The sequence below is a fragment of the Phalangium opilio genome, unplaced genomic scaffold (genome assembly GCF_054372755.1).
Source record: "Phalangium opilio isolate 3A_F unplaced genomic scaffold, DU_Popi_V2 ptg000217l_1, whole genome shotgun sequence".
NCBI lineage: Eukaryota > Metazoa > Arthropoda > Arachnida > Opiliones > Phalangiidae > Phalangium > Phalangium opilio.
The window spans coordinates 13,064,760-13,207,438 of record NW_028324218.1 but is presented as its reverse complement, the minus strand read 5'-3'; the positions used below and the strand labels follow the sequence as shown (position 1 = coordinate 13,207,438).

Sequence of the window (142,679 nt, the reverse complement as noted above, 5' to 3'; positions counted from 1 at the left end):
ATCACCTGAAGAAGGAGTTTGGTTTTCATAACAATGACGTTGTTGATCATGAAACTCAGTTTACCAATAAACAGTGTTCCATTATTTTGACCAAATTGGAAGATTCGGGGAATTATCATGGATGCTATTACATCAGAATGAAAGAAGCACCTTATCTTTACGAGGTGGTTAAAGTTAATTTGAATCCCGTCATTTAATCCATTTTGATGTATCGTAGTGTGGCTAAGAAGTCTTATGTCTGTTTTCCATTTAAGTAATCATTACAATTTCATGCTATCGTTTTATTGTAACAATACGCGCGCGTTTCTTACTTTGTTTTCAAATAAAGTTACTCGAATTGATGAATTGCTTACTTTAAGATTTAATTATTTTAGCATGATTTCGAAAACTCAAAAAAACAATATAGGTTTTAACCCGCAACAAATTGAAACAAAGCTGAAAATTTCAGATCTTATAGATTTTTGGGCGCTCTTTAACGTGGTGTGGTCTCCCACACTCTCCCATTGGAGGAATTTCCGCCATATTGGAAAATGGCGGACAAAATCGAGAAAACGTTTAATAACTCCGGTTCTACTTAACCGATTAACACGTAATTAGGCTTCAATTGTAGATCACCTTCATACACATAATTCACCTCTTAAGATAGTTTGTCCTACAACTAACCGGAAGTTCACAATCTGACCCTGAAGATTAGCCTCATATAAAAAATGGGGATTTAAAGCATTTATGGTTTCTATTTTCAGAATACGTTTCCAAAATTAAACATATAGTTCCTATTACTGACAAATTTTGTTTCTTTTCTGACAAGAGCTATAATGTATAGTACGGGAAAGGGTAAAACAGCCTTTGTACCATCATAAAACTTAATGTTTTAATATATACCATTGTTCGCCCAAACTTGTCAATACGGCTAAAGTTGAGTTAAAGCGTGTGAAACAAAGTTGACATAACCAAGTGTATACTTTAAATGAAGATTATGGAATTGAGCTTTTGAATTAGCTTCTCTTCCACCAACAAGTGCGGCCGCAAAGCAGCATTCAAGTAGTTTATCCCAAAGTTCAAACGTGGCTTGGAAGCAGCCTAAATGCTAGAGAATGGGGTTGGAGACAAGTAGGATCTGAACTGAAACCAATCGTTACCACTGCACAACCTGCTCCAGCTGAGCTTCTGCAGATGATCCCTCGTAAATGCAAGGAAGTCAGTGACTTAAAATGTGAAAACTGGTCCATTCAGTTCTTCAATTTGTAGACAATGCTAGGGAGTATCTTGTTCAAATGAACATAGAGATTTTGTGGCTCAACCTCAAGTAGAGGACTATGATTAATCTTAAGCTTAACCAATATTGATAAATATACTAATATACAATTGGTAAACCAAAATAAACCTCTCCGATACGAGACGCAATTAAGATGTTATTCTTAAAGAATTAAGAAAATGTAACTGATATTAATTATTTTAGACGTTAGTAGTTTAACGTAATTCTACTGAAGTCGTTTTAAGAAACTTAATTCCTAAAATAATTTTAAACATATAGCTATTGTTGACGTTTGAATTCTAGCGTATGCCTCTTTAACAATTTTTCGAAATTTTGGGTATATAAGGCGATTGATTCACAATAAATGATAAGAAATCCGCAATTGCATGAACCTTTGGTTGAAGCCCTACAATTGGGAGGCTAGACGTTTCTCGTAACCCTAGCCGATCGCCACGCACTTCTTGATCCTAACGTTGGGAGTAGAAGCCAAAAATTACTGTGAACACGTTTGCTCCGATTTGCCAACTGCGGACGCGGTGACCGACACACAGACAGACAGACACCCCCCCCCGCACACAAGTCCAGTATAATACCTCTCCGTGACGTCATCGTCACTTAAAGAGGTAAAAATATAATGGGAATAATATATTTTAGGTTTAAAACACTCTTTGCATTTATTTTGCTATTAACCGTTTCGAAATACTCAAAAATTAGATTTGCCTTACCTTCCGGGCTGGATTGTGAACTTCCGGTTAGTTGTAAACCAACATATCTTTAGGATGAATTATGTGTTGGAAAGTAATCTACAATTGAAGCCTAATAACTTGTTAATCGGGTTAGTAGAACCAGAGTTATTAAACTTTTTCTCGATTTTGGAAATGTATTCTGAACATGGAAACCATAAAATGCTTTAAATTCCCATTTTTATATGAGGCTAATATTCAGAGTCAGATTGTGAACTTCCGGTTAGTTGTAGGACAAAATATCTTAAGAAGTGAACTATGTGTTTTAAGATGATCTACAATTAAAGCCTAATTACGTGTTAATCGGTTAAGTAGAACCGGAGTTATTAAACGTTTTCTGGATTTTGTCCGCCATTTTCCAATATGGCGGAAATTCCTCCAATGGGAGAGTGTGGGAGACCACACCACGTTAAAGAGCGCCCAAAAATCTATAAGATCTGAAATTTTCAGCTTTGTTTCAATTTGTTGCGGGTTCCCTCTATTTTTGGGCTAAAATGACTGTACTATAATTCACGAACATTAACGGATGACCCCTTCTTTATTAAATAAATTCAATCTATTTCTCTATTATGAAAAAAACCTCGTATACATATTATCGTTCCATTGTACTGTGGCTAAATTTATAGCTAAATTGAACTATAATTTCACAAAGCAGTAAACAACAATTGTACACGAGTAATACTTTCATATAATATAACCCATATCGACATTTTTCCTGACTCATCGTAATTTCTTCGAAGTCAAATAGTACATATATGTAGAAAGCAATGACCAAAGTAACAAACTAACTTTATTTAAAGTCAAAAAAACAAAAATTGTGATCTTTCCAGTAAGGTGCCGAACGTTATACTAAAATTCTCTTTGAAAGATGTTTTGCTCGAAAAACCAGTCCTCTATTGTGTGTAAGAAGCCCCCGATTGACATTTACCCCCATTTTACAAAATATCCCCCGATAGGAAAGCAAGGCTTGGTATAGAATTAACTACAGGTACTTTTTGAATAATGAAAAATATGGCGTTTATAATAATAATGTAGCTGACCCTGCATTACAACGAATATGTTCGACTGAACAGTTAAACACTCCAATCACAACTTGAAAACGGTTTCCCTTAGGGAAAATGTCATAGAACAATTTCGACTCTATATTTTCCATAGAACCCACTGTACTGTACTTAGCACCCATTTTAGACTACCCTGTGTTATTTCCTACATTATCAGTAATTTATGAAAGATAATCTGTCCAAATATATTTTAATTTAAAATCGATTAACACTGAATTTTAGATTTCCCATAATAATACGACGTTACTTTAAATTAATTTAAAAAAAATAATTATAATAATAAAACACGAGCAGTTAACCACTAATAAAACCATATAAAAACATAACCTTGTCGAGAGGACTATCACTAACCACTAATTTACCTAAATATGTAACCATAGCTATTTATTGATAAGCAATTGCTGGTGTTAAAATCAAAATACTGAATATAGAAGCTTTACAAAGGGTTTTTGCCCACACTGTTATCTTTACCCTTGTAATCATCCGTGATTACAAGGTAAAAATATAAAAAAATATAAAAAACTCGGCCTTGAGTTTTTACCTCTCCGAGTGACGTATGTCACGGAGAGGTTCTGTAACGATCGTGTGTGTGTGTCTGTTGTTACACCCACGTGACCGCGTTCGCAGTTTCCAAATCGGAGCAAACGTGTTCACCATTTCACAGTCACGGAAATGGCTCCTCTACTTGAGTTCTCACACCACCATCTTCTGGTCTTTGTCCATCCCACACGGATACCAGCCTGTACTTACTGGCTTCTAATCACCCCCATCTCTCGGTCTTCGTCCATTCCACATGGACACCCATCTGTACATACTGGTATCTAATCACCACCATCTTCTGGTCTTCGTCCATCACACACGGACACCAGTCTGTGCATACTGGCTTCTAATCACCACCACCTTCTGGTCTTCGTCCATCCCACACGGACACCAGTCTGTACATACTGGCTTCTAATCACCACCATCTTCTTGTCTTTGTCCATCCCACTTGGACACCAGTCTGTACATACTGGCTTCTAAACACCACCATCTACTGGTCTTCCGTCTATTCCACATAGACACCAATCTGTCTCATTGGCTTCTAACTCCATCGTCATCGCTTAGTTTAAGACATTCGCGGCGATCAGCTAGGGTTACGAGAAACGTCTAGCCTCCCTATGGTGGGTTGTCCACCAAAGGTTTTCGCAATTGCGGTTGTTCTTGCTTTTAACTGTAGTTCGACACCCTTATATACTACCTATTTGAGTAAGGCAAAGCAACCGGCGTATGCTTCATTTCAAACGCCAATATTAGTCAAGTCTCTGAAGAATGTTTAATTGTTCTTTATCAAAACGATGTAACGCTCAATAAGGCGAACAACTAACGAAGAAAATATTTAATATTAATTATATTTATTTTAATATTTAAGATAATCTTGTTTCTCAACTCAAAATTAATACGGAAAGAGTTAAAAAGCAGTCTATGTTTTTGTCTGTGTGTGTCCGTCCATTGTTACACTAGTGCGTCGCGTTAGCAGTTAGCCTTGTGTTGATATGTTAAGAAATCATACAGAGCCTTAATATTCCCTTTTTCTATAATATAAAGTGAATATGTGGAAGTATTTTTCGTAATTATGAAGTATTTAGTACATTTGTAGCTTTAAAGCTCTGTTTCATTTTGATATTCCAAAGATTTTTTTTAATATTGTTATTTGAAATGGCTGTTTATATATTACTTAAGCTATACTACATTTGTATATAGAATAATCCTTGATTTAGTGATTTCATGAAGAAAACTAAGACCTAAACTCCGGCGGGTATGTCCAGTATTATCCGCAATAGGCTTAGTGAAACAAAGAGTAAATAATTGAGACTTGAGGTGAAGTAAACTTTGGGCTTTGATTATCGTGTCTGAAATGAAGAGACATTAACGGTTCAGAGTGAGCCGAAAGTTAATTACACCCTTAAATAATCAGGTTAAGATTTTATGATAGAAGAAAAGATCATGGTGGCAATTAGACTAGTAAAAGGGCTAATGGTAAATAGGTAGTAGCTACAGACGCGCATTGAGTATTAGTGCGTCTAGCTACAATTTAGCTCTGGTGTTATTTAATGTTAACATTCATGTTGGCAAACCAACAATAATTTTGAGGTGAGACGAGACAATAGTGTTTACACTGCAAACCAGTTGTGAATGTAGCTATCAGAATATACGGTAAACAGCTGAAGCGTAGACTTCATTTTCTGTTCTTTTCCCCATTGACTGATTTCCATGTGTGCAAGATTTATCCTTATTGGATGTAAAATGTCGTCTGCTTTTCTGTATATTCGCTATGCTTGGAATACTTTTTCAATATTTCGTAAATTTTTACTTCAAAAAAAGAGAAATAATTCCATATCTAGGTAAATAAGTTTGTAGTAGTAGACATCTTGAATCGGAGAGGTAATATTTTGGTTTTCCCAACTTGTTATCTTTAACACCAATTGCTCAAATAAGTGTTAACAGAAGTCCATTAAATTAGCCTAGGAAGTAACCAAAAGCGGGGTTTGGGACTCCCCTCTCTTGTGTAGCAATACTGAAGAAGGGCGACACATTCGCCACCTCGCGGTAATGTTTCTCAGATCTCCGGTTTAGGTGCCCTATAGAGAGAGAAAAATCTATTGGCCGAAAACGTCCCCTTCCACTGTAAAACCGAGCTTTCTTTAGCATAGGAGAAGGGATGGGGGTGTGAATTTTGGAACAGTCAAGGTCATTCAGTTTTTTTATGACTCTTCATAATAGGGCCGTGCAGACTATTCGTTACTATTTGGTCGGACCAAATAATTTGGTCAAAATTGGCGTTTACTATTCGCACCGACGAATCGAATAATGATTTTCAAAATTTTAGAATAGCAAATAATGAGCTTCGAAAAACCGACTATTCTATAGCGGATAAAACAATTTGAAAGTGAATGTTTTTAACAGTCTATTGACCAAATTATTTGGTATTCGCAACCAGTTTTTGAATTTTTCTGTTGATTTTGTGAATTTGAGGGCGCTGTCATAGAGATACAAACATAAATGTTATGCTCCTATCCCTATGGGCGCTGTGATAGAGTCCGCTGGACCGTGGCCTCATAGATGACGCGACTCGGCAGACACAGCCTTAAAATTCTGACGTGGCTACTGTTAAGTATTACCCGCGTTCACCGAGTCGCGTGATCTAGGAGGCTATAGCTGGAATCAGCCACTCAGTCTTTAGAAGTTCATAGACAAGGATAAATCATTATCGCTAACTATATTGAACTTCCTAATAATATGTCACTATAGTATACCTATTAAAAAATATAGTATCATGGAAGAGGTCATACATTGCAAAGCGAGTAGGGATATATTGACAACTAATCTAATTTTGATTAAAATAAAACCTTTGATTCGTTCAAAAATAAGTTTTCAGCTGTTCAAAAGTACCTTTCCGTGTCATATTATTTATAAATTTGAAATTTCTTAGAATAGTTTTATAGAAATTTAAATTTGGTCGAATTTTTGAACTTCACACTATTTGGTCAAATTATTTGGTCATTTTCCTATTCCGACCCGAGAGATGGCTCCCAAAAACAGTGCTATTTGGTATTCGACGAATACCTTAAAAAGTACTATTCGCACAGCCCTACTTCATAAACCTATTGAATAAAATATATTTAAAGGGATGGTGAAGTAGAAAATCAAGTGATTTTTTATCGATTCTCCTACTAATTACAAGACCAGTCTGCATAATCAAACATTCAGGAAATACTTCCGAATGATTTTAAAATTCAAATTAGGTTCAGATTTAAAGGAGAATTTTAAATAAGGACGTCCGACCAATCGCGTAACCCCCTGCGTTTTTATAATTAGTAGAAGAATCGATATAAAAACCACTTGATATTCTACTTCACCCTCCCTTTAACAACTGTGGCCGTTCCTTTTTTAATTTTTTAAAAGGCAAGCAATCTACCCTTTAGAGAGCCTGCGTTCATGGGCTGAAGAAGTCACGCCCCGCTCACCTCAAGAAAGACTTCCTAGAGAGGAGCTCGAGATTTCTAACTGTGTTTGGAAAGGGGGAAAAATTTAACCCCCTATCCATGGAGTTAGAAGAAGTTTTTATCCCAGCAGAGACGTACGCTATACCAGCCATTGTATTTGTTCACTTCCTAGGCTAATTTAATGGACTTCTGGTGTAACTTATATGCTTTAAATAAACAACAATGGACGTGATCTCCGTGGTATTTACAATTTAAATTGGGGCTTTTTGTGCAATTCTTTAATTTGGGATAAAGCAAAGACTCGGCGTTTTCCACGTCAACCCCGAGGTATTTCGAGAGTATAGTCGACTTTTCAAGTCCCTAAATAATAGTGAACTTAAGGTTTTCTATTGTGATTTAAGTGTGTTTTATTGTAATTTAAGTGTATTCTACATGTTTTATTGTAGTTCTAATGAACTTTAGTGTGTTTATGTGTGTTTTATTATATCCCATCCCATAGCAGCAAATTTTTCAATTCGTCTTAAGTTGTTTCGTTAATTTAAGTGTGTTTTATTGTAATTAGTTTTTAGTGTATTATAGTGTGTTTTATTGTAATTAGTTTTTAGTGTATTATAGTGTGTTTTGTTGTAATTTAAGTTTTCTATTGCGATTTAAGTGTGTTTTATTGTAATTTAAGTGTATTCTACATGTTTTATTGTAGTTCTAATGAACTTTAGTGTGTTTATGTGTGTTTTATTATAGTTTCAGTGTATTTTAAGTATGTTTTATTGTAGTGTTAGTGTGTTTTATTACAGTTTTAGTGTTTTTTAGTGCGCTTTATTGTAGTTTTAGTGTATTTTGTAGTAATTTAATTGTATTTTGTTGTAATTTAGTTGTGTTTTGTTGCGTAGATTTCATTTCAAGAATGAAACATTTGAAACGTGTCAAGTTATATTTATTTTTCTAATAGCATTTTCTTCGCTGTACAAACAATGTTACTTATCATGAGTTCACAGAAATTCGATTCTAGGAAAGATTTTTCGGAATACTTTGAGTAAATACCCGAATAATTTAACTTATCAACAGCATCTAAAAAATGTGATTCAATTCTTTCTTCCCAATCCATCATTATACAATCGTGTTGAATCTGGGATGGGTGATCTATTTCGCATCCGTGACATTTATTTTTAATAAAATTAGAAAGTTGATTTTTCACCTCCTCTCTAATAAGTGTGTAAACACGTTTTACTTCATTGTGACATACCATAACATCGTCATAGATTTCAATAAGTTTTTTCCATGAGGAATTGGCTATACTAATTCCTTCTTTACCGGGGTATAACGTTCCGTAAAACACCCCATGTCCGCGATACATCTGTCGTATGTCTAACACTTTCCAGTTTCGATAATATGAAAGTTCAATTCGTCTTGTCTCCAATTCATCAAAATACCGCGGGGAACATTCAGAGGAATCGGTATCAAAGAACGTTGTAATATCTTCCCTCATTGTTGAAATTCTTCTTGGGTTAGATTTATACCACTTCTACCATCTATAGTCCCAAGACGAATTTTACAATCCTGCACAGCAACACCTTTAGTCCCAGATATGGGAAACACTTTCAGGTCATTCCTAAAAGAAAACTTAGATTAAACAAATATGAATCAAGATATTCTTTACTTACATTGGGGGGGGGGGGAACAAAACTACGGTAGACATTCTGTCGAATAGGGAAAAGAGACACTATATCTACTTACATTCTTGCGGTAATCTTCAAGTGATGATGGGTCGAGAACTTGTGGTTTGCTAAATCTAAATCGGATCTTTTTATACCTCTCAATGTACTTGAAACGCTTTAAAATTAATTACAAGTGTCTGTAAATATGTGATGTAGGTTATAAGTGTTTGTATATACGCGATGTAGGTTATAAGTGTTTGTAGATAGTTGACGTAGGTTATAAGTGTTTGTAAATAGGTGACGTAGGTTATAAGTGTTTGTAGATAAGTGACGTAGGTTATAAGTGTTTGTAAATAGGTAACGTAAGAGCTGCAGGCTGCAGGCCTGCAGTGCGCCAGAACTGTCAAAATTCCTCTACTAATATTTCTAACCTAACTTAACCAACCCAAACCTAACCTAACATAACAGTAATGTTTTGGAAAAGGCATATTATTTGAGAAGTCAAAAAGCTAAACATCAATATTTTGGAAAAGGCGTACCATAGTTAAATGATTTATAAAATATTATTAACCTAACTTAACCAAACCAAACCAAACCGAGCATAAGTCCTCAAGCCCTGAATAACCACAAACCAGGTATTAAAATAAACGTTTAGATATGGGTACACAATAATTCCTACGAACTGTATGCATTCCTAGTTTTATACTTAAATTTAGCATAATTGGGTGGAGTTACAACATATTTGCTGCTCTGTTGAGAGAAAACTCTAACTGCACTCGTTTATTCATGAAATAATGTATATAAATTCACTATATCCTCTCTCGTGTTCCCGCAAAGCTCTACTCTTACATGTTAGAACTATACCACTGTACAACCCTGGAGAGTTCCAGAACAAATACTCGTTTAAATTTATAATAGGAGTAATTTTAATTTTAATTGGGATTAATTTGAAAATAACGCTGAAAAGACTCTCTTCAATATTTAAAATTGGTAAATATTAAAAAGAAAAATAATTGACTGATTGACCACGAATTTATAACATGTCCTTTCATAATGATAATCAAAAAACAAAACTAAGGTAGGTATGACGTCATAGAGTTGGGCTATCGTTATTGGACCAAGAAAACTCAATTTCCTATCCTGTCCTAATTTGTAATTACGAAATGAAGGTCATTCCTTTTGCCCTTCTTGAATTAAATCAAAGATTCTGGTCGGAATATACCTTGGGAACTAAATTGGACGTTTCTCTCAGTAACGTGCGGTCAATTACTTGGTCATTCCGTCCAGAAAGAAAAGGTAATTTCCTGCCATTATAGTCACGTGGTATTCCTAACGAGAACCAATTAGATTTTGGGCCTTAATCTTCTACCAAATCATGCAGTTTAAAGGGATACTTCAAGGATATAATTTTTCCCTATTTTTTTTAATTGAAAGAGCGTTTAAAATAATCAATATTAGCAGAAGTAATATAAGAAACCTCCCTACGGGAGGGAAGTATACAAGACGCCATAGTCGTAACGTTAAAACACGCGAGACATCCTCGAACCGCCAAATACCATATTCAGACACTATTGCGCATGGACAAGGTACGGTAGATCTTAGTCCTTTGATATGGTCGTTGGAAAGGGAAAGAGGAAAAAGAGCTGTGTAGTCTGCTAAGCCGTCTGTCGTAAGAAATAGAGGATTCCTATTCTTACTAATAAATATTCACAAACGGTTATTTCGAAAAGAAAATCTAGTTTTTTGTGAAGCCAAGAGGGTGAAAATGATGAATACAAGAATACAATTTCGAGATAGATAATAACACCATTTTAAAATATATCTATGCACAGTGTTAGGCATATACCTTGGCAAGGTAAGGGTTTAATTCAAATTTTATGCAAAGACCTATGAAAATCCTATAATCTAGTCACTCCCTGAATATTAAAGATTGATTATCATCAAAATCTAAAAATGCAGCATGAATTACTTATTTGGAAATGCTTAAAATTGCAATGAGTCTGTGAGATTCACTAACTTAAGCAGCCGACGCAATCGCGAGATCAGAGAATGTATTCCTACGCTCTACGCGCCGCGGCCCCATTTTTTGTAACTTTGTTTACGACCGTATAAGTGCGCGGGGACATTCGCGGTACGAGGATGTATCGGCAAAAGTTCGCCTTTGTACACTTTCCTCCCGTAGGGAGGTTCTTATATTACTTTTGATATTAGTAATTGGAAGCATGTTTTTATCTACAATATTAAAGAAGTTACGAGCAATTAAGTTAAATTCGTAATGGATGGCACTACGCGTTAGGCTTTCCCGCGAGGCACTGACTGGGGAGTATCTCTATTGGACGAAAACGTCAGGTGGTCCTAGGCGACGCATCCAATAGAGGTACTCCAGAGTCAGTGCTTCACGGAGAACCCTAAGCCGTGGTGTCCAACTTAATTGCTCCTAACTTCTTTAATAATGTAGATAGAAACATGATTCCAATTGATAATATCAGAAGGGGATTATATACTTCTGATAATATTTATTATTTTATACGCTTTTTCAATTAAAAAAGGAAAAAAAACTTCTAGACCCCCACCCCATAAGTGTCCCTTTAATTTAGTAAAAAATATTTCTTGAAAAAAAAAAATTATAATAAAAAAAATACATTTGGAGAATTTATTATAAGAAGTAATAAAGTTGCTATGGTAGGCCTAACCGAAACCAATTTTAAAATTCTCAATTTCAGAAAAGTTTTGCAGTAAATGGCATGAAATAATCGGTTCTTGAGGTTAATATTGAACTAAGGTTAAAATTGCGAAAATGCACGGCACATTTAAATTTTAGTTTTCAAAAATCAAAGTTAATATTGAAAACTTTTAACTTTATATTAAATCTCGTGAAGTTTTAATGTTCAATAATGAAATTTTGGAATTTAAACCTCAATTTTACGATTTTTTTCTTGAAAATATTTTCATTTATTATAGAAAGATGCGTTCTAAAGGGGCTAGAGAGATCCCCCCCCGTTTCTTAAGTTTAGCCGCGCTTCAGGGTTGCCAATCATTTGTTATTAGGTTTGGGACTGAATTGAATCAGAATACTTCAAGCTTAATTCATTTTATTTGGGACAAAAGTAGATTAACTTTTTGGTTTAGAGTTACTAGGTTTTTGCTGTTAGCCCGATCTTTCTACCAGTTGTTCAAAGCTGAGAGAGAGCGCGCTAGTTTTACTAGGGTTGGCGCATGCGTACACTGAGGGTAGTTGTGAGCGGTAGAAAGGAGAGCTTGGTATCACCTGTACAATATAGTACAGTACCTCTAGTTCAAATAATGATGCACATTTAATTTGAAAATATTCTTATTAAAATCTGTATTATTTCGATATATTTACTATGATAAAAATTAAAATAAATTTATTATTATTATTAGGGACTTTTATTATAGTATTTAATTTTATTGAAACGCTAGGGATATCTGTTGTATTTATGTATTTATTTATTTATTTGTTTGTTTATTTATAAGAGAAAACAAAGTAAAGGGTTATAATGTACTCGGTTCTAAAGTTCATTTCGTGTTCCAACCGATATTGGTATTAGGTGAGCATTGACATGTACCGCAAGTGTCCAATTCAGGGTAACAAGTCCCTGGATTGGCCGAAGTGCAGGTGACCATTCCATCGCCACATGCAGGGAAAGTAGGGACGCATTGGTCATCTATTGGGAGGCTTGTATCACATGCTAAAATAAATAAATGGGTAAATTAATTAGTATTTAAATAAATAAGTGGGTAAATAAATATATAAATAGAAATGAATGGGTAAATAAATATATAAATAGAAATAAATGGGTAAATAAATAAATAGAAATAAATGGGTAAATAAATAAATAAATAAATAAATAGAAATAAATGGGTAAATAAATAAATAGAAATAAATGGGTAAATAAATAAGTTAGTTCAGATTAAGTTCCAACGGAAAATATTTCTTAATTAATAAAACCAAGTATTTTACTTACTTATTGGATAATTAACGAGTTCACGATTAATCTGCGAAGACACTATTACAATTAAAACATTAATTAATATTAATTTAACTGCAATCATATTTAAGTTGATATATTTCTGCTTAATCGAACCGTCTACCAAAAATGCAGATCAAAATCTAAATTTTCCATTTAGTTATTTGAGCTTTATATACATAGAAAAAAGATATATTATTGAAATGACAATTAAAATTATTTCCTGGCATTAAAAGTCGTGAAATAACAGGTAGAGTTTGACCTTTATCAATAGTGTCAACCGATATTGGGAATTTGTATAAAATGACATTGAATATGAGTTACGCACTTCCTGTGAATGAAAGGGAAGAATTTTTTCGCCTTGAATTAAAATTAGCATCAAAATAAATATTTAAGATAATCATAGATTATCTATAGTAAATACAATACAAAACAAAGCAAACAAGACGTCACAGAGTTGTATAGGACAATCTTTCTATTTTTAGGTATAAGAAAGTCTAGGTATTGATCTATAGCAAAACAAATTACATCCTAAACTAGTACTAATTAACAAACAAATGTTACCAGTACCCTGTGGTCTCCACAAATTAAATTGAACGTTTTCTCTGTAGGTAGCGGTCAATGTTACGGACAACTCCGTCCAAATACAAAAACACAAAAGGTAATTTCCCGCCCTTACAATCACGTGATGCTCCCAGCTACAAGCAATTAGGTTACTAGAAAGTTTGAATTAGGCTTAACAATCTTCTTTTTAAAGTGTTAGTGCCACGTTTTTTGAAGTGGCTAATTTTCGTTTTAAAACATCAATTGGGTTATAATAACAGTAGCTCCAAAGTAAAAAGTCTCATAGAAATTTATTCATTTTGTAATATGAAAAAGAAAATTGATATTTCACATACCTCATTAAGACGGAATAAATTAATCAAAAATGTCTTGATTAGAATCAAGACCTAAAAAGTATCGATAAGACTGAGGTTATCACTTGTCTGAAGGATCAGATATTAGTTTTTCTTTTTAATTGAAACTTAAATGCATGCTTAAGAAAAAACAACGTTCCATTACCGTTTTCCGTTGAAATAAATTATTTTACTGGTAATCAATTTCAAAAATTTACTTATCTCGGCTTTTCGACCACAATTCCATTCCCCGAAAACATTTTATCATTACATTAATTACATTTGGGAGAGTACGTGTATGGGTTTGCGTTTTAAAAGGTTCCTAAAGACGTTACATCCCCATTCGTGACCGGCACGCTTCGCAGTGGAACATTTTAATTATTCTAAAACCAATGGCGCCAAATCCAATAGGGACAGTAAGATTTTTACTCGCGGTTTTGCAAAATGATGTAATATCAAGTGTACTTTAGTAAACCGTCGCATTGTTCTTTCTCATAGCTCAGGGCATGATCAGTGTTACTGCCCAATTTCTCTCTCTCTAGTTTCTAACAATGGTTAGAGACTATTTTGATATGGCACGGCACAACATTACATACATTTTAAAATTCTGAGTAGCACAAAAGGAAAAAGAATCCATTTTTTTATATTTTGGTTTGAAATAAATAAACTCATGATAGTAGTAGGGAATGGCACCGGTAATGAGCAGCAGAAAGGGTGGAAAGGTTGCTTCAAGTTAGCAGAGGGACATAGTAGTGAAAATAGTAATCTTGAATTTTGTTCATTCAAACCTTATTATATCATGAAAAATTCAAGTGAGGAGGCGGCACTACCTAGAAAGATTGATTTTGGCAGATAACAGCGAAAAAATTATGTTCTACACACATTGGGACTATGGGAGAGTTTCAGGGCCGCAGGTCGCACATGATGAAATTTCAACTCCAGATTACATCAATTCTATCTGGTCGTACTAGTCGCAGGTTAAGCTATAGTTTGCTCAGGTCAAGTAAGTCTCGAAAGGGTTATATAGTGCTTGCAACTTTTAAAAGGTTGTTATCATGGCTAAACAGACCGCTATTACAGTTTTTTATTCTTTAATGGACAATTTTGGCACGTTATCTCTCAAAACTAATTAATGTAATGATAAAATATTTTCGGGGAATGGAATTGTGGTCGAAAAGCCGAGATAAGTAAATTTTTGAAATTGATTACCAGAAAAATAATTTATTTCAACGGAAAACGGTAATGGAACGTTTTTTTTTCTTAAGCATGCATTTAAGTTTCAATTAAAAAGAAAAATTAATATCTGATCCTTCAGACAAGTGATAACCTCAGTCTTATCGATACTTTTTAGGTCTTGATTCTAATCAAGACATTTTTGATTAATATCTGTTCCTTCAGTCTTCATTTTAATTAAGAATGTTAAGAAACGGTTTTACATTTTCAAAATCTGCACTAAGCAGAAACATATATAAAGGGGACCATAACTTTAGCTCAATCAGATATTTATTTATAATGATACTTCAAAAATAAAACGTAAATCATTAAAAGTTTGTATTCTTATTGTAATTAGAATAATACATTTTTTGCAATCATTTATTGAAACGCGAGGCGCCCCCTTAAAAAATTTCAGAAATAGGACCAAATTGACAATTTTAGAAAATTTTTAAAAATGCTGATTTATGTCCGTTTAACATTTAGCTCAAAATTGTCATAAGTCTAAAATGAAATTCGGATATCCTTAAAACTTCACAAAGACGATCCGAGATTGTCAATTTCAAACTTTTTTGTAGCATAAACTAGCGTCTTTTTGATTTTAAGCTTAAAATCTTAAACAAAATATAGTCAGGGCTACCCTAAAAGTTCACAAAGATGATCCAAGATTGTTAATGCGCCTAAAAAGTGCCATCTTCAAAATATGTAGCCGGGGAAAAGAGAGCGTGATCGAGTGGGCTATGCTAGTGGTTGGAAGTCGCGGGGGTTGGGACAGGGATAAGGGAGTTGAGATGGATTGGAAATGATATGATGGGCGACCTGCGGCACCGTATCTCTCCCAATGTACCTCGCGCACGCCCCTACTCTTCGGTAGGCGATTGCTAAGTGCTGCCGTGTAGCCCCATTTTATTTGTATGAGAACTAGCTTCTATTTTTAAGATAGAGGGAGAGCCCTTTACAATTTCGTCCAGTACGCTGAGGATGCTGGGAGGACTATGGTGCCGTAGGTGGGGGTACACAGGCAACGCTATAGGTATGGGGGTTTCCACTCCATTCCTCTCTCCTTCAAGGTTGGGACTCCAGGCATAGCCGACTCCACGCACTCGACAACGCAAAGCAACTCGCGCCAGCGTGGGAAATAAGGCGGTGACACAGGGCAAATGACCAGTTTAAAAATTGTCTGGTCCAGTTCAAAAATTAAATCGGAGAGGGGGTCAGTGGTCCACGAGACTACTAACAAAGTTCAAGGGTAACCAGACCCCACACATTAAAATTCTAATATTTTAATTCTCCACTTGTTTAGTTTAGCAGACGACGTGCTCTGGTCAATGGTCATGGACCAGTTTATTTATTCCAAGTCAGGAAAATCGCTGGCCTAATCTCCAGTTTAAAAAATCCTTATTTGGTCACGGTCCAGAAAACTCACGTAAACGCGACGCGAATGACAAAAACTACGTATTTTCCGACTGAGGAGAGGCGAAATAGCTTAGCCTTTTTTTACGTCCCCCCTTGTATTTTGAAAGTGGGACTGGGACTATGGCGCGCGAATACTTAGGCATCTTATACCTTCTCCCTAGTAAACTAGATATCGCTTCTTGGTAAAGCTTTATATAACTAAAACCATAAGTTTATAAGATATGTTCCATAACAAGGTTCATACAACTTTTGGAAAACAAATTTCCCTCAGATTTCCAGGCTTTTCCCCATATACTTCCCTGAGTTTTCCAGGTTTTTCCCGTATATGGGGTATCCTATGGAACAAATGCACTGTTAGAAAAAAAGGTGTTTCATGGGTGTTCGAAAATACCTTGAGGTGTTTATATACTCTTTTTAGAGTGTTTTTTAACTGAGATGGTGTTTTCTCCGTAAAAAGGTGCTAGTTGACTCTTTTTAGGTATTTTTTAAGGAAATGGTGATTCACTGGTACGCATAAACACCTTTAGGTGTTAATTGACCCTAATCAATTTTTTTTAAAAACGGAAATAGTGTTTTTAATATAAATCTGTTGGAATGGTGCGAATAAACACCTTTGGGCTTTACTTAACACTTTTTAGCTGATATGGTGCTTTTTAAGTGAAAGGTTTTTGATATGACTTTAGAGGGAAATCACCTATTAATTCTACCTGCATAGTGAAGCATCCTAAAAATATCCCAAAGGTTTAAAAAATTGCTTTGGACTACCTTATACCAAATATTTGAAGGAATTCATACTTATTTTGATTTTTCAATCATTGGAAAATAATTCTCGAAGAGTTCAATATGCTGGAATGCCTTGGAATTAGAGTAATTCATAAAAAATACTTTAATTTCCTCTTGACACAGGTTTTTATCTCTCCGAGTGACGATGACGTCACGGAAAGGTATTACACTGGACGTATCTGTGTGTCTGAGATGAAACAGAACTTTATAGCTACAGAACTACTAAAAGAATCGTAATGCCGAAAAATATTTAAAATATTTCCATTTAATATTCTGCAAAAAAAATGTTATCGTTTTGTAAGATATCTTCTCATCCTACTCGCTTTATATTAACTCTGCTATGTGTAGCGTTTTGATTCAGATGCAATCTTCATTACTCGTTCTATATAAACTCTCACTTTTGTCACTCCAAAGAAAAAAGTTGATCTTAAATAATTAAATAAATATAAGTGATATTAATTATTTTAATAGTCAGAATTTTACGTTAATTATAGTTAAGTTGGTTTAAGAAACTTAATTCCTAAAATAATTTTAAACATAGCTATCTTTAACGTTATACTTCTAGGGAACACCTATATCAGAACTTTTGTAAATTAAGGGTATAAAAGGTGAATGATTCACACTAAGAGGTAAGAAAATGCGCAATTGCGTGAACCTTTGGTGGAAGCTCTGCCATTGGGAGGCTATACGTTTCTCGTAACCCTAGCCGCTCGCCGCGTATGGCGTATGTGGTGTACACGGAAGACTATCGCATGGTGTTGTTGTTAGAAGCCATTAAATACCGGTTGGCATTGGGTGAAACAATTAGTGGTTAGACAGTAGATGAAGGTGTAACGGATAATTAATGATTGACCTTAAATAAGTTGGATATAGCAACGAAGTAACATTTTTCGAATTTCTGTATACTGCAAACGCGGTCCGGAAATTGCGAACGCGTTTGCTTCGATTTGCCAACTGCGAACACGGTGACAGACAGACACACAGATATATCCAGTGCAATACCTCTCCGTGACGTCATCGTCACTCGGAGAGGTAAAAATTCTACTTCATTACGCAATCTCCACACTTGTTTTTCTAATGGTATATACGACATACACGTTTATCTGTACATTTTGGCTTCAAACAACACCATCATATAGTCTTCTGTGTTTACCACATACACGCCAATCTGAAACATTGGCTTCTACTCCATTATCATCGTTGAGATTAAGATGTACGCGCGATCGGCTTAAGTTACGAGAAACGACTAGCCTCCCAATGGCAGGGCCTCGACCAAACGTTCACGCAACAGCGCTTATTCCTACCATTTGCCAATCAATCGCCTTATATACCCTAAATTTCCAAAATTTGTGAAAACGGTTTACGCTAGAAGTCAAACGTCAACAATAGCTATATTTAAAATCATTTTAAGAATAACGCTTCTTTAAACCACTTAACTAGAATTAAGGTAAAATACTGACGATTAAAAAATTTAATATCATTTATATTTATTTAATTATTTAAGATAATCTTCTTTCTTGGGAACGACACAAGTGAAAGTTTATATAGAACGAGAAATGAAGATTGCATCTGAATCGAAAAACTATGCGCATATCAAAGTTAATATAAAGCGAGTAAAATGAAATTATCTCTTACAAAACCATAACATTTTCTTATTGTAGAATATTAAATGAAAATATTTAGTATGTTTCGGCATTACGATTCTTTTTGTAGTTTTGTAGCTAAAAAGCTCTGTTTCATTTCAATATTCCAAGAACATCTTTTATATTAATATTTCAAATTTGTTGTTTACTTTTTAATTCAGCTTTACTACATTTATATACAGTGTAAACGTGAAATTAAACTTTCCTAGTTACACTGAATGCTACTTTAAAAGATTTTAGTAAGCGTTGTTCGGTTTGGTTCCATGAGTTCGTGTGTCTTTGAAGAGGTCTTGACGCTTCACAGTGAGCCGAAAATTAAATACACTTTTGAAGGATATAAATCAGGTCCTTCAATATAACTGTTGAGGATATACAGTAAAGGTTAAACGTAACCATTTCGCACGCGTATCAATTCTTACACGGTTGAATAAGGCTTACAGCAGAAAAAACGTTTACCCTTGATCCACTGGATTTGAGCAGCTATTTTGAAAGACTAATCTATGGTAACTCATGTGTTTTGAAAAACAATTATTTCAAAAAACACCTTTTACAGAGTCTATAGACACCTTTCTGGTATAATTATAAACCTCTATAAAGGGTGATGTTTTAAACCTAACAGGAATTAAAAAGCACCAACGTCAATGGAATTTAAAAACACCAAATTAGTCTAAGAAAGACCTTTTTTTAAAGGGTTTATAAACACTTTTTCTGGTATTAATATACACCTCTATTCAAAGTGATTAAAACACCTAACAGGATTTAAAAAGCACCTTCAGAGAAGGTATTATTTCGCACCGTTTAGAAAGGTGCGCATTGACATCCTCTCGAATGGTGCTTTTAAACACCAATAGAGGTGCTACTGGGGATGCATTAGGAAACACCTCTAAAGGTGTCAAACAGTTCCATTTTTTTAACAGTGTGTTAACGAAGGAGGGAAGGAGCAAATTGGACTATTACATAGTCAAAGGATATCCCCGTATCTCTAATATAACCGGAGTTACGAGCTTGCAAAATTTAGTGTAATGTTAATCCTTCGGAGGAGGCAAAGTATCTACAAGTACCCGGGGCTAGTACCTTCAAGCATTCACAAGCACCTACAAGTACCCGGGGCAAGTACCTACAAGTACCTACAAGCACCCACAAGTACCTTTAAACACCCACAAGCACCCACAAGTACCCACAAGCACCCACAAGTACCTACAAGCACCCACAAGTACCTGAAAACACCCACAAGCACCCACAAGAACCCACAAGTACCTACAAGCACCCACAAGTACCCACAAGAACCCACAAGTACCTACAAGCACCCACAAGTTCCCACAAGCACCTACAAGTACCCACAAGCACCAACAAGCACCCACAAGCACCTACAAGTACCCGGGCAAAGCACCTACCCACAAGCACCTACAAGCACCCGGGCAATGCACCTACCCAAAAGTACCCACAAGTACCTACAAGCACCCACAAGTACCTACAAGCACCCACAAGTACCTACAAGCACCCACAAGCACCCACAAGTACCTACTAGTACCCACAAGTACCTACAAGCACCCACAAGTATCTACAAGCACCCACAAGTACCTACAAGCACCCACAAGCACCCACAAGTACCTACTAGTACCCACAAGTACCTACAAGCACCCACAAGTATCTACAAGCACCCACAAGTACCTACAAGCACCCACAAGTACTACAAGCACCCACAAGTACCTACAAATACCCAAAATACCCACAAGCACCCAGAAGTACCTACAAGCACCCACAAGTACCTACAAGTACTCGGGGCAAGCACCCACAAGTACTCGGGGCAAGCACCCACAAGTACCCGGAGCAAGCCCCCACAAGTACCCGGGACAAGCCCCCACAAGTACCCGGGCCAAGCCCCCACAAGTACCCGGGGCAAGCCCCCACAAGTACCCGGGGCAAGAACCCACAAGTACCCGGGGCAAGAACCCACAAGTACCCGGGGCAAGAACCCACAAGTACCCGGGGCAAGCACCCACAAGTACCCGGGGCAAGCACCCACAAGTACCCGGGAAAAGCCCCACAAGTACCCGGGACAAGCCCCCACAAGTACCCGGGGCTAGAACCCACAAGTACCCGGGCCAAGCCCCCACAAGTACCCGGGGCAAGCACCCACAAGTACCCGGGGCAAGAACCCACAAGTACCCGGGCCAAGCCCCCACAAGTACCCGGGGCAAGCACCCACAAGTACCTACAAGCACCCACAAGTACCTACAAGCACTCACAAGTACCCACAAGTACCTACAAGTACTTAAAAACACCCACAAGTACCTACAAGTACCTACAAGCAACCACAAGTACCTACAAGTACCTACAAACAACCACAAGTACCTACAAGCACCCACAAGTACCCGGGGCAAGCACCCACAAGTACCTACAAGCACTCACAAGTACCCACAAGTACCTACAAGTACTTAAAAACACCCACAAGTACCTACAAGTACCTACAAACAACCACAAGTACCTACAAGCACCCACAAGTACCTACAAGCACCCACAAGTACCTACAAGCACCCACAATTACCTACAAACACCCATAAGCACCAACAAACACCCACAAGCACCAACAAACACCCACAAGCACCAACAAACACCCACAAGTACCTACAAGTACTCGGGGCAAGCACCCACAAGTACCCGGGGAAAGCCCCCACAAGTACCCGGGGTAAGCACCCACAAGTACCCGGGGCAAGCACCCACAAGTACCCGGGGCAAGCACCCACAAGTACCTACAAGCACCCACAAGTACCCGGGGCAAGCACCCACAAGTACCTACAAGCACCCACAAGTACCTACAAGCACTCACAAGTACCCACAAGTACCTACAAGTACTTAAAAACACCCACAAGTACCTACAAGTACCTACAAACAACCACAAGTACCTACAAACAACCACAAGTACCTACAAGTACCTACAAACAACCACAAGTACCTACAAGCACCCACAAGTACCCGGGGCAAGCACCCACAAGTACCTACAAGCACTCACAAGTACCCACAAGTACCTACAAGTACTTAAAAACACCCACAAGTACCTACAAGTACCTACAAACAACCAAAAGTACCTACAAGCACCCACAAGTACCTACAAGCACCCACAAGTACCTACAAGCACCCACAATTACCTACAAACACCCACAAGCACCAACAAACACCCACAAGCACCAACAAACACCCACAAGTACCTACAAGTACTCGGGGCAAGCACCCACAAGTACCCGGGGAAAGCCCCCACAAGTACCCGGGGTAAGCACCCACAAGTACCCGGGGCAAGCACCCACAAGTACCTACAAGCACCCACAAGTACCCGGGGCAAGCACCCACAAGTACCCGGGGCAAGCACCCACAAGTACCCGGGGCAAGCACCCACAAGTACCCGGGGCAAGCACCCACAAGTACCTACAAGCACCCACAAGTACCTACAAGCACCCACAAGTACCTACAAGCACTCACAAGTACCCACAAGTACCTACAAGTACTTAAAAACACCCACAAGTACCTACAAGTACCCACAAACAACCACAAGTACCTACAAACAACCACAAGTACCTACAAGCACCCACAAGTACCCGGGGCAAGCACCCACAAGTACCTACAAGCACTCACAGGTACCCACAAGTACCTACAAGTACTTAAAAACACCCACAAGTACCTACAAGTACTTAAAAACACCCACAAGTACCTACAAGTACCCACAAACAACCACAAGTACCTACAAGTACCCACAAACAACCACAAGTACCTACAAACAACCACAAGTACCTACAAACAACCACAAGTACCTACAAGCACCCACAAGTACCCGGGGCAAGCACCCACAAGTACCTACAAGCACTCACAGGTACCCACAAGTACCTACAAGTACTTAAAAACACCCACAAGTACCTACAAGTACCTACAAACAACCACAAGTACCTACAAGCACCCACAAGTATCTACAAGCACCCACAAGTATCTACAAGCACCCACAAGTACCTACAAGCACCCACAATTACCTACAAACACCCACAAGCACCAACAAACACCCACAAGTACCTACAAGTACTCGGGGCAAGCACCCACAAGTACCCGGGGAAAGCCCAGTGCCGTCTTATCCATTGGGCCCGTTGGGCACTAGCCCAGGGGCCCCTTAAGAACAGGGCCCCATAATTGTCAAATAATACTCATTTCACCTTTCTTGTCATAAGAAAACCACAAGAAAATATAAACTACTTTTCATCGGTCATTCAGTCTTTTTAATAAAAAATTTCGCCTTCGAACTTGAAAAATGTAAAACTAAAAACCTTCACTCTAAAACAGTCTCAGTCTATACTGTCATTTTGCCCATGCTCAGAGAGAAAACCTGGAATTTTCTCGATCATTCTCGCTGTTAGGTGGCACGTGGGGTACAAGTCTATTTCTCTCCCTGCTGAAAGTAGACAACTCTGTTTAAAATATAATGCCTGTTATGAATAAAATTATGGCTGAGATGTTAGACAAACCATGAATAGAGATTATTAGTGATCAAATCAAAAATTAAACGTAATACTTTGAGCGGTGCTCAGAAGATAAAACGAGCTGCGCAGGAGAAAGAAAGCTAACATCATGTTTCCATCAAAATGCTATGAGAAGTGCTGAGCCTGGTAAAATGACTCTTTCAACAATATCAAACGAAGCCCTCAACGACTACCACAGTTCCAACCGACATTGCAGTGGAGTCATCACTTGTTCCTACAACTGATCCAGATGAGGATATTCCACCAGTGGAAGTGCTTAAATGTGAAACGAAAACATCTTCCTTCCAGGAAACAGATGCAGGGCTATGGGTAATCCTAACTCAGTTGATTGCTGGATTCGAAATGGGCCGACATTTTGTCAGAAACCTGGAAGCGACCTTTCCAAGACACGCCGTGTATATAAAGCAGATTTAGAAAGCATTAGAATTCCAAGACAAGAGATTGGTCAAAAAATGTGTTCAAACGTGAATTACGTAATGGCGATTCAAGAAATGATCGACTTCGATCCAATTGTAAAGGAATTTTCAAGGAAGAAAGTGCGCAAATGTTTCTGACTTTGCGTTGACTGTTAATTTTGTAGACTTTAGTTTGAAGGAAATAATAAATAGTTTTATTTCTCGATTATTGTTTTGTATAGGGGATTAGGAGGCCCAATATACTGCACTGCCCAGGGGCCCATATAACACTTAAGACGGCCCTGGGAAAGCCCCCACAAGTACCCGGGGTAAGCACCCACAAGTACCCGGGGCAAGCACCCACAAGTACCTACAAGCACCCACAAGCACCCACAAGTACCTACAAGCACCCACAAGCACCCACAAGTACCTACAAGCACCCACAAGTACCTACAAGCACCCACAAGTACCTACAAGCACCCACAAGTACCTACAAGCACCCACAAGTACCTACAAGCACCCACAAGTACCTACAAGCACCCACAAGTACCTACAAGCACCCACAAGTACCTACAAGCACCCACAAGTACCCACAAGAACCTACAAGCACCCACAAGTACCCACAAGTACCTACAAGTACCTACAAGCACCCACAAGCACCTACAAGTACCCACAAGCACCTACAAGTACCCACAAGCACCTACAAGTACCCATAAGCACCTAAAAGTACCCACAAGCACCAACAAGCACCTACAAGTACCGACAAGCACCCACAAGTACCTACAAGCACCCACAAGGTAATCAAGTTTAAATAGCTTTAACCTAAGCAGAGAAAAGATAAAATGTCCATTAAGCTGGATTTTTGTTCTAAGAATTTGACTATAACCGCGGTAAAACGACCTAACTCGCTTCATACACTACATAACTCATGCTAAAAAGTCGCAGGTTCCATAGTTTCAGGGTAAACCACGTAAGTCGGAGCATGTAATTAAAACTATGAAAAACAGTACTTAAAGTGTTAGTGACATAATTTTCGTCATCCACAAACTTAATATGCGAAAAAAATGCTTGAAAAATCTAGTTTATTATGATATGTTTACTTTTTTATTTGGTTTCGTAGCAATTTAGAAAATTGCAATCCAAGTATTGTGTTTGGAAAAGGCTTAGTTAAAATTTTGTTTCGTTTGATGACGTAGTAAGGAGAAATTTTCTCTCTTGATATCGCTCACGTGACGCCTGTTAGTGTCGCCGCGCCTTGTTAAGCCTATTTTATTCAGATTCGCGCGGCATTAGTAGACTCGGGAGTCTCGTGCGCTCGCGCTTGGCTTTCCCGCGAGATGCCGTGAGTGACGTATCAAGGAGAAAAACCCGCCAAAAATCTTCTCCGCAAATTTGCTTTTGGCCCCAAATTTCAAATGTTTGAAGTGTTTTTTCTGTGTTTTCCCTCAAATTTAAATATTGATCAAGCATATTTTTGGAATCAGAAGAGTATAAACTCTCAAAAAAGTAAGGTTTTCTTTAGATTTGAGATAATTTTTAAATCACGTCGCTATTCCTTTAAACTTAATTTTTCTTGATGAAAAAAAATAGGCGCCAACTATGGTTATGGGGCTTTCAATTAAGACCGTTTTCCAATCTATCTGACGTATAGTTATTTTTGTAAGGGTATGGACAAAATTTGTAACTTTGGAAAATTTCCCATGTTATTTCTATGGGAAATTTCCAGTTTTTCGTCAAAATCTGTGATTAATTTTATGGAAATGAAAACCACCCTTAGCAACTTTATTTTTTATAAAATAAACTAATTGATGGATCTTTTTGAAATTTTAAACATATATTTAGGGCACGAATTGTAGTTCTGTGGAATTTTTTCAAAACAGTTAATACAATACCAATAAAATTACATCCAAACAAAAAACCCTCCTTATACATTAAAAGCAGTATGAAGTCTTATCTAAGAGAGCTACCGCTCTCATAGAATTAAAAATATACCCCTGGTGACGTCATAAGAGGTTGACCAGCGCGAGACAGGTTTCATTAGGAGAGCTAAGCCTAGTTTTAAACATCGCGCGCGCGTCAAATTCTATCACTTTAAAAGCGCCACCTATCAATAAAAAATAGGACTTGCGGAGTCGCGCTTGCCGCGTGCTCACGCGTGCTCGAATCGTGACGTCACCAGGGGTATATGGAGTACCGCGAAATTTAACTGTCAAAATAGTTTGGAAAAATTCTGCGAGTAGGTTCCGAAAGCTGGGGTTTTAATAATATTTGAAAAATTATAATACATTTTATAAATAGATATTCTGAATCAGAAAGATTTGATCTTTCAGATGGGAATAAAACCTTTTAGTTTTAAAAATAGCGATTTTTGGTGACTCTAACATTTTAAGCTACAATAAATTAAATCTGTTGGAGACATGAACGTTTAAAGATAAGTTTTCAAAATAGGCTTAAGTAGCAATCTCCTTCCTTAAAGCACAATGGATGGATATCAATTGTAGACATGAATGGTTAAAAATAAGTTTTCAAGTTAGGCTTAGGAATCTCTTTGTGGCACAATGGATGAAATCAGTTTGTGGACATGAAGTTTTCAAGTTAGGCTTAGGAATCTCCTTGTGGCACAAAGGATGAAATCAGTTTGTGGACATGAAGTTTTCAAATTAGGCTTAACAACTTTTATCCCCCTTGCTCAATCCGGTATCGAATATTACGGAATTCCCTAATCTGATTGGATGATTAGTAAATAGACTTGTAATATTGACCTAAATAGGCCAATCACGGGCACTATCGATCGGATTCCATCTCGGATAACCTCTCTCAAGGCCTAAGGAACCTCACTCAGTCATACCAGCGTTTTAAGCTATTCAACAAGGAAACCTCCGTTCCTACCCCGCTCCAAACTTAACTTGATATTAACGAGGTCTATGATTTGATAAAGTCAACCTAACTTGTTAGCGTGTTTAAGCCGGGGACGTATGGCGGTTCGCGCTCTCGTGAAGTAGAACGAGCTAGCTCTTTTGTTTTTGCGCGCGCTTTCTGGTCTACTTAAACGGGGGTTCCGAATAGTTTTTCTACGGTATTTGACAAGGTGTCTTTGCATTGGACTGGAAAAGGGGAACGGTGGAACGTTAATCTCATATGAAACTCCAGCGCCCCGATCCGGGAGGAAACTGCGTAATAAGTTTAGGCGAAAATTCCCAAACCTCTATTTCTTTTTGCTATAATATTAGGCCTAACATTTAAGCCTAAAAAGCAAAAGTAAATGTATACTGTACTCTTGTTTAGGGGTAGTTTTCAAAAGACGAGGCGAAGTGAACTTTAGGGATAAGAGACTATTTTAAGCATACAGCGATTGATTGATTGAACGTAATTATTGAGATTAACAATCTTAATCTTTATTCTTGAACATATAAAACATCAAGATAAACACTTTAATCAACATAAGCATCTGCCAGATTGGGAGCAATGAGCGAGTGCTCCATCGGGACATTTACAAGAATATGGCATACTGAGATTACTATTATCAGTTTTTTTGCAGTCTGTAAAATAAAGGTAACACTTTAAGGAAAAGGTGGCGTGGCTCAGTGTCATCTGCTGAGATATTTAAGGGTTGAGACATATTAAATAACAAAAATGTTAATTAAGAGAGGGGCTTCGAAAATACCATGGATAATAGATAAGTTTGGGTGACTCATTTTCGGCGAAGAAGAGGGAATTGTCTATAAATACAGAATTTGCAGTAATTGAATTACCGTTTTCGCAGTTGCATGTTCCATCCGGTTCGCAAGTTCCCATTATAGTAGAAGCGTATCCACCATCACGACAGTAACAATCATCTTCTTTCTTGCCGCATTCTTTAACAAAATGAGGTGATTTCAAAATCGGAATGAAAATAATTTGCTTTTTTTCTGTTAAAACTGGAAGTCAGAAACTCTTTAACAGAACTTACTATCTCCATGCTCGGCCATTGAAATGACGACGCAACAAGCCAATAAGAAACAAACAAGGTTTCCTCGAGACATGGTTTTCTTTAAGTATAAAATTAGATAAAGGAAAGACTAATTTAACTTTGTTAAAGTGTCCAATATTGTCCCCAATTGCAAATAATTTTAAGAATAATTTTTAAAAAACAAATTACGAAGAAGTGCTCGTTGTCGAATGAAAAATTTAAAAAGTTAAAAATTCAAAGTTTTCTTACCAAAGTTGAAGAGCGTAGAGTTTGGAGCTGACTTTCGAGTTCTCCGGGAGAGTTTATGATGATTTGACAAAAGAAACATGGTCTTTTATTCACTGTTTTGCTGACGAAGCAATTACAGTTGATGAATATATTAAATGTGCACGCAAATTCAAAACAATAAGACAATATGAAAAAAAACGAGAACGTTTAAAATTTTGAAATCCTCGTCTAAAACTGTCATCCATCTTCTTTATTACAAATTCATTCAAAATCACCCATGAATATGTACATACAACTTTGATTCAAATATTATATAGAAATATAGCGTAGTCTTTAGTGAGAGACTGGGACGAGGTTTTGTTATTCTGAATTCATGCTCTTATACGAGTAAATTCATGATATGCACTCCTAACAAAACGCGGGGGTTTGTTTTGCGCGCGCTTTCTGGTCTACTTAAACGGGGTTTCGAATGTACTTTCTACGGTATTTGACAAGGTGTCTTTGCATTAGCCTGGAATAGGGGAAAAAAACCTTACGTTTTATCCGAAGTTTAGTCGACGTACCGGTGTATCGTGTGAATGAGACTTCTTTAAAACAAGACGGCCCAAGGGCTCGTAATAGTAGCCATATCGTACGAGTGAATAGCCACTCTATACCCTACCCTAATGAGTGGATAACCCCTCTATACCTTACCCTAATGAGTGAATAGCGCTATCTTTTACAATGCTTAAATGATTTACCGTGCATAAAATCAGAGTGAATAGCCCTCGATTCCCTACTCTAAACAGTGATTAAATTATAACCGTATAAATTTACTTATGCTGTAATTCTAATATTCCGGCGAATCGAAGAACAGATAGTTTTTAGTGATAATCCCCTCGATGAGTTTACAACATAGACTTATGCCGATGCACACTTATCGCATCTTATAAATTTCTAACAAGGACTTATGCCCAGAAACTTTTGAAAGAGAAAGTTTAGTTATAGTGATTACGCATTTTAGTGATTATCCCCTCGAATTACCTTTAGCAATGCTAAAATGATCAAACGCATAACGCTCATTTAACACTATGTTAGCTCTATCTAAACCCACATTTGAATTAACCGCCAAAACGTTCCAGTCAAATATAACATAGATGACGATAGCTACCGAACGAGAACGAAACACATGAGGAGCGCGGTAGAAAATCGTTATCTATTTAATTAGCACATACATAAAAAGAAAATAAATATAAAAACCCCAAATATACAAATTCATAAGTATCCGACCCCACAGATAAAAATTCAAAAGTTTCCGACCCCACAGATTAAGAGGTACCCCACCCCATATCACCCCGACATTTTAGAGATAAAAATAAATAATAAAAAACTCGGAGTTTCTGTCGAGTCTCTATGGTTTAGTGGTTAGAACGTTAGTCTTCTACGCCAGCGACCCGGGTTCGATTCCCGAGTCTGACCTGAAAAAATTTTTATTATAATTAAATCTCTAACCGAGCCCAGTAACCCCTATGGGTGGGTTGTGGTAATATAAAGTTCCTTTTAAGCTAAAATCTGACGATAACGAAGCGACAACCCCGGCCACTACTACTACTACTACTACGACGGCTCGGGTCAAACTAAGAGCCTATCGTATACTACGATATGGCTAAAAAAGAAAAGTTAATAAAGAAGCGTGTACCAGACCGGACTATCTTGGGAAGGGGACCACCGGGGTAAGAAAGGAGAGTTGGATGACGACAGAGGGTAGTCCGTCTTGGGTCCTTAAAATGTTACAAAGGACGTGCTTTTTGGTTCCTGAATAAAACGTATTTTTTTCGAATTTACGACTGTAGTTTAATTTTAGCTACGTCTTATTGTGTTAAGGGAAAAATTTAGTAACATTTAGACGGAAAACTCAAGCCCGCTTACAGCGGAAATTTGGAAAGTATTTCTCATATGAAACTCCAGCGTCTCAATCGGGAGGAAATATGTGTAGGTGAAACGTCCCGAGCTTTAATTTTTCGAATCTCTATTTTCTTTTGCTATAATATTAGGCCTAACTTTTAAGCCTAAAACGCGAATGTTTATGGATACTGTACTTTGTTTAGGGGTAGTTTTGAAAAGATGAGGCCAAGTTAAATGAACATTAGTGATAAGCAAACGTAGATTGATTGAACGTAATTATTGAGATCAACAAACTTAATCTTTATTCTTGAAAATATTACACGTAAACATTAACGTTTTAACTACGTTAACCACAAAAGGAGCATACGTTATCTTTGGTGCACGCACCGTATTTTCCATTGGCACATTTACCTCTCCGTGTGACGTAGTCCAGGAGAGGTTCTGTAACGGCCGTGTCTGTCTGTCTGTCTGTGTGTCTGTCTGTTGTTACACCCACGAGACCGCGTTCGCAGTTTGCGTATCGGAGCAAACGTGTTCCTAATTTTCGGACCGCATTGACAGTTCACAGAAATTTGGAAAATTGTATTTCTCTACGTTGGCTACTCTATACTTGAATTCTCACACCACCATGTTTGGTCTTCGTCCATCCCACATGACCACCAGTCTGGTACTTTTCTGGCTTCCAACACCACCATCTGCTGTTCTTTGTCAATCCCACATTGACACCAGTCTGCACTTACACTGGCTTCTAACACCACCATCCACTGGTCTTTCGTCTATTCCACATAGACACCAATCTGTATCATTGGCTTCTACTCCATTATCATCGTTTGGTTTTAGGATATACGCGGCGATCAGCTAGGGTTACGATAAACGTCTAGCCCCCCTAAGGTGGGATCGGCCACCAAAGGTTTTCGCAATTGCGCTTTTTCCTTACTATTATGATGGAAACGAATCGTATATATACCCCAAAATTTGAAGAAAGCGGGCAAGAGGGGTACCCTTCACTTTAAACGTCAATATTAGCAAAGTTTGAGATGGTAATAAGTATAACTTTATTTTAAACGATTTAACTATTATTAATGTTAATTATTGAAGATTAAAATAATTAAAAATAATTATATTTATTTAAATATTAAAGATAAACCTCTCGTGCAAAGAGAGAGATTATCAATGCCTCCTACATCTACCAAGGCCCGTGCATGCGATATATTTCCTTCATTGCTTCCTATATCTATCAAGCCCCGTGCATTGTGATATATTTCATTCATTGCCTCCTATATCTATCAAGGCCCGTGCATTGTGATATATTTCATTCATTCCCTCCTATATCTATCAAGGCCCGTGCATTGCGATATATTTTTCAAAACAACAACAAAAATGGGAAGCTCCTCTCAGAAACATAATAATTTCTTTTCTCTGTATATGAAATGAAAATATGGATAATATTGCGCTCCTTCTTTAATGGTATGAATCCTTGCCTGTCTATTAATATTTTACGTAGGAGTAATACGTTTTTAGCTAAGTCTAGAGAGGATAAACATAAGCGAGATTGTTTCGGAAAAAAAATACTGCTTCCACTAATGGGTTTATACTCCTTGTTACTGTTGTATAGAGTAATCATGATAAAAGCTTAAAAAATTACGAGAGAACAGACCTTTTTTATCCTCTTGTTTTATTCTTAATAAGAATATAAAACATTTATTTTGTATCAAAAAATATTTTTTTGTGCTAAGATTGCTTTAAAAAAATCCAAGCGGTTAGGCATTGGTAAAAAAGACAAATGATATTTTTCAAATCTAATGAGATATCGCCCACCTAGTTGAAAATTGCCCTTTTTTATCCGCGGGAGCCATTCTTAATGAGAATTTCGATGCTAGTAGGTTGTCAATTAAACTACCAGTATATTATTATTGTTGTTGGAAATTGGATATTAAGTCAAATTAAGTGGTTGTAAAGAGCCAGCAGGTTTTTGCCACTTCTTTTTGTGAGTATTTGATTTTTGTATGTAAAATGGAGGAAGATAATGTTGAGAGTAAGGATGAAATGCGGAAGCGCAAAGCGCGGGAAAGGATGAGGGCAAAAAGGTCGACGTTTTCATTGGATACTTAAGGTTATATAATCTTCTCGACACGGAGATGTAATATTTTGGTTTTCCCAACTTGTTTCTCTTTTATTATCATCGCTGCAGTCTATAAAATAAAGGTGTTATGGACCGGTAGAGTATCAATAATATTGTGGGAGAGTATTATCATGAGTAACACGAAAAACAGATAACTTTCTAATTTGTAGTAATTTTATTACTTATTTCGCAGTTGCATGTTAAATCAGACTGGCAAAATCCCTTTATGTCACTATATCCAGGTCGGCAGTCACAATGCAGACCTTTCTTCCTACATTCTTTAGGAAAAGTAGTAATTTTAAAATTTTAAATAAAAACCTTTGCTTTTTTCTGCGAAAACTGAAAGTCAAAAACTCTGTATGGCAACTTACTTCTTCCCTGCTGGGCCATCGATATGATGACGCAACAAGCCAATAAGAAACAAATGAGGATTTCACGAGACATAGTTTTCTTTTCAGTTCAGGAAAAGATAGATCAAAATTAATTTGAAGAAAGTAATGATCAATTTAAATGACACGCGGTGTTATTCCCTTTAATTATAATTATATTTAAGGAATTAGTTTTAAAAATCTATTCCGCAATATTCGCCAATGCGATGAAACTACGGAATATTTAAATATCCCTAAATGTATTTTGAATTTCCTCTCAAATTATAACTATAGTCTGTCAAACGAAAGAAGAGCCCTGAGAAATTTGTCCAAATTGGTGTCGCCACCATCGACCCCATAGTACTTTATCAACTTGTTTTGTTTTGTCAATAGTCGTCTGTAATATAGTCTGCTATAAACAGATAGGCTTAATCGCAATAGAACCAATAAATTTTGCTATATATATTTCATATGTTTATGTTTCATGATTTTTTACGATCATCGAGTATTAAAGAATAAAAAACAAAATTAACGACAAGACACCAGTTTTATCTTTGTTGAATTAGCTTTGCAATATATTTTAATGACATAAATTAAAGTACTTGTCCATAAGTAGTTCAGCATCAAAGCGTCTTCAGTCCACGTTTTCATCAGAGTCTTCGCTGTCTTCTAGCATATTAATTTTAAGAGGTTCAATTGTGGTTTCGATGATGGGATCTTTTTCCCAATACTCATGCATTATATTCTCGACGTGCTCTATTGCCTTACGCCAATTCTCTGGTGTCACACGTTCAATGGCCCTCAATGTTGCATCTTTGACCGTCGAGCGTTTGAAACCAGAATTCTGCTTCGCAACGTCGTTCTTCACTTGTGCCCATATTAGTTCAATCGGGTTAAACTGGCAATGGTACGGTGGAATCCTCACTACCGTGTGACCTCTACTTTTAGCAACCTCGTCAATTTCGTACTTCAGGGTTCTGGTCTGGACTTGTGACGCTTTATTATTTCATAAAGTTCACGTCGAGAATACAATGCATGAGTATTGGGAAAAAGATTCCATCATCGAAACCACAATTGAACCTCTTAAAATTAATATGCAAGAAGACAGCGAAAACTCTGATGAAGATGTGGACTGAAGACGCATTGATGCTGAACTACTTACTACTTAGACTTATGGACAAGTACTTTAACTTAAGCCATTAAAATATATTGCAATGCTAGTTCAACAAAGATAAAACTGGTGTCTTGTCGTTTATTTTTTTTTATATTCTTTAATACTCGATGATCGTAAAAAACCATGAAACATAAACATATTAAATATATATAGCAAAATTTATTGGTTCTATTGCGATTAAGCCTATCTGTTTATAGCAGACTATATTACAGACGACTATTGACAAAACAAAACAAGTAAATAAAGTACTATGGGGTCGATGGTGGCGACACCAATTTGGACAAATTTCTCAGGGCTCTTCTTTCGTTTGACAGACTATAGGTTTTTAGCTTCTTTTAGAAATTTAAACCTCCAAACTTTTTCCCAAATAATTTTATAAAACAATTTATTAAAAAACCAAAGAGTTCGTTTTGTAATGAAAATTTAAAAAACAAATTCTAGTAGTTTAAAATCTAGTTCGCAAATTTAAAAGTTTTTTCAACAAAGTTGAAGAGCGTAGAGTTAAAAGTTTAAAGTTTTTCTTACCTGCAAGTTGAAGCTGAGGATAGTTTGAAGCTGAATTCCTTCCAAGTTCTTTGCGAGAATGAGAATGATGATTTGGCTTAGTCGAGCTGGTAGCTCCATGGCAATTATAATAAAAAATGTCTTTGTACACAAAGACGCGAAAAAGTAAGAGATATGTGTAGAAAATTAATTGTTTGAAGTAACAGATATTCAAATTTTCATTTTTGAAGACGTGATTATAAAACATCAATTATTTTAAAAAATTTCTTTTTTTCACCAAAACTCCTCAAGTAATATATTTTATCCTTAAACATGTGCATCATTTTAAAAATAGAAAACGTATGCATTTTATTTTCTTTTCAAAATTTGGAGATAGTTTGAGTATTCGGGCCTATAAGGAGAATAAAATGGAGAGAAAATCGATCATAGCAGACAAAATAAAATAAGCATGAAAACTTAACTAAACGTGTTCGTTAATTTTGAAGTTTTCGAGTTTTCAAAAATTGACGTATTGTATCTCTCTCAAAAGATCACGATCAAGCTACATATCCTTTTGACTCAAATAACTACATCACAGTCAAAGGGCGAATGTAATTTTCGGTTCGCAATATTTTCAATTTTAAAATATAAAAATAAATTCTTCTAGCTCTATTTTTCAGACATCCGAGTATTGGAACTTCCTTGAAGCAAATGTTTCTAGAAAATAAACAGTAGTATCAAGGTAGTTTCTCTGAAAAATTTGTGAAAAAATCTAAGATAAGAAAGTTTTTCAAATAATTGATGTTTTATAATCACGTCTTCAAAAATGAAAATTTGAATATCTGTTACTTCAAACAATTAATTTTCTACACTTATCTCTTACTTTTTTGCATCTTTGTGTACAAAGACATTTTTTATTAATATCTGTCACTTCAGTCTTAATATGAATTAAAGCTGTTTATAAACTAGTATTTTAAAACTTATACTGAAAAGCAGGCGCTCCATTTAAGTTTTGTGGTGTTGCTCGTTTATTAGTTACCGCGTTTGAACTAACAAGGCCCTAACCATCTATTATAGAAGTATTAATCTTGATTGCTTCAACGCCCAGTCCAACTCAAATTGCCTTCCCGTCGTTTTCACGTGCAAAGCACAGTGGATGCAATAATACAAATAGATTCCGAAGACTAAGGCTAAAAAATTATTACGCAGACCTGTGTACAAAAACAATCTATACACCTGTGCACAAACATATTCCATAGACCTGTGCTGGGTGACCACATTTCCTAAATTTTATAATTTTTTCCTATTTTCGGATGTCTTCCTATTAGTTCCTATAATTTCGATAATTTTCCTATAATTTCCTATTTTTTGAAATTGTAGATATTTTGCGCGCTCTCACTTTTGGTTTTGTTATATATCACTCAAAACAGAAATTTGACAGAAAGTATGCCGATTTCCAGTGGCGTAGGAACGGGGGGTACAAGGGTACATTGTACCCCCCTAAAATTTTACTAGGGCGCCTAAATGGATCAGAAAGGGCGCCAAATTTATAATAAAAGGGCGCCAAATTTATAATAAAAGGGCGCCAAATTTATAATAAAAGGGCGCCAAATTTATAATAAAAGGGCGCCAAAATAATACTGAAGTAAAAAGAGGCGAATAAACCATTTCGGTATTAGGCGCAGCGCCGTTTTCCGTCGTAGAAGCCAAGCCCGTCTTCGGTAAGGCATAAAAAGGTAGAGAGCTTATTCAGCTTATCAAAGACAGCTTCGCAAATTTGGGGCGCTGAAGACCGTTCGTGCCTGCGCAGAGATGAATACCGAAATGATCTATTGTGAAAATAAAGCGGACACGGAGAAACTTTTTTTAAAAGGCAATGGCAGCAAGAAAGTATGCAGGACGAAACCTAGTCTTTTGCATCTTAATCGTCTGCTTCTTGTAGTGCCTGCCACTTACGCTTCAGCACCCAGAGATCCTATAATTCCAATAAAATCCTATATTTTAGAAAGTATCCTACAATTTCACAAATCGTCCTTTAAAGTCCTATATTTTTGGGATTTCGAAGTAATTATTTATAATCCCAGTTGCATGACGTTTTAAACGTAGAATTAGCGAGATCTCATTTGGTCACATTTTTCCCTTCAATGTTTCCATAATTGAATTTAAATAATATTTGAAGTATATCAATTACTTTGCATTCTGAGCTGCGTTCCAATTGAACTTTGCCTAAGACCTTTCATCTAAAATGTCTAAGTTCACAGATTAAGCTCAATTAGAGCACCGACTTTTAAATTATCTTTAATTATAAAAAGAATTTTGAAAATTAGGTTTCTCTGGAAATTATCTTTTCCTACCTGACCCTTTTAATAGCTTGATTTGGTAATTTTCAGTCACTTTTAAGTCTCTTTTTGCTTATTGTTTTTTTTAATCATTAGTCACTTTTAAGTCTCTTTTTGCTTATTGTTTTTTTTAATCATTAGTCACTTTTAAAAGTAAATCTGAATGTGTCTTCTATGTGAGCCCTTGAGTATTTGATTAGATCAAGATGTGATATAACGCACTTAAAGGAATCTTACATTCTCACTAAATAAAATTATCCGCACTATGGGTCTTATCATTTAAGAGTCCTATATAATCCTTTAGTTTTATGAATCTGGTCCTATAAAATCCGATATTTTGAGAAGGGAATCCTATTTTTCCAATTGAAAAATTCTCTAAAAGAGTTGGTGCCCTGACATACGGGAAAAAATTACTCAATAAGAATAAATCATTTAGTGATTATCCAAACATATCCAGAGAGGATTGATAAAAAATTCTTGTGCCGAAAATTATCCACAAGCAACAACTATCGGCCACCAGTTTCTGGAAAATCATAATAATTTACCATTTCCAGGGTTAACAAAAACCCGGACAAAACTAGTTTTGCCGGGACACGTGGAAAAATCCGGAAAAAACCAGCAAAAACTAAATTCATGGTTGCAAAGTGGTAAACTAGCGAGTTTTAAGTGCATTTTCGTGATGTTTATTAATGTTATGTTAGAAAAATATCAATAGTATTTTTAATTTTTAAATTTGAGATGGTTATTGCTGTATTAAATTTTTAGTATTCAAATTTGCCAGGCGTTTTTCTATGAGCATTTGTCAGGAAAACAAAAGTAGAAGCGGTTTCATTCTTTAATCTATTTCAAAGTTTTCCATTAATGAAAGAGAGTAGAAAACATTCTATCGAGGCTGAGCTATAACATGTCACTATATTTGGTTGGTTACATGGCCAGTAAGAAGCGTGTGGAAACAGACCTTTTCTAACGCTATATAGTAGTGGCACTTGTACCCAATGCTAGTAAATTAAAGGCATAATGATAACTGGTATGATTTTATTTATATTAATTTAGCTTCAAGTTGTTCGCGAATTTTTAACGAATAATTAGTCAAATACTTTGCAAAGAATTCAGGAAAAAACCTTAAAAAGTGGAAAAAACCGCGGAAAAAATAGTTTTTGCCACCGGTTTTAACCTGGTTTAAACCGCGCGGAAAAAACCGCGGAAAATTAGTTTTTGCCACCCGGTTTTAACCAGGTTAAAACCGCGTTTTTTCCACCCCTGGCAAAAACTTGCCAACCCTGACCATTTCACATTTCACTGTAACTAAAGTACCTTAATTGTTAAATGTATTTTTCGACATTTTTCTTTTCTTGAGGGGGGGCGCTCAAATCCACATATAGACTGTACCCCCCTAAATTCGAAACGTTCCTACGCGCCTGCCGGCGATTTCCACTAGCTACTAGCAATCAGCCACCGTGAATTTACAATACAGGCTAACGCTTCTGTGATTCAAATATTCCGATCGTGTTTTAAGTTTATGTTTATCTATATAAACATGAGTGAATCATATACTAGCATTCTATAAGTTACTCAGTCACACTGGCCTAATGTATCCAGCATTTTCTTCCCAATAGTAGTCGAGAGGAGGGAAGGCGGGTGAAAGTTATAGTAGACGGCGCCCTCTCTTAGGGCTTTGAAATTAATATATCGAGAACTTGAAAGTGACGATAGTTCCAAATGGTATTAACGGTTTTGGAGGTTTGACTTCTTTGCGTCACATTCATTCTTTTGCTTATTGAAAAATAATTTTGGTTTCACAACAGGCTTCGTTAAAAATGGGTTGGGCCTTTCTTTAAGTTTTTCTATTAGTTCTTTAGACGCATTATTAAAAAGTTTAGTAAGGTTTTCGAGATGACTATTAAGTTGTTCTTTAGCTCTTATTTTTTGATTAAGTTTAGTTCTCTCACTATAAATAGTTCCTGCCTCTGAATGTTGCCTACGGAATAAAATTTTTTATTCCGTAGGCAACGCTCTGAAGTCTGAGTTTAAATGAGTTTCTATCATTTGGGCTTTGTCAAAAAATATCCAAAATTCTGCCATTTTAATGCGAAAAAAATAAAACTTCCTATTGCGCCAACCCTAACCCATTAAAATAATTTCAAAGATAAAATACGACTCTAAACCGTCCGCAAACAATCACAACATTTCTAAAACGTCGTATGCTTATACTAACTACCTTTCAGTTCAAAGTTTCATTGGTTGATCTCCTTTTCCGGTTTTTTACCGGAAATACGTAAGCGCCGGGAGAAGTGTCATTTTCTCTCACTGTAGGTCGCATATAGGTACACTTTTTTGGCGGGAAGAAAACGCTGGACACATTAGGCCAGTGTGGCTGAGTAACTTATAGGGAGCTAGTATATGATTCACTCATGATACAAATCAAAGTCCTGACTGACTGACAGACTGACTGATAATCATCGCCGAGCCCAAACCGCTGGCCCTAGAAGGCTGAAAATTTGGAGGAACGATACTCGTAAGTAGTAGGCGCGTACTAAGAAAGATTTTTCCAATCCGCCACCATCTTAATAAATGGCGCCCAGAAATGTAGCAAATCTTCTCTTTGTAAGAAAGTCCGCGCGTTTCAACCGATTTCACAAATATTTAGAACACTGGATTCCTTTAACCTATAGACGGGCTGAATGGTCTTTCGGGATCGATTTGTTGCCATCATTTTAAATGGCGGCCAGATATTAAAAAAAACTTCTTTATAGAATGTTTGCGTGTAAATAATAAAAAATGTCCCGACGAGCTGATGGGCGACGCTGAGTGCCTTCGCTCCTAGGATGCTACAAAAATATTAGTCGAATCAGTAAAATGTACCCATACTTGATGGAAGTTCCTACTACACTCAAGCGATGCCGCGGGAAACAGCTAGTCTCCTATAATTTCCTGTAAATCAATTGTAAATTTCCTATTTTCCTATAACTATTACAAGGCTTTGTTGTGGTCACCCTGCCTGTGCACAAACATATTTCGTAGAGCTGTACACATACAGATACCATAGACTTGTGAGAACACATGTCATATAATTGTGTACAAACAGAGCCCGTAGACTTGTGCACAAACAGATCCCTTAGAATTGAGCACAAACTGATGTCATAGACTTGCGCACAAACTGATGTCATAGACTTGCGCACAAACTGATGTCATAGACTTGCGCACAAACTGATGTCATAGACTTGCGCACAAACTGATGTCATAGACTTGCGCACAAACTGATGTCATAGACTTGCGCACAAACAGATGCCATAAACTTGTGCAAAAAGAGATATTATATACCTGTACACAAAAAGATTCCATGGACCTCTGCACAAAAACATTCCATACCCCTATGCTCGAAAATATGCTCAAGAATATCTCGTACTTCAGCGCACAAAAATACTGCATATCCATTTGCACAAAAATATCCCGTATCCATTTGCAGAAAAATGTTCTTTAGACCTGTGCACAAACAGATGCAGTGACCTTTGCAAAAACAGATTCCTTAGGCCTCTGCACAAACCGATTCAGTAGGCCTCTGCACAAACCGATTCAGTAGGCCTGTGCACAAAAATATTTCGTAGACCTAAGCACAAAAATATTCCGTACACCTAAGCACAAAAATATTCCGTAGACCTGTGCACAAACAGATACCGTAGACATGTGCACAAACAGATTCCGGAGACTTGTACACAAACGGAAGTCACAGGGATGTGCACAAAGAGATGTCATAGACTTGCGCAAAAAAAGATGTCATGGATATGAGCACATCAGATTCCATGGACTAGTGCAAAAACAGAAGTCTTAGACTTTTTTACAAACAGAAGTCTTAGACTTGTTTACAAACAGAAGTCTTAGACTTGTTTACAAACAGAAGTCTTAGACTTGTTTACAAACAGAAGTCTTAGACTTGTTTACAAACAGAAGTCTTAGACTTGTTTACAAACAGAAGTCTTAGACTTGTTTACAAACAGAAGTCTTAGACTTGTTTACAAACAGAAGTCTTAGACTTGTTTACAAACAGAAGTCTTAGACTTGTTTACAAACAGAAGTCTTAGATTTGTTTACAAACAGAATTCTTAGACTTGTTTACAAACAGAAGTCTTAGACTTGGTTACAAACAGAAGTCTTAGACTTGTTTACAAACAGAAGTCTTAGACTTGTTTACAAACAGAAGTCTTAGACTTGTTTACAAACAGAAGTCTTAGACTTGTTTACAAACAGAAGTCTTAGACTTGTTTACAAACAGAAGTCTTAGACTTGTTTACAAACAGAAGTCTTAGACTTGTTTACAAACAGAAGTCTTAGATTTGTTTACAAACAGAAGTCTTAGACTTGTTTACAAACAGAAGTCTTAGACTTGGTTACAAACAGAAGTCTTAGACTTGTTTACAAACAGAAGTCTTAGACTTGTTTACAAACAGAAGTCTTAGACTTGTTTACAAACAGAAGTCTTAGACTTGTTTACAAACAGAAGTCTTAGACTTGTTTACAAACAGAAGTCTTAGACTTGTTTACAAACAGAAGTCTTAGACTTGTTTACAAACAGAAGTCTTAGACTTGTTTACAAACAGAAGTCTTAGACTTGTTTACAAACAGAAGTCATAGACCTGTTTACAAACAGAAGTCATAGACCTGTTTACATAAAGATTCCATAGACTGGTTTACATAAAGATTCCATACCCATTTGCACAAAACAATTCCATACCCATTTGCACAAAACAATTCCATACCCATTTGCACAAAACAATTCCATACCCATTTGCACAAAACAATTCCATACCCATTTGCACAAAACAATTCCATACCCATTTGCACAAAACAATTCCATACCCATTTGCACAAAACGATTCCATACACATTTGTGCACAGATTCCGTAGCCATGTGCACAAACAAATTCCGTAGACTTGTACACAAGTGGAAGTCACAGGCTTGTGCACAACAGATGTCATAGACATGTTCAAACCAGATTCCATAGTTTTGTGCACAAACATAAGTCATAGACCTGTGCACAAAAAACATTCTATAGACTTGTGCACATCAAGTTTCCATAGACCTGTCCACAAAAAATCTCATGGAGATGTGCATAAAATATTTCATGGAACTGTGCACAAAACATTATATAGGCTTGTGCACAAAACATTATATAGGCTTGTGCACATAAAGATTCCTTAGACCTGTGTACATAAAGATTTCATACCCATAGCACAAAACTATTCCATAACCATTTGCACAGAAATATTCCCTATACCTGCGCACAAAAATATTTCATAAAACTGTGCACAAAAAGATTCCATTGAACTATGCACAAAATATTATATTGGCTTTTGTATAAACATGAGACATAGACCTGTGTACAAAAATATTCCATGGACCTGTGCACAAAAACATGCCTTGGACCTGTTCAGAAACATTCAATACCCCTATATGCTCAAAAATATTCCACACCCATTTGCACAAACATTTTCCGTAGACCCGTGCACAAACAGATGCCGTACACTAGCGCATAAACAGATTCCATAGATTTGCGCACAAATATATTACGTAGACTCGTGCACAAATAGATTCCACAGACTTGTACACAAATAGATTCCACAGACTTGTACACAAATAGATTCCACAGACTTGTACACAAACAGAAGTCACACGATTTTGCACAATCCGATGTTATAGACTTGTGCACAAACAGATGTCATATGCTTGTGTAAAAACTGATTTCATAGACTTGCTCAAAAAGAGATGTCATCGACATTTGCACAAGAGATTCCGTAGACTTGTGCACATGAAGATTCTTCAGACTTGTGCACAAACATATTTTGTAGACCTGTACACACACAAATACCATAGACTTGTGCAAAAATAGATGTCAGATATTTGTGCAAAAACACATCCCACAGACTTTTCCACAAACTGATGCCATTGACTAGTGCAGAATCATATGTCCTAGACCGGTGTACAAAACATTCTATAGATTTGTGCACAAACATGAGTCATATACCTGTCCACAAAAAATATTTCACGGACTTCTGCACAAAAACATTCCATATACCTGTACACAAAAATATTCCATTGACCTCTGCACAAAAACATTCCATTGACCTCTGCACAAAAACATTCCATAGCCCTATGCTCAAACATTTTCCTTACCCATTTGCACAAAAATATCACGTTCACCTGTGCACAAAAATATTTGGTATCCATTTGCACAAAAATATCACGTTCACCTGTGCACAAAAATATTTGGTATCCATTTTCACAAAAATATTCCGTACACCTGTGAACAAAAATATTCCAAATCCATTTTCACCATAATATTCCGTACACCTGTGAACAAAAACAGTTCGTACACCTGTGCACAAAAATATTCCAAATCCATTTTCACCTATAATATTCCGTACACCTGTGAGCAAAAACAGTTCGTACACCTGTGCACAAATATATTCCAAATCCATTTTCACCTATAATATTCCGTACACCTGTGAAAATAAACAGTTCGTACACCTGTGAACATAAACAGTTCGTACACCTGTGCACAAAAACATTCCGTACAATTGTGCATAAAAATATTCCGTACACCTACGCATAAAAATATTTCGTACAAATGGAAATCACAGGCTTGTGCACAAAGAAATGTCGTAGACTCGCGCAAAAAGAGATGTTATAGACATGTGCACATCAGATTCCATAGAGTTATGCACAAACATTTTCAATACCCCTATGCTCAAACAGATTTAAAACCCTTATGCTCAAAAAGATTCCATACCCATTTGCACAAAAATAATCCGTAGACCCGTGCTCAAAAATATTCCGTAGACCCTTGCTCAGACAGAAGTCACTCACGTGTGCACAAACAGATGTCATAGACTTGTGAATAAACAGACGTTAGAAACTTGTGCACGAAGAGATGTTATAGACTTGTTCACACACAGGTGTTATAGACTTGTTCACACACAGGTGTTATAGAATTGCTCACAAACAGGTGTTATAGAATTGCTCACAAACAGGTGTTATAGAATTGCTCACAAACAGGTGTTATAGACTTGTTCACAAACAGATGATTTAGACTTGTGCACAAACAGATGTTTTAAACTTGTGCACAAACAGATGTTTTAGACTTGTGCACAAACAGATGTTTTAGACTTGTGCACAAACAGATGTTTTAGTCTTGTGTACAAACAGATGTTTTAGACTTGTGCATAAACAAATGTTATTGACTTGCGCAAAAAGAGATGTCATAGAAATGAGCAAATCAGATTCCAAAGACCTGTGCACAAACAGAAGTCGTAGACCTGTGCACAAACAGAAGTCGTAGACCTGTGCACAAACAGAAGTCGTAGACCTGTGCACAAACAGAAGTCGTAGACCTGTGCACAAACAGAAGTCGTAGACTTGTGCACAAGCAGAAGTCGAAGACCTGTGCACAAACAGAAGTCGCAGACCTGTGCACAAACAGAAGTCGTAGACCTGTGCAAATAAAGATTTTTCACTTGGGCACATAAAGATTCTTCAGACTTGTGTGCACATAAAGATTCTTCAGACTTGTGTGCACATAAAGATTCTTCAGACTTGTGTGCACATAAAGATTCTTCAGACTTGTGTGCACATAAAGATTCTTCAGACTTGTGTGCACATAAAGATTCTTCAGACTTGTGTGCACATAAAGATTCTTCAGACTTGTGTGCACATAAAGATTCTTCAGACTTGTGTGCACATAAAGATTCTTCAGACTTGTGTGCACATAAAGATTCTTCAGACTTGTGTGCACATAAAGATTCTTCAAACTTGTGTGCACATAAAGATTCTTCAAACTTGTGCACATAAATATACCATAGACCCATGAACAAAAAATTCCATAGACCTGTGCACAGAAGATTCCATGCTCCTATACTCAAAAGGATTCGATGCAGATTTTTGCACAAAAACATTCCGTAGACCTGAGTAAAACAATATTCCATAGACCTATGCATGAAAAGATTCCATAGACCTGGAAACAAAAATATTCCACTGACCTGTGCACAAAAAGATTGCATAGGCCTCTGCACAAAGAGATTTTATACCCCTTTGCACAAAAACATTCTGTAGGTCTGCGCTTAAACAGATTCCGTAGACTTGTACACAAACAGATGTTATAGTTTAGACTCGTGTAAAAATTTAATTACCTATAATTGGTAATTATCTTTAATTGCTTATTTTTACCTCTCCGAGTGACGTATGTCACGGAGAGGTTCTGTAACGATCGTGTGTGTCTGTCTGTCTGTCTGTGTGTCTGTCTGTGTGTGTGTCTGTTGTTACACCCACGTGACCGCGTTCGCAGTTTCCAAATCGGAGCAAACGTGTTCGCCATTTCCGAACTGATTTCACAGTCACGGAAATGGCTCCTCTACTTGAGTTCTCACACCACCATCTTCTGGTCTTTGTCCATCCCACACGGACACCAGTACTTGCTGGCTTCTAATCACCACCATCTCTTGGTCTTCGTCCATCCCACATGGACACCAGTCTGTACACACTGGCTTCTAATCACCACCATCTTCTGGTCTTCGTCCATTCCACTTGGACACCAGTCTGTACATACTGGCTTCTAAACACCACCATCTACTGGTCTTCCGTCTATTCCACATAGACACCAATCTGTCTCATTGGCTTCTAACTCCATCGTCATCGTTCGGTTTAAGACATTCGCGGCGATCAGCTAGGGTTACGAGAAACGTCTAGCCTCCCTAGGGTGGGTTGTCCACCAAAGGTTTTCGCAATTGCGGTTGTTCTTGCTTTAAAGTGTAGTTCGACACCCTTATATACTACCTATTTGAGTAAGGAAAAGCAACCGGCGTATGCTTCATTTCAAACGCCAATATTAGTCAAGTCTCTCAAGTATGTTTATGGTGGTAGCTTGTAATTCCGAACACTTTTTTAAAATCGATTGAAACATGACACACGTATAATGTTATGAGAAATATTTGATATTGTACCAAATAGCTTGAACATTTGCGCTACTTTTGAGCCTATTTTGAGCCAAAATTACCGGTAACTTGTGGAGAAATATCTATTTCCCCATTTCTAGTAGTGGCGTCCAATTCCGAACTGATGTCTTGTAATTCCGACGTAGGGGGTTTCAATTCCGACCCCCCGCTTCCAATTTCTGACCCCCCGCTTCTAATTGCCGACCCCCCGCTTCTAATTTCCGACCCCCCGCTTCTAATTTCCGAACCCCCGCTTCTAATTTCCGAACCCCCGCTTCTAATTACCGAACCTGCTTAAAAACAATAATAAAAAACTCATAATTTCATTAAACATTTATTTAGTGGAAAAAACAGTTTAGGTAAGTATAGGCCTAGGTACAATGTGGATTTAACGGGGATAAATAGAAGTCTTTAAAGTAAGGTGGAAAAAAGGCAATTATCGCAACGATGCTTGTAACCACCAGTGCAAGCTAACCCTTTCTTTGCTTCACTCAAGTTGCAGCATTTAAAGCAGTTCCAGTTCTTGCAAACACTGCAACACACCCACACTTCATTAGCCTCCCTATTTTCCCATCGTGTGTCGCAAGATTGGCAGACTGTTTTTTTATCAGGACGGAATTTTTTAGTTTTAGTGGCTTTCTTGGCCAAAATTTTCTCCTTAGCTGCTGCCTTGTTTGCTGTAACTGTCGCCTTTTTCTCCAATTTTGCCCGCTTCCGCTCTTCCTTCTCATTCTGTAATTTCACCCTTTCTTCCTCCCTCTTTTGCTTCTTTTCTATCTTTTCTATTTCTTTTTTTTCATTTTCCTCTCTCTTTGTGGCCATAAGCGAGATAAATTCGGGTCCAGTTAAATGCTGCGGGATTACCATTTGATTTCTCTTCCGCTTTTCAACTCGTTTATGAGCTGGGTAGGAGAGAATTCCCCGAAAAGCTGGCGTTGCGATTGCGAAATTGCTAGCAATTGAAGTTGATGGACAGTTGGTTGCTGATTCAGATGATGTGGGCTTGCTTATGAGAACTGAGGATGAATGTGTGCTTAAGTTCAAGGCAGCCGTAAAGTTGAAAGATGGCTGGGAATTCCTCTGCGTGGGTGACGGCGGAGGCTTGCTCAGGGTGGCTGATTGCGGAGGCTTGCTCAGGGTTGCTGATTGCGGAGGCTTGCTCAGGGTTGCTGATTGCGGAGGCTTGCTCAGGGCGGCTGAAGGCGGAGGCTTGCTCAGGGCGGCTGAAGGCGGAGGCTTGCTCAGGGTGGCTGAAGGCGGAGGCTTTATTAAGGCTGCTACAGGAACTTTAGTTTTTGAATACGGAACCGCAAAAGAACGTTTTCTAATTGTTGAAGTTGGTATGGAAATGCCCGGCGATACAAACCCTCGAGCTGCCGAAGTAAAATTACTTGTCTGGTCAGAGACATTCAAAGTGGATTTTTTCGACGTGGCAGTCGCCTCAGCATTGCAAGTTTTTGAAGTTGAACTTGGAGGTGTAGATCGGACAGGTCGGTTTGTAACTTGATTGTGTGGCACAGTTGGGAATGCCGAATTTTGTCCAGAGTTCTCAAATGTTTCAAAATCTTCCCTTGGAGAATGGAAAAAGTCGTTGACTGATGCTAAAGTGCTTGTAAAACCCAACTCTGATGATTTGTCGGATATGGGGGCTTTCATCGCGGCGAAATAATTTTTGAGAGTTTTCCACGCATCAAACAATGGTTCTGCGATGTCAAAGCCTTCTTCTTCCATTAACCTGAACTCCCGAATCTTTTTTTCACCCAACGCTTCTTCGAGGTTTTTCATAGATTGCTTCATTTTGTCAAATTCATTGTTCGGCGCAGTCTCAACTTCCTGATCATCGTCAAACAACTCTGATGGTAACAGTTTGGTTTCGTCTATTGCCAACCTGTTCACGGGAAATACCCCACTCGCCCGAAAGCCATGAATGATAGTGGCCGTGCTTATAGTGTTCTCCCAACATCCCCGAAAGACACGAGAAAAGGTTTTCTTGTCGACAAATTTTCCAGTTTCCGTTTGGTACTGTTGAACAGCTTTTGTCCAATTGCATTTCATTGCCTTAAAGACTGAAACATCAAGAGGTTGCAAGATGTGGGAGGAATGTGGGGGTAGACAGTACAGTTCTATGCCATTTTCTTCGCACAGTCTGCTTGTGTCCAAATTGACGTGACTACTATGTCCATCTAGCAGCAAAACAACGGGTCTAGCAGGTGGAATGCATTTTAAAAAGTGGTTTTTTATCCACCCCTGGAAAACTTCAGAAGTCATCCATCCAGATTTTGAGAGCGCGAAACGTGACCCTTCAACTCCGTCTTCGAGAGGATTGTGTGTAAGACGAGTTCCGCTAAAAATCTGAAAGGGTGGGATTGCGCTTCCAGACGCGGATACTGCGCACAAGACCGTTATTTGTGTCCGTGTATCCCCTGCAATCTGCATAACATTTTTCTGTTTCCTAGACGCAAGGACCTTGCCAGTTTTCGGTGACAAGCAAAACCCGCTTTCATCCGCGTTCCAAACACGGTCTCCACCATGGTCAAGCATACCAAGGCCAGACATAAATTTCTGGTACCCTTGAAACCAACGATTAATTGCAGTTGGTGTACATGCAGTGGCTCGAGAAATATGCAAGGGCTCGGCGGTTCTCAGCTTCACGTCAGGATTTCTTTTTAAAAATCCACGGAACCATTCTTTTCCGGGTTTGTTATCTTTAAAAGGTGTTATTCTTCCTTCTCTCTGAACCATATCTCGTACTTTATCAAAAATTTGATGTTTTACGCGACCATATCCGATTTTGGACATCTTGATCGCCCAGTTAGCCAGATCTCTCTCTTCGTCATAACTTAAAACAGACTTTCTTCCAACTTGGGCACTGTCATATTTAACCGAAAGTTTGCCATGCAAGGTAGTTTTAGGGATGTGGTAAAGGGCAGCCGCTTTGGTAATAGAAAGACGTCCTTCACGAACGTCTTCGAGAGCTTTGACAACATCCATATCTGTGTATTTTGATTTGTTTTTACGTGGTTTTTTAACACCACCACCTGTAATGTGGTATAACTATGGTGAAATAAACTTCAGCGCCTATCTCATTTGTATGCTAAATTGGGATTATCTAAAACTGAAATATTTTTTTCATTAGGTGAATCGGGATAAAATTCCCTAACCAAGGCTTAAGTTTTGGGACGTTAATTCTATAATAAATTTCGCTTTCAAGTTTTAAATCTCTCGTAGGTTAATAGGATAAAAAAGATTATTAATAAATGCAACAGCGATTTACATTACCTTGATCGTCATATTCCATATTCAAGTAGGTATAAACCTTTAGCGACCCGTTTATGCAAAAGTTTGAAACGCGCGAACGCAAATTTTCAAACTTGGCGCGAGATTGAACCGTTATTTTTTTTATCGCGGAATAGTGTACGAGTACGAGTGACGGCGCCGCGGCGGGGAGGGAAGGAAACAGGGACTTTACGCTAGCCGGGTTAAACTAAAGTTGTCTGCTTGAAAAGCCCGGGAAAACGTATCGCCGTATTATCGAGGATAACTAATCTGTTAAACCATGTCGTTTAATAGCGTTAAATTTAATTTTACTGTCGATAATTTATGATTAATGGAGTGTTGTTTCGAGTGGTCGGAATTAGCTGCTCGCAAAGGTTTTTATAAATATTCTTTTATTAATTTAATTTTGAGCCAAAATTTCGTTACGAATGCTTATTTTGTGGGGGAAAACTTGACGTTTTGGCTGAAATTGAGTTTATTTGCCTCTGATTTATCTGAAGAAAATGAAACCTTATTTTCGGAGGCATCAGGGTCGGCATTCCCTTTAATTGACGTTAAATTAAATTCGCAAATTAGCCTTATTCCTGATCAGCGCCACTAGGGTAGTGGCGAATTTTCGAACTACTAACTGACCATAGCCAATCAGAGGGCGCCAAAAACGGAAAGAAATTCTTTTTTACATTTCTGCTTTTTTTTACGAGTTAGCGGGCAAAAATCGTCGGTAAACGAGTTTTACGCGTGATTATTTCGTCCTAGAAGAGAAAACATCTTTGAAATGTCTGCTTTAAGGTATTTTTCACGATTAAAAACGATTTCAAATGACTGAAAATAAACTTTCGCCTTTAAAAACAGGAAAAAAGCAAGTTAACACGTTAAGCCTTGGCTCAATATTGACAGTTGAGTTGTCACAGTTTCGACCATGGACATTAGAATACTATAATGGTTTCGAGAAGTGGTTGAGCAGAGAAAGTAAAAGAAAGCTCGTATTTTTTCTCATTCAAACAAGACGGTGAAATTTAATCCTCAAATTTAGTTAAGAAATGTCAAAAAGAAACGCCGAAGAGAGTGTGAGGCCTAAGAAGCGAAGTGGACTTGTTGCTTCAACGTGTTTCGCTGAAGAATCTTCGAGGCGCTTATTCTGTATATGTAAGCAACCAAAGGACGTTACGCAAAAGATGTTACAATGTGGGACGTGCTTGGAATGGTATCATCCAAAATGCGTAAATTTAGAGGAAGAAGTACGACTTAATTTAATGCAAGATGAATGGTTATGTCAAGCATGTATTGATGTAATGGCGGTTAATCCAAATATGTCAAAAGAAGGTAGGGCAATAAATACGCCTAAAAGGTAATTGGTCAATTGATTATGCAGTTTTTTAATTAGGTTTGCTTAGACTTCAAGGCCGAGTAACGCCTAAGAATGGTTGGGGTAAAAAATTAGAGCTGACCGACTTGTCTGATGGTATAGCGGAAACTCATGCTACAGCAAAGCGTGAGCAAAAGCAAGGGTTCATGCTTTATAAAGAGGACAAGATTTTAGGCATTGAATCAAATCTTCAAGGTTTGTATATAAAATAAAATGTGAAGTAATTTACCATAAATAATACATACACATGCTTGTTTATATACATTGTTTTCAGGCTAGGAGGGTTCATACCATTTACAGGAGACCAGGCTACTCCGAGGAAAAAGTAGTCTGCACTTTTCTTCTACATGTAACCTTGTGCCAATGATATGAACCCTTCTAGCGCCAATGATATGAACCCTTCTAGCCTGAAAATATTTAGCCCCAAAATTATGAATAATGTATATAACACGATTTTCTGATTTAGGAAACTTGCTTTACTTCCGTGCAACTTGTGATGCTGATAGAAGACCAACTTCTTATAACTTATTTAGTTGTTTCGTTATTGATGAAGAGCCCAATAGACTCAAATGGATATCATGCTCATGCCCAGCCGGAACCAATGGTGATTGTAAACATTCTATCGCGTTACTTTATCAGTTATTGAACTGCGTAAGGGCAGGAGAAGAAACATTACCTCTACGAGGTGTTTGTACAACCCGCCTTCAAATGTGGCATATGAACAAACCAAGAACTGACGAGCCTCTATTGTTCAATGATTTAGAAATAGTGAAACACGATCCCGCTTACACTTACCAGCAAATATTTTATGACTCTCTTACCCTATTTTGCAATAGAATTATTTAATAAGCCTTCCACAACCTCTAAGTGATGGTTGGTGTTATGTGTTTGTTATATCTTTTAAGTCGGAGACAATTACAACACGTCAAGCTAATTCAAACTCTTGACAGTCAAGTTGGATTCACTATCTACAGTTGCAATGTAGATATTGAGAAGCTAGGAGCATTTGAAATATTCCAGCGCGAATTTTTGATATATTGATCCTATGAACAAAATAAATCTTTTCTGGTTATAAAATACTTCTTTAATGACTGTTTATATCAACTTTTGTCAACATATTTAAAGGTTTAACATATGGGTGCTCTGTTTTGACATTATTTTGTACATTAAATATAAATTAAATAAATGACCAAAACGCTTCATAAGAACGAAATCCCGTGTAGTATTTTACTGATTTATCACTATTAATAAACTTTGTTACTGTAAACTTCTCTTTACTACGCAATAACAATAACTCAAATTCATTTCTTAGGAGTTTTTGTTTACGTGGTGTATATGGTGTATAAGTGGATTTCAATGATATTCCACTACTTGCTTTTGATGATGACACTCTCAAATAACAGCTGCACCAACTTGGGGTTGAACTTCCGGAGTTGGTAGTGGTTCTTCAGGATGATTAGGATAGGTACGCAATTGATTAAGTTCCTCTGGATCAACATGTAATGCTCCCATTTCTTCCAACAACTGCGTTCTATCTTTTGGACTCATATGTCCAAATGCTTCTTTAGGAACCGTTTGGCTACGAGTAGGGGAATGCGGCATTGCATCCAAAACTTTTGTATTTTCAAATATTGATGGAATCGCGAATGGCTTGAGACGTTTACATTGAGAACCAATAGTTGGAAACTAGTCTGTCTGTAGAAAGTGTTTGGAGCAAATTCGTGAACTATTCAGGTCTAGTGGTTTAGTTCCTACCCCAGCTGCTATAGCGCCTAACCATTTCTGTCTCATAACTTTATCTCGAGGGTAGGCGTGGTAAGAAAGGTAACTTTGACTGTTTCTAAAGACTTCTATGACACAACGGTTGTTAATCTTGGAAATTTTGACTAATCTTGAGTTACAACTATTATATTTAAACTAAATCTTACGAATTGTACATTATATAATGCAATTTCTCCAAACTGTGGCAATATACTACACTGTCAGCAACTCAACTGTCAATATTGAGCCAAGGCTTAACGTGTTAACTTGCTTTTTTCCTGTTTTTAAAGGCGAAAGTTTATTTTCAGTCATTTGAAATCGTTTTTAATCGTGAAAAATACCTTAAAGCAGACATTTCAAAGATGTTTTCTCTTCTAGGACGAAATAATCACGCGTAAAACTCGTTTACCGACGATTTTTGCCCGCTAACTCGTAAAAAAAAGCAGAAATGTAAAAAAGAATTTCTTTCCGTTTTTGGCGCCCTCTGATTGGCTATGGTCAGTTAGTAGTTCGAAAATTCGCCACTACCCTAGTGGCGCTGATCAGGAATAAGGCTAATTAGGTACATTTTTATTTCGTGTCACATCGTTCCCTGACTTTTAGATATGGATTTGAAATGATGTTTTTCGGATAGACAATGAATCAAGGCATAATTTAAGCCTATTTTTCACGGTCTAAAGCCTCGCAAGTAAAAGAAAAATCAATTTAAAAAAACTGTTCGGAATTAGAAGCGTTCGGAATTACAAGCCACCACCCTAATTGTTCTTTATCAAAACGATGTAACGCTCAATAAGGCAAACAACTGACGAAGAAAATATTTAATATTAATTATATTTATTTTAATATTTAAGATGATCTTGTTTCTCAACTCAAAATTAATACGGAAAGAGTTAAAAAGCAGCTTATGTTTTTGTCTGTGTGTCCGTCCATTGTTACACTAGTGCGTCGCGTTAGCAGTTAGCCTTGTGTTGATGTGTTAAGAAATCATACAAAACCTTAATATTCCCTTTTTCCATAATATAAAGTGAAAATGTGGAAGTATTTTTCGTAATTATGATGCATTTAGTACTTTTGTAGCTTTAGAGCTCTGTTTCATTTTGATATTCCAAAGATTTTTTTTAATATTGTTATTTGAAATGGCTGTTTATATATTACTTAAGCTATACTACATCTGTATATAGAATAATCCTTGGTTTAGTGACTTCCTGAAGAAAACTAAAACCTAGAGTTCGGCGGGTATAACAAGTCTTATCCGCAATAGGCTTAGTGAAACAAAGAGTAAATAATTGGGGCCTGAGGTGAAATAAACTTTTGGCTCTGATTTTCGTGTCTGAAATGAAGAGACATTAACGGTTCAGAGTGAACCGAAAGTTAAACACACTCTTAAATAATCAGGTTAAGATTTTATAATAGAAGAAAAGATCATGATGGCAATTAGATTAGTAAAAGGGCTAATGGTAAACGGGTAGTAGCTACAGACTTATTATTCTCTTTATTGTGCGCGTTGACTATTAGTGCGTCTAGCTACAATTTAGCTTTGGTGTTATTTAACGTAAACCTTCATGTTGGCAAACTAGGAGTATTGTTGAGGTGAGACGAGACGATAGTGTTTACACTGCAAACCAGTTGTGAATGTAGCTATCAGAATATACGGTAAACAGCTGAAGCGTTGACTTCATTTCCTGTTCTTTTCCCCATTGACTGATCTCCATGTGTCCAGGATTTATCCATATTGGATGTAAAATGTCGTCTGCTTTACTGTACATTCGCTATGTTTGGAATACTGCTTCAATATTTCGTAAATTTTTACTTCAAAAAAGTGAAATAATTCCATATCTAGGTAAATAAGTTTGTAGTAGTAGACCTCTTGACTCGGAGAGGTAATATTTTGTTTTTTCCAACTTGTGTTTAATTAAGTTTAATCTGTACTTCGCAACTAAATTAGTTGGACGCGCAAAAGTTACAATGACAATTAAGCTAGCTAATTGCCCTACCAATTTGATAATCCGCAGTAAAACGACGTAAGTCCTAGAATGACTTTCTTTATTACTTAACCAAGCAAAAAAGTCTTAAGTTCCACAGTTTAAAGGTAAACCACGTAATTCGGAGCAGGTACTTAAAACTATTAAAAACAATACTTAAACTTTGTTTTTCTTAATGAAACAAAAATTGGCGCCCACTTTAAAAATGGGGCTTTCATTTAAGACCGTTTTCAAATCTATCAAACGTATAGTTATTTTTGTAAGGGTAGTTACAAAATGGGTAAGTTTGGAAAATTTCCCATGTTATTTCTATGGAGATTCTCTAGTTTTTCGCCAAAATCTGTGATTAATTTTATGGAAATGAAAACCACCCTTAGCAACTTTATGCTTTATAAAATAAACTATTGGATGGATCATCTTGAAATTTTTACCACATATTAAGGGCCCGGATTTTAGTTCTGTAGAAAAATTTCAAAACAATAAACTTAATACGAAAAAAGTTAAAACCAATCCAAAAACCTTCCTTATACATTAGAGCCGTCATCAGGCCTTATCTAGAATAATTGAAGCATATTAAACGTCCACGCATATTCAAAACAAAAAACACGTGATAAAACCGTACGTTGTGAAAATTTTTAAAAACTCGTCTACATATGTCATATACTTTATTATGAAGTTGCTCATAGACACCCATGAATACGTGTACAGTTTCATTGTCTGAAATTTTCATATTAATAATGCTCTAGTGAGGGACTAAGGCGAGGTTTGGTTATTCTGCATTCATGCGCTTATACGACTAAATTTATGATATGCACTATTAACAAAACGCGGGGGTTTATTTTGCGCGCGCTTTCCGGTCTACTTAAACAGGGGTTTTCAATGTACTTTCTACGGTATTTGACAAGGTGTCTTTACATTGGGCTGGAATAGGGGAAAGTCGGGAAGTTTTTCTTATGAAACTCCAGAGCCGCAATCGGGAGGAAACTGCGTAATGCATATGCGAAATTTTCCAAGGTTTTAACTTTTCAAACCTCCAAGTTTTTATTTATTTATTTTATTATTAACTTCTTAGCCTAAAACGCAAAATATTTATGTGTACTGTACTCTTGCTTAAGGGTAGTTTTCAATGGGTTAGGCGAAATTAAGCGAACTTTTTTAATAAGAGACGTGTTTTAAGCATACAGAGATTGATTGATTGAAAGTAATTATTGTGATTAACAATCTTAATCTTTATTCTGCAAAATAGTATACATCAAGAAACACATTTTAACCACGTCGATTAACATTCGCAAGTACGACTTTCGCATACACTGTATCTTCCATCGGGACACTTACAAGAATATTTCAACCAGATATTCCTAATATAATTTTGAATGCAATCTGTAAAATAAAGTTAACACTTTAGTAAAAAGGTGGCTTGGTTCAGTGTCATCTGCTGAGATATTTGAGGGGTAATACAGTATATTACATAACCAAGATGTTAATTAAGAGAGGGGCTTCAAAGATACCATGGATAACGGATAAGTTTGGGTGATTCGCTCTCTCGTTTTGGTTTTCAAAGCGGTAATTTTCTTTAAATTCAGAATTTGCAGTAATTGACTTACCAACTACGCAGTTGCAAGTTAAATCGGGTCCGCAAAGTCCCATTACACTACCATCGTATTCACCATTACGACAGTAACAATCACCAATCTTTCTTGTCGCATTCTTTAACAAAAAGAGGCGATTTTTAAAAACGGAATTAATAATATTTGCTATTTTTCTGTTAAAACTGAAAGTCAGAAACTCTTTAAGACGACTTACTGCTCCCCTGCTGGGCTATCGATTTGATGACGCAACAAACCAATAAGAAACAAATCAGGATTCCTCGAGACATGGTTTTCTTTTAAGTACAGGATGAAGGAGTAAAATTAGATAATGGAAAGACTAATTGAACTTTGCTTAAACTTCTATTGAATTGTATCTAATATTGTCCCCAATTGCAAATAATTTTAAGAGTAATATTTTGAAAACAAATTACGAAGAAGTGTTCGTTGTCGAGTGAAAATTTTCAAAGTTTAGAAATCCGCTTTTAAAAAAAAAATTCAAAGTTTTCTTACCAAAGTTGAAGAGCGTAGAGTTTGAAGCTGACTTTCGAGTTCTCCAGGAGTGTTAGTGATGATTTGGCAAACGAAACATGCTCTTTTATGATTTTATCCACTGTTTTGCTGACGAAGCAACTTACAGTTGAAGAGTACATTAAACGTCTACGCAAATTCAAAACAATAAGACAATGAAAGAACGAGTACGTTTAAAATTTTGAAATCCTCATCTATACACTCTAAGAAAATGGGGTGTGCTTTAACACCTTTAAAAGTAGTTCATATGGGTCCAAATTTGACACCGTTACAGGTGTTCATTTACACCCCTGAAAGGGTTTAATAACACTTATTTGAGCAATTGGTGTTAAAGATAAGAATAAAATGGTGCAATATAGGTGTAGTTTAACACCTTTTTAACTCTTATATCGAACTAAAAGTTAATTTTTTACTCTCATATGAGTGTTGTGCAATTCCTTAAAAGGTGTAGAATAGCACCTTTCCGAGTTTAAATAACGCTTTTAAGAGTGTAGCATAACAAGTTTCGGAGTGACGCATAACACCTTTCAGAGTGTCGTATAACACCTTTCAGAGTGTCGCATAACATCTTACAGAGTGTCGCATGACACCTTTCTTAGAGTCACATGACACCTTTCCTAGAGTCACATGACACCTTTCCTAGAGTCACATGACACCTTTCCTAGAGTCACATGACACCTTTCCTAGAGTCACATGACACCGTTAAGAGTGTTTGATTTATTAACAAATAGCGCCTTATTCATAGCAAGGTTCCACCTAGAGAGAAGTTAAGAGGACAGTTCTTACATGCAGACCTATACCCCTTTAAGCAAGGGTAGTTCTCGCATCGATGTGAAACTACATAAAAAGTTGGCCATTTGACCGACTTAAAATCCAGCGTGAAACTGCACGGTAGGTTCGTCATTTTCACCGACTTAATAACTTCTGAAAAGGCAGAAAGTTTTAAATTTTAATAAATGCACCGGGTATTAAATTGGTTCCGAGACCATAAAATCCCAGCAGTAGATACACACGTACTCCTCAATTTTAATAATCTCTTTTCACTAAGAGTTTTTCGAGCACCAGAAACGCGTTTGACCAAATCTACTCTACAATGTTTAAAAAAAATCCATTTTCTACTCTAATTTTTCTCAAAATAAAGATAAGACATGTCACAAAAGCATGTGCCCCACATCATGGAGAAAGGGGGGAGGAGTCGAAATCTTGAGCCGAACTCTGCCCTGATCCGCGATATAATTTCCCACAAAAACGGGAGGACGGGGTGGGTTGAAATAGTGGGGGTCGCATCATCCACATCGTGGTAAACACACGTGACCTAGTTAGCTGGCGCCGTCTGTGGCACCATGGTGGCGAGTTTAATTTAATTGCCTTCTGGTACTTCGTGGCGCGTAGATTTCAACGGAGGAACGGAGGCAATCTTTTTGTGAATTAGGTAATATTTCACGTATTAATTATTTGAATATGGGCTTATACTGCGTGTATAAAAGCCAAAGTTATTATCTAAAACGATGAAAGCCTGGAACCATGCTGCCACTATATTTTGAATTTGCTAAGTCGAGACATGGTCGAGAGAGGGCGTGATAAATGTAGCCAAAGAAGCATCATGGTGGTTTTACCACAGTGTGCAAGAATCTTTCCCCATTCCATCCCCCACAGTTTTCTCCCACTTGGGGGTGAAACTTACTACGGATAGTGACCGAGAAATGCTACTCAATTCGACTCCTCCCCCCTTTCTCCATGCCCACATGTTGGCCTCTCAAGCTGGCATCTATAGTCCATAACGGTGGAACGAATTCTACGCTACACCGCGGCCACAGGTCTCTTCAAGGCCTGAATATGAGGGTGCACAATATGCCTCTGGCATCGGTCCAAGGACGTGAGCCCCCCTCTCCCCAATAGTAACAATAATAATAATAGTCGCCCTACTGTGAGGCCAGTACCTAACCTAGTCTCGTTCTATTAGTGTCACACAATACTTTTAAGAGTATCACATAACACTTTCAAGAGTGCAATGGCGTTGCTAGGGTTTGAAATTTGGGGGCTTAATCTTATTATTCGTATATTAAAGATATACAAACTTGCAGTTTTGAGGAGATTTTGAAAAACTTCAACGGAGCTTTTTTCAGAACGTAATTTGTTATTGCAGCTTAATTTTAAGTTTTCGTCGAACGATAATTTATCATAGAAGGGAGTTAAGATATCCGCTTTTGATTCCGACGCTGTTAAAGAACCCATATTCAATATTCAATATACCATGGTACTTTAAGCTTGACGGTCATAGCAAGGAGAATCAAAAAGCAAGAACTGTATGAAAATACCCTTCCTTCTTTCGGAATGAAGAATAAAATTCAGTTCAGTTAGGAACATGAAAATGAAAACACGCATTTTTTACGCATAAAAAGGGGAGCCAACAATGCTCGTTTAGGTGAAGATTTTGGAAATCTGAAAGCCAACCGAAAATATTAGCTCCTTCCGCGAAGAAGGGGAGTTGAAGGTAAGAGCTTTGTTGAAACATTTTAGGAGTTCTTGGTTTCCTTTTTTATTTATTTCATTTAATTTCCTTGCACCGGGTCACCATATTCAAACCAATTAGACCTCATAGAAAAATGCGGGCGCATACCGCATGCTTTAATTGAAAACTTTCAAAGCGATAACTTTCCATCCCAACTTTCTACTCCCTTCTTTCTTTCCTCTTAAATATTTTCCACGAAGCCCCCCCCCCAACACATACACACACCCATTTAAATTTTATTAAAAGACAAGTCTTCTTTAAAATGTACTTTTTAAATCCAATTTAATGAGGTAGGAGGGTGAAGTTTCGGTGATATCGGTTAACATTTCACCGAGATACAATTTTTTTGAAATAATTAAAAACTGGATTCACTAACTAATCGATTGTGAAATTCGAAATGCTCATGAATTATTTATCTTCCCCTTTCGGGTCATAATTAAACTAGGCTTAGCAATAACATTACGAATAAGATTAGGCCTAAGCCTAAGCCTTATTTTTTGTATACTTTTCACCTTCCACGTCAACGGGAAAGTTCAACGAACTAACATTATCTTCCCGTAGCTCGAAATTTTGAAGATGAGAATTGCCTTTTTAAGATAATTTTCTATTTATACTCAATCCGAAATTTCATCTAAATATCTATGGAGTTTAACAATAGGAAGCCATTTTTTTTGTGAGTTAGACCAGGGATAGATTTATTTTTTTTAAGAAGGAATGGGTAACAGGGTTATTCGGGTGCGCGTCCAAGTCCACGTCCCCGTTACCCGTGACGGAGGGTTATGAAAGAAGAGGCGGGTCTTATTTTCATTATGGCGTTGTATGTATATCCGGGTCAAATAAGCGTCGTCTGCCCCTTTGTCTGCCAAGTTGGAATGGGCTCGGATTGTAATTTCTAGCATCTCCAATAACCGTTCTTTTAAATGTCAGAGTTTATCAGTTTCATCAAACCAGAACACATTTGAAATACGATTTATTTCTCTTTGATGAAGTTGTAGTGATGCTGTAAAAGTCTTCATAGATATTACAACACGAACCGGTTTTAACCAAACACTAAGCTCACAAAACTCCTGGCTATTCACTAAGCCTTGGTTAACTTCATCAAATTCGTTTACAAAATCATGAGGATAGTAGACATGATTGGCTTTAGTAAGAATTAGCGAACTGCTACTGCTACTGCTACTGCTACTACTACTACTACTACTACTACTACTACTACTACTACTACTACTACTACTACTACTACTACTACTACTACTACTACTACTACTACTACTACTACTACTACTACTACTACTTTTTTTGTAACTTGTACTGTACATCAATGGCGATGGTATCTAGCCTTAAAAAATATACAGGATTTCAGAGACCTGCACGGGCCGAGTTTTTCAGGCCCGACCCAAGCCCGGCCCGGTTTTAGCATTTTGAATAAGCCCGAAACCCGGCCCGAGCCCGAGTACATAGTTGGTTTTTCGGCCCGGTCCGTTACATGCATTAACCAAGCCCGGCCCGGCCCGGCCCGACACATTGCACGAATTGAACAGGCCCGGCCCGGCCCGGCCCGTTACACGTATTTCAGTTGTAATTTTTATATTTTTTTACATAAAATCAATGATTTGAATTCATATTTGCTTTAGCGTCGTGTATTTTTCATTTCTTTTGATAATTGTTCGCTACATTTGCTCTTAGAAGCTTATACTCATTTAAATTATCTTTCATTTGAACTTTGGATTAAATGATAATCAACAAAAGCCCGGCCCGGCCCGGCCCGTTAATTTCCAAAATTTTAAAAGCCCGACCCGGCCCGGCCCGTTAATTTCCAAAATTTTAAAAGCCCGACCCGGCCCGGCCCGTTAATTTCCAAAATTTTAAAAGCCCGACCCGGCCCGGCCCGATACAATTTTCAAAAGTGGAAAGCCCGGCTCGGCCCGACCCGATCGGGCCGGGCCTCGGGCCGGACCGGGCTTGAGCCCGGCCCGTGCAGGACTCTGCAGGATTTGGGTAACCAGTGACAAACTTTGCGGATATTTATAATGTTACCAAGGCATAAACTTTGTTTCATACAAGCTACATAATGTTTGTATAACCCTAACAAAATATAAAGGGAAGCAAAATATGGACATAAAGGATAAAATCTCTGCGGAAGATGATTCAAAGTCGATATATTACAGTTTGTAAATCGTTCGTAGTCAAAAACAATTGGTGTCAACTGTCAAGAATGACGAAATTAAAATTCTGGATCTCCAGAACTTAAAATGCTATTGATATTGAAAATAAAACAATTATGGATTAAAATATAAGTATTTTTGCGGCGGAATCCTCATTTTAAATCAGTGTTTGGAAGGACGCTTATATCGAATTTCACTCGGGAAAACATTTATATAAGCTAAAATTGGCTAGGCTTTCGGGATCACGATTTATCAACGCGTCTTTCAAGTTCATATTTGTTGTTCTTGACTCACTTTGAACATAAATTAAAGATGTATAATGAAGAATTAAATTAACATTTTTCGATGTGTTGCATTTTATGTAAATGAAGAAATATTTTCTATTATTGTTCTCCAATAGCAATTTTGGGCCGAGCTTGAGCTTAATGTGTAAGCGTGCGTTTTGCCTATTGGTCGTAAAAGCTATCCAGGGAGAATTTTCCCTTCGATTTTGGTAAAATTAATTATGGAAAATATTAGGTTGCCTAAATATAGCTTTATCTTCTCGGGATTTTATGATAAGAGCCTTAGAGCTGCGTTCTATAGATAGAGGAGTTTTCAATCTATAAAATTAAAATGAGCCCTTTAAGTATTCATTTGAAGGTACCAAACATAAATTATGACGTTTTTAAGAAAACTGTTCAAAATTAGAGCTGTAACAAGTTAGGACTACTGAGTACTGACCCCTAATTGAATGTTTTCCCGTTTACTGCATGACTTTTAGACGAACATAAAGACAAGGGTGAATCAGCACAGGAAAAAAACTCCAAAGTGTAAATTTCATGAATTTTTTATGGTCTTGTAGCCCAGAATCAGTCTCGAATTTCATCTGAAGAGAAAAACAGAGACAGTATTCACGTACATTCGTATGGATAACGTCTCTCTTTTAACTCCATAAATTTAAATTGAACTGAATCCTAAAATCAGAGAGATAAAAAAAACTAATAAATCCTTTTAGAACTATCAAACAATCGTTCGCTTCGTTTTAAAGCTCTTTCAGCTTTTCAAAGGCTAGAATTAGCAATCAAGATATTCTTCCAATTGTTGTAGCTTTCTTAGTTCGTAAAATTATCCACTCATGCATCGGTATCCTTAAAGATAAGATTTCGATACGATAAAAATGGGGAATTGTATTGCGCAAATTAGTCGACGACCCCTGCAGTTACCCTAAATATTTCTTCACCAACCGTAGGAAAGTTTTCATTGGCCGCCAGATGAGGAGAAGAATGAATGTTTTGTGGTATTTTCCAGATGTATCGTGAGAGACCAAAATAATTTTCTCATATTTTGACCATTTTGGTGAGATGGCGATCTTTTAACTATAAGTTTCAGTAATTTTTGTAACGCGTATCCTCAAAGAAAATGTAATGACTGCACAAAACATATAGTACAGTCATTTTAGCCCAAAAATAGAGGGAACCCGCAACAAATTGAAACAAAGCTGAAAATTTCAGATCTTATAGATTTTTGGGCGCTCTTTAACGTGGTGTGGTCTCCCACACTCTCCCATTGGAGGAATTTCCGCCATATTGGAAAATGGCGGACAAAATCCAGAAAACGTTTAATAACTCCGGTTCTACTTAACCGATTAACACGTAATTAGGCTTTAATTGTAGATCATCTTAAAACACATAGTTCACTTCTTAAGATATTTTGTCCTACAACTAACCGGAAGTTCACAATCTGACTCTGAATATTAACCTCATATAAAAATGGGAATTTAAAGCATTTTATGGTTTCCATGTTCAGAATACATTTCCAAAATCGAGAAAAAGTTTAATAACTCTGGTTCTACTAACCCGATTAACAAGTTATTAGGCTTCAATTGTAGATTACTTTCCAACACATAATTCATCCTAAAGATATGTTGGTTTACAACTAACCGGAAGTTCACAATCCAGCCCGGAAGGTAAGGCAAATCTAATTTTTGAGTATTTCGAAACGGTTAATAGCAAAATAAATGCAAAGAGTGTTTTAAACCTAAAATATATTATTCCCATTATATTTTTACCTCTTTAAGTGACGATGACGTCACGGAGAGGTATTATACTGGACTTGTGTGCGGGGGGGGGGGGTGTCTGTCTGTCTGTGTGTCGGTCACCGCGTCCGCAGTTGGCAAATCGGAGCAAACGTGTTCGCAGTAATTTTTGGCTTCTACTCCCAACGTTAGGATCAAGAAGTGCGTGGCGATCGGCTAGGGTTACGAGAAACGTCTAGCCTCCCAATTGTAGGGCTTCAACCAAAGGTTCATGCAATTGCGGATTTCTTATCATTTATTGTGAATCAATCGCCTTATATACCCAAAATTTCGAAAAATTGTTAAAGAGGCATACGCTAGAATTCAAACGTCAACAATAGCTATATGTTTAAAATTATTTTAGGAATTAAGTTTCTTAAAACGACTTCAGTAGAATTACGTTAAACTACTAACGTCTAAAATAATTAATATCAGTTACATTTTCTTAATTCTTTAAGAATAACATCTTAATTGCGTCTCGTATCGGAGAGGTTTATTTTGGTTTACCAATTGTATATTAGTATATTTATCAATATTGGTTAAGCTTAAGATTAATCATAGTCCTCTACTTGAGGTTGAGCCACAAAATCTCTATGTTCATTTGAACAAGATACTCCCTAGCATTGTCTACAAATTGAAGAACAGAATGGACCAGTTTTCACATTTTAAGTCACAGACTTCCTTGCATTTACGAGGGATCATCTGCAGAAGCTCAGCTGGAGCAGGTTGTGCAGTGGTAACGATTGGTTTCAGTTCAGATCCTACTTGTCTCCAACCCCATTCTCTAGCATTTAGGCTGCTTCCAAGCCACGTTTGAACTTTGGGATAAACTACTTGAATGCTGCTTTGCGGCCGCACTTGTTGGTGGAAGAGAAGCTAATTCAAAAGCTCAATTCCATAATCTTCATTTAAAGTATACACTTGGTTATGTCAACTTTGTTTCACACGCTTTAACTCAACTTTAGCCGTATTGACAAGTTTGGGCGAACAATGGTATATATTAAAACATTAAGTTTTATGATGGTACAAAGGCTGTTTTACCCTTTCCCGTACTATACATTATAGCTCTTGTCAGAAAAGAAACAAAATTTGTCAGTAATAGGAACTATATGTTTAATTTTGGAAACGTATTCTGAAAATAGAAACCATAAATGCTTTAAATCCCCATTTTTTATATGAGGCTAATCTTCAGGGTCAGATTGTGAACTTCCGGTTAGTTGTAGGACAAACTATCTTAAGAGGTGAATTATGTGTATGAAGGTGATCTACAATTGAAGCCTAATTACGTGTTAATCGGTTAAGTAGAACCGGAGTTATTAAACGTTTTCTCGATTTTGTCCGCCATTTTCCAATATGGCGGAAATTCCTCCAATGGGAGAGTGTGGGAGACCACACCACGTTAAAGAGCGCCCAAAAATCTATAAGATCTGAAATTTTCAGCTTTGTTTCAATTTGTTGCGGGTTAAAACCTATTTTTCCTGTACTAATTAGCCATCGTAAGTGGAATACAATTTTCCAAGTTTCCGGGAACTGTAAATGCGGTCTGGAAATTGAGAACACATTTGCTACGATTTGCCAGTAGCGCCGCCAGGATTATTTCTCGCGTAGGCACAGCATGATCTAAAAGGCCCCCTCCCTTTTGTTTTGGAAAATTTATCATGCATAATTTTGGAATATGTTTCAGAATTTTGACGAATATCTCCAGATTTAAGGATTAGATTTCAGTATTTCCTTTTTTGTGAGATTATTAAGAGTACGGAGTTTTTGGAAACCGTGTCCTAGCGACCCTTCTTATAAATTTAGTCAAAGAATGAAATTCTTCTTTTCGAAGCTTTTCCGAACTCATGGACCACTAAGATAGGATAGTCTCTTATTTAGTTAGATTGATCTCGGTTAATTAAAAGTATGGCCAGGTCTGATAACCTTTCCTACTCCATTGTAGTACGTAATCGTGTTCCAATTCTATTCAGGGAACTGAAACTTCTTTCTTAAACTGTATTGGCTACGGGAATACACAAAACAACAATATAATATTTTACTAGACCCCGAAAGCCATCTTTCATTGGCAATAAATACTCGTAACTGGAAGCTCTCACATGAGCGATTCCCGTATGAGTGGATTTCATTATAGCGGTCCTCATAACAGCAGTTCAATAAATAGCGGTTTCCCGAAATGGCAGTTTACCCGTTACAGCAGTTCTCGTAAACGCAGCGTACCATTACAGCAGTTCTTTGAAGAGCAGTAAAATAGATATGCGAAAAACGACAGTTGTTTATTATGGTGTAAGCTTAGCTGGCACACCTGGGTTAAATGAACTCAAATAGAACTAGTTTAGATATGGATAATTTGGTTAGGTTAAAGTTGATTATTTCAACTAAACAGTATTAAATCAGGTTAGGTTGGGTTTTTAAGTTTTGTTTCGTTTGGTAAGACTTAGGTTAGTAATATTTTGGAAACAATGTTACGCCTTTTCCAAAGTATTGTTGTTTATCTTCATTGACTTACTTCCCAAATAATAATATGCCTTTCCAAAAAATTACTGTTTACTGATTACAATTATCTACTTTCGAAATAAAATAAGCTTTCTCGAATTATTTTTCTATCCTGGTATGAGAAATGTAAACTGATACAGCCTAAGAATAGTACAATATTTAAGTGTACTTCAAAAAAATTCAAAAACACGATCGGTTAGTAGGTCACATTACTGATTAAATGATGTCAGAAAAACGTAGTTTTTGAAACCAACGAATATAACTGTATTGTTAAGAAATGCTCGAAACTCAACACAACCACCGCTATTTCTAAAACAGCAGTTTTGAACGACGCCGCTGTTTTTTGGAATTGCGGTTGGTGTTTCGAGAACTGCTCCACCGGGAACTGCTCAACAGTGCTCATACAAGGTAACCCAAAAAAAGTTACTCTCGTATAATCTTGGGTGTTCTTGATACTAGTTTAGAGTTGGAAAATTTTATTCCTCTCCGCGACGCATGCCGCCTACCGTTTTTAGGTAGGGAGGGAAATTTCCGACTAGTGTCCTTTCTAGTTTCTATGCAAGAGAGGTGTAACCTGGGGGTCAAAGGTCAACACTTTAGCGGGGGATCTTGTTCTTTAGAATATAAAGAAAACGGGTTTTGAAAATGCTCTCTTGTACATTACAAAGCATAGCGTAGCGAATATGTCAAACAGGTGTGTGATGTGGTGTTAGATTTTTACAGATAGAAATATAAACTATAAAATTTATTAGAAGGCCTCTATAGGCACGTTTTTAAAAATTTGGAGGCCCTCCAAGTAGGCCAAAATTTTCCAACGTAGGCACGTGCCTACCCGTGCCTACTGCTGGCGGCGCGACTGCGATTTGCCAACTGCGAACGCGGTCCCCTGGGGTGTAACAACAGACAGACACACACACAGGCCGACACGTCGAAATTAGAAGCTCTCCGTGACATACGTCACTCTGAGAGGTAAAAATTAGTCATCCAAAGTTTGAAACATTAGGCTTAACGAAAATCTGAACAATTTCAAGTTATATCTTAAAATATATTTTCAAAAGCATGTAAATCAAAATGCTTGAAGCGTGTAAAAACGTAAATATAAAAATCTCGAGCTCTGTCAGACTGTCACTAGCGAAAAGTTCGCACACAAGCAGATTTTATTGAACCCATGTAAATCAGCCTTAAACGGATCTAAGCGTTGCCTACGTTAATCAAGGCCTGTGCGCGGTGGATTCGAAGGGGGGGACTTTTAAGAAACGCGACTTCTTATTTTCTCCCTATTTTAGCGCGAGATTTCATTGATAGCTGGACCGAAACGCGCGCGAAAATGAGTATTTAAAATTCTAAGCGCGAGAAAATTAACATTTCAAATTCCAAGCGCGAGAAAATGAACATTTCAAATTATTTAGGTCCAGCTATTAGCGCCTCAGGTGAGAGAATTTGGCAACTTAAATTGCCAAAATAAAAATAAAAATCGGCGCCGCGCACAGGCCTTGATTAACGTAGGCAACGATCTAAGTCTTACTGAGAACGATCTTATTGTTTTTTGTCGAATTTCATGACGAAATAAAGAAAACCGCAACTTCCGCAAGCGATTTCAGATTCAAATAGCAGACTCCAATCAAGCTAGGAAATAAGACAGGTTTACAGGTCAAAAACCAGTTTATTAATAGCTTGGACCACTTTTTTTATTCAAAACGTGAGGGTCACTGGTCCCAATGACTAGTTTATTAATTCCTACTTTTATTAAAAATTGATATGGGGACCTCTTTAATTATTTTCATTTTAACATAAATTTCGACTCCAGGAGTCCAGTTGTATATACAACCCTAAGCCGAGAGAGGGGGTCACTGGTCCGGAGGACTAGTTCAGAAATAAACCTTATTTCCAAGCCTGGCCTCCAATAGAACGGCTGTAAGATTTCCTATGTCCAGCTCTTTGTTACTTTCGTTGCTATGGAAACATAACAAACAAAAATGTTTGTAGCAGACCGAAGACATCGAAGTGGCTAAGCAGACAGCTTCTACCAAGGCCTTTCAAAACCGGCTAATTGAAAGTTTGAAACGTTGAGACAATAATCAAAAGATAAGATATAATAAAATGGACTAAGTTCATTTAGGTGATGATGTGACCCCCTCCGTTTTTGGTATGTTTATAATGCTAGAAGAGCATTTCACCAGCAATATCCGGGAAGCCCCCTAGTTAGTCTTCGACGATTGGTAGTGCCACTTTGTGTCCGAGCCTGGGTTAAGTCAACTTGGATTTTTCAACTGGAATTTCAAAATTGTAAAGTGGAACCCTGTGGTTGTGTGTTACATGGATTCAATGGTGTTAGTATTTTACTAACCTTTATTATTATTGGTAAACATGGTAAATAACAAATGCGTGAAAACAAGACAATGACTACCAAAAAAATAAATAACAAAAACACATACAATATTCTCTTGTATTAAATTCTGCTACATTTAAGTCCGCACTTCCGCTGTTTACATGGCGCCTATTGATTGGAACGAAATTGACAAATGCAATCTTCAGGATATAAATGACGATTTAGCCGAAAGTTTCTACAAAAAACTAATTAATGTAAGTTAATAATAATAATATTATTACCCTAATTAGAATATAAATTTGTTGTTTTTAATTAACCTATATTATTAAAGTTTAACCCATCAAACAAAGATGATCCCAAAAGACTGCATAAGCTCTTTCTGGTGTCAAAAGCTGTTTTGCAGGTATAAGTTCTTTAAGAAAACAAACTTTAATTAGAGTTAAGATAAAATGAATGAATCACATCGTGTTCAAGCTCAAAGGGTTGCAAGCGGAGGTTGCAATGGAAGAATTGGAACAAATGGCCAAGAATCAAGGAAGACTGAGTGCTCGTCATGAAAAGGAGCTTTTAGCCGAGATTGAAGATCTGAAGGATGAGTTGGAGAATGTCAAGGTACTGAGTTGTCAGTTTGGTTGCCTTGTCTAGTGGAAAATTAGTTTAAATTTGTACCATGTTGAGTTTCATATTTGGTAAAAACTATTCAAGGGTTTAGGATTGATTATCCTCCAAAAGCTTGGATTGCAAAGGTTCGGAATATTTATACTTGTCACAAGAGAAAGGCAAAGGATTATGTCACAAATGGCAGTGACCCTTTGCTTCTTCATTAAGAGTTTAAGACCACTTGTGACCGTACAAATAATTACTTTTATATTAATCCCAATGTAAAATTCCTTTTAAACAAAGGGATAATGAAGTAGAAAAACAAGTTAATTTTAATTGATTAAAGGAAAAGTAACCTAACATTACACCTTAAAAGAATGGCGTTTTTCTAAACATAAAAGGAAAAAATAATTAATCATCTCTTATTACAATAGAATTAACATTTTATAAGTTTTAAAAACTTGGGCTACGGTGCCATCTGCCATTGGGTTAGTGGCGTCTGCTAAATCAAACCTACTTTACCCTTATCGCTTCTCAAAGCCTGTGAGAATTCAACCAATCCCGTAAGGGTAAGTGGTTCTTTTTAGCAGACGCAACTAAATCAATGGTGGCCCCGTAGTCCTTATTTTTAAGACTAATTAAATGCTATTCCTTTAAGGGTGTTAAAATATGTATGTAAACATGATAACTCGCCAAAACTTTACATTAACTTACATAATTTATTTCGAAAGTTGTGATTTTTGGCCGCGGAACATTCCATTTTTGAATGAAATTTCTATCTTCAAAATTGGTTGCAAAATGGAGTTTTGCTTAACGAGCTGAAATCACAACCCTTTAAATTGATTATAAATTAAAGATAAAGTTTTGGTGTTTTATTTCTAATATTTTATGCATATTTTAAGACCCTTAATTACTCCTCCTTATTCCCGATGCATGTACAAGGCTTAAAGTGCCTTTTTTAACTGGCAAATCTGGTTAAAATAATGCGTTGTCTACTTCAGATTCGAAAAAATAATTAAACTTCTCTACTTAGTGGCAGACGTCACATCATTTTGAGGAAGATTTCTTAGTTAATAAACTCGTTTGAAGGCTTGACATATGCAATCATTATGACATTATGCATCGGGAATAATGCGGATTAAAAATAACTACTTCATTATTCGTTTAAGCAAATTCCGGCTCCTGTGGTACAGGCAATATGATGTATAATCTTCTACACACCAATTAGACTTAGAATTAGAATTAGAAATGATGTCTTGGACTGAATTAACAATACATAGTTTACAGGCATGGAGGATTCCTACCTACCATTAGCACAAGGAGACCTGGCGACTTAAGAGTATGAAATAGCAGACGATTTTGCACTCTAAGTCGCCTGGTCTCCTTTTGTTAATGGTAGGAATCCTCCATGCCTGTAAACTATGTATAACGTGATTTGAACCTATTTTCTTTTTTTTATGGAAAAATATAAAACTATCCATAATTATATGATATTTAGGGTTCGAGAAAAGGCAGTGATACGTCGCTTCTGAAACATAATCTTCGAAACGAGGAACTCGAACAGGAAAACTTGACTTTGACTAAAGAAATTGAATCGAAAAAGACTGAAATCAGGAGAACCAAACGAGAGTTTGAGAAAGTGTGAACAGTTCACGAGTCACAATCTACTCGGTTGATTACTGAGAAAGCTTTATTATTTTTCTAATTGTACTTAGGCTCTTGAAATGGTTGAGAAGCACGAAGAGGAGCAGAGTATCTTGCGTGACGAGATTGAGAAGTTGCAAGAACAACTGGAAGAAAGCAAAGAGATGATAAAGAATGTTGAAGTATCGAAAGAAGAAAGCTGCAAAATGAAAGAGAAAGAGCTCTTGGCAAAGATAAAAGTTAAAAACGCCGAGATTCATCAACTTCTAAATGATATAAAGGTATATTTTTGGTATCTGTCTATAATTTTTTGTTTTGAATTTTGTTTTGGAGTTCCCCTTTGTCAGAAGTAGGACAAGGGACTAGAAGTATTGAGGTAACCAAATTCTTCACTCGGCGAAAGTGAATATTCTTGATAACACAACAACGGTTGGCCCTCTGGTAGCGGTTTCTGAATTTCCCCTCCAAAACGTGAGACACTCGTGGCGGTAGACGGCCGAACTAGATTCAAGCACCCGCGTCCGTGTTCCGCCGCTTTAGGTTGAGGGGAAGGGGGTAGGAAATGTTTTTGGATCTCGACCAATTTTTTTCTCTCTGGAGTAGGCGCGTGGGAAGCGGCATAAAATCCTCAAATTTGTTCACTAGTGCCAGGATCTATTACCAATGCTAGAGCTCTTTGCTTCTAGTCCCTTATCCTACTTCTGCCTTTATTCGTATCAATCCTCATGTAAGGCCACTTGATATCATTCATTTCCGATGTCAACATTTTTTTACCAAATGGAGTACAAAAAGAAAGTCTTTGATATTTGCAAGTCGTTTGTTTTGAAAAATATATTTTTTAAAATCTGCGGTTTCAATGACTTTTTGGCGATATCTTGAAAAGAACGACACTGTTATCATATTAACAATTGCTAATCGTGAATTACAGCTCGTTTCCACCAGATTGCGGGGAAGTTTTGACGTGGCATGCGGTACTTAATAGTAGCAACGACCACTGCCTTCTCTAATACTAGGCCTTGCGATAGGAATAAAAGGGGGGTGGCAGTTAGGATTTCACAAATGGCGCTAGATGTCGCTTTTCTGAGGTATTAAACTGGCGGCAAATTCAAAACTATGGGAAATTGTTAGCAAGGACGAAGTGTAATCTGCTAAGTTCGGCTCGAAAAAGAAAGCAAAAAACCGGTTCATGATGCTGAACGGTTTCCGAGTTCGAAAAATACTAGTTTAAATTTGGTGTACGTTTTGACACCTGTCAATGGCGTCTGCATGGAAATTCCAACCTATCACAGCCCTTAAGTTTTTCCCAAAACCTGCCACTGCCAATGAAATGCCTTAAGTTTGATTTTGATTGACCAATGAGCGAGCTTAGGAGAGGTAGGAGGAGATTTCTTTGGCAGCTGAATTCGGACACAGACATTATAAACTCCAATATTTTAATTACCCACTTCTCTAGTTTAGCAGACGATGTGCCCTGGTCAATGGTCATGGATCATTTTATTTAGTAGTTTAAAAAATCCTTATTTCCCACCCTGGTCAGCCATAAGCGAAAGACGTGACGTCATGCGAGACTGCGCAGTACGAATTTACTTTCGTCATCGCGAAAATTCGCCTCAGAAAAGAGCCATCTAACGGTCACTAAGCGCAAATTCAAAATGTCACATAAAAAATACTTCTGGCGTACACTTCAAGGCCTAGTATTAGAGTTGGCAGTGCAACGACCATTAGCTAGCTAAAGATCGATTCCAACAGAGGGCGACTCTCTTTTGACGCGGAACATATCACGCTTTTATATTAACTGCCAGTCGTGAACCACAGGTATTTTGGCGGTGTGCTCTATTAAACAAACGCCAGTAGCGAGTTGCATATATTTTCCGCCAGAAGGCGACACCGGTATGGCGTCGCACGTTGCACGCTTTCATAGCATTCGAAGGACGCGGATTACAATCCTTTATTTTCCCACAAGAAGGCGACACTGGTTTGATGTCCCTCGTGGTCAGGGTGGGAAATAAGAATTTTTTTAAACTGGACATTGGGCCAGCGACCCCTCTGGCCTGGAATAAATAAACTGGTCCATGACCACTGACTAGGGCGCGTCGTCTGCTAAATTGAAGAAATGGATAATTAATATATATTAGCTAATGTCTGGACTCTGGAAACCCTTGAATTTTCTTAGTGGTCCTGTGGACCACTGACCCCCCTCCGATTTAATTTTTAAACTGGTCATTTGCCCTGTGCCACCGCCTTATTCCCCAGGCTGCTCGTGGTACAGTGAGGTACACCCTATTGAAAAGCTTCAGACCTTTTCCCCCAGAAGGCGACACTGTTATGACGTTCCACTTTTCACGCTCTTGTAGAAACCGCCTGTTGCTTGCAACAGATATTTTTCATCTGAAGGCGACAATGTTTTGACATCGCACGCGATAATTTCTATTAACAAGAGCCAGGCGTAAGCTTAATGTCTTTTCCACCAGAAAGCAACAACAATATGGGACCGCACGCGGCACGTCCTATTAGTTTATATGGGCCTATGTTTCGTCATAAGTTTATAAGATATGTTCCATAAGTATGACACTTACTATACTTGGTAATGCTAGAGACTTACAGCTCGAGCTAGTTCGAGAACGACAAGCGAGAATTGACTACATTCGGTTTTACATTACCAAGCCTTTCACAGAGCCTCACTAGGCGTCGCTTTACGAGAATCTATGATGTTTCACCTACGTCACTTCATGAAAAGCTCTCTGTAACCAGTAGCAAACTTATTGATTGAATTTCAAACATCTTACAGACTCTGGAAAGTGAGAACTCTGAACTTCGATCACAAAAGACTCAACTACACGAGAAACTAATTGAAGCGGTAGATCAAATGGAGAAAACCACCGACGAGTACATAAAACTGAAAGTTAGTTCCGCCAATTGAATCGTCATACGCTAGATTAGTAACGCCCATTTTTGTTCCATTTTTCCATGTAAATTTTAGGAAGCTTATGATGAAAGCGAATCTCAATTAAAACTCATAATGGAACAGAAAATGCTTCTTGCCAGTGAGGTAATTATTTCATTTAACTATAATTATTAATTTTACCTGAATCAGTGTTAAGTCATTTGAAATCTTAGATTGAAGACTTGAAAAGTCAACTTTCTCAAAAAGGAGAAGTTGATGATGAAATTATGGAGACTGTCAGTCGCAGAGTTGAAGAATGGAAGGTAATTAACTCATTTTATGTAATATCAGGGATAGATTTAATCTTAGAAGTAGGAATGGAGAACAGAGTAATCTGGGCGCGCCTCAAAGTCCCGGAGCCCCTTCCACGGGATGGAGGGGTATGAAAGAAAGGCCGGTCATAGCGACAGAGGTAAAAAGGGATTACGTATTTTTCGCCGTCCCCGTCAGCAACGTCATCAAAACGTAGTTTAAGTGAGCCAATAAGATAATTTAAACTTTTCGTTACGTGTTGGAGGTAGGGGCTCTATACCGGGCTATGAGTCGCACTGAAGTAAATACTAACCGTTCTCCATTCCTACTTCTAAAATTAAATTTATCCCTGTATCGGGAATTGGCTGCTTCAAGGTGCTTAGTAAAGTGGGATGAATAGGATGTAAGCGATTTCCGCGACATCTATGGGGTACAGTAGATCACGTACAGCTTCTAGCTTCCTACTGGTTAGTAATTTCACCTGCTCCTCTTCTCCTTGTTAAGTCCCATTGAAGTTACGTCACTTATTTAACCAGTTAATAACTGAGAACACCTCCTACCCATAATGCATGAGACACAACGCAAATAACCGTTATGGAATTCAAACAATTAGTTTTTTAGTTGTATAGACCTTTCTGAAAAAAAAAACCTAAAGGAATCCTGGGTATATTAAAAAAATCCAATGGCAGTTTTTCTCAAGTGAATGCAATGCAATTCTTTGCTGTAGCCGCGACTGTACCAAAAATCGTTAGTGCAGACTATCGCACCAATAACCTCGCGTTTATCAACTTAGTATGCGCGTTACGGGACCTTCAAAGCAAGTTCCCCTGAGCCTAGAAACCATTTCGGAAGGGGCTATCGGGGAAAGGGGCTCTTATTCAAATGGAATCTAGGTACAATTTTTGAACATTAAACACAGATGGACTGAAATGGTAAGCTAAAACCCCTGTTCTTCCAATGGCATCGTCTGTCGTCTGTCTCCCCTAGCGGGAGAGTCCCGTAACTTTTCGACTCATAGATCATGTTATGGCTATGGTTTGAGTCGAAAAAGTTCCAATATTGGTCGCGGCGTGGCGCTAGAGAGGCACTGCCCTAAAAAAAACCACGCGCCGTATTTCCATTCCAGTCCATCTGCGTTAAATGGTATTAGGTACAATCAATTTTCTTGGATGAGCTATTCTAAAAACTAGGGCTGTGCGGGTCCAGATTTTTGGGTGTCGGGTAAACTTCGGGTAATAGAAAATTTTACCCGCGGGTATCAGGTCCAATTTCCAATTACCCGTCGGGTCCTCGGGTCCTGCAAAATCCCCAAAATTTGCTTTCAGGTCCAATTCGGGTCTTTGTTTTTCCTTACAGTCCAATTAAAAGCTTGATTTCAAAACTGAGCCATTATATAATTATAGTGTAATTCATTAAACAATAAAAATTAATAACTTGTTACTAATTAAATCATTTAATTATGAAAGGCAGAAGTATTAAAACATGTGCGGTAACGTCATGAACTGGACCCGTGGGGATTTTGTCAGACTCGGCAAAGGCTTAAAATTGGGACTCGGGTACCCGTTTGGGTTCTAAAAAATATGTTTCGGGTAGCCGCACACCTACGCTAAAAACCGTATTACTGAAATGGCTTTCATGGAAATAATTTGTCATGAAAGCTGATCGATTAGCAAGTCATCTGATGTTAAAAAAAAGTGTTGCTGAGCACAGTTTCGTTCAAGACTGTTAGCACATTTAAGCATTCGAATAATTCTTATCCTCATTATCCTTTGCAGACTGTACTAATGAGCAAAGAAGAAGAAATTTTAAGGCAGCAACAGTTAATTTCGAAACTTCAGTCAGAATTCAATCTTGGTAGTATGAATGTTTCAGAATCACAGGCATTGAAAAAGGTATGCTTCTATTACCGCGCATACATTTAAAAATATATCCTTCAATGTCTCAAAACGTGTTATCATGCAGGTTGTCGAAGATCGTGAGGCGCAGATAGAAGTTTTGAAAGAGCAATTGCAATTGGCTACACGAGATCTGGAAGAAAATAGCAAACTCCTGGAAGAGTTAAGGCTTAACAAGAATGAAGAATCGGCTCCACTTAGTCCCGGAAGCCGACTCGGCGCCATGATCCAAAGTCAAAATGAAATAAGGGAGAAAAATCTGGCATTGGAGAAATTAAGGAATAAACTTAGAGTTGTAGAAGAGGAATGGAAAATGAAGGATCAAGAACTCAGTGATACCTTAGGAAGGATGAGACTATACGAAATGGTACAGTCAAACATTTATACAGGGTCTTATGAAAAGAGTGGTAGGATCGAAGTACATTGGATTCTATGGGCGATTTTGGGTCAAAATTGTTGGGTGACATTTTGGGATTTTTGGCTTAAGGGCCAACGTTTACAATTCAAAACATGGCAATTGCATTAAATTAGTATTGTCTTTCATTTCCATACATAAATTTAAGGTTTATCCTTAAGACACTCTAATCATGACTTGTGGCAAAATGTCATAGAACATTTTCGACTCAAATCATCCATCTCAGACCACTTAACCCATGGACAGGCAAATCCATGTTAAGCCCACGTTAACAAATGGCAATGTGTAGCACGCGCCCTCACGCGTCTACTGACCGCAATTTTTCGCCAAATGTCCCATAAAGAAAAATTCATCTGTAATGGTTCGGGATATTTTTTTGGCCAAGGCTTATTGAAATGCAGACTTTATAAACAATACCAGAATGATATTTACTAAAACTAACTTCATTGATCGTTCATGAATCTTTACTGAGAGAGATAGGCTAAAATAAATAAATAATGAAATTCAACTCACTTTTATAATTTAGTCAGATTTTCTCCTCATATCTACTCCTCAAAAACAAAATGGCGCGAATTTTAGTAGGGTTTGGCGAAAAAGTTCCAACATCCGCCACCACAGCGCTAGTGTCAGGCGTTGCTCTAAGCAAACCTAGCTCCCTATTCAGTTGCCTGTCCATGGGTTAGATGGTCCGAGCATCCATAGAACCCTCTGTACGCAGTCCTACCTCCCTTTTTGGAACATTTTATCTTAGGTTAACAATTTTGATAGTTGAAACTGATAATTGCTTTGATTATGTTATATACTTTATAGGGGGAATATGGTTTGTCGGAAGCAGTTATGGAAATTAAGGAGTGCAAAAGTCAGATCAGAATAAGAAATAAGTATGAAACTTTGTTAAATTCCTGGTGAACGATAAAGTCACTTGTATACCTATTATTTTTTAACTATATTTCACTTATATGCTTATGATGATACTAATTTCTCTTTGAATGTGCATTTGACACATCGCATATGTCGGATTTATTACTCCTTATTCAATCTATTGATATATTTTTGATCCCAATTGCAGCGCCATCTGTTAGTTTTATTACTTCAAAATAGAAATAGGGTGATGACATCATAATGGTGTCGCCTTGTAGCATACTAACATAATCCTTGTTTGAACTACCAAACCACTTAACAGCACACTCTGCTATGATTTTTCTAGACATATAGGGGTATCTGCTAATGTGGTGCGCGTTTTGGGTTCAAAGAGTGTCCAGAGACGGTTATAGCGGAGCCTCCGAGATGATCTAGGCCCGTGCCTATCGCAAAGCGAGAATATTTTTTTAACTAATTTAGTTTGCCGTGTTTTCTCGCTTGGGGGCGCTTTTAGTATCGTAAAATAAAAATAAGTTCAGCCTCCTCACCCCGTCGACTGCTACAATATTAGTTCAAGGCATAGGCGTAGAGCGGTGAAGCCGAGGTTGAGGATAGTAAAAAACTTTTGGAAAATTTTCGGAAGACCTTTATTAAAGGGTATGAGAAGCTTCGTTTGAAAAACCTCTGATTTATATAGCAAAAGATAGAATTAATTTCTGTGAATTCAAAAATATCAAGCTTTTAATTCTCCGATTTCTAATTATTATTTGGCAATATGCATTTAAAAACGCTTCATTTGAAATTATTTGAAATTCACCTTTGATGAAAGGCTAACGCTTACCTGTTTTTGACGTCACACACGCGAGATGGTGCCACTCTGTCTCTCCGCTATCAGACCCAGAGTTTAGACAGGGGAGAAGCATGGACAAAGCTCGAGTCGCGTATACCTTGCGCGTATAGGATTCTCGCGCTTTTTTTCCTCACGTCATAGTGATGTCATCAAACAGGCGAACAAGCTCGACAAGACAACATTGTTGATATATCGAAACTGAGTTTTCGTGATTTTCCAATGGATTTTAAAAATAGAAACTTTGGTTCAATCTCAGATTAATAACCCCTGGATATGAAAGGAAATAGGGAGGCATACTTGAAAAGGGCATCGGCATCTCTAGCGCCCCTATAGTCAAAACTTGGAAAAAAAGTTACCCCAAACAGACTCAGTAAGCGCGTGCTACTCCATGCTTTTTAAGCTTCGGCTAATTTTTATCCGCGGTTCCCGTTTCTTTTTCTCTTCTCATCCCGGTACCGGGTCCGGAGGTTTTGGTCACTAAATTAGGTAGGTTTTTATTTTTCTATTTATGTAAAAATTAGATTAAACTATAAATTTGATAAATCAAATGACAACTTTCGTAAGAACAGCGTTTGCTAGGCATTTTTTGAAAATATTTAACTTAATATCGAAGACACAAAAAAAAACCGTTCACGTTTACCAGGACTTGCCGGTACAACCGTACAATTAAAACTGCGTCGTCTGCAAGGGGTGACAAAGTCCTACGTTTTGCCGTCTGAGGGCGCCACATGGCGATACTATTTGAAAACGCCCGGTTTTGCTTGCCTTTCATATCCAGGGGTTATTAATCTGAGGTTCAATTATATTAAAAACTTGATATTTTGAAAGTAGAGACTTGAAAGTGTCATATAATACCACTTTCGTGGTAAAATATGATATGAAATTGTAAATTCGCATACCCTTTAAGCAACCATGCCAAAGAAGTAAAGGATAAAAAAGCTAAGGTTAAAAAATTAAAGGTTATGAAGGGGTAAAAAAATTCCTCTTACGGAATATTAAAACTGTGAATTAACGCGAACTTTAGTTTTACTAAAAAAAAAACAATGTTAAAATCTCATAATTAATTTTGTTGTCCACACAATCTAACCAAAAGATTGAATAAAAAAATAAATAGCCCCTAAAACAATTAGGTTAATTTAAGGGTGAAACCTTTCTCTTTCATAAAATTTTTATAATTGGCCCCTAAAATAACGACAATCTATGGAAGACCCCTTCGCAACTGTAATAAAAGCGCCATCTAGTACACATATTGGGTGAAAATATTTCCTCTATGAAACTGGATATCTTCCCACATAAAAATCGATACGCGCGGGCCTAGACATCTCGGAGGCTCCGGTGCATTTGACATATCGCACATGTCGGATTTATTACTCCCTATTCATTCTATTGATATATTTTTAGCCCACTTGTAACGCCATCTGTTAGTTCTATTATTTCAAAATAGAAATAGGGTGATGACATCATAATTGTGTCGCCTTGTAGCATACTAACATAATCCTTGTTTGAACGACCAAACCACTTAACAGCACACTCTGCTATGATTTTTCAATACATATCTGCTAAGGTGGTGCGCGTTTTGGGTTCAAAGAGTGTCCAGAGACGGTTATAGCAGAGCCTCCGAGATGATCTAGGCCCGTGCCTATCCCGAAGCGAGAATATTTCTTTAACTAGTTAAGTTGGCTATGTTTTCTCGCTCGGATGGGCTTTCAGTACCATAAAATAGAAATAAGTTCAGCCTCTTCACCCCGTCGACTCCTACAATATTAGGTCAAGGCATAGATGAAGAGCGGTGAAGCCGAGGTCGCGGATAGTAAGAAAACGTTTTAGAGAATTTTCGGAAGACCTTTATGCCAAAGAAGTAAAGGATAAACCCTCTAAAATATCAACGGCAATTTATGGAAGACCCTCTTCGCAACGGTAATAAAAGCGCCATCTAATATTGGGTGAAAATATTTCCTCTATGAAACTGGATATTTCCCCACAAAGAAAAAAATCGACACGCACGGGCCTAGATCATCTCGGAGGCTCCGCTTAAATCCTTGTTTGAACTACCAGACCACTTAACAGCAATGATTTTTCTAGACATATAGGGGTATCTGCTAATGTGGTGCGCGTTTTGGGTTCTAAGAGTGGCCAGAGACGGTTATGTATGTCTCGATACTGAGGGTTACCTACCCCCTTTTTTACATCGAAGAGGATTATTACTGATCTGTTCCATTTCTAAATTCGATTTGCAATTTGTCTAAATTGTCTAAGCCTGTTTTGTAATACTTCAATAGTTATGGTTATAGTATTATCGTATATTGGGTTGACTTAAATATTATGTTAATAATTTTACAGACAGATTGAAGAACTTACTCAACAAATTAATGATTCGGATTTCAAGTTGGGTGAAGTAGTCGAAGAAAATATTCACTTGAGAGAAAAATTAAATATCAGTCCGAGGAAATATGACTCCAAGAGTTTTAGGAAGTCCGGTTCACAGAAAATACTAACAGTTGCTCAGACACTGCAGGAAAAGGTAAATTTTTATCAAAAGCTGCAATTAACTGGTGCCTTACCAAATACGGCCGTAATTACCGATTTACGTCATACCGTATGCAATGGTAATTTAACAAAAAGTTTCAAAATTTTGGCGCTCAGACTCATAAGCCTTCTGAGTAGAACCAGGGATAGATTTAATTTTAGAAGTAGGAATGGAGAACAGAGTAATCTAAGCCCGCGTCAAAGTCCAGGACCCCCTTCCCCGGGAAGGGGGTATGAAAGAAGAGGCGGGTCATATCGACAGACGTAAAAAGAAATTACGAATTTTTCGCCGTCCCCGTCAGAAACGTCATCTATAAGATAATTAAAAATTTTCGTTACGTGTTGGAGGGAGGGGCTCTATACTGGGCTATGAGTCGGACTGAAGTGAATACTAACCGTTTTCCATTCCTACTTCTAAAATTAAATCTATCCCTGGTAAAACTACGTGTACTAAATGCCAGATACTATGAAAACTCCCTATTTTAATAGTTTTCTCTCAGTTTCCCTCTAGATCGCGCTGTTTGAAGCACCAAAACTAGGCATACAGTGATCACAATTCAACGTGGTTTAAGAGACTATATCAAGAAGTGATATCTAGTTTACTAAGTCAGCGCGACGCGAATGACGAAAATTACGTATTTTCCGGCTGACGAGAGGCGAAATAGCCCGGCCTCCTTTCACGTCCCCCTTGTATTTTGAAAGGGGGGCTAGAACTATGGCGCGCGAATACTTAGACATCTTATACCTTCTCCCTAATAAACTAGATATCACTTCTTGACTATATACACGTGAAAATAAAAATAAATTACCAACAGAATTGTAATTTTATTTTCCCCAAAATTTTAATTCAATAATTAACTGATACAAAACTTAGCTTAGGGTTAATAAAGTTCCTCAAGTTTGGGTGCAAAACGCCTAGTCTAGTTATCAAGGTCCTATTCTACACCTGTATCATTTTAGCGCTTCATGAATAATTCCTAACTAAGCATTAATTGTTATAATGAAATTGATAGGGATCTTCAGAGTCTAAATAGGCAGAAAACTTCCAATTTCACAAGCTTCCTTAAAGGGAGGGTGAAGAGGAAAATCAAGTTACTTTTTTATCGATTCTTCTTTTAATTTTAAGACCAGTCCGCATAGTGAAACATTCAAGAAATACACATTTTAAGTATAATTTTAAATAAGGACTTCCGACCAATCGCGTAACGCCCTGCCTTCTTCTTAACAAAATTCTCGTGGCACGCTCCACGATTGTCACATCGCGGAAATTTTTTCAAATCTCGCGAAAAATTTCATTCGATACGGAACGTGCCACGAGAATTTTGTTAATAAAAAGGCACGGTGTTACGCGATTGGTCGGATGTCCTTCATTAAAATCATCCTTAAAATCTGAACCTAATTTGAATTTTAAAATCATTCGGAAGTATTTCCTGAATGTTTCACTATGCAGATTGGACTTGTAATTAGTAGAAGAATTGATTAAAAATCACTTGATTTTCTACTTCACCCTCCCTTTAAACCACTTGGACAATACCGGGTAGCTTAGCTAGTGTCAAATAACATATAGGCCTATAAGCTTTTTGTTTGTCAAGGTTGATGCTCTGGAAGGAGAGAATGTTGACCTTCGAACCGAACTTCACAAAATAAAGCGCAATTCAGCCAAAAGGTAATTTGATTACTTTGTTCATGGGAGATTTAGTTTTTAAATATTTAAAAATATCTTGATCTAAATTTATTTGATAGAAGTTTAACCGTATCTGAAGATACCAACAAAATTAAAAAATCTAAAAGTCAAGAAGTGTCGGATAATAACAATGAAATTGAAGCTTCTTATGATGTAAGATTGGCTTATTTCGAAATTTATCAAGCATTAATATTTTGTTGCTATTATTGTATTTTAGTATAGAAAAACTTAGTCTATTTTCGTTTCAAAGTTAATTTATTGACTCCTTGAAAAGCTTTTTAACTGTTTATTTGCAATCTATCTGGGAGGGCTAAAAGGGGGACATATTGTACACACTCCTCAGAGTGGCAACAGTAATTCTTACCTCCACAACGGGAGAAATGAGGGAAGAACTAGGGTAGAACCAATGAGATAGATAGAGTTACAATTCAAATCGGCTTACCGCGAAACACATTGTTTTTATCAAGCACGTTTGTCAAAACATGACAGCGCCATCTGTGAGCCTCTAGCGGAACTAATTACAACTTTTACTAGTTGCTTATTTGCAATCAGAAACATCGTTATGATTTTTATTTCATTTTATTTTTTAGATTAAAAAGGACTCGAGTTTTTATTATTTAACTCGCGTATTTTATTTAACACGTTTGAAAAACTATCTTGACAGCTTGTTACGCAGATTATAGCAGCAGACGGTAATAAAAAAAGTTCTTCGAGTGATCAATAGGTGGCGCCACCCGTATTTGATAAATATTCATCCTCGACCACCAAAAGTGTATCGCGAAACGTCGATCTCGAGATCCCACCGTTCCCACGTTGTGACTCAAGGTTTAATACATATATTCTATCTCATTGGGTAGAACTTATCACATGATAAACGTGCACTTTGAACTGCCCCCTTTTGACAATATTTATAAGCAATACGTATGAGGCTCAAACTTAAAGGCCCATATTTTACTTCGAAAGTTTGAAGTTAGTTTAATTAAAATTCTATTATACTGCATATATAGGCCATGTAAAAATCTTGAACCGTCTAATGACTAGGCGGCCAGGATACCGTATTTTTCCCTGTTATCTTTACAATAATAATGATTTGATAAAGAATAGGACAGTGGGTAGCAAGTCTCAGCTATGGCTTAATTTAAACAAATACCACTAGACGCTCCCATTTAGTTTAAGCTTAGAAAAGACTAGTTTTAGCTCTACCTTCGTGGACGAAATCTGATTGGTTCCTGCCTTTGGCAAGGTAAAATTGGTGTATAGAAGGTTAGCCGGGATGTTAGGGGCGTCACAAAAGCCGACATTTGCTGTAAACAAACCAACACACGTGCATATTTTTTGCGTTATTACTGAGCTATTAACAAACAGTATAGACTGGTCCCTGACGTGATTCACCTGATATTGCTATCAGGAACACTCATTTCATCACGTACCACATATCCATAGGCATATAGGGTAATGGCAGCCCTCTGCCTTCGACTGTATTAAGCTCTATGGGGAAATAACATGTGGTGCTATTAGTCTATATTAGTGATGCTAGTTTCTCCCACGAAGTAGGAAAAGCAATAGAGAGCTTTCAGATTGGATAGTAGTACGTCACACCCTTCCAAGTCTTACGGCTGTTCGGGTAGCCATATTGGGTGGTCTCAGCTTCATTCCTGCTTTAAACCCACCAATATGGCAGCGTAAATTATGTCACGAAACTCAGCTCCTCCTCCAACTGAAAGCTCTCTATATAACGAGACACTTTAGAGAGCCGATATTCACAAATGAAATACCTCTCAAATACACGTTTATAATCATTGACACGTGGTTTCACGTAATAATCATTGACACGTGGTTTCACGTAATAATCATTGACACGTGGTTTCACGTAATAACGACATGTACTTGGCAACAATCACTTAGAATTCATGAAATATTTATCATTCAATATTTTAGTAATGGAGGGCTCCCACAATATGTCTCCTTTTCTGCACCTCTTAGGGAACAATACTGAAACTTATAATTTTTATTCAATATTGTTAGAGGGATGAACTGGACAGTATTTTAGAAACCATTGAGAAAGTTCGTCTAGAAAATGGAGACCTGAGAATCCAACTTATGAATTTCGAAAGAGAAAATAAAAGCCTTTTCATGGGCATGAAAGAAATTTTAGAGGCCTTGAAAGAGGAAGATGGTAATTAACCATGATGTTTCTGTGGTTTTAAAGTCTTTGAAGTCGTGACTTTCAACCCAATTAGGCAAAGCTGATGTCGTATTGAAATGTCCAACCCTCGAGCAGCTGGTTGCCGCGATTGAAGTTAGGGAAATCGCGGGTTGTTACGATCCAATTTGGATCTTAAAATGTCAAGTTGACCAGCTTCAAGGTCAGAATGAGGCCTTACGTGGCGAACTGAAAATTATCCGGCAACAAGCCATTAGTTCAATGAATAAGCTAAATAAGGCGGAAGACAAGGTAAGTGCTAAAAAAACTAATTGATGTTCAAGCTAGGCTGAGGGCGGAATTTTAACTATTTAAAGGGAATGAGAAGCTTCGTTTGAAAAACCTCTGATTTATATAACAAAAGATAGAATTAATTTCTGTGAATCCAAAAATATCAAGCTTTTAATTCTCCGATTTCTAATTATTATTTGGGCAATAGACCTATTCACATTAAGGGCCGCGCATGAGAAGTTGCAATGTTTGGGGGCATGAGTTATAGCGCTTCTATGGAGTTAAACGTGTAAACTAAACTACGATGGACGTATGGGATACCTTTTGAAATTTAATATTAAAATAAAATGCCTAGTAATTAAAACCGCGATAGTACAATTAAAATCATGTTAAAAAATGAAGTGTTTAAGTTCTAATGGAAACGGTGCATTGATATTAGTAGGCCGCTATAACTCACTAAGCCTTGGCGACGGTACGGGATGATCGGGATCATCGCTTCATCGGCGAATAGACGGCGATGTCCGCCGATGCCGTGCCGAAAGCGCTGTGTATAACTGCCCGTAAGCCCTGGCGCCCAATTTAGTGAGTAGAATTTCATTAAATGCCCTAATTTTACGTCTATCAATTGAATTTGATGAAATTTCACCTCGGAAGTTTAATTAATACTTTTACAACAAGTAATACAACACTGTTTTATAAAAATAAACTCGAATGCGTAGCAAATAAGGCAAAAGGAATGGTTAAAAGTACTGCACTGCCCCCAAACATTCTTTCTACGCATGCTCACCTCTCGAAATTTTTCCCCCCTTTTCACCCCCGCTCTACAGGTGAAAAGGTCTATATGCATTTGAAAACGCTTCATATGAAATTATTTGAAATCCACCTTTTATGAAAGGCTAAAACGATTCCCGTAGGATGGCGTCACAGGTATATTTTTCACGCGAGTTGGTGCCACTCTCTCCTATATCAGACCCAGAGTTTAGACTGGCGAGAAGCTCGAGATACGCGTATAGGATTCCCGCGCTTTTTTTTCCCTCACGTCATAGTGATGTCATCAAACGGGCGAACAAGCTCGACAAGACTAAATTATTGATATATCGAAACTGAGTTTAGTTTTCGTGATTTTTCAATGGATTTTAAAAATAGAAAATTTGGTTCAATATAGCGTATTTTTGGCAATTGCAGATATTATTTGTGTTTGTAGACTTGTAGATCGAACCTTTGCGCATATTTTAAGCCCCTTTTCATCTTTCTAATGTAATTATTAAGTGAGAAAATAGGTTTTTCCCAAACTTTGTAGTTACGTCTTATTCCGAACAATTGCATCTAATTCGGAACTAGGGTGGTTTTAATTCGGAACTAGGGTGGTTTTAATTCGGAACTAGGGTGGTTTTAATTCGGAACAGGGTGGTTTTAATTCGGAACAGGGTGGTTTTAATTCGGAACAGGGTGGTTTTAATTCGGAACAGGGTGGTTTTAATTCGGAACAGGGTGGTTTTAATTCGGAACAGGGGGGTTTTAACTGGTCAAGGGTGGTTTTAATTGGTAAAGGGTGGTTTTAAATCCGAGCAGGGTGGTTTTAATTCGGTACACAGGCTAAGAAAACAGAAAACTCACTTTCAATGAGGTTAATAAATATAAATCTTTATTTTGAAAAAACAATGCACTAAAGAACGAGTTAAAAAGGCTTTGAGTTTGAATCTCGCGGCCTAATGTTAAAATGTTTTTAGTTGACGCCTAACCCGACAGAGGCCGCGAAATAGCGGTGGCCAACTGGCCATACCATAGAGATACAAGAGGAACAGTTGAGAGTCATTTTTGTGACGGTTTTAGGGCATTCGCCCCTTCGCATGTGTGATGGGGTGAAAGACTGGTGGCGCCCCCCCTATCGACGAGCGAAGGAGTTATTAATAAGGATGAGCTTAGAGTAGTGGCACTCTATGTTAACTCCCTATAGGGAATAATAAGTCAAAACCTCGGAGATGCCATTACTCCATTTTATACGAGCTAAGAGCGGAAAAACGTATTTTATAAATTTTACACCTGTAAAATCTTTTAAAAAACACTTGGAACTTGTATTTCTACTCACTTTCGAGGAAATACCACCGTTTTCTGAAGGTAAGAGTCTTTTTTATACATTTATTAGTAATAAAAACATTTAAGGCGAGCTAAGCCTTGGTCTTGTAAAACACGGCAGATTAGTGATTAGCGCGAGGATTAGGGTCGTTTCCAAAATCACTAATCTGCCGTGTTTTTCAAGACCAAGGCTTAGCTCGCCTTAAATGTTTTTATTACTAATAAATGTATAAAAAAGACTCTTACCTTCAGAAAACGGTGGTATTTCCTCGAAAGTAAGTAGAAATACAAGTTCCAAGTGTTTTTTAAAAGATTTTACAGGTGTAAAATTTATAAAATACGTTTTTCCGCTCTTAGCTCGTATAAAATGGAGTAATGGCATCTCCGAGGGTTTGACTTATTATGCCCTATAGGGAGTTAACATAGAGTGCCACTACTCTAAGCTCATCCTTATTAATAACTCCTTCGCTCGTCGATAGGGAGGCGCCACCAGTGATTCACCCTATCACACATGCGAAGGAGGAGAAGCGAAAAATCCCTCACAAAAACGTTCAAGGACCGCTTTCCCCAATAGTTTGTCTAGGCTTTAATAGTGTTATAATGTCTATGGGCCATACCGCGTTTTGGCGCGAAGCGAAAGAATAGTCTGCTATTGGTGTTACACAGTCTTTAAAAGTTTGGTCTTGTACTTAACGATGTTCACGATTACCATAATTATAGGTTAGGATGAGTTTAGTACAAGTAATCAAGAGGGCGAGCGGTGTATTTTTCATCGTTCCGAATTAGACGTAATGGGCATATTTTTTTGATTAGGAATTGTGAGTGAAATATATTTTCTACCATATTCCCAAGGGTCATAAATTGTAGCTAAGGAGTGGTACTTTCGTTTGAAATCAGGTGAGTGAGCGTACCTTTCCTCAGTCGTTCTCGAAACCTTATTTGCTGAGGCCATGGCAGTGACATTCCCTAAAATTTCCATTAATTTAATATGCTTAATTTGGGTACCCTGCTAATTATTGTCGTATCTTCTCGGGATGTTTTCCTACAATCTCGGGATGATTTTTAATGGCTTCGCGATGAATCATTGATATTTTATGCCTCGTTTTCTCCGAATTGAAGCCCCCAAAAAAAATTTAAGCCGATTTTTAAAAAAGTGTTCTGAATTAGACGTGTTCCGAATTAGACGTCACCACCCTATTATGTTATTTTAAAAAAGTGTTCTGAATTGGACGTCACTACCCTATATTAGAAACTTGATATTTTGAAAGTAGAGACTCGAAAGTGTAACGTAATTCCACTTTCGTGGTTAAATGTGATATGAAATCGTAAATTCGCATTCCCTTTAAAGATGGTTTAGGGTGGTAGCTTGTAATTCCGAACACTTTTTTAAAATCGATTGAAACATGACACACGTATAATGTTATGAGAAATATTTGATATTGTACCAAATAGCTTGAACATTTGCGCTACTTTTGAGCCTATTTTGAGCCAAAATTACCGGTAACTTGTGGAGAAATATCTATTTCCCCATTTCTAGTAGTGGCGTCCAATTCCGAACTGATGTCTTGTAATTCCGACGTAGGGGGTTTCAATTCCGACCCCCCGCTTCCAATTTCTGACCCCCCGCTTCTAATTGCCGACCCCCCGCTTCTAATTTCCGAACCCCCGCTTCTAATTTCCGACCCCCCGCTTCTAATTTCCGAACCCCCGCTTCTAATTACCGAACCTGCTTAAAAACAATAATAAAAAACTCATAATTTCATTAAACATTTATTTAGTGGAAAAAACAGTTTAGGTAAGTATAGGCCTAGGTACAATGTGGATTTAACGGGGATAAATAGAAGTCTTTAAAGTAAGGTGGAAAAAAGGCAATTATCGCAACGATGCTTGTAACCACCAGTGCAAGCTAACTCTTTCTTTGCTTCACTCAAGTTGCAGCATTTAAAGCAGTACCAGTTCTTGCAAACACTGCAACACACCCACACTTCATTAGCCTCCCTATTTTCCCATCGTGTGTCGCAAGATTGGCAGACTGTTTTTTTATCAGGACGGAATTTTTTAGTTTTAGTGGCTTTCTTGGCCAAAATTTTCTCCTTAGCTGCTGCCTTGTTTGCTGTAACTGTCGCCTTTTTCTCCAATTTTGCCCGCTTCCGCTCTTCCTTCTCATTCTGTAATTTCACCCTTTCTTCCTCCCTCTTTTGCTTCTTTTCTATCTTTTCTATTTCTTTTTTTTCATTTTCCTCTCTCTTTGTGGCCATAAGCGAGATAAATTCGGGTCCAGTTAAATGCTGCGGGATTACCATTTGATTTCTCTTCCGCTTTTCAACTCGTTTATGAGCTGGGTAGGAGAGAATTCCCCGAAAAGCTGGCGTTGCGATTGCGAAATTGCTAGCAATTGAAGTTGATGGACAGTTGGTTGCTGATTCAGATGATGTGGGCTTGCTTATGAGAACTGAGGATGAATGTGTGCTTAAGTTCAAGGCAGCCGTAAAGTTGAAAGATGGCTGGGAATTCCTCTGCGTGGGTGACGGCGGAGGCTTGCTCAGGGTGGCTGATTGCGGAGGCTTGCTCAGGGTGGCTGATTGCGAAGGCTTGCTCAGGGTTGCTGATTGCGGAGGCTTGCTCAGGGCGGCTGAAGGCGGAGGCTTGCTCAGGGCGGCTGGAGGCGGAGGCTTGCTCAGGGCGGCTGAAGGCGGAGGCTTGCTCAGGGTGGCTGAAGGCGGAGGCTTTATTAAGGCTGCTACAGGAACTTTAGTTTTTGAATACGGAACCGCAAAAGAACGTTTTCTAATTGTTGAAGTTGGTATGGAAATGCCCGGCGATACAAACCCTCGAGCTGCCGAAGTAAAATTACTTGTCTGGTCAGAGACATTCAAAGTGGATTTTTTCGACGTGGCAGTCGCCTCAGCATTGCAAGTTTTTGAAGTTGAACTTGGAGGTGTAGATCGGACAGGTCGGTTTGTAACTTGATTGTGTGGCACAGTTGGGAATGCCGAATTTTGTCCAGAGTTCTCAAATGTTTCAAAATCTTCCCTTGGAGAATGGAAAAAGTCGTTGACTGATGCTAAAGTGCTTGTAAAACCCAACTCTGATGATTTGTCGGATATGGGGGCTTTCATCGCGGCGAAATAATTTTTGAGAGTTTTCCACGCATCAAACAATGGTTCTGCGATGTCAAAGCCTTCTTCTTCCATTAACCTGAACTCCCGAATCTTTTTTTCACCCAACGCTTCTTCGAGGTTTTTGATAGATTGCTTCATTTTGTCAAATTCATTGTTCGGCGCAGTCTCAACTTCCTGATCATCGTCAAACAACTCTGATGGTAACAGTTTGGTTTCGTCTATTGCCAACCTGTTCACGGGAAATACCCCACTCGCCCGAAAGCCATGAATGATAGTGGCCGTGCTTATAGTGTTCTCCCAACATCCCCGAAAGACACGAGAAAAGGTTTTCTTGTCGACAAATTTTCCAGTTTCCGTTTGGTACTGTTGAACAGCTTTTGTCCAATTGCATTTCATTGCCTTAAAGACTGAAACATCAAGAGGTTGCAAGATGTGGGAGGAATGTGGGGGTAGACAGTACAGTTCTATGCCATTTTCTTCGCACAGTCTGCTTGTGTCCAAATTGACGTGACTACTATGTCCATCTAGCAGCAAAACAACGGGTCTAGCAGGTGGAATGCATTTTAAAAAGTGGTTTTTTATCCACCCCTGGAAAACTTCAGAAGTCATCCATCCAGATTTTGAGAGCGCGAAACGTGACCCTTCAACTCCGTCTTCGAGAGGATTGTGTGTAAGACGAGTTCCGCTAAAAATCTGAAAGGGTGGGATTGCGCTTCCAGACGCGGATACTGCGCACAAGACCGTTATTTGTGTCCGTGTATCCCCTGCAATCTGCATAACATTTTTCTGTTTCCTAGACGCAAGGACCTTGCCAGTTTTCGGTGACAAGCAAAACCCGCTTTCATCCGCGTTCCAAACACGGTCTCCACCATGGTCAAGCATACCAAGGCCAGACATAAATTTCTGGTACCCTTGAAACCAACGATTAATTGCAGTTGGTGTACATGCAGTGGCTCGAGAAATATGCAAGGGCTCGGCGGTTCTCAGCTTCACGTCAGGATTTCTTTTTAAAAATCCACGGAACCATTCTTTTCCGGGTTTGTTATCTTTAAAAGGTGTTATTCTTCCTTCTCTCTGAACCATATCTCGTACTTTATCAAAAATTTGATGTTTTACGCGACCATATCCGATTTTGGACATCTTGATCGCCCAGTTAGCCAGATCTCTCTCTTCGTCATAACTTAAAACAGACTTTCTTCCAACTTGGGCACTGTCATATTTAACCGAAAGTTTGCCATGCAAGGTAGTTTTAGGGATGTGGTAAAGGGCAGCCGCTTTGGTAATAGAAAGACGTCCTTCACGAACGTCTTCGAGAGCTTTGACAACATCCATATCTGTGTATTTTGATTTGTTTTTACGTGGTTTTTTAACACCACCACCTGTAATGTGGTATAACTATGGTGAAATAAACTTCAGCGCCTATCTCATTTGTATGCTAAATTGGGATTATCTAAAACTGAAATATTTTTTTAATTAGGTGAATCGGGATAAAATTCCCTAACCAAGGCTTAAGTTTTGGGACGTTAATTCTATAATAAATTTCGCTTTCAAGTTTTAAATCTCTCGTAGGTTAATAGGATAAAAAAGATTATTAATAAATGCAACAGCGATTTACATTACCTTGATCGTCATATTCCATATTCAAGTAGGTATAAACCTTTAGCGACCCGTTTATGCAAAAGTTTGAAACGCGCGAACGCAAATTTTCAAACTTGGCGCGAGATTGAACCGTTATTTTTTTTATCGCGGAATAGTGTACGAGTACGAGTGACGGCGCCGCGGCGGGGAGGGAAGGAAACAGGGACTTTACGCTAGCCGGGTTAAACTAAAGTTGTCTGCTTGAAAAGCCCGGGAAAACGTATCGCCGTATTATCGAGGATAACTAATCTGTTAAACCATGTCGTTTAATAGCGTTAAATTTAATTTTACTGTCGATAATTTATGATTAATGGAGTGTTGTTTCGAGTGGTCGGAATTAGCTGCTCGCAAAGGTTTTTATAAATATTCTTTTATTAATTTAATTTTGAGCCAAAATTTCGTTACGAATGCTTATTTTGTGGGGGAAAACTTGACGTTTTGGCTGAAATTGAGTTTATTTGCCTCTGATTTATCTGAAGAAAATGAAACCTTATTTTCGGAGGTATCAGGGTCGGCATTCCCTTTAATTGACGTTAAATTAAATTCGCAAATTAGGTACATTTTTATTTCGTGTCACATCGTTCCCCGACTTTTAGATATGGATTTGAAATGATGTTTTTCGGATAGACAATGAATCAAGGCATAATTTAAGCCTATTTTTCACGGTCTAAAGCCTCGCAAGTAAAAGAAAAATCAATTTAAAAAAACTGTTCGGAATTAGAAGCGTTCGGAATTACAAGCCACCACCCTAATTCTATTAAAGCAATTTTAATTTTACAGATACGAACAATGGGTAATAGCCCTTTTAGTCCAACCAACAGTAGATTATCTGAGGCATCTGAAATTCACGCAGACGTGAAATCTGATAAAATTAGTGTTTCCAAAGCTAGTGATAAATTGCCATCTTCTCCGATTAGATCTGAATCGGTAAGATGTTTGTTTTTCCTTTTAGAATATACAAGTGTTACCGAAGTACAGTGAGTTCTATGGTCGATTTTTGAGTCAAAAATGTTTTATGAAACTTTGCCAATGACCTCTTACTTAAATTAGTTTCGTAGTTAAATTTAAGGGGTCATCTGTAAAGCAGTTATCTTGCCCTTAGGGTAAAACATCATAGAACATTTTTGACTCAAAATCTCACTGCACTTTGGTCCTACCACCCTTTTTGAAACACCCTGCATAAAATTGCGTACTTATAACTGTCCCATGGACCATATTCACTAATTAAGTGCACTAGTCTACAAATTATTTAAAGGAAAGCGCGGCTCCATGATCACCCCTAGCATTCCTGCTAATCTTCTGCACACGAATTTTACCTTGCCAAAGGCAGGAACTAATCAGACCTTATGCACTAGTTCCCATTGGTTCCTGCGTTTGGCTTAACTAGCCTTTAGCAAGCTTAGCCACTGTGTAGCAGAAAAGCCATCTATAAGGGGCATCAACGGAGCCGCGCTTTCCTTTAAGACATAAATAATAAGTATTTATGTGTTTTGAATGAAATAATGTGTTACTACGTTTTTAAACATGAATGAAATAACGTGTTACCAGGAGTTATTATGAACTCCTGGTGTTACTATATTTTTTACATGAATGAAACTCTTTTCGCAAGGGTGAACACATTGTGAACAGTGTATTTATTGCAGGAAATAAGCAACAGATCTGATGTAGACATGAGTGAAGGTGAAGTAATGACAAGCCCAACTCACCATTCGCACAACACTGCTAGTGTGCCATCACTTTATAAAAACATCCTGTCTGAATGGGAGAAATTTCACAGTGAAAAGCGGACTTGGACTGAAGAATGCGAGAGAGAAATGCAAGTCCGGGATACTTTGAAAACGAGATTGGAGGCTTTTGAGGTATGTAAATAATGTTGTTAATAATCTTTAATCATTTCAAGTTCCGTTTGCGCTAGTGGGAAAGGTGATAAGTTTTACTCATTACGTTGCCCACATACGGTTAATCAAATCATATTTCAATACGGTTTAATTAATTAAGCACATTTTCATTATAATTTTTGATCAAGCAAATAGTTTTTCAGTATAGTTCGATTAAGTGAATATTCTTTCGGCATAGTTCGACTAATTGCGAATTTTTTCGGTATAGTTTGACTAATTGCGAATTTTTTCGGTATAGTTTGACTAATTGCGAATTGCTTCGATATAAATTAATTGAAAATGGTTTTAGTGTGAACTAAGTTCTTTATGAAGGCAATTAAAGGCCCCCTAATATTCTTATCGAAATTACAATTGACAGAATCTTATATTAACACTTGAAAAAGATGAAGATGAAATGAAAAAAGCCTTGGCTGAAGCTGCGTTGAAAGATTCACAGCTTGTTTGTAGAGTAAATTTTTTATCGAGGAGACTTGAAGTTTCCGCTGCATCAGAAAGTGATCTAAGAAAAGAAAATGAAGCGGTCAAAAAAGAGTTGTTGAGCCTCGAACTGAATAGTCTGGAGAAAATGAAATACTTACTACGATACAAGGTATGTTTAATACGAAATATCATGATGTTACTATAAGCTTAACGTACACTCCATAAGTATGAGTCGAAAGGGTAGTTGCAATGAGCACACATCCTTCAGGGCCGTTACTTGGCGCTGTTTCTCGTAGATGGCCCAGATGGGCATCACGTGGTGGTGTATACATCGTAGAGTAGCGTCACTCGGCGGAGTATACTTTGTCAATTATTTGCTGTAAACAGAAACAATCGCCTACTTGAGCACGAAAGAGAATCACAGTAGACAATAGGTTCAATTCTTTCGTGGTGCATTTTGTCTTATGGACAATGCCGATTGTATGAGCCCCAACTATATACCCATACTTAAGCGTTATAGGGTTAGGATGTATGTATAATGTGCCTTAGTGCGCTAATTGGCTGTGGTTATTTTAGGAGAGGGCTCATAGCAAAGTATTAAATTTGCAAAAGGCCTTGGATGATTCTATACCAGCGACAGAGCTGGAAATTGCAAATCGTAGCTTCCTAGATCTTAATACAAATTATCAAAAGCTCCTTCAAAAGCAAAATGAAGATAACTCGAAGTTTCAAGAATACCAAGAAAAAGAGGTAGGCCCAAGATCATTATTGTATTGTCCTGACTTTTATGAATAAAAAAATTACATTGATGCATATCAAAACCTTTTTTCAGGAGCTAACCAAGAAATTAAAATTAGAATGTGATAAACTTAAAATAGATAATCGCCTCTTAAATGAGAAAGTCAAAATTCTTGGTAAGCACTTAAAAATTTTTACGAACTCTCTTACTGAACTGATAACCTTACAGAAAATGACGCAAATATGGATGAAGCTAGTTTACAAAATGAACTACGAGTTACTTTGTTAAAGGAAGCCAATGAACGACAAAGAGCCGATCATCTTCTATTGCAACACGAGCAACTCAAGCAAGTTTTTGATAGCATGGATACTAGAAATTCTGAACTGGAAAAGAAGTTTGCCGAGCTAACCAGAGAGGCAGTTGACATCAAAAACAGAGAAAGAATTCTGAAAGAAAAGTTGAATGGTATGTGAAGCTTGGTGTTACGGATTAAACATTAGAATAGAGACATTATGCTGAACCAAGAAGGAATTTAAGAAGGCCTAAAAAGGCGTCCGGTGCGCGCGTAATAGTCGACAATCCCCCCTCATGGGTGGGGGGAGGCTGGAAACCCATTTTATCTTACTCATGTTTTCCACCATCTATGATCTCTCTTTTACCTTTTCGTTAAGCCTTGGTTTGATTTTTGGAACTCACGAAATCATAAGTATAGTACACTTGATTCGATTTAGAAAAAATTGTGGAACGAACGATTTTCACGAAGAGACAAGTATTCAAAATCCATTAAGTTAGGTTCAAAACCTTTAGTTAACTTGTTAATTTGCAATTAAAAACCATTCCCTAACCGTTTCAGCACCGCTGGTAGCCTCCATTTTCTGTTTACTTTGCTCGAGGTTTTTTTCTCTATTCGGAATACGTCAATAGCGTCTGTATGACCTATCCCCACGGGATCCAATAGGAAAGCGCAGAGCAATGACGGACAAGAAAGGGGTGGGGCTTACTTGTCCACTAACACCGGCGTAAGAGTAGACTTTAGAAGCGTAAAATCTAGTGACTTAGGCATTCTTATAGTAAATTAATTCTTGGCTGAACTTAAAGTCAATGTATGCTCCTTTGGCGCTTTCAAGCATGCTTGGTAATCCTCTGCACATGAAACTTAATTTGTCAAAGGCAGGAACCAATCAGAACTCATTCTCGAGGGCGAATCTAAATCTAGCATTTACCAAGTTTAGCTAGCTAGTTAGCTCCAGCCCTCGACTATGGGAGCATCTAGTGGCATTTTTTGAACTAAAGCACTGCTTTGCTAATTGCTTTAAAGGAGCCTATGCTAAATTTTTGTTTTAAGAACTAGACATGAACTCGAGCAATACCGTCTGATCACTTTATTTTTACTAACGAAACCAAGTTTTAATGAAAGCACAATATTTTAAGCGATGAAAGCTTGGCCTCATATTTGATGACTACAGTACCTATTGTAATTGAAATTCCGATACTGTATTTCCAAACATGCATTTATTTCGTAACATTGATTCTTGTATTCATATATAAAAATTATACGCTTATTTCCCTTATATTAAATGGTAACTACAAACACGCGTTATTCTATTTTACATTAGATTGTGTCAGTAATGAAATATACAACGCCTTGAACGCAAAAGTGAGCGAGTTAGAATGCAAAGAATTGAGGTTAAGAGAAGATGCTGATCGCTATAAGGCAGCTTTGGAATCTGCCAAGTATCAAATACAAACAGTTGAAAGATTTAGGGAAGTCACCGAAAAAGAACTGGAAATGACAAGGAATTTAATCTTGGATATGCAAGCTTCTAGTGATGAGAAGCTATCATCTGGTAAGTCTTCAGTAAGGGGCGGATCACTCTTCACTTCTCTGCTTTATGAAATCTTTGTAACCCTTATAATACTGGTAAAGTCTCGACGTACTCGGCATAGTCTTAGGTAGTCGGTGCATTCTAAAAGCAACTCGACGCGTTCTAAATGCAACTCGACGCGTTCTAAATGCAACTCGGCGCGTTCTAAATGCAACTCGGCGCGTTAAAAATGCACAATCAAAAATTAATAAATTTTATTAATATTGTCTACAGGTAATTTGCACAGACAAATCATAGGTTTTCAACTCAGTGAAACCAAACTACAACAAGAACTAAACGCTGTGAAACAAAAATTGGATCAAAGTGAAAAACGGAACCAAAACCTCCAGAAAAAGTATGTACTACATAATATAATGCTGTAATTGCTTGTATTAATGCAACCATGAGCTAATAATATGTTAGCTCCCTATAAGTTACTCAGGCTCCATAGGCGTAATGTATCCAGCGATTTCTTCTCATTTCGCCCGCGCGGGAATAAATTCCGAATGTTGCGCTCTCTCTTGTCGAAAAAAAATCCCGCTCGTACGGCTCCTCGACCTCGAAGTCGTCGGCTGATTTTTCACCAAGGGAGTGTTTTAGTCGTGAATGTTTATGTTTTAACAATTTAACATTAAATCATGGCGTTTGTGTCTTTACTGAGACAAAAAATGCAGGAACTCAATGCAATTTGCCGATATTGATAAAGAATTCTAAATATAAGAGTTGTGACTTAAAACGAGAGAGAAAATTATACATCTGAGCTAAATCCAATCGCCAATCCATTGATCTCTTGACTGTTTTCTTAACCGAGGCTACTGAGCGAAATATTCGGCTGCTTAAATAGCTCCGATATCATGGGCTAGCTTCCACTACACGCGCTTCCGGGGAAAAACCGGAGAGAAGAGTAAATAAGATTTTCGTTCACGTGGCGGCCGCAGAGCGTCGCATATAATTGGGAAGCCGGCGGCGCGGGAGAAAACGCTGGAGTATAAAAATTTATTGCCTGAGTAACTTAGAGGGAGCTGACATATTATTAACTCATGATGCAACATTATTAAAAATTAGGTGTGTTGACAAAGAAGATGAAGTGTACAATATTCATAGCCAAGCTAGAAGCAAAATACAGCTCCTGACTAGAATACTTTACGAACTCAGACGGCAATTTTCTTCGTCAATTCCTATTGTTAAACAAGAGGAGTTGATGAAAGAAGTTAAAAATCTTAATAATGAGAGAAATAATTTGCGAAAAGAATTAGAAAAAGTTAAAGAGGAAAATTCCGAGATTGACGAGGATAAAATGAAGCTAAGCGTAAAACTTCAATCTGCTAAGGAGTTGATACAGACACTGAAATCCGGCTCTTCAGTTGAAAAGATTATGGATTGGCATAAAAGGTAAGGTTTTATCGAGGGATCCGACATTCCCAAAAAAGCGTACGGGATTTCGTCAAAGATTTCGGGATTTCGTTTTTGATTTCGCGATTTCTTCGTTGATTTCGCGATTTCACCAAAGATTTCGTGATTTCTTCGTTGATTTCGCGATTTCACCAAAGATTTCGAGATTTCTTCGTCGATTTCGCGATTTCACCAAAGATTTCGTGATTTCTTCGTCGATTTCACGATTTCACCTAAGATTTCGTGATTTCTTCTTTAATTTCGCGATTTCACAAAAGATTTCGTGATCTCTTCTTGATTTCACGATTTCGCCAAAGATCTTTGATTTCGTGATTTTGTCTGAAAGATTTTGCGAGAAGCGTACGGGATTTCGTGTAAATGTTGGACCCCTCGGGTTTTCTTCTCCTTTTTTTTTCAATCATAAATCCAGGTTCCGTACCAACCCTGCAAATTCATGCGATTAATTTTCAGGATTGAAGTGGTTCAGATGAGAGAAATTCACTCGAAACGACTCGCTGAAAGATATTCCAGTCAAAGTGATACTTTGAAAGAGCTTGTAAATCGATTGGAAGCAAAACTCCTTCGATTGGAAGAACGAAACCTGAGACTAGAGTCTCAACTTAGAGAGCAAGAATTGGAAATTGACGCTAGGAATTTGGACTTTTTAGGAGGGCTCTCTTCAAATAGGCTTCAAAGTGTTTCTACTCGAAGTGAAGCTAGAGAACTTCAAGAAGAATTAGTTCAAATTGAAGAAAGCCTCAATGGAGATTCAATTCACGAGCAAGAAGCTTTGAATGAATTGCCATTAGAAGAAGACTCTGTTTTAAGTGAAGCGTTAGAATCATCAGTCTCTGCGAGCGAAGTTCGAGCACTTAGAGAGGTATGTTTATTAAAGCAACTAAGCCTTGGCTGTGGTTTATTTCAAACAAGTGCTATTAGATGCTCCCATTGTCGAGGGATGGAGTTGACTGTCCTGTTAAGCTTTTGATTGGTTCCTGCCTTTAGCAAGGTTAAATTATTGTATAGATTATTATAACCAGCATGTTAGGGGCGCCACAGGAGCTTTCATTTTTAAAGGAAAAGCTCAGGTATCATAACATTATCCCTTAAAGAACGGAATTTTGGCTAAATATAAGAGGAAACATATTAAAAAAAATCAGGGCTGTGCGGGTCCAGATTTTTGGGTGTCGGGTAAACTTCGGGAATTACCCCTCGGGTCCTACAAAATCCCCAAAATTAGCTTTCGGGTCCAATTCGGGTCTTTGTTTATCCTTACAGTCCGATTAAAAGCCAGATTTCAAAGCTGAGCCATTATCTCATAGTGTAATTCATTAAACAATATAGTTAATAACTTGTTACTAATTAAATTATTTAATCATGAAAGGCAGAAGTATTGAAACATGTTCGGTAACGTCATGAACTGGACCCGTGGGGATTTTGTCAGACTCGGCGGGTATTGGCAAAGGCTTAAAATTAGGACTCGGGTACCCGCACATCCCTGAAAAAATAAATGATCCCTTATTATAAAATAATTAGCATTTAATTTGTCTTAAAACGAGGACTACTGCGCATGCCGCCATTGGTTTAGTGGCGTCTGCTACATCGAACCTCTTACCTCTCATCCTGTGAGAATTCATCCAATTTCTTAGGGGTAAGAGGTTCGGTTTAGCAGACCCCACAGTAGCCCTCATTTTTAAGACTAAATAAATGCTAATTATTTTATAACCAGACAAATTTTTTTAATAATTTTCCTTTTAATATGTAGAAGTCTGTTCTTTTAAGGTACAATAGAATGTTACCTGAACTTTTCCTTTAAAGGGAGGTTGAAGTGGAAAATCAAGTGATTTTTATCGATTTATCTACCAGCCTGCATAGTGAAACATTCATGAAATTCTTCCGAATGATTTTTAAATTCAAATTAGGTTCAGCTTTTTAGGATAATTCGAAATTAAGACCTCCGACCAATCGCGTAACGCCCTGCCTTTTTATTAACAAAATTCTCGTGGCACGTTCCATGTCTCGCGTCACGATTGTCACGTCGCGCGCCTAATTGTACCAAATCTCGTGATAAATTTCTTTAAGCATGGAGCGTGCCACAAGAATTTTGTTAGCAAAAAGGCACGGCGTTACGCGATTGGTCGGCAGTCCTTGTTTAAAATTATCCTTAAAATCTGAACCTAATTTGAATTTTAAAATCATTCGGAAGTATTTCCTGAATGTTTCACAATGCAGACTGGTCTTATGATTGGTAGAAGAATCGATAAAAAATCACTTGATTTTCTACTTCACCCTCCCTTTAAGAATATTTCTCTTTTTGATATACTATTTCTAATTGTTTTCTTTGTTTGCGCAGACTGTAGCTAATCTAGAAAGACGTCTTAAAGAAGCTGAAGATGCATTGAAATCGAGGGAAGAAGCCTTAAATGACTTGATAGCCCGAATGCCAACCAGCCTGAACACAGCGCCTTCATTGCAAACATCGCCGAGCCCCGAAGTTCAACTGGTGGACTATTTTGAAGCCAAACAGAATCTGAGTGTCGCCCAAACTACCATAGATTGTTTGCAGGCTCGCTTGAACCAAAAAGAGGAAAGTATTACGCGTTATCAAGAACTTCTCAATAAACTGAAAGATGATACGGTATCGCAAAAGCTGCATTATGAACGAGAATTGTTGGAACTGCAGAGTAAACTTCAAAGTGCGCAGAGAGATTACGTTCTTTCCAAAACCAAAAGTGCCTCGGATGCTGATGATAAAAAATTGCTGATGCAGGAACTGAACTCTAGTCTAGTGAGGAATTTTCGTGTGTTTTTACACTATTTGAAACTAGCATAAATTTATAAGATATGTTCCATAAGTTTTTCACTGGTTACTGAGAGCTTGTCACGAAGTGACGTAGGTCATAGATTCTCGTAAAGCGACGCCTGGTGAGGCGCTGTCAAAGGCTTACTAATGCAGACTAAATAGGATGATGGACTGCAAAACCGCGTGTAGTCAATTCTCGCGTAGTTCTCGAACTAGCTCTCAGTAATTAATTAAAGCCAAGCGTGGCCTAAAAGGCTAAAACCATTAAACACAGATGGACTGGAATGGAGTTACGGCGCGTGGTTCTTTTAGGGCAACGCCTCTCTAGCGCCATGCCGTGACCAATATTGAAACTTTTTCGACTCAAACCATAACCATAGCATGATCTATGAGTCGAAAAGTTTCGGGACTCTCCCGCTAGGAGCGACCACGGACCTTCTATGGGAGAACGGGGTTTTAGCTTATAATTCCAGTCAGGAATACATAGATTTACTACTTGGAATCCTTAAGAGGCCATTTTATGGGCCTGGGTGTCTGACTGAAAGGGGAGGCGGTGTAGAAATCGTCACCGTTGACGTCATGCATATTTTATTTGACGTAATTTGCGACCTGCGCCGCGACTCTCGAGACCTATGCGCGGTGACCCCGTATGTAAACATGATGCGTCGTCTGAACAAGTAGACCAAGGATTACGTTTCTAAAAAAAGGCGAGACTTGCTTTCCGTTAAAAACTCGATATTACTGTTCTCACTGGGTGGAGTAAAAATTTAATTCCTTCCACTCTTCACCAAAGTTATTCAAAAACAAACCATCAGTATCCCTATGCAAAGGCTTAGGGTCTAAGGGGAGGTAACGTCATCTTTTCTCGAAATTATTATAGCATTCGTTTTCAATACTGAATTTCGAGCTACACTAACTTCTAAATCGTCGACTTTAGTTACAGTTAGAGAAATTTCCGCCTCAAAAACGTCGTTAACGTCAAACTGTTCCAAGTTCTCGCACTTTCCAACCATTTCGGAGCCGAAACTGATGCAGACGACATTTTAAATGGTCATGATCTCGATTTGTCCCAAACATTCGCATAACCAATGAGACGCGAGGAAGGAGGAGCAGGTGGTTAAAAGTTTTTGGGGCTTCCCCTCACAGTCAATCAGATATTTGTGTGGGGTCTATGGCCTCTTATAGATTCCAAGTACTAAATCTATCTATTCCTGTTCCAGTACATCTGTAGTTTAATGGTCATAGGCGCAGCTCAAGTGAACTTTCCTTTCGAGCTCCAGTTTTAGCTTGGCAAAAGCAGGAGGCATTTGTGGGCGGGATTTATACGTGCACTTATAAATCCCGCCCACTAGCGTTCGCAAAGCCAAACTCGGGGTTCAGTAGGAATGCCACCTTGTAGGGGATCTACTGAACCCCCGCTTTGCTTTAATCTAAAAAAACACGATCATACATTGTTCAAAGATTACCCTCGTTGCAACTCATTTGCCAATTAATTACTTTAATTAAGTTTTGTGTATCTTCCTTAGCTTTCGAAAGTAACAGAGCTTGAAGAATCAATGGATATCAATCAGACAAAACTATCGGGTCTCATGAAACAATTAAATGTAGCTCAACAAGAAACAGTTGAGTGGAAAATTAAAGCTAACAATTTAACGGAAAAACTTGAAGAAGAACAGGAGAGGTATGTCTTGATTTTAATTTTTTTTTTTTTTTTTCAAAACCTTACATGTCCTCTTTATACGTTTCATTTGTTTAGAACTAAGCAAGAGCTGTATTTAAGGCTGCAAGGCGTGGAAGAAGTAAAGAGGCACCAACAGATGGTACAAGTTGTGAATCGAAATTTCGAGGAACAAATGGGCAATCAGCCTGCTCAAGTTATTCAACTGAAACTCATACTGAAAGATCTTAAAAATCAGATTTATGGCAAGGAAAAACAATTGAATGTAAGTGCTTTTAATATTTGATTTTGATAACACTCCAAAGCTTCATTTAAATCACGTGGGTTTGCACTCTAAATGAAAGGTGACATAGGTATGGGAACCTTTATGAGGTCTCTATGACTTTCCAGAATTGAAATGGTGCTCACTACGTGTTACCAAAGAGGGTAGAAAGAGGGGGAGTAGAAGCTAGCGGCTTAGGCAAGGCATTTTGAGTGTTCTCGCTTTTCTTTTTCATTTATTTTTATATTTACCTCCTAATATCCGGTTTACCGTATTTCGACCAATAAGAGGGCAGAGAAAGATGCGCGCGCACACCGGAAGCTTAGAGGTAAACTTTGAAAGCGAGAACACTTCAGTCAAGCCTTCTACTCCCCCTCTTTGGTGTTACACTCAGAGTAAGGCGATATAACGCAGAGATTAGGACGCGATTTCGTCGAGATTAGTGCGTCGAGAATAAGGCGAGATTAGGGTGCTAAGTAACGCCGAGAATAGAGCTATCTCAGAAGCCTTAGTGTGACGTCACCCATGCTATTTACCCACTGAACCAAAGCGGTACCAAACATGGCCCTCACTGCCTGTTTAGTTTTACCTAAGCATCGAAGTCGCAACTGAGATAGCTCTATAAGGCGAGGTTACGCCGAGAACAAGGAGAGATTTCGTCGAGAATAAGGAGAGATTTCGTCGAGAATAAGGAGAGATTTCGTCGAGAATAACGAGAGATTTCGTGGAGAATAACGAGAGATTTCGTTGAGAATAAGGAGAGATTTCGTGAAGAATAGGTCGAGATTACATTAACGTCATGAAAACTGAGTGTACACCCCTGAATGATCAACCCCTCTGAGGCTAATTAGAGTGACGATTTTCAAACAATCATTTATATCAAGACAATAGTTGAAAATACCCTAACTAAATCATAAATACAAAAGTGCTTTTGATTTTGCTTCATATCCCAGGAACTAATCAACGCAATTGGGAAATTGAGATCTGAAATGCAGTTTATGAGAAGGACATCAATTAAACAGGCGGATACACACGAATCTCCAAGTCAGCCTGATAGATCAATACAATCAATCAATCAAGTACAATTTGACACGCCGGAAACTGTCGCTAAAATTGAGACAAAAGACGAAGAAACTCAAACTTCAACTGATTTGAAATATAAAGAGTATCAGGTTAAATTTCAATTTATTAATTATAAGTGGACTCGTTGTAACGAAAGTTTGACACTGATTACTGAGAGCTTGTCGTAGGTGAAACCATGAATTTATTTATTAACATGAATATATATGTGTATCATTAGCCTTTCTATCATGTTATTCAGGGATGGGAGGGACCTTTCTATTACATACGCGTTTAACGTCATCGCGGTAGCCAATCAAAATCGAGACACCTGGAAGTTCGAACAGCAGACGACCAGTTTAACAAAATTGTATGAGGGATACAATTTTCGGTTAGGTTCACCAAACTGCGTCAACTGAATATTAAAAATGATCGCCGATACGTGAATAAATATCTCAACACGATGTCCGAAAGTGATATTGATCTTTTAAAGGAAATTATAAAAAGTGCCTGCAATGTTTTTCCTAATCTGAAACTGAAAACTGTTGGTAAAGTGCTAAGCCTTGGCCATTATGAAAATTAATGTAAGGGTTGAAAGTAAACTACTAACATTTTAAATCGTGAGAATTGATGCTGCTGGTTTTTCCCTGCTGTTGGAGTTAAATTAATGCGGTAGTTGATCTATTTACAAGCATAATTAGCCTTCCGCGTGACAAGTTTTTTAGCTTTAAAAACAAACCGCCAGAAACTCTCTGACGTCACTCAAACAAAGCCCCTCCCATCCCTGAATATGTAGTTTAACTAGTCAATGCAGATATATATTCATGTTAATAAATAAATTCATGGTGAAACGTCATAGATTCTCATAAAGCACAGCAACGCCTGGTAAGACGCTGTCAAAGGCTTAGTAGGGACTAAATAGGATTAGATGGACTGCAAAACACACCGCGTGTAGTCAATTACCAAGTCGTTCTAGAACTAGCTGAATTAGGGTTGTATAGGAAGTGTCATACTTATGGAACATATCTCATAAACTTATGGAGTGGCTATAATGATCACTTATAACTTCAGGATAAAATCCACAATTTGGAAAAAGTGCGAGAAAATTTGAAAAAGCAGATAAATTCAAGGGATGAAAGGATAAATGAACTTACTGTTGAACTGGATGCATTACGGATGAACTCGGGTTAGTATATTTTTAATCCACAAAGTACAACGGTGAATACGCGGCTGAAAATAGTCCCAGCAGTGTCAAAGCCCTTGCTAGAGGGGTGGAGTTGACAGGCCCGCTAAGATCGGCAAAAGTTAAAGCCAAGGGCGGCTCCGTTGATGCCCCTTAAAGATGCCTTTTCTGCTACACGTTGGATAAGCTTGGCAAAGGCTAGTTAAACCAAAGGCAGGAACCAATGGGACCTGATGCATTAGGTCTGATTGGTTCCTGCCTTTGGCAAGGTAAAATTCGTGTCCAGAAGATTAGCCAGCATGCTAGGGGTAATAATGGAGCCGCCTGTTACTTTAATTTTAGGTTAATTCTAATTGGTTACTGCTTTTGCCATATAAATTTGGTTTTAGAAGATTAGTCGGACATGTTAGGTCCAGCATTTGCTTTAAAATGTGTCAGTGACTTGTAAAGAAATGCAAATTGTGTTTCTTTAGATCAAAATGACGACTTTTTGGAGAAAACCCTTAAAGAAAATGAAGATATGAAAAGGCGACTGGAAAGAGCTCGACCACCTACTTCAAACGTATGTCGAAACTGTTATTATAAATCAGTTGGCATCAGGAGTCAACTGCCCACTAGAGGTGTAAATTGTGTAATATGACTGACGTTAAATGCGTGGTTCACTCCTGAGGTCATGAGTTGTTGATGGTGTTTAGAAATACATGCATTTTAGGCTCCGGTTGAAGAGAATGGTGTTGAAGAAGTTTCGGAGCTGAAGGAACAGATTCGATTTTTAGAGGAACTAATACGTCGTCATGAACCACCGGAAAAGCCTTATGTTGAGGATGAAAAAGCGCTAAAAGTAATTAGTATATTCTTAATACTTGCGAATTAGACTTGCACAGGATTTGATGTGAGTCAGTTCCACTGCATGCGTTAAGTACTGTAATGCCTAACTATTATAGTACAGTTGCCTCTGTACCCCAACAACAGTGTCTTCCCATAAATTCAAATAAGCAGTGTAGCAAATCCATCATTCTTGTTTTATTTTATGCCTTTTTGTAGTCAAGGGAAGAACTTATTCGTTGGGAAGAGAGTAAAAAGTGGCAACAAACTACTGAGCGTTTAAAAAGTAAGCTGAAAGAGAAAGAACATGAAGTGGAATCACTTGAGAAGTCGAACAAAACACTGCGAGATCAGGTAAAAAATTAACCTTTTGTAATTGTTCCATTAATGGTGATTTCAAGCGGTTAGAGAAGTTTGCATTGAATATTTTGTCGCTAAAAATCTATTTATAATTTCTAATAACGTTGAATACAATATGATTTAATTATACTTCAAGGGAGGTTATTTTTGTTTTATTTTCTCAGTCATTATGACCAATTAACGTTATCAGAAGTATATAATACTTTTCTTCGAGAGAAGTGTACCGCAAAGCGGCGATGTAATTGTACCATGATTCTTCCCAACATTAGAGCAGTTGGAGCAAATTACTAAACCGAATCATATACGCCATAAATAGTTCCCTCATTACTCTATTAGAGCATAGGTGTCTGTCAAGGCCCGTTTCCGGTTTTATGTCACGTGTCAAGACGAGGTTTGTGGGTTGATTGCATGGAATTTAGTACTGCAAACAGTTATAGAATTCACCCCACGATGTGAGGACCATGTAAAGTTTGATGAGAAGGAAAGCAAACAAAAAGGGTGAGCCTGGGAAGAATCTTGTTACGTAACTTAAGTATTAAGGGGATACAGAGTGTCATCTTTCCATTATCCCCTTCTGACGTTATGTATGCGACCCCTTACAATATATTGAATCAAATTTTGCACGAGATTAGATAAAATTGCCTTCGATGTGATAGTCATGGCCGAGTAATAGTGTGAGAAGTAAATTTTGTTACGTAATTGGTTGGAGGTGCAAATTTCAAATTATCTATGAAATCTCAAAATTATATGTAGGGTCTTATAATTAGTAGAACAACTGGTAAATTATAACCTGATTTACCTTTCAACACTCCCTTTAATTATTTGAAATCATTGTAAAGCATGAAATATTCCTAGAAACGCGCAACTTAAATTGCTAAACTGCAACTGTTGGCGGCATTGTCGATGTTGAATTATCGAGTGCTTTTTTTTTTTCTTTTTTAATTTATGCACCCCAAATTGACGTTAGAATTAAGGGTAATCGTTTTAGCATAGTTACTGCTATTTGCGTAAATTTTCTATACGCCTTTTTAAGTTCGGTACGATGTGGCTACTATTATGAGTCCATCCCTGGGCCATTTTTTGATTATAAAAAAACGTCTTGGTTTGGACCAAGGCCGAAAAAACAAACGATATGTGTGAGGTTTATCAATTGGCTGAAGTTTCAGATATTGCAATTTTTTTAGTTATTTTTATCCATTTAATCCTTAATCAATATTAAATTCAATCAACTGATTTTACTGTTAATCGATCTATTCCCTCTAAATTAATTGAAAAAATTACATATCTACGCTTTTTCAAGAACAATTACATTTTCCGAAAACATTTTATCATGAAATTAATTATTTTGAAGGGAGTATGTGTTGAGGGATTTAATATTGAGTATTTGAAATACTGTGTCTAAAAAGACCAAGCGAACTTTGACATAATTCGAAAGGAAGATGTAAATATTTAATAGTGGATGCCAAACCAGGGTGTTGCACGAATTCATACATTTAATTTCGTATATCGAAATGCTACATTTCTAATGTCGCGACTGTGAAAGAAAGGTTGCACTGCAATTTCCCTCTTCGTAATTTATACTTTTTGGGGGAGGGTTAAGTTAAGTGTGACCTTCTTCGTTTAACTGGTAATGAATGGAAATGAATACAAAAGCCATTGGTACTGAAACGTATTTCTTTTTATGTAATCTTTACCTATATCTTTGGTTATATTTATACCGATATCATATTTTTCCAGTGCTACAGATAGCTACTTACTAACAAAAACCACACAGGATAAACGATGTTGCTTTGTCTTAAGTATACGGCATTCGTTTATTAACTAGTCTGAACAAAATAAATTTAAATTATCATATTTTTTTTAACATCAGTCTTCTTAGCAACTTACCGATTTAAGTTTTTTTTTTTTTTGATGCAAACTTGAAAATTTGTCAAGCCAGCAACAATTAAAACTATGTCCGTCAAGTGCTTACACGAAATCCCTTCAAAATAATTAATTTCATGATGAAATGTTTTCGGAAAATGTAATTGTTCTTGAAAAAGCGTAGATATGTAATTTTTTCAATTAATTTAGAGGGAATAGATCGATTAACAGTAAAATCAGTTGATTGAATTTAATATTGATTAAGGATTAAATGGATAAAAATAACTAAAAAAATTGCAATATCTGAAACTTCAGCCAATTGATAAACCTCACACATATCGTTTGTTTTTTCGGCCTTGGTCCAAACCAAGACGTTTTTTTATAATATCTGTTACTTCAGTCTTAATGTAATTAAATTTTGAATAATTATGTTTGCTTTACCGTCATACATTTGGGGTTGATCTATTTCTAATTCCTTAAAGAAGTACTTCAGTATCGTTAATTACATTTAACTTATATCCAATAACATTGATTTCGATAAGCATATAATGTTGCACTTTATTTATGAAAGAAGCTTAAAAACGACGGTATTTGAAATATGGAAGAAAAATATTTGTTTCGTACGCTGTATACGTATACAGTGGTGTCGAGATCAGACCAACAGCTTCCTTTATGTACAACCCCCAATACTGCCAACGGGTGATGTCATACTAAATTATACAGGGTGTAAATAAATGTTTAGAATTCATGTTTTATTGTATGCAAGTGACAACGAGTGACAAGGTACAAAAAGAATACTGGAGAATGCAACAAAATATTTTAAAGCACTGTCCTACGATTAGTCTTAGAACGTGGGCCTCAAATTGCAACCTCTTAACTGTTTGGTAAACACCTCAACGTAAATATTCAACGTTTCTACCATTGTGGTTTAGGCAATCTTCCAGACGACTGTCCATGTCTTGCAATACATTTGCAAGCAGTAAACTCATGACGCATGGTAAGGCTAATGGTATTGCCGTCTTGGGAAATCCTCGTCCGTTAAGGCTTGATGTAGGGGGTATGATAATGCCAGTAATGATGCCCTTGTAAACTGGCACAAACAGTAGAATGGCTTAGTGCAACTTCTTGTTCCACCGCTCTACTATTAGCATGAATTGGCTTCAAAACGTGCTACGATGTCAAAATCTATATCCTCATTACAGACTATACAGTCTCTTCTACGTTCATGATCTTGCACTACCGAAATCACGAAGGTGCTCGCCAATGTCGGAAAAGGTGCTTCGCACCGGATGTTGTCGGTGTGGAAACCGTTCGGCATAAAGCACTGCCTTTAGTTGAACGTTACTGCGACCTTCACCCAAAATAAACATCCTGTCCAATTTGTCCTGGTTAGAACAGGTTGGCATTTCGCTAGGAAACGAGACTAACTACTGTAATTCTACTACTTAGCTCCTACACTGAAGACCCTGTATATCAAAAGGGACCGGAAGTACCTCAAAGTTGAGTTTTCAAAGATTGCCAGATTGAGCAGGTCATGAGATTTAAAGTGATGAAGGTTGCTTTAACGTTCAACAAGTGACACCGCAGTATGTTTTTGGTGCTCCAATGTCCTCACCCGATAGGTCCAAACAATTACCATCCTGGTTTTTCGGCTCAGCGTTGCGGTATTGCCGGTTCCATTAGAAATACAAGGTCTGTAGTGTTACAATTGTAACAATACTCCTGTTAAAAAGGCACACAAACTGTACCCCCGCCCCCTCCTCCCCAAAACGCTTTTAAATTTCGCGCCTTTTCAATGGCTCTCTTTTCAATATGGGAAAAATGATTTTAAATTTTTTAAGTGTAAGAATTAAACAGGAAAATGGAGGCTGAGTGAAAGATAAGTGTAGTTTTAATTATAATTTGTTAGTTAAATTATAAGGTATCCATGAATTTACCAAAAACATTCGTGTTTTGGGTTAATTTCACATTAATTATACTTGATTAAGTTTAATTTAACGGTTTATCTAGTGTGGATTTAGTTTATAATACAAGTTTCAATGAAATATTAACTTTAATTGCAATTACTCTAAAATATGTAAGCGCTTTTGATGTATTTTAATGATGAATTAATTTAATTCGAAAGTGAAATAGGAAACATCTGTGGCTGTGCGAAAAACTTGTGTTGTTTTAATCTTAATTTGAGCGCAGTTCGGGAGAGTCGATTAAGCTTAAAAGTATAATTTATTGGAATTTTTTTACCCTAATTGGAACATTTTGTGCAGTTTAACATTTTTGCCACAGTCATTATTTTACCCTAAACTTTTGAATTTCGCGCCAATTAATGTACTTTAAACATAGGTGAAATTAACTGAAGTGTGAAATAGAAAACATTGGGATTTACCAACGGCTTGGGTAGTTTTAATCTTAATTAAACAGTTTATTTAAAAGTTATTTGAGCTTTTTATCCAAAAATGAATATTTTTAGTTTAATTTCACGTTAATTATATTTAATTGATTTAAAATTAACGTAAGATTGTATTTCGGCAGTGTACATTTAGATTATAAATGACTTTCAATATATACTTAACCTTAATTGCAATTTTTAGTGGGTTTTGACTCTTATTTTACCTTAAACTTTCGAATTTCGCGCCTATTAATGTACTTTAAAGATAATTTAAATTAACTAAGTATAATGAGATAGAAAACATGGGGCTATACTAACAGCTTGTGCAGTTTTAATCTTAATTAAGTATTTTATTTCAAAGTTACTCGAGTTCTCATCCAAATATGTATATTTCATGTTTAAATTAACGTTAATTATACATAATTAAGTTGAAATTAATGAAGGATTGAGGTTTGGCAGTGTTGATTTAGCTTATAAAATGAGTTTCAAATCACCTTAATTGTAAAGTTTAGAAGAGTTTTTCATTCTTGCCACCACAATGTGTTAAACTTTTATCATACCACGTGCTAAATTTGCGGTAACATAAAAATCATCTATAACATATGTTAATGAATGATGTGATTCTATAGTTTAGCAACTTTGGCTTCAATAACAGTAATTAAATTAAATACCTAAACAATTCATAGCAATTTAGACAAATAAATGTGAACTGTGGAGATAGCCAACAACGTAACCCTCCGTTGCTGACGTGGTTACGTTGGAAAAATCTGCGCTGATGTAAACGTTGAAATTATTTGACTAATTAAATTACATAACGACACTGACCTCCTGGATTAATCAGCACCACTGTTACTTATATTTATGAATTAACAAAATACACTGTTGGTAACAAATAGTTAAGCTGCGCTAACGTAAACATCACGACTCTGCAGTAGGGAAAACATATTAAACTTTTTGTCATCTTACCAGTAGTATTTTGAAGTTTTCGATCTTTTCACAGGGTGAAAAGCATTATCTTTATTTCAACACGTTAATAATTTGAATAGGTATGCCATTTATTGGAAGCGCACACGGTAAATACAGCATAAAAAGCCTAGTGTTAACCCGGTTAGGCTATGTTTTTAGCATAAAATTGAGCAGACTATACACAGGATTCCAAAACAAATGAGAGCTGGAAATCAGTCTTTTTAATAATCTTTAAAGAGTAACTAAAATAGGGTAATGGCAGCCCTCTGCCTTCGACTGTATTAAGCTCTATGGGGAAATAACATGGGGTGCTATTAGTCTATACAACTTAAGCCTTGGCCGTAAAGAACGTTCAAAAACTTACTTTAAATGATATAAAAACCTCTGTTAACTGTAATTATTTAACTGAATTACTTTTCTAGACGAAAATTCGACCTGATAACGACCTATTTCTTATTAAGGGTGCTACAGTTAATTAGAAAATACATATAAAGGTGCTCAAGCTCGGTTGAAATACCAAAGTAATTTGTTAGCGTCCACTGCTAAGAAATTAGGAAAATCAGCAAGAAAGCCAACATTTGAAATATGTCAACGTAACTTGTTAGCACCCACAAACCTAGGCCCTTCTAGTTGTCAACGAGAACGAAATGTAGAATTAGGTTTAAGCGTGCTATAAGGTTAGGCTGACTTCTGACCCAAAAGTAATTTTTTGACGTACTATCTTAATTAGTTAAATTACAAAAATTAGAATTCATTAATTAAAAATCGAAACACGTAAGTTTCCCATTTAATAAATGCTTGTTAATTTAGAAGTATTCCGAAAACTAACTTCGCTATAGTTTTTCCGTATGGCCTGCCACAATTGCCTTAAAAAACTGAAAATTTTTTAATGCTTTTTCTATGGGACGCTAACCCTAAAAACTGTGACTTTTCCTTTAACATTACGGAAGGGTGTCATGTCATATCTACAAGGGCCTACCGGCCCTGTAGAATAGTAATAATAGTAATTCGACAGTTGCCGTGCAAAAGTATAACCTGTGCCCAGCCGGGCACATCTTGTTAATTTATACACCAATCGGGTGGATTATGGCGTTTTTTCAAAATTTAGGTCTTACCTTCAAGATCGTAACTAAACCCGCAGTGATACTAGCTTTAAGAATTTGAAAATGGAGCGCTAATGGGGTGCTTAAACGAAGTCTCAGCTGCATGTGGTTTAGTTTACGGAAATGCCACTAGATGCGCCCATACTAGATGGGTGGTGTTCACTGGCCTGCTAAGCTTAGCAAAGGCTAGTTTTAGCTCCGCCCTCGAGAATGAGTTCTGATCGGTTCCTGCCTTTTGGCAAGGTAAGATTGGTGTCTAAAAGACCAGTCAGCATGTTAGGGGCCAACATTTCCTTTCCTGTGGAGGCCAACTAATGCCTTGGGCGTTTTGGCTGTGTTTCGCCCCGAAAATACTGGTTAATCTTCTACACACCAAACTTAACTAGCCAAAGTCAGAAACCAATTGAAATTGGTCCAAGAGGGCGGAGCTAAAGCTAGCCTTAACTAAGGTTGGTGGGCCTGTCAACTCCACCCCTCGACTATGGGAGCATCTAGTGGTATTGATTTAAATGAATCCACAGTCGAGACTTGCTTTAAATGGTTGAGTGAATACCATATCCCAAAAATCAATTTGGTTGCTATGGTAGCGGCTTTTGTTGTGTTAAAGTTTCACGTGTTATTGAAGAAGAGTACCTTAATCTTCTGTATGGGGTCTTATTTTTTAGTCGAAAAAATGAGCACTAGAGGGCGTATATTCCTTCTCTAGCGTGTAAGTTAACTTGTGTTCAAACGTATATGTATTAAACGTATACTTCTTAAACACTCATATATATATATATAATTTTGACCACCTTTTCTGTGCCTGAAATATACAACGACCCACTCCGGGGTGGTGTGTCGATCTAGTTTTCATTTGCGATAAACTCTTACAAAGTTGTCATTGTTGTTAAAGCAAAGCGCGGTTCCAGTGTATCCCCTACACGGTGACTTTCCTTACTAACTCCAGTTTTGGCTTGGTGAGGGCTAGTTTGCGGGATTTATAAGTGCACTTATAAATCCCGCCCACAAATGCCTACTGTCGTCCTCAAACGTAAACTAGATTTCGTAAGTAAAATCACCATGAAGGGGATCCACGTACTTGACCCACGCTTTGCTTTAAGCTAAGAATAGTGTACATATAGTTTCCTCTCATGGTCGTTTTACCAGTGGGCAGTGTTAGCAACCCATTTGGGTATCAATAGATTAGCAGTTCTGTTTGAATAGGTACTTGACTAATTGAGCTGACAGGGTGCTCGGCTCGACATTAAATGGAAGTTGAATGAGGGGTTCCGGGGGGGGGGGGGGGTTCTACCGGCTTTAGTGAAAATTATCTATATGGTGACTTGCCCTTAAAGGGGCTGTCCGACCCCTTTCCTTTTTTACCCACCCGCTATGCTTAGCTCTATCATGAAGATCGTCCTTTGTCCCACGATCCGAAAAGCCCCTTCAAACGATTATATGTTTATGTTTTATAGTTGATAAAATTGAACAAGGAAAAAACCCTTCTGGAGAACAGAGTAAAAGCATTGTTGGTTAAAGCACATCCACCAGAATTGGCACAAGTTGAAGAACTAAAGAAAAAAATACAGCAACTTGAACAAGAGGTAAAACAAAAGTTATGAAGCTAAATTTAGAAATCTTTGGAACTTCAAATATGAGTATATTTTACTTAGACCGCCGGAAGAAAACCGGATGAATTGGAAGAATTGAAAACAAAAAACCAAATTTTGGTGGATAAAATTTATCAACTAGAAAAGCAATTGGCGAAATATACTGTATCCAGAGAGGTATGAATTGAGTTAACTAAACCTTAGCCGACTGTTGCTTTTAACTATTAAATTCATGTTAAAATATAACCATTTTTTTGTAGACTATGGCTCGAGCAACTAGAGATATTTTCAATGATGACCCTTCAGTCAGCACCTCTGTTAAAATCAATAATCTTCAAAAACATGTAAAGGTTTTGCTTAACTGTTAATTTCAGAACTAAAACATATTTTTGATTTCGATTTTGTCATCAGGTATTGAAACTCTCGGAGGAAAATTTTGAACTTAAGGTTGAATTGGAGCAAGTGAAAATTGATGTTCCTCGTTACAAGGTGCAGATATCTACCTTGGAAGGCTTAATCAATGTTCTGAAATCAGATTTGAAGAACAAAGAAGCCATAATTGAACAGCTCTCAAATGGAGAACAATCAAATATCAAAGTAAAATAATTTCATTCATGTGATTATTGCTTGTCAAGTCCAGATTGGACGGTATGTCCACGTCTTAAATAATATGTGATGTTAAAAAAGGGGGGTGATAAGACTAAGTAAAGTGGGTTCTATGGGTTATTTTGGCTCCATGATCACCCCTAGCATTCTGGCTAATCTTCTGGACACGAATTTTATCTTGCCAAAGGCAGGAACCGGAGCCTCCGAAATGAACTAGGCCCATGCGTGTAGCGAAGCGAGAATATTTTTGTAACTAATTTAGTTCGCCGTGTTTTCCCGCTTGGGGGCGCTTTTAGTACCGTTCAGCCTCGTGACCCCGTCGACTGCTACAATATTAGGGCAAGGTATAGACGTAGAGCGGTGAAGCCGAGGTCGCGGATAGTTAAAAAATGTAATGTTCTAGAAAATTTCTGAAGACTTTTATTGAACAATCATTCCAAAGAAGTAAAGGATAAAAAAGTTAAGGCTAAAAAAGTGAAAGGTTAATGGTATATGAAAACTGTGAATTAGCAACTTCAAGAAGTTTTGTTTTACTAAAAAAACAACGATGTTAAAATCTCATAATTAATTTTTTTGTCCATACAATCTAACCAGTAGATTCAATTAAAAATAAATAGCCCCTAAAAATTACGTTAATTTAAAGGTGAAACCTTTCTCTTTCATAAAAGTTTTATAGGGTCAGCTGCCCTAATTTGGAACAGTTCTAATTTGGAACGCTTTTCTTAAAATCGTCATAACTTAAGTTTGAGAGCTTCAAATGAATATTTTAAGGGCTCATTTTGAAGATTGAAATTCCCTCTATCCATAAAACGCGGCCTTAAAACTCTATCATAAAATCCAGAGAAGATACAAGCATAATTAGACAACCTTATTTTTTGCAGTATTAATTTTTTCCAAAATGAAGGGAAAGTTCTCCCATGGGTCTAGGGAAATAAGCTTTCACGGCCAATGGGAAAAACATAGGCTTACGAAAACGATTCCATTGAAAACTTCGGATCTTTCTCTTCAAATTAAACACTTTAAACGTCAGGTTAGGCCTAAACATTATTGAGAAAACTCGAATAGAAAATATGTCTTCATTTGCCTAAAATGGAACACCCCGAAACACGGAAATTTACTCTATCTTTTTACATCCATAACTAATGTTTTACTCACTAAAGAACAACAAAAAAGACCTTAGAAGATGCGTTGATTCATTACCTGTCCAATAATGTTGGTCCCGTAAGCGTAGATTAAAATGCGGAAAAGATACTGGTATTATTAGCCCAGTATTCAGATTTGGTCATGAACGTGATGCCAGTTTTTGCTGATTTAGCATGTTTGACCGAGTGATATTGGGATTTACTATACTTCCAAACACCGTATCATGACTTACTTGATGTAAAATGTAGATTCGACAACTTTTTCGCCACAAAAACATAGCTTCAAGCAGATGACACTCAGTGCCCTTTAAAATATATGTACAGGTATAAAAGGGTAAGCGTTGGTTGCTAGATGGTCGTAGCATCGCTAAAAAATTATATTTGCTTATTATTAGTTGCAAAGACTCAGATTTTTTTGTATTTAAATTAGGGTGTTCCAAATTAGGACGGGGTGTTCCAATTTAGGACGGGGGCGTTCCAATTTAGGACGGACCGTTCCAAGTTAGGGCTGAAATCGACCTTTTTTAAAGCCCATTTTGCAGGAAAAGTACGTGTCTTAGCAATCTGAAAATGGGTGCAATCGATCGGCAATAGTTCAAACTTATTGTATTAGTCTGCTTGTTCACTTCAGTAACTTATTTGGTACTGAAAAATCTGACTTTCCAAAGAGCTTGAGAAAGAGTTCCAAGATAGGGCTACTGACCATAATTGGCCCCAAAAATGTCATCGATAATTTATGGAAGACCCCCTTCGCAACTGTAATAAAAGCGCCACCTCGCACACACAAAGGGTGAAAATATTTCCTCTATGAAACTGGATATTTCCCCACGTAAAAATCGACACGCACGGGCCTAGTTCATTTCGGAGGCTCCACAGGAACCAATCAGACCTAATGCACTAGTTCCCATTGGTTCCTGCCTTTGGCTTAACTAGCCTTTAGCAAGCTTAGCCACTGTGCAGCAGAAAAGCCATCTATAAAGGTTATCAACGGAGCCGCGCTTTCCTTTAAAGGGTTATCCTTATTAAAACCATAAATTCATAAGATATGTTCCATAAGTTTGTCACTGGTTACTGAGAGCTTGTCATGAAGTGACGTAGATGAAACGTCATAAATTCTTGTTAAACGACGCTTGGTGAGGTGCTGTCAAAGGCTTAATTGGTGCAGACTAAATAGGAAGATGGACTGCAATATTAACCGAGTGTAGTCAATTCTCGCTTATCATTCTCGAACCAGCTGCTCTCAGTAAGTCTCTAGCATTACAAGTATAGGGAGTGTCATGCTTATGGAACATGTCTTATAAACTTATTCATTTAGCATATCAGCCTGATTTAAATTTGAAAAATTTTTAAATGCAGGAAGCAAAGATACTGGATCAATCGCAGAGTGATGTACTTGATAACAATGTTGATAAAAGCAACAATACCGCAACCCCTAAATGTGCGAGTAGTGCCAGCATACATAGATTGCTTGATGTCAAAACTAATAAAATCGCCTCGGAAAATATGAAACTTCAACATGAAGTTAAAAAGGTATGTGTTTATTTGAAAACAACATCATGGCAAAGCGCGGGTCACGTGGTTTCCCTACAAGTTGACTTTCCTCCTGAACTCCGGGTTTAACTTGGCGAATTAGTGGGCGGGGGCACTTAAAAATCCCGCCCCCAAATGTCTCCTGCCTTCGTCAAGCCAAAACTGGAGGTCGTAAGGAAAGTCACCTTGTAGGGGACCCACGTGACCCGCGCTTTGCTTCAAGAGAAAATAGGTGAAGAAGTTGTCAATTAATTTATCTAGTGTCAACGTGAAATTGACCAATTATCCAAGCGGAACAGAACGTTAACGGAACAAAACCGTCGAGTTTTAGACGCGCTTGAAGAAAAAGAGAAACTAATCAAAAGTTTAAAGCAACAAATTCCAACGCCACATTCCATGCCTCCGAGACAATACAAAACTTACGTAGTTACCAAGATGTACGAGGAAAAAATCTCTGCTCTTGAAAAAGAGTTAGAAGAATTAGTAAGTGAATTAAGTTTGGGAGCCTTAAAGGCCTTTACAGACGATACAACATTTTGACTCATTTAGATGAGTCAATTTGAGTTGAGTAAACTAGTTGGGAGCAGTGGGAAATGAGGATAGTTTTTGAACCAGTCTTTTGGACTAGTGACCCCCATATCGTCCAAAATAATAAAGTGGTCCCTTGGACTGGTCCAGTGGTGTGCGAGTCCCGTTTTTTCGGTTTCGAGCCGAGTCCGAGTATCAAAACTAATTTCTTATCGAGTATCGAGCCGAGTCTCAAAAATACTTTCGAGTATCGAGTATTTAGATAGGTCAAATTTTGATTCTTTCGAGTAATTATCGAGTCTCAAATATTGACTTGTCGATTAGCAATTTTGTAAATTCTTGAAAATAACGAAGATGTTCAATTATCTAATATCTAACTAGTTCATAAAGATTTTTAGTGATCAATTAAACATTGAACAGGTGATTTTCAAAATAAATGCTCATGAACTCATCGTCTGCTATAGTTGTAAGTCTCGGTTTCGAGTATTTGTCGAGTATTTAAGATGTTAAAAAGCTACTCGAATCTGTCTCGAGTATCTCAATGTGCTGTTATCGAGTATCGAGTCGAGTACTCGCACACCCCTGGACTGGTCTCACATTAGTTTTCCTATAGATTTGAAATTAATAAACTTAAAAACTATAGTTCAAGCAATTAATAAACTGGTTTTCTCGGACTGGTTGTTGGGGACAAGTTGAATCGCCAAATTAAAAATTTATCACTAACCAATTTTTGCTGACTAAACTTTTTGACCCATCTACTTGATTCAAAAGTCCTTTATTGGGAGAGGCCAGAGTGGTCAGATTTTCATCTCTTGGACCACTCCCTATTTTCAATAGAACATTCTAATGCAATATATCGCCATATAATGAAATGTGATTGAAAATATTTTAATATAGAAGAATAAATATCATCGGGTATTCACAGTAACAAAAGAGCAAGCGGAGAAAGAAGAACGTTTAAGGATGGAGATAGCTCAGTTAAAAATTAAGGTAACAAATCTTTTATCATTGTACACTTTTCTGAAGGTGCCATACAAGCCTTTCTTTAAACTCCCTTCGCGAAAGGGAAAACGCCCTTCGTCTCTGCTTTTTCCCGGCAACATATCCTTTTTTTTTGTAAAAGTCTATTGGTAAACACATAGTGTACAAAAAATATAAAATGTTAGTGCGACATTATCGTGTTACAACCAATGTATTAGGTTTCAACAGGGGCACAAAACGATAAAACACATATTTTCAATAGACCTTTTTCAAAAGGGGGCGCAGTATCATGTGCTTTGATATAGGGTTAAGACAGAACATCTGGTGTGAGCAGGGAGGAGGAATGTAGAGGAGTGGCCAAAGGTATTACGGAGAGGTCTCCATTTAGCAGTCTGGAGAGAGAGGTCTACCCGAGGCCGACTAGTAGCTACTACGCATCAGCGGTGCGCAAGTATGTCATCACTGACGTTAGAGAGAGAAAAAACCAAGTTTCAAATTTCTAAGCCTAACGACTCGCGCCGTCGCGACTCACGCGAGAGTAAATTTTAGCGGCCAACCACTACCGACGCTATATAGCGTCGGTAGTGGGCCAACGGTTCGGAGAAAAAAATCGCGCATGCGCCTGAAAAAAAAGAGCCTCGGTTAGGTCTCAGAGCTCTAACCCGGAATCTGCGAGAATTCTCTCTCTTTTTACAACGTGCGTAGGCCACTCCTTTACAACATTCCTCCTCCCTGGTGTGAGCATCCAAAAATGTTAGATAGGGCTTGAAAGTTGCCAATCCACCACATACCAGATGTTCCATCTTAATTAAGAAGACAAGGTTGCCTAACACTAAATCGCATTTTTCGTTAAGATTGAATCTCTTGAAAAATTTTCAATGGTGGATCCTGAAGACGCCATTAAAGCCCTGAAAGAAAAGAATGTGGAGCTGGAAAATGAAAATCAAGAACTACGAGGAAGGCTTTTACATCATGAACCGGAATTGATAAAGGTATTCATTAAATCATAGCGCGGCGCCAGTGGATCCCCTACAAGGGGACTTTCCGCCTGAACTCCGTATTTTGGCTTGGCAAAAGCTAGTGGGCGGGATTTATACATGCACGTATAAATCCCGCCCACAAATGCCTCTAGCTTTGCCAAGCCAAAACTGAAGTTCTATGCTTTAAATCATTTGCCCAATAGGACTCTAGGATTTTCGTCGAGTTTTGCTAACAAGTCCAATCGCCCAAGGCATTTTAAATGCAAACATAACTTTGTAGTTGTGGTTTAGTTTGCCACTAGATGCTAGATGACTGGTCTGCTAAGCTTAGCAGAGGCTAGTTTTAGTTCCGCCCTTGTGGTCGAATTCTGATTGGTTTCTGGCCATTGGCAAGGTATAATTGGTGTGTAGAAGATTAGCCAGCACCTTAGGGCACCACAGGAGCCGACATTTACCTAAAAGGATAACATAACATTATACCTTAAATTACCCTTTTCTAAATTCTCAGCCTGTGAGAATTCAACAAATCCCGTAGGGGTAAGAGGTTCGGACTAGCAGACGCCACTAAACCAATGGCGGTGCAATAGTCCTCGTTTTTAAGACAAATTAAATGCTAATTGTTTTGCAATAAGAGGTAATTTATTTTTCCTTTTATATTTAGAAGAAAGGCCGTTGTTTTAAGGTATAATGTTATGTTAGCTGACTTTTCCTTTAAAGGGTTGACCTATAAGTCTACACAAACTAACGGCGGACTTGACCGCGTCCGTAAGCCTCCGTTGGCGCTGTTTAAGCTGTTTAGAAATTTGATTCTTCCTCCCTCTAGGCCAACTGTGCAAACTTCCTAATTTACGTCATAATTAATATTAATAAATATTAAATATTTATCTTTTTCAGACTAAAGAAAGAGACACAATATACGAGACACTGTTAAAAGAAAATGCTGAAATGAGAGTGCAAATAAGAATAAACGAATTAAAAGAAAATACCTGATCTCCTACTTGACTAGTCAGATAATTCTCTCGAAAAACTATTTTACATTTTCATATTGCCTAAATATCAACTGTATCATAAGTTATTAAAATATTTTCCATAAGTTTGTCACTGTTTACGGAGAGCTTGTCATGAAGTGACGTAAGTGAAACGTCATAGATTCGAGGTAAAGCGACGCCTGGTGAGGCGCTGTCAAAGGCTTAGTACAGACTAAATAGTAGGATGGACTGCAAAATTAACCGAGTGTAGTCAATTATCTTGTCGTTCTCGAACTAGCTCCTAGTAAGTCTCTAATATTACGAAGTATAGGTATGGTGTCATGCTTATGGAACATATCTTATAAACTTATGATGGTATCTATAGTCTAGTCATCTGACTGGTGTGTCAAGACACCTGCACGTGTGTCAAATCCGTCCGTTATAAAACTAGTAGCCTAGTCTCAAATATCATAATTTATTTGTAATACAAATATAGCAGCAGTTAGCAGTTTCAAATTACTACATAGGGTAAAATATATTCAAGAAAACAAAATTTGTACGGGATTCCAAAGTGAATGTCAAATAAAACTTGAAAGTCTTGTGTACTCTTCATTTTAGTTTGTAATTTCTGATGAGTAAGTGTTTACCTGCTCACTAAATTTTTCCAGATAATTTCTTGTTTCTTTAAAGGGTATGTGAATTTACAATTCCATATCATATTTTACCCCGAAAGTGGTATTATGCTACACTTTCAAGTCTCTACTTTCGAAATATCAAGTTTTTAATATAATTGAACCAAAGTTTCTATTTTTAAAATCCATTGGAAAATCACGAAACTCAGTTTCGATATATCAATGACTTTGTCTTGTCGAGCTTGTTCGCCAGTTTTATGACATCACTATGACGTGAGGGAAAAAAAGCGCGGGAATCCTATACGCGTCTCGAGCTTCTCGCCCGGGCCAATCTTAACTCTGGGTCTGATAGCGGAGAAGTGGCACCATCTCACGTGAAAAAATATATCTGTGACGTCGGGGTACGGGAAACGTTTTAGCCTTTCATAAAAAGTGGATTTCAAACAATTTCATATGAAGCATTTTCAAATGCATATTGCCAAATAATAATTAGAAATCGAAGAATTAAAAGCTTGATATTTTTGAATTCACTGAAATTAATTCTATCTTTTGTTATATAATACAAAAACGAGTTTTGCTTCGCAGTCCTTAAAAAACTGCATTTATACACAATCCGCGGCACTTTTTCAAACGCACAAAGAGCCAGAAATTAGAAATTATTTTATGTATTGCAATTTGAAATTAAGTTTAATCGATATGAGAAATTTGGTTTTAATTGCGTAGTTTAAACATTTGTTATGATTAGAAATTTTACAACAAAAACGGGGATAAATGCGGCGTTTCGAGATAAAGGGAGCTTAGATTTTCACGTATGAAATTATATAGAATCTGTTCCCCTAAAAACTTATCCCTCTCAAATAATTAAAGCGAAAAAATAGAAAATGAGCTTTTAACATTTTAGTTTTTCAGGGTGGAAGAGATAAGAACACTTATTTCGAGTAAAATGTCGCTTTACTACTCCTAAAATGAGGTCCCTCATTCTGATTTGTGGTTTTAAAAGCAGTGTCGTATTTCAGACATTTATCATACATTCAGAAAAGGTGTTCATATGTGTGTTGTTACATCTTGTATAAGTTTTAAACTTCAATTCGAACTCGAGTCATAATAGTCCTTGATTTAGCTCTTTGTTCCGAAACGCCGTATTTATACCCGTTTTTGTTGTAAAATTTCTAATCATAACAAATGTTTAAACTACGCAATTAAAACCAAATTTCTCATATCGATTAAACTTAATTTCAAATTGCAATACATAAAATAATTTCTAATTTCTGGCCCTTTGTGGGTTTGAAAAAGTGCCGCGGATTGTGTATAAATGCAGTTTTTTAAGGACTGCGAAGCAAAACTCGTTTTTGTATAATATCTGTCCCTTTTTGGGGAGAAACGTTATTTGGGAATAAATTAGTTCTGGAATAGTGAAACTCATTCGTCCAATTTTTTAAGACTAATTATATAGTATTTCACTAAATCGTAACTTGCATTCGGAAATTGGAATGGTCGGATAATACAATGCACTGTATAAAAACACACTATGCTAAATATTCGTTGAAACCATGTGAAAATTAAAAAAATTCTCCTACTATTTCTTTGTGATCATTTAACGTTAGGCTTACAAAGACAAAAATTAGGCCCAAAAAGTTTTAAAAAAATCACGTGAACTTAATTAGAGAATCAAAATGGTGAAATTAAGCGCGAGATTTGAATTGAAACTTTAATTGAAATGCAGCGCGTGCTGGCGCGTGAGCTAGCGCGTGGTTTAAAATATTTATTTTTAAAACCTATACAAAAAGGCCAAGTTAACCTTACACTACGAGAAATGAGATACTATACCTTTTCAGCCTTTGCTAGTGCTGTAAAGTTAGGCTGTGAAAAAAGTGTACCCCCTTGGTCGCGAAAATGTTTCCACCTCATAATGTTAAGCTCCATAGAGTTTAACATTACGATTTCGGATTGAGTATAAATAGAAAATCCCTGACGGGATTTTCTTAATAAATCAGAGGTTTTTCAAACGAAGCTCCTCATACCCTTTAATTCTCTCTGAAAGTACGAAGGAGAAAATTTTAGAAAGTGAGGGGACGATAAACCAAACGCTGCTTCATGTGTTTTCAAAGCGCACATGCATTGTACAGAGATACTCTCTTGTTAATTGCCTATTATCACATAAGTAACTTAAGGTGAAACGTGGTGAAAGTTGTAGTAGTTCCAACTCCCTCCCCTTAGCCCATTCCTCTTCAAAAATGCCGCTATTTTTTAAAAAATCCGTGTATTTCAAACGAAAACTGTATTTTTTTTTTACAAGATAGGCTTCTATTCTTTGGTCCTAGCTCGACAATAAACACGGAGCAAAAAAAACAAAAAAAAAACTAATATTAAAAATTGTGAAAAGATTCATTTTCTCGGGTTATTTTTTGAACTTTCTTTTAAGCATAATTCGAACAAAAAATTATTTTTTTTAAATAAATTTATTTTTTATAACTTTTATGAAGAAATGTGATATAAAAGTCTTCGCTCGTGTTTTTCGTACTCAGAATTATTGAAAGAATTGTACTGTCGGCTACTCTCCAGCTTTTAACCAATAGCAATGCACGAACAAGTTTCAGATACATCATGTGTAAATTGCTCAACCCCAGTGATACCGAAGACGAGCGTCGATCTTGTGAAAGCCATTACTGTCCACGACCTTTTACAAGAATCCAAGACGCATCATTCGATTTCAGATCATGAAACAAAAGAGTTCGAGGATTACTCCATATCAGTCGCCGAAGTTTCATCTACAAATGATAGTAAGAACGTTTTCTTCCATATCAAGTGTCAACATATCCTTTAAAGTGCAACCTTTCGTCCTAGATCTGAAAAAGTCTGTTCGATTTTCGGATCCCCCGGATCACGTTTATGATTTATCCAAGCTTATCCACAACCATATGTTGCGAACCAGTATCGTCTACAGAGAGAGACACTCTCGTGATACACGGAAAACCTGTGGTGCGAGATTAACCTCTTGTATACCTCGATCAGTCATCATTGGTCTGCTGTCTTTGTTGCTTTGTTTGGGAGTCGCCGGCGCGACGCTTGGTGTCCTGCACTCTCAAGGAATTATCAATATGAGGTCATCTGTTGGTGTTGATGAACCAAAGGTGGCAGCGGTAAATTCAAGTACTTTCTTGAACCATCTTTGGAACCAGTCTTTCGTCACTCCTCTGGTGAATTAACGTTACAATTTAACTCTTAAAAATAAGCTAAGCTAATTAATATTTTTATGGTTTAGGTTTTTACAGAGCTTGTGTCTACCGAGGACTATTCGGTGACGACACCTTTTATAATCAAAGAAGTTACTTCGAAGTCGCGATTCGATAGCATACTTCACTTACTGTCGTTAGATGGTCCGCTTCAGAAATACTCTTACAACAATCACAACCACGTCCAATCTTAGCTTGCTTTATCCAAATTTTTTGACGAGACATCGAAGTAGTTGAAGAATATTTAGGCCTACAATTTTAATATAATTTTACACTGTCTCGATAGGCCTGGTATTCGAACTAATGTACTTATCGTAGACTACGGATGTTAATTTTAATATAATTTAATCATAATATGACCACCGATTTAAAATAAATGTATAAACCTAGTCAATTGAGTTTTATTTATTTTATGGTTTATTGGAAACAGCCCGAGAGACAAAAGTCCCAGCTGAGTTGAACATATATGTAAGATAATTACTTATTGAACGTTGTCATAAGTTACCGGCAAATTTACTTAAACGGGACATTGTTTTGATACGTTTTTACGCGTTCCGTTAAGCCATGTTCACACTTGACACTTTAAAACCGTTTTCAACATTTCTGGGAAGGTCGAAACTTTCTTTCAAAATAATAATTGCATTTTGTCATGAAAGATTTCTATGATTTATAGCCAATTCTGACCTTTCAAAACATACTGAAAACGGTTTCAAAGTATTAAGTGTGAACATGGTTTTTGTGTTCTTTGTAATTGTGTGTTGTCCAACTTTCGTCAGTGCCTGGGAGTTCCTAGAACATGACAAATACCATTAAATGTGGAATTAGAAGCCAATGAATGCAGATTCTGTCGAACTGAAGAAACTCGAAAGCGATGAAAAAATAAGTCATACTGTCTCAAAAGTTGTGTGATAAATCGATGGTTCGAATTCCGAATCAACCTACAAACCTTTGACAGTCAGGTGCGCAATGTTAATGTAGTAGCGTGGTTCGTATAAATACAACTACCTTGTCCTACTATATGACTGAAACTTAATTTACTCAAATGCAATAATGCAACATCGAATGAAACGGACGCGGTAACTGCTATGGGGTAGTATTTGGCCTAAATTTCTATAATCCAGAGCGGTTTCCTCAGTATTTGAAGCGCGTCTTTGTCTAAATCAAAACTACCTATGAAGTGAACTTCATAAGTTTACAAGCTCTAGTAAATACGTTAGAGATTGGTGTGAATAAAAGTAGGGTTTTCATTATTCATTTTTTGAAGTTTATTTGATATTAAGAATCCGTTGTTACGATAATTTTCTAACCCTAGCTGTGACCTCAATAGCTTTAGTGTAACCCCAGGTACGAAAGCATTCTATCGACACCTGAATGGGCCGAATTAAAGATCCCTTTGAAGAGTAGATGCATTGAAAGACTTTGGAAATCACGTCGCTTAGATGATTTTCTGACCTTTGTGACCCCAAGGTCATAACGAACATACTTAATGGCACCCCAGGGACAAACGTTTTATGGACACCTCATTTTCCAAAATTAGTATAGCACCTGTTAAGACGAGTTCCCGTAATATCATAAGTTCATAAGATATGTTCCATACGTTTGTCACTTGTTACGGAGAGCTTGTCATAAAGTGACTTAGGTGAAACGTCATAGACTCATAGATTCCATTAAAACGAGGCCTGGTGAGGCACTGTCAAAGGCTTAATACTAAATAGGAAAGTGGACTGCAAAACCGAGTGTAATCAATTCTCGCGTGGTTCTCGAACTAGCTCTCAGTAAGTCTAGCATTAGGAAGTATAGGAAGTGTCATACTTATGGAACATATATTATGAACTTATGGTAACATTTAGATATTTGAGAATAACCTAAACCTTTTAGATAAAAATTTATCACTATCAGTTCACTCCCACAGGAGAAACCGATATATTATAATACGAGGATAATATTTCAGCGTAGAAGCTATGTTGACCTTGAATTTCTAGCTCTCCTTGTATCATATTTCAGAATAATTTTAGTTAGGTTCAATAATCTGAAAATATGTCAAGTTGACAACTTGTGTCAATTTTTTGAAAATAAGGAAGTTAATTGAGCTCAAAATTTATTTATCTGAACTCGAAAATTATCCACAGATGTTGTATGGTAGATGACAGCTTTTTCTTATAAATAATCAATTACTTTTTGTGGATAATAAATATGTGCATAACTTCATAAGCTTTGTTCCAGAAGTTTGTCACTGGTTACTGACAGCACAGACCATATTCCTGGTCTGTGCTGACAGTTTGTCATGAAGTGACGTAGGTGAAACGTCATAGATTCTCATAAAGCGACGCCTGGTGAGGCGCTGTCAAAGGCTTAGTACAGACTAAGTAGGAAGATGTACTACAAAACCCAGTGTAGTAAATTTTCGCGTCGTTCTCGAACTTGCTCATTACGAAGTATAGATAGTGTCATACTTATGGAACATATCTTATAAACTCATGATATTTTTATACACGATGAGCAAACCCTTTGTGTTCATGGCCGGGAGCTCTACAAGTTAATAGGCTCAACCTTTTCGAAACTTAAAAAATTGACTAGAAAAACAAACAAAACCCCATGCGTATGTATTCGTTTTGTCGCGATTAAAATACCACTTGTATTCATATCTTATTGTGGGTACATTCCATACCATATTTCATTCCGGTCAAAGTCTGAAAAGTTAAAATTATTTCAAGTTGTATCTACGCAAATGAAGCAAAAACACTCATAATTTCTTCTATATATATTTTTATTTAACGCGAGCGTTTGAATGTCATTTCTCTTTAGAATAACAGGGTTCGTACAGCTTTTGGAAAACTGATTTTCCTGAGTTTTTTAGGTTTTTCCAGTATATTTTCCTGAGTTCTCCTGTTTTTTCCCATATATGGAGTAATAACAACGGGAGTTGTTTTATATACTTGAAATAAACCCCTTCAGAGCAAACTTACTGGTCTGGAACTTCACAAATTTCCCCGATTTCCCTGAATTTCACTAAAAGTTCTAAATTTCCCTGTGTTTTCCCTGAGTTTTTTCTCAGCTATTTCCCCGAGTTATACAGGTTTGTAGGAACCTTGAATAAGCTAATTTCGCGTTTAAATAAATAAACATACGCAACAGGTGAGCTTACGTCATTTTCTATTAAAACATCTATTCACTCATTTTTCTTGATGTAAAATAACCAGTCGTATTCAACATTTTTAAAATTGATGCCTCAAAAAAATGAATTAAAAAAAGAAAATAAAATACGGGACTACTTATTTTTTATCACGTCGCCGCGTTTTAAAACCTAAAGGGCCTCTACTAGAAAAGTTTGGTGGAACTCCCGCCATCCTCCCCTTCGTTATCGTGAGTTTAGTTTGGCGCGGGCAAAGTACGCGCCACCAGGTGGTTTTTGTATGATCGGCGCTTTTTTAGCGGCGAGATGATTGCGAGTGTTTTCAATTCATCTCAAAGCCGTATTAAAGTTTTTAACATTTAGGTTAAGTAGTTAAATAGTATTAGTTTCTGAAATTCATCGGAGTTTCAGTCAATAATCTGGATTGGACGATTAGCTTTTGCTTTTAGATTTCGTTACATTGTATACGAACTTTCAAAGGCAATAGTCGGCGCTTAAAGGCATTATCTACAATATTTGAAAACATAAAAGGTAGGCTTATGATGTTACTTGTGATGTCTGACATATGTGAAATTTAAACTTCATATTAATGAAAGATAAAAACAAAGGTGAACTCACTCGAAAGGGATAGTGGAGTAATATAAATTAAACATAATTTTATGTCGTGTGTGAAAATTACGTGTGTTTTTTAGTTTTCCACTGTTATTCGTACGACTTATATGAATAAAATTGCGAAACAATGTCGAAATTAATAGCAGTCCTTTTTTAAGAAACTTTGACATTAAATGAACAATTTGATAAATAACTTTGATTAATTTCGACATTTTCCCGGATTTTTATTAATATTCAGAGCACTATGATATTTCCCACCCTGCTTAGTTTCTATTTGAATATAACTCGTCAGTACCAATAGAGTGTACGGGTTTTTCTCTGTACATAGTTCACAGACTAGAAGTATTCATACCATTTACACAGGGAGGCCAGGCTTCAGGTGTTACACAAGGAGGCCTGACAAACTGGGTGAGTCTAAAGCCAGGCCTCCTTGTGTAAATGGTATGAATCCTCCTAGTCTGCAAACTATGTATAAAAGTTTACCAACAAGTTGCTGCTAACCCAGATACCTTTCCGGAAAGCATTTCCATTAATTGCATTGTGAAACCAACACAAAGGAGTAGGGGTGCCCTCTTAGGTTACTTCCCTTGCTCCAGACAGGGTCAGAGTTCGCTTCACGAGGGAGGCTATAGCCAACTCATACTGCCTTTAAAGGTGCTTATTGGCCCAAGGAAAATAACCCATGCTTCTCTTAAGGAATAACTGCAAGGGTCTATTGAGTTTCATCGTTTGACAGCAGAAATTCAAAAGTTGCTCTAAGCGTTGCCTACACTATAACGTAGGCAACGCTCTAAGGTTTTTCTATATTTGATACGCTTAGAAAAAAGTTAAAGAAACCTTTTTCTTTGAAATAATTTTGAAGCAAAATCTTCCCCAGAATAAATGAATTTATGAGACTAAACTAGGAATAAAGTTTCTTATCACCTTTCTGTTTCTAAAGTAGTATAGTACTTTTGACAGTGTCTTCATTGATCATTCCAAAGGAACGTTGTGGTTTTATATTCTAGGAAACGCGTGGTCAAATTGAAAGGGTGGACCTCAAAAAATACATCGTAGATATCATAAGTTTATGAGATATGTTCCATAAGTATGACACTACATATACTTCGAAATGCTAGAGACTTGCTAAGAGGTAGTTCGAGAACGACGCGAGAATTGACTATATTCGGCACTGCTTTGCAGAAATTGCAGTCCTCTTCCTATTTAGTCTATACTAGGTCTTTGACAGCACCTCACCAGGCGTCGATTTACGAGAATCTATCACATTTCACCTACGTCATTTCGTGATAAGCTCTCAGTAACCAGTGATAAACTTATGGAACATATCAGGGATAGATTTAATTTTAGAAGTAGGAATGGAGGACAGAGTAATGTGGGCGTGCGTCAAAGTCCCACATTACTTTGGGACTGGGGGGGGGCATGAAAGATTACATATTTTTCGCCGACCCCGTCAGGAACGTCATCGAAACGTAGTTTAAGTGAGCCAATAAGATAATTTATACGTGTTGGAGGGAGGGGCTTTTTACTGGGCTATGAGTCGGAATGAACTGAAGTAAATGCTAACCGTTCTCCATTCCTACTTCTAAAATTAAATCTATCCCTTAACATATCTTATTAACTTATGCATTATCAATTTAAACTTGGCAGAGCTAGATGACTTTTCTTACAGAAGTTCGAACACGAATATTAATCTTTAAATCGTACTGAATTTCAATTTCCAGGTGGCACATCTGATGTGGTAGCTGTAACCCTTTCGTCCATTCCTCGCATGCAGAAATGCTCCGATCCCACATCTGGAGATGTTTGAGAATGGGCATGTCGACAAAAAAGTCGTTAATGTGGCTAGCCATTGGTTGCATCGTGGTTGTGCTCCTCACGACTATTTTAAAGATGGGCGATCCTAAACCTAATACACCAAGTTTCGCTCCTGATGAAGGAAAAATTCTTATCAAGTCCGTCCGTCGTAATTTGATTGAACCAAATAATATGGTACCAGCCGAAACACCTAAGAAAAACTACACGATACTCTTCTGGAACAATGGCGAACGTATGATTCGTCGCTTCGTACGTTCATACGGCGCTATCGATAAGGATCCCTTTAAACACTGCAGCGTCAGAAACTGCAACTACCGCATAGATGGCCTTAAGGGTCTGAACGAGAGTGACGCTATCGTGTTTCATTTGCATCGCATCAAGGGTCCGGAAGATGTCCCGCCTTATCGTTTCCCTCATCAGAGATGGGTCTTCTTTACTGACGAGTCGCCCAAAAACACATTTTACCTTGCTAAAAAGAAATCGATGCAGTATTATAACGGGTTATTTAACTGGAGCATGACCTACAGCTCTGACGCCGATGTACCCGTGCCTTATGGGAGAACCGTCAAACTATTACCTGAAGAGTTAGAACAGCCTTCTGACTTGCCCAATTACTTTCAACTCAATAGCAAAACGACGGCTGTTGTGGGCAGCAACTGCGGTGGTGCGAATCACCGATGGGATTACGTAAGGGAGTTGAAGAAGTATACTGCGGTAGACATTTATGGTAGATGCGGGAACCTTAAATGCCCTGGTGGCTATATGGACACATTCTGCCCGCTAATACGAGGGTACAAGTTTTACTTGGCCTTTGAGAACTGCAACTGTAAAGAGTACATCACCGAGAAACTTTGGTGGAACGCTTTCAACAATGAAGCGGTGCCTGTGGTAATGGGTGCCAGTAAAGAAGAGTACACTAAATTGTGTCCACCTAGTTCCTTCATTCACGTTGAGGATTTTGCAAACCCCGAAGCCTTGGGCCAGTATTTAAATTATTTGTCGCAAAACCAAACCGCCTACAACATGTATTTTAGTTGGAAATCAAACTACAAGGTTGTCAACGAACATGGGTACTTTCACTCCGACGCTATGCACATATGCCATTTGTGCGAGGCCTTAAACGATCCCACTAAACCAAACAAGGTTTATAATGATTTGGAAAATTATTGGAGTCGTAAAGTCGCGTGTAGAGAGGCCAAGTGGAAACCTTCCTGAGTTAATGTATTATAAACCATTCAGTACTATTTCATAGCCAGTAAATTATTATAATAAATGCAATACATTAAATTTATTCATAATTTTTGTTAACATAATGTTACGTGTGTTTTTTTCCTTTATTGTTAATTTACAGCCTTTTTTTAGAGCTATCTCAGTTGTTACGTCAGTGCCTAGGTAAAACCAAGAACTAATTCAGGATACCATAAGAACGTGGAATGATAACATTGTCCCCTAGTACCATGAAGTCATATTTCTTTCGAAAACCATTACCGCCTTCGTTCTATGTAACGCCTTAAAATCCATTTTTAGCGCCATCGGTGGGTTATAAATCAATTAAAGTGGCTAGTATCACATTCAGCTTCTTTGGCCTTAAGCCTTGGCGTTACACGGCGAAGTTTGGGAAATCCGTTGTACTGACTTTGTCCCAGATAAATCAGGCTCTCTAATAGAAAAATCTAGATTCTTTATAACCACTCTTTTTAAATATATCAGTTCATCATTAACGATTTTAACAATTTTTTTCTTGACACTGACACCAACACTCCTAGACCTAGGAGACTCCATTTTCCATATTCCCAAAAATAGGCCCCTCCCTCATATTATGAAAAGTATGACTTCATGGCGCCAGCATTGCCTTGTTTCAACGTTCTTATGGTATCCTGAATTCGTTCTTGGTAAAACCATAGCCCCCTGGATCACGCGACTCGCGGACGCAGGCTGCTCGCGCTATAGAAGCCCGCCCAATGGGGGGGCCTTAAAACGCGTATCAAGCATTTTAAGCCGAAAATCAAAGCCGTCAGCTTTTAACATGGTCGTCTATGGGAGGAACACCCTGTTTTGGCCCTAATTTGGCAAATAATGGCTCAAATCTCTTGAAATTTTAATCGGATGTGTAAAATAAGGTTTGTGATTTTTGTGCAAAATTTCAAAAGATTATATCGTGTAGTTTTTTTGTAAAAAAAAATTAAAACTTAGCCGAAAATCAAAGCCGTCAGCTTTTAACATGGCCGTCTATGGGGGGAACTAAGTTTTTTGGCCCTAATTTGGCAAATACTGGCTCAAATCCCTTGAAATTTTAATGAGAGGTGTAAAATAAGGTTCGTGATTTTTGTGCAAAGTTTCAAAAGATTATATCTAGTAGTTTTTTTGTAAAAAAATTAAAACTTAGCCAAAAATCAAAGCCGTCAGCTTTTAACATCGCCGTCTATGGGGGACCAGGTTTTTTGCCCCTAATTTTGAAAATACTGACTCAAATTTCTTGAAATTTTAATGAGAGGTGTACTGAAGGAATATTAATGACCGAGCAAAGTTTCAAAGCTCTAAAAGCAATAGTTTTTTCCCTGAAATTCAATAAAGCTTTGTTTGTACATGAGCACAACCATTATTCATTTTAAATTTCCCGGTAAGGTTTCGGCACGAGAGCTTTAAAACTTTGCCCGATCATTAAAAATCCTTCAGTACACCTCTCATTAAAATTTCAAGAAATTTGAGGCAGTATTTGCCAAATTAGGGCGAAAAAATGGTGTTCTTTCCATAGACGGCCATGTTAAAAGCTGACGGCTTTGATTTTTGGCTAAGTTTTAATTTTTTTTACAAAAAAACTACACGATATAATTTTTTGAAATTTTGCACAAAAATCACAAACCTTATTTTACACATCAGATTAAAATTTCAAGAAATTTGAGCCATTATTTGCCAAATTAGGGCCAAAAAACGGTGTTTCTCCCATAGACGACCATGTTAAAAGCTGACGGCTTCGATTTTTCGAGCAAAATCCCCGATACGCGCTTTAACACAGGAAAATAATTCTTTGGGCGGGCTTCTATAGCGCGAGCAGCCTGCGTCCGCGAGTCGCGTGATCCAGGGGGCTATGGTAAAACGTACGTCACGGGCTTAGTTTTGACAGTGGGCGGCCATGTTTGGTACCGCTTTGGTTCTATGGCCAAATAGCGTAATTGACGTCACACTAAGGCTTCTGAGATAGTTCTATTGCCGTTCTTGGTTAAAAGTTGGCTCGCTGTTGCCATGGATATTTTAACAGAAAATGATCTTACAGCGAATGGTTATTGAACATCTTATTATTTACTAGGATGTTCTCAAATCAATCTTTCAAAAACTTCATACATAAATATATGTTAAACCACGGCCTTCTTTCTCACGACTTAATTGTTGAAGTGCTCAAAATTTCGGAATTCAAAACAAGGCTTAAGAGATTTAAATCTATATGCTAGTGCCCGTTGTCTTAACCGCAATGAGTTATTCTACCAGTTGAAGGGCCATTCCAGAGGATTTGGGCACCACTTTGCATACCGTCCTGCTTGCCAATCTGACTACTTGCAAAATCCACCAGCGGTAGGGTATGCACATGGGTTACATACAATGTCATGATATTTGCTTAAAAAAAAACAAAACCCTTCTTCGTCGTTTAGAAAGTTGTAGTTAAATATCGTATCCTTTGAGTTTCCCGCCCAAAAATCTCATATTTTCGAATTTTATTGAGGCTTATTATGCATGTTATGTCCGAAGACACGCTATCTCGTGTGGACTATGCCTGATACTGTAGCATTGCCAAATATTTTCAAAAAAACCGCCAGTTATGGTACATTATTCTCTCAGTTTCGGCGCTGCAGTACCATTTTGAATATCTCAGCCTGTATCCCCCTATCCCATGTGCCTTTATCCATGGAGTAGTTTTATTAGAGGTGCAATAAATCTGTTTTAAACAAAGCCTTAATTGCAGCTTGGCCTACAATAATATTACTCTATAGCGGCAGATGGCTAGTAGCTCCAGCCAATGAAAATCGGCTTATGTCTAATGCTGTACACTTTCTCTAGTAATCTCCGGTTCTAACGAGAGGCGATTCGAAGAAATTTCATCCACCGGTTGAAGTTAATTATTAAATTTCCTTATTAATTTTGAATAAAAATTTCACAGCAAAATGTCGTATAAAGGCGGTGGTCAAAAAGTTCAGAAGGTGATGGTTCAGCCCATTGTATCCTTTTATCATGATAGTGAAATAATTAAAATATTTATGTAAGGCCAAGGCTTAAGGTAAAGCATTTTTATGAATGATTCTTCTATTGTTTGTTCTGTTTGAACACATTGATAATGAAGGTTTTTACGTGTTCTGATTTTGAAAATAGAGAGTTTAAGCGGTAGTGAACTGATTCTTTTTTTGAACCGTACCTAATCTTTAAGTTTCTGGAAGGGTTTGAATGAGGTTTTGTAACGCAGTTAGGAAGTGAAGTGTGGTAAATTAACGGCCACCCTAGCAAATCATGAATGGCTAAAGAGCGCCTCTTTTATGGGTGGAATGAAACTAATATAGCAGTATTTTGAAAAGATGGCATTGAATAAGCAAATTAGCAATAATTTGGAAAAGGTAGCAATATTTTGCAGGGTGATCAAGAGAGGGGGAATTTGGCCACTTTCTCTTGGGCCCATGCTTTTTAGGGGGCCTGTATTGCTTGTAGTGCTGTCTTGAGGGGTCCCGCGATTTCTTCAGTCTTCCCAGGGCTAACTAACTCCCTAATACAAAATTAGATGTAAATTTAGCTGTAGAATTTATAAGCCTTTCTGTTTTTTACATGTCTGGTTACAAATAAGTCCTCCTACAACAGTTTATAGTGATATAATATTTAAAAATTCAGATTCCTTAGCTTAATATCTCAGAACCTAATTTTTAGGTATTTGCAAAATGTAAGTAATACATATTTTTAAATTGGTGAGTAGATTCCCGGGTCTAAAATTTTTTCTTCCAATTTAGAGAGCAAGAATTCAAGTTTGGCTGTATGAAAATGTTAACCTCAGAATAGAAGGTCATATTATTGTAAGTTGAGAAGCAGTTTGTGAAACCAAACTGAAATTTCCATGCTGAACCTATTTTGCATTGAAACTTTTAAGTGTCTTCCCAGTATCTCATAAATGAAATAAGGATTCCCAGGGTTCCTTGATTTAGGCCTAAAAGGAGGGTGAAAAGGCAAAAACTGCTGAACTTTACTCGTGGTTCATACAAACCTGGGAAACTGAGAAATAAATAGTTGACCATAAACTAAGGGAAATTAAATTTTTTTAGTAAAATTCAGGGAAATTTGTGAGGTTGTTATTAATTCATATATGGGAAAAAACCTGGAAAACTCAGGGAAATATATAGGGCTAAAAACCAGGAAAATTCAGGGAAATATATAGGGCTAAAAGCCTAAAAACCTGGAAAACTCAGGGAAATGTATGGCTAAAAACCTGGAAAACTCAGGGAAATGTGTGGCTAAAAACCTGGAAAACTAAGGGAAATGTACAGCTAAAAATCAGAAAAACTCAGGGAAATTTTTGACGAAAAACCTGGAAAACTCAGGGAAATATATGGCTAAAAAGCTGGAAAACTCAGGGAAATATATGGCTAAAAAGCTGGAAAACTTAGGGAAATATATGGCTATAAACCTGGAAAACTCGGGGAAATATATGCCTAAAAACCTGGAAAACTCGGGGAAATATACGGCTATAAACCTGGAAAACTCGGGGAAATATATGGCTAAAAACCTGGAAAACTCGGGGAAATATACGGCTAAAAACTTGGAAAACTCAGGGAAATATATAGGGCTAAAAACCTGGAAAACTCAGGGAAATATATAGGGCTAAAAACCTGGAAAACAGGGAAATATACGGCTAAAAACTTGGAAAACTCAGGGAAATATATGGCTAGAAACCTGGAAAACTCGGGGAAATATATGGCTAAAAACCTGGAAAACTCAAGGAAATAAGTTTTCCAAAAGTTGTATGAACCTTGTTACTTGATTTTACTCTTAATAGAGAGCTTTTGGTTTTGGGAGGACCCAAGATTTGTGACATAATTTACACTGTCACACTGGCGGGTTGAATGCACTCGCATTGCTGAAACCCACCATATGGCTGCCAAAACAGAGTTAAGACGTACGTATTTTGGTGAATACTACGTAGTATTCACCAAAATGAAAGCCCTCTTTACTGGGTGTTCCAAGAAGGCTGGTAGGATTCTTTGGGTGATGTTGAATTGAAAATGTTCTATGGCATTTTAAGAGTATTGAAGCGTTTTACAGATGACCCTTAAAGCTAGATTCCCACTCGACGGAAAACACGACGGAAACCCGACAGAAAGGGGTTCGACCGAAAAATCTTTACGTTGAGCCCGACGGAATTACCGTTCGGCCGGGCGTAAGTTGTGTTCTATTTTTTCGGTCGTGTTCGGCGTTACGCCAATGAAATTATCCTACGTCATAAATTTCAAGTGCGCACGCATACGCGAGATAGATTTTTTAGCCGCCATTTTTTGTGGTTGACCAAGGCTTAGCTTAAACTTGCCACCAAGAAAGAAAATTGAAACTAATGGAAGTAAAAAGAGATTAGAAGTTAATAGGAAAGAATTTAGTGAGGAGGCTAGAAAATATCCCTTCTTGTACGATCGAAGCGACCAGGGGACAAAGATACCAATTCAGAGTGCGAAAGAGATGTTGTGGAAACCACTCAAATCTGTCACGTGACCCAAAAATATCTACCGCCGAACTAAAAATTCAGTCGTAGTGTGAACGGTCTACCGCTGGACGCTGGCGTAAGTTAAAATTTCTACCGTTGGCTGCGTGATTTCCGCCGGGTTTTTTCGGTCAAGTGGGAATCTAGCTTAAAATTTAAGTAAGAAACCCAAAAGACAATGGTAATTTAAGTAAATCATAACTTGCTTACGGAAAAAATGTCATAGAACATTTTTGACTCAAAATCAACCATAGAACCCACTGTACTTCAGTCCTACCACTATTTATGGAACTTCCTTTGTGTTCATGAGAGTTCAGAGAGAATCATGGGCACTTTTTGAATGTTTTCATTCCCCCACAAGAATTATCTTCTTCTCAACCTGGAAATTTCAGAATTAAATTTAATTTGAAAATCTTAAACCAGATTATCTGAAGGTGGTTTGTTTGTTTTTCACCTAGGGTTTTGATGAATACATGAATTTAGTTCTGGATGAAGCCGAAGAAATTCACATGAAGACCAAGCAGCGGCGTAGTATAGGTAAATTTTCAGTTCTTCCACTCACAAATGTGAAGAATCAATATTTGTGAGGTCGTGGTAGAAGATGGTATCCATTTATAGGTCCATGGGCTATACTAGTTTAGTCGATGTATTGCTAAAATATCAAATTTTTTTAAGAGCTTTTGACATAGGCCTACACTTCAACAACTATCCCCGGATTTTAGATTGTAATTTTTTATAATTAACGGAAAAGTTAAGGTAACATAACATAATACCTTCAATGAACAGTCTTTTTCTAAATATAAAAGAAAAAATGAAAAAAAGGTTCTTTTATTACATCAGGGATAGATTTAATTTTAGAAGTAGGAATGGAGAGCGGTTAGTATTTACTTCAGTCTGATTCATAGACCAGTATAGAGCCCCTCCCTCCAACACATAACGAAAAGTTTAAATTATCTTATTGACTCACTTAAACTACGTTTTGATGACGTTGCTGACGGGGACGGTGAAAAATATGTAATTCCTTTTTACCTCTGGCGCTATGACCCGCCTCTTCCTTCATAACTCCCTCCGTCCCGGACAAGGGGGTCCGGGACTTTGACGTGCGCCCACATTACTCTGTTCTCCATTCCTACTTCTAAAATTAAATCTATCCCTGATAACATCTAATTAGTCTTAAAAACAAGGAGTACTGCTAAACATAACCTCTAACCCTTACCCCTCTCAACCTGTGAGAATTCAACCAATCCCTAGGGGTAAGTGGTTGGATTTAGCAGACGCCAATTAACCAATGGCGGGTGGCGCAATAGTCCTCGTTTTTAAGTCGACTAATTAAATGCTAATTATTTTGTAATAAGAGATGATTCATATTTAGAAAAAGGCCGTTCTTTTAAGGTATAATGTTATGTAATCTGAAAGTTTCCTTTATCTTAACTTGAATTAAACTTTAAAATTAAATTTACAAAATGAATGTGGGTAAACTTTAAAGGATCAACTAAGATCTTAATGTTACATAGAGAACCTGAATATTATTTTTTAAATCTACTATTTTGTTCAAATGTTTAGGCACATTATCACTAACATAATTTATTTTTTTATGACAGGACGTATATTACTGAAGGGAGAAAACATCACAGTGATTATGAGCACGCAAAACGCCTAATTCTGTACCCAGCTTTCATCATTCATAGTTTTGGTTCATCAAACTCATTTCCATATTAATTTTTTCCACTGTACTTTTTTTAGTATGTGATTAAAATTTTCATATTGACAAATTGTACATTGTGTATAATATATATTTCAATATTTGTTATGAAATAACTTAAATCGGAGCCTCCGAAATGAACTAGGCCCATGCGTGTAGCGAAGCGAGAATATTTTTTTAACTAATATTTCGCCGTGTTTTCCCGCTTGGTGGCGCTTTTAGTACCGTAAGATAAACATAAGTTCAGCGTCATGACCCCGTCGACTGCTACAATATTAGGGCAAGGTATAGATGTAGAGCGGTGAAGCCGAGGTCGCGGATAGTGAAAAAATGTTTTAGAAAATTTCCGAAGACCTTTATTAAACAATCATTCCAAAGAAGTATAGGATAAAAAAGTTAAAGCTATAAAATGAAAGGTTATGAAGGGGTAAAAAATCCTCTAATGGTATATGAAAACTGTGAATTAGCAACTTCAAGAAGTTTTGTTTTACTAAAAAACAACGATGTTAAAATCTCATAATTAATTTTTTTGTCCATACAATCTAACAAGTAGATTCAATAAAAGGTGAATATCCCCTAAAAAATTACGTTAATTTAAAGGTGAAACCTTTCTCTTTCATAAAAGTTTTATAATTGGCCCCTAAAATATCAATGATAATATATGGAAGACCCCGGTCGCAACGGTCATAAAAGCGACACCTCGTACACACAAAGGGTAAAAATATTTCCTCTATGAAACTGGATATGTCCCCACGTACACGCACGGGCCTAGTTCATTCCGGAGGCCCCGGTAATACTAAAATAACTTCAATATGATTATAATGGGTGAGGGTCTAGCTGTAAGTAATTAGTAGAGGTGTGCAGGTATTGACTTTTCAATTTCGAATCGGGTTCGGGCAATCAAAAATATTGTTCTCGGGTATCGGGTGGGTTCCCGAATTTTTGTCTGGTCTTCGGGTAATTAAGCTTAGCCGAAAAAAATGGTTGTCGGGTAACAGTCGGGTATTAAAAGTTAGGACGAATAGTTATCGGAGTGGGTACCCAAATTTTTTTGGATAATTAGGGTTAATACACTATTTTTACAGTTATATCTCAATTCTAGGTTTTTCAATGTATGTTCTTTCTTAATTATTTGTTTTCGATGCTTTCTCTAACTAATTAGTCAAAATAGTATTTAAAGGTGAGGTAACATAACATTATACCTTAAATAACGGCCTTTTTTCTAAATATAAAAGGAGAAATATAAAAAATAAATGAATGATGTCATATTACAAAAAAAAATTAGCATTTAATTTGTTTTAAAAGCGAAGACTACTGCGCCGACATTGCTTTATTCGCGTCTGTTAATTCGAACCTCTTACCCCTACGGGATTGGTTGAATTCTCACAGGCGGTAAAATGAAGTTTCTTGTTCGACTACCTTGTTGTTTTAAGATGGAACATTAGGTGTGTTGATCCTTAGGACTAGTAACTTTTAAGCCCTATCTAACGTCTTTGGATTCACATACCGGATGTTCCGTCTTAACCCTAAATCAAGAAGACGATACCACGGCTCTCCTTTCGGAAAGGGTATATTAGGTAAACATTACAAGAATGCTATAAGGCTGTACGAAAAGCGTAAAAATGTTTTAATCCAAAGCATACGTTCGCAAATAAAATGATGTTATTATTATAAAATAAATAACGTACTCTTCAACATACTTCATTGATATGAATATGTATCTTTATATCCTTCAAAAAAACTATGAACACAAGCGGAAATGATTTTACGCTTAACCTTTATTTCAGATTTCCATAATTAATCTGTTTTCTAACGACAATATCTTTACCACTGGACAGATACCCTAACATAGCCTTTTCGTTACGTCATAAGCAAAGAGAATTTTTGCAAATAAGAAAAGGTGGAAGTAAAAAATATTGAGTTTTTGGGAAATATGATGAATTCAAATTCAGGACGGTTCTGAATCCGTAAAATTCCCACCAAAAATAAATACCAATGTTATCAATTTAGAAGTATTTTTGAAATAGTCTTTAAAATTCCTTTTTTTTTTAATCCGTAAAGTCCCAAAAAACGCCTTTGAGCCTAAAAAGTTACCGTTAAGTTATCACTCAAAAAGTTGTAGAATTCACTTTTTCACAAAACGGGTTTTTCCGACCGTAATAATTACGGTTTTCGAAAACCTAACTGCCAAAAAAAGCTTACAGGGTGCAATTATCCTTGGCGATAATTAAACATTCGTTAATCCAAGTAAACTCATTTAGTTATAATATTTATAAATAAAATAGTAAGTAATAAGATGTGCTACCGCCAACGTGTAGCCAAAATCATACATCATCATTATTCGGATTAAGCATATTTTTACGATAATAGTGACCCAAACAATCAGGACTTTGGTGGACTAGTAACTTTTAAGCCCTACCTAACGTCTTTGGATTCACATACCGGATGTTCCCTGTTAACCCTACATCAAAAAGACGATACTGCTGCTCTCGTCTTGGAAAGGGTATATTACAAAAAACATTACAAGAATGCTACGGAAAGAATCATACGGAAAGCGAAAAAAATATTTTAATCCAAAACATACGTTCGCAAATAAACAAGCAAAAATGGTTTTACGCTTAACCTTTATTTCGGTAAAGTAAAATACAGATTTCAATAATTAATCTGTTTTCTAACGTCAATATCTTTAACCCTTGCGAAATTGTTGGACTCTCTTGGCAGAAATGCAAACGCATTGTCCGCTACTGCTACAATCTCCGCCCAAAGAAGAGTGAATAGAGATACATTTTTCATCGCAGGCTTTCCAATTTCCTAACGGACTTTTATCGCTAAGTGTACAGTCGATACCACTCTGATCTAAAAAAAATTTAAAAGGTTTTAACTCAAATGACAGTCTTCTCGTATCTTTATCGTTTTGCCTGAAAACGAATATGTGGTTTTGAAAATTCTTGGAAACATAAGCGAACAATCCTCTTTAAATGCCATTATAGGTCTTTGGTGGAACCTCTCTTGCCCCTTTCCTTTACATAAAAAATACAACTTTTTTCTCCCGCTAGCTCCAACCTAAGTTTTTTACGCGAATCACGCGGTACTTTTCCACTGATCTTTTTTCGTTTAAAATAAAAAACCAGGACAAAAGACGAAGAAGTTTTTTACCATGGTTTTTAAAGCGTTCATGCTTTTGTATTAAAATTTTAGGGTAGAATTAAATTACGGAACGAAAACCTCGCCGGCAATCAAGGAGAAGTTTTTTATGGCCCCTCCCCCCCTGACGTCAAAATAAGAGTACGGCGGTAGTGTTAGGGTGAGACGGATTTGAGACTGCAGAATAGATAACATTCAGACCTAGAAACTTAATGGTACATCATAAATTTATGGCTACGCGTATAATTGTCATGGAGACTTTTAGACGTCTAAATTTAATGGTTGATTATCAATTTATCCTTGAAGTAGGCTAATCTTAGCCTACTTCTTCCACCGTGGGCCTTAACAGTAAATACGGGGTTTTATAATTGGGTCTTTGAACTACGCAAAACGCGTCATAGACTTGTTGGGTAAAAGCTAAGTCAAATCGACATGATGGAAGCTAGGGGTATTCATTGTTCTACAGTTTGATGTTTAAAGAGAAAGGGAGGGCAAAATACAAACTACATCCCTCGCCCATTTCCCCATATGAAACAAGTGACCGAAGATAGCCATTCATAACCGCTACTATCTATACATTCCTCTAACTGGAGATAAAGATGTTCAGAAATTACTCAGTGGTTTAGCAGCGCAGACTGTAACATCTGGATATCTCATCAAGTCATTCCTGCACTTCAAATCATTCATCATTCCTTTGCGATTTCCACTGAAAGCGTCGCCTCTTCTTTGACAAGCGACTCCAGCCTCAACATCCTCTTAGGAACAAAACCCAATATCGGCGTGGAAACACACGCATCGTTCTTTTCCCTTTTCTCGTCCTTTAGTGCAATCTCCCGCCAACTTCGGGTGCAGTTCTCGGCAAGCCTTGTCGCATTTTTTCCACTCGTTATCATCGTCTTCAGTGCAAGTACCTTTCGAGACTGGTATAATCATTCGTTAAAATGTTTCATTAGATGTTGTTTGTTATTTCAAAATAGCTTTCAACGTAAATTGGTTCTGAATCCCGCAGTCAGGACTGACCATGTTTCGGTGGTGTGATTAATCAGGGAAAAATTTGAGGTGAGAGATATGGTATATAATTTGGGGATAGGGCGCCACCTGCGAACACGTGGTCAACGCTGATGGGACTGGCCCATCAACAAGTCCCTTAAGACCCTGGCCAGGATTAAACCAAAACCATTTCAGAGTTGAATCGCTAGTAACTACCATATGTTTATAAAAAATACTAAGGATCTATTTACGTTTTAAAACTCCTCCGCAAATGTTCATGTTGTCGAATCTTACCAAATTTGAATAACATTCAAAACCCCACAATTTTTCATGTAACTTTTGACTCCATCCTTCGTCTAGGGTGTCCTTTTTTAAGTCATAGCAATGAGATTTCTTCTCCGGACACACGCCTATAATAAAAAAGTACAAAGACGTCATGGAGAAGTATTATACTGGACGTGTCTGTTTCCCCTAATTGAACGGCTCCTGTATGAAGACATCGTGCAAAATAAAATTTTCAAAGCCCCAGATATATCAGATTGGATGATATACGTTATTTCAAAGCAAAAATATGTCAGATGAGTTACCATCTAACATTTTGGCTAATATAACATATAAACTACATTATTCGTTCCGATCGGGTCTGGCCGAGCCAGGCTTTCTACATTTGAAAATTTCATCGGGCCGGGCTTTTCAAATTTTGGAAATTAAGGGGCTGGGCGGGGCTTTTCTTAATTTTTCAAAATTCAGGCCAGGCCGAATTTGATTTTCCTTTAATCCAAAATTCAAATGAAAGATAATTTAAATGAATTTAAGCTTCTAAGAACAAATGTGACGTTGTGACGAGCAATTATCAAAAGAAATGAATAATACACGACTCATGCAATGTGTCGGGTCGGGCTTGGTTAATGCGTGTAACGGGCCGGGCCGGAATACCAACTATAAACTCGGACCCGGGCCGGGTTTTGGACTTTTTCAAAATGCTAAATCCCGGGCCGGGCTCGGATCGGGCCTGAAAAACTCGGCCCGTGCAGGTCTCTGATTGGTGTTAATATCAGGTGCTTCGTTGTTGAATTATATTCGTTCAATTTTCAATTTCTTGCCCTATACGCCTAGAGGGGATGTCACATTATTGATGAATTCGTCAATATGGCGGTGGAAATGGTCATGGATTATGTGTACCTAATGCCCAGATGTTTTTGAGGAGATGAAAATCGGAAAAAGTTTCCTAAACACTAAATTGTCTTTAGATACAATCGTAGCATATGAACTATAGGCGTTAGGTTTTTGACAACTTTGAAATTCAATAAAATGATGCTGAATTAGAGGTTAATAATAAAGCTCAACTGTTACGGGTCTTGAAGAGAACGTTCCTAACAGGCTTAATGACTATGGGTTCGAATCTGTCCCAAACTTGCGCAACTCAACTAACAAGTTGGGAAACCAAAATTAACCTCTCCGAGTCGAGACGCAATTAAGAGGTTTTTCTTAAA

General features: G+C 37.3%; 8 protein-coding genes and 7 long non-coding RNA genes across 36 annotated transcripts in view; 6 read left to right on the top strand and 9 right to left on the bottom strand.

Moving 5' to 3' along the window:
* Window positions 1–345, top strand: part of LOC149616681 (uncharacterized) — a 2,446-nt gene extending 2,101 nt beyond the window's left edge. For all 7 annotated transcript variants that reach the window (XM_089856467.1, XM_089856466.1, XM_089856465.1 and 4 more), the window contains exon 2: window positions 1–345. This exon is cut by the window's left edge. The gene's annotated coding sequence lies outside the window, so the exon portion shown is untranslated.
* Window positions 346–7,967: 7,622 nt separating this feature from the next.
* Window positions 7,968–8,806, bottom strand: LOC149616680 (uncharacterized). The gene is made up of 2 exons (XM_089857156.1): window positions 8,777–8,806; window positions 7,968–8,651 (listed from the first exon to the last, which is right to left on the bottom strand). The coding sequence occupies exon 2, from the start codon at window positions 8,526–8,528 to the stop codon at window positions 7,977–7,979; it is 552 nt and encodes a 183-aa protein (XP_089713282.1). The 5' UTR covers window positions 8,529–8,651; window positions 8,777–8,806; the 3' UTR covers window positions 7,968–7,976.
* An 18,117-nt stretch (window positions 8,807–26,923) lies between these two features.
* Window positions 26,924–28,290, bottom strand: LOC149616679 (uncharacterized). Of its 2 annotated transcripts, XR_016376059.1 has the most exons (4): window positions 27,750–28,290; window positions 27,501–27,579; window positions 27,304–27,405; window positions 26,924–27,090 (listed from the first exon to the last, which is right to left on the bottom strand). It is a non-coding gene; the product is annotated as an uncharacterized LOC149616679 (long non-coding RNA). The 2 variants fall into 2 exon arrangements; XR_016376060.1 differs by having other exon boundaries at window positions 27,501–28,290.
* Window positions 28,291–29,442: 1,152 nt separating this feature from the next.
* LOC149616678 (uncharacterized) lies at window positions 29,443–32,560 on the bottom strand. Its single transcript, XR_016375890.1, has 3 exons — window positions 32,106–32,560; window positions 31,917–32,012; window positions 29,443–31,804 (listed from the first exon to the last, which is right to left on the bottom strand). It is a non-coding gene; the product is annotated as an uncharacterized LOC149616678 (long non-coding RNA).
* A 16,377-nt stretch (window positions 32,561–48,937) lies between these two features.
* Window positions 48,938–50,935, top strand: LOC149616677 (uncharacterized). Its single transcript, XM_089857003.1, has 5 exons — window positions 48,938–49,145; window positions 49,209–49,325; window positions 49,390–49,679; window positions 49,741–49,917; window positions 50,189–50,935. Exons 3-5 carry the CDS (start codon window positions 49,397–49,399, stop codon window positions 50,566–50,568), a joined length of 840 nt encoding a protein of 279 aa, XP_089713129.1. The 5' UTR covers window positions 48,938–49,145; window positions 49,209–49,325; window positions 49,390–49,396; the 3' UTR covers window positions 50,569–50,935.
* Window positions 50,784–52,238, bottom strand: LOC149616676 (uncharacterized). 2 transcript variants are annotated; one of them, XR_016375979.1, is made up of 3 exons: window positions 51,825–52,238; window positions 51,651–51,761; window positions 50,784–51,572 (listed from the first exon to the last, which is right to left on the bottom strand). It is a non-coding gene; the product is annotated as an uncharacterized LOC149616676 (long non-coding RNA). The 2 variants fall into 2 exon arrangements; XR_016375980.1 differs by having other exon boundaries at window positions 50,784–51,569.
* A 2,468-nt stretch (window positions 52,239–54,706) lies between these two features.
* Window positions 54,707–56,684, bottom strand: LOC149616675 (uncharacterized). 3 transcript variants are annotated; one of them, XR_016375952.1, is made up of 4 exons: window positions 55,565–56,684; window positions 55,269–55,347; window positions 55,070–55,172; window positions 54,707–54,845 (listed from the first exon to the last, which is right to left on the bottom strand). It is a non-coding gene; the product is annotated as an uncharacterized LOC149616675 (long non-coding RNA). The 3 variants fall into 3 exon arrangements; XR_016375951.1 differs by having other exon boundaries at window positions 55,269–56,684; XR_016375950.1 differs by having other exon boundaries at window positions 55,070–55,347.
* Window positions 56,685–66,439: 9,755 nt separating this feature from the next.
* Window positions 66,440–119,816, top strand: LOC149616672 (centrosomal protein of 290 kDa-like). 4 transcript variants are annotated; one of them, XM_089856565.1, is made up of 44 exons: window positions 66,440–66,722; window positions 66,798–67,391; window positions 67,469–67,540; window positions 67,612–67,749; window positions 69,236–69,376; window positions 69,453–69,662; window positions 72,170–72,283; window positions 72,362–72,430; window positions 72,499–72,588; window positions 74,353–74,469; window positions 74,540–74,839; window positions 75,698–75,768; window positions 78,939–79,119; window positions 80,717–80,790; window positions 80,868–80,961; window positions 82,834–82,984; window positions 83,049–83,263; window positions 90,859–91,005; window positions 91,722–91,937; window positions 92,335–92,565; window positions 92,973–93,146; window positions 93,229–93,310; window positions 93,364–93,600; window positions 94,752–94,982; window positions 95,235–95,355; window positions 96,066–96,392; window positions 96,864–97,272; window positions 98,746–99,180; window positions 100,722–100,876; window positions 100,952–101,138; window positions 102,089–102,307; window positions 103,266–103,380; window positions 103,851–103,939; window positions 104,090–104,218; window positions 104,422–104,556; window positions 112,335–112,463; window positions 112,533–112,646; window positions 112,730–112,813; window positions 112,881–113,066; window positions 115,574–115,747; window positions 116,009–116,230; window positions 117,173–117,265; window positions 118,111–118,248; window positions 119,131–119,816. In XM_089856565.1, the coding sequence occupies exons 2-44, from the start codon at window positions 67,299–67,301 to the stop codon at window positions 119,224–119,226; spliced, it is 7,005 nt and encodes a 2,334-aa protein (XP_089712691.1). In that variant the 5' UTR covers window positions 66,440–66,722; window positions 66,798–67,298; the 3' UTR covers window positions 119,227–119,816. The 4 variants fall into 4 exon arrangements, with proteins under 4 accessions (XP_089712691.1, XP_089712693.1, XP_089712692.1 ...); XM_089856567.1 differs by having other exon boundaries at window positions 66,440–67,138; window positions 67,279–67,391; XM_089856566.1 differs by having other exon boundaries at window positions 66,440–67,178; window positions 67,279–67,391.
* On the bottom strand, window positions 91,950–92,879 carry LOC149616674 (uncharacterized). The gene is made up of 2 exons (XR_016375873.1): window positions 92,555–92,879; window positions 91,950–92,475 (listed from the first exon to the last, which is right to left on the bottom strand). It is a non-coding gene; the product is annotated as an uncharacterized LOC149616674 (long non-coding RNA).
* On the bottom strand, window positions 107,157–110,464 carry LOC149616673 (uncharacterized). Of its 4 annotated transcripts, none has more exons than XR_016375731.1 (3): window positions 109,778–110,464; window positions 109,637–109,712; window positions 107,157–109,578 (listed from the first exon to the last, which is right to left on the bottom strand). It is a non-coding gene; the product is annotated as an uncharacterized LOC149616673 (long non-coding RNA). The 4 variants fall into 4 exon arrangements; XR_016375730.1 differs by having other exon boundaries at window positions 109,637–109,690; XR_016375729.1 differs by having other exon boundaries at window positions 109,637–110,065; window positions 110,142–110,464.
* A 2,460-nt stretch (window positions 119,817–122,276) lies between the features above and the next one.
* On the bottom strand, window positions 122,277–122,981 carry LOC149616671 (uncharacterized). The gene is made up of 2 exons (XR_016375872.1): window positions 122,840–122,981; window positions 122,277–122,774 (listed from the first exon to the last, which is right to left on the bottom strand). It is a non-coding gene; the product is annotated as an uncharacterized LOC149616671 (long non-coding RNA).
* LOC149616670 (uncharacterized) lies at window positions 122,415–123,458 on the top strand. Its single transcript, XM_089856572.1, has 3 exons — window positions 122,415–122,616; window positions 122,681–123,033; window positions 123,099–123,458. Exons 1-3 carry the CDS (start codon window positions 122,415–122,417, stop codon window positions 123,261–123,263), a joined length of 720 nt encoding a protein of 239 aa, XP_089712698.1. The 3' UTR covers window positions 123,264–123,458.
* Window positions 123,459–123,952: 494 nt separating this feature from the next.
* On the top strand, window positions 123,953–129,942 carry LOC149616669 (inactive fucosyltransferase B-like). 4 transcript variants are annotated; one of them, XM_089856569.1, is made up of 2 exons: window positions 123,953–124,054; window positions 128,536–129,942. In XM_089856569.1, the coding sequence occupies exon 2, from the start codon at window positions 128,591–128,593 to the stop codon at window positions 129,842–129,844; it is 1,254 nt and encodes a 417-aa protein (XP_089712695.1). In that variant the 5' UTR covers window positions 123,953–124,054; window positions 128,536–128,590; the 3' UTR covers window positions 129,845–129,942. The 4 variants fall into 4 exon arrangements, with proteins under 4 accessions (XP_089712695.1, XP_089712696.1, XP_089712697.1 ...); XM_089856570.1 differs by lacking the exon at window positions 123,953–124,054 and adding an exon at window positions 124,172–124,304; XM_089856571.1 differs by lacking the exon at window positions 123,953–124,054 and adding an exon at window positions 125,949–126,204.
* A 2,724-nt stretch (window positions 129,943–132,666) lies between these two features.
* Window positions 132,667–137,127, top strand: SmE (Small ribonucleoprotein particle protein SmE). The gene is made up of 5 exons (XM_089856694.1): window positions 132,667–132,840; window positions 133,521–133,547; window positions 133,615–133,677; window positions 135,809–135,887; window positions 136,952–137,127. Exons 1-5 carry the CDS (start codon window positions 132,787–132,789, stop codon window positions 137,008–137,010), a joined length of 282 nt encoding a protein of 93 aa, XP_089712820.1. The 5' UTR covers window positions 132,667–132,786; the 3' UTR covers window positions 137,011–137,127.
* Window positions 137,128–139,660: 2,533 nt separating this feature from the next.
* Window positions 139,661–141,656, bottom strand: LOC149616667 (uncharacterized). 3 transcript variants are annotated; one of them, XM_089856866.1, is made up of 3 exons: window positions 141,438–141,656; window positions 140,811–141,116; window positions 139,661–139,908 (listed from the first exon to the last, which is right to left on the bottom strand). In XM_089856866.1, the coding sequence occupies exons 2-3, from the start codon at window positions 140,884–140,886 to the stop codon at window positions 139,739–139,741; spliced, it is 246 nt and encodes an 81-aa protein (XP_089712992.1). In that variant the 5' UTR covers window positions 140,887–141,116; window positions 141,438–141,656; the 3' UTR covers window positions 139,661–139,738. The 3 variants fall into 2 exon arrangements, 2 of the variants coding, with proteins under 2 accessions (XP_089712993.1, XP_089712992.1); XM_089856867.1 differs by having other exon boundaries at window positions 140,811–141,351.
* Between the last annotated feature and the right edge of the window lie 1,023 nt (window positions 141,657–142,679).

Excerpts from the sequence above, each read along its gene's own strand:
- LOC149616680 (XM_089857156.1), bottom strand. The coding sequence starts at position 8,528 with ATGAGGGAAGATATTACAACGTTCTTTGATACCGATTCCTCTGAATGT.
- LOC149616677 (XM_089857003.1), top strand. The coding sequence starts at position 49,397 with ATGTCAAAAAGAAACGCCGAAGAGAGTGTGAGGCCTAAGAAGCGAAGT. Across the intron at positions 49,680-49,740 it reads TCCAAATATGTCAAAAGAAG|GTTTGCTTAGACTTCAAGGC; the intron begins GTAGGGCAATAA and ends TTTTTTAATTAG. Across the intron at positions 49,918-50,188 it reads CATTGAATCAAATCTTCAAG|GAAACTTGCTTTACTTCCGT; the intron begins GTTTGTATATAA and ends TTTCTGATTTAG.
- LOC149616672 (XM_089856565.1), top strand. The coding sequence starts at position 67,299 with ATGGCGCCTATTGATTGGAACGAAATTGACAAATGCAATCTTCAGGAT. Across the intron at positions 72,589-74,352 it reads GCAGAGTTGAAGAATGGAAG|ACTGTACTAATGAGCAAAGA; the intron begins GTAATTAACTCA and ends TATCCTTTGCAG. Across the intron at positions 74,470-74,539 it reads AATCACAGGCATTGAAAAAG|GTTGTCGAAGATCGTGAGGC; the intron begins GTATGCTTCTAT and ends GTTATCATGCAG.
- LOC149616670 (XM_089856572.1), top strand. The coding sequence starts at position 122,415 with ATGCACGAACAAGTTTCAGATACATCATGTGTAAATTGCTCAACCCCA. Across the intron at positions 122,617-122,680 it reads AGTTTCATCTACAAATGATA|ATCTGAAAAAGTCTGTTCGA; the intron begins GTAAGAACGTTT and ends CTTTCGTCCTAG. Across the intron at positions 123,034-123,098 it reads AGTCTTTCGTCACTCCTCTG|GTTTTTACAGAGCTTGTGTC; the intron begins GTGAATTAACGT and ends TTTATGGTTTAG.
- LOC149616669 (XM_089856569.1), top strand. The coding sequence starts at position 128,591 with ATGCTCCGATCCCACATCTGGAGATGTTTGAGAATGGGCATGTCGACA.
- SmE (XM_089856694.1), top strand. The coding sequence starts at position 132,787 with ATGTCGTATAAAGGCGGTGGTCAAAAAGTTCAGAAGGTGATGGTTCAG. Across the intron at positions 132,841-133,520 it reads AGGTGATGGTTCAGCCCATT|AACCTAATTTTTAGGTATTT; the intron begins GTATCCTTTTAT and ends TTAATATCTCAG. Across the intron at positions 133,548-133,614 it reads TTTTTAGGTATTTGCAAAAT|AGAGCAAGAATTCAAGTTTG; the intron begins GTAAGTAATACA and ends CTTCCAATTTAG.
- LOC149616667 (XM_089856867.1), bottom strand. The coding sequence starts at position 140,886 with ATGATGAATGATTTGAAGTGCAGGAATGACTTGATGAGATATCCAGAT. Across the intron at positions 139,909-140,810 it reads CTGCGCTGCTAAACCACTGA|ATCAGAGTGGTATCGACTGT; the intron begins GTAATTTCTGAA and ends AATTTTTTTTAG.